A 144,179-nucleotide genomic window follows, 5' to 3' on the forward strand; every position below is an offset into this window, starting at 1 on the left:
CGACCCTTTCGTTTGCCTTACAGGCGTATACCACCAAGCCAGTATGCTAAACTAAGGACGACTCTGAACGACATGGAGGAGAAGGGAATCATTCGCAAGTCACACAGTGATTATGCATCTCCCCTCGTGCTTGTCTGGAAGAAGAATGGCGATTTAAGGATCTGTACAGATTTCAGGTGGTTGAATGCTTGGACGGTCAGAGACGCCTATCCGTTGCCTCACCAGTCTGATGTGTTGGCTGCACTGGGCGGGAACGTCTTCTTTTCCACAATGGATCTGACATCAGGCTATTACAATGTGCCTCTGCAGGAAGAGCATAAGAAATTTACAGCCTTTTCTTCTCCTTTCGGTCTGCACGAGTACAACAGACTGCCTCAGGGTCTCTCAAACAGTCCAGCCACGTTCATGAGAATGATGATGTCAATCTTTGGCGATGAGAACTTCAGCAGTGTCCTGTGCTATCTGGACGATCTCATGGTGTTTGCTCCTTCCGAGTCTGTGGCCCTTCAGCGTCTTGAAATGATCTTCTCCCGTCTGTCGAGTCACAATCTGAAGCTGGCCCCAAAGAAATGCTTCTTCTTAAGACGTTCTGTTAAATTCCTTGGCCACATAATCTGTGAGAAAGGCATTGAGACGGATCGAGACAAGGTCGAGGCCATCAGCAAAATCCAGAGAGTTGATCTGATGGAGGCTGACGGGCAGACACCATGTTCAAAGAAGATCAGATCGTTCCTTGGTATGGTGATGTATTATCAACACTTTATTGAGGGATGTTCTGCGAAGGCCAAGCCACTCTTCAAGTTGACAGCAGGGTCCAGTAAGCAGACTCGTGGGAAGTTGGGGAGAAAGCCAAAAAAACGGCCGAGTGTCACTAAACTCGCCCCTACTGATTGGACACCTGCTTGTCAGCAGGCCTTTGAAGTCCTGAAGTCAGATCTGCTACAGAGTGTGACCTTAGCTCACCCAATGTTCGACCAGCCTTTCATTCTGGCTGTTGACGGGTCTTTTGACGGAGTTGGAGCAGTCCTCTCTCAAGTCTCCTGGTGAGGAGATAGCAAGACCGGTAGCCTTTGCCAGCAGAACGTTGTCTCGGTCACAGATGAACTACCCTGCTCATAGACTTGAATTCTTTGCACTGAAGTGGGCTGTTTGTGAAAAGTTCAGCCATTGGCTAAAGGGAAGACATTTCACAGCATGGACTGACAACAACCCTTTGACATACATTTTGACAAAGCCCAGACTGGATGCCTGTGAACAGCGATGGGTGGCTAAACTTGCATCATACAGCTTTGACATAAAGTATGTCCCAGGCCCTAGAAACATTGTGGCAGATGCTTTAAGCAGAGAACCCTTCGTCCTGTCTTGCGTAAGCCACCGCATTGTTACCGAGCCATACATGTCTCTCTTGAGAAATTTCAGTGGTGTTGTGGATGACACAGTCCAAAATGCCTTCAGGTACTCCAACAATCATCAGATGGTCCTGAGATCAGGCAAAAATCCACATAACACGTCCGCCGACGAAGCCTCAGACACTGGTTCGGTCGGAGCTCCAGATGTTTCAGCTGTTCTGGAAGCTCATTCCAGTGGTGGTCTGAGTGAAGTCCTGGGTGCGAGTCCGGCTGTTCCTCAACTGCAGCAGGTTGACTCCCCCATTCCTCACAGCAGTCTTGTGAACCAACAAGGGCAGGATAGTACGATCAGCCGAGTCCTCTACTATATCGAGAGACGGCGGAAGCCATCGAAAAATGAGAGAACAGATGAGTCCTTCAGTGTGCGCCAGCTCCTGAAGTATTGGGACAGGCTCGTTATCCATGATGGCTTACTGTGCAAGGTGAGAAAAGATCAAGGCATGAACAGACGACTTTTTCTCTTTGTCGTGCCCAACTCTCTCAAAGCGCAAGTACTGAATGGAATTCATGATTCCGCTGGTCACCAAGGGAAGAGCCGAACGCTGTCTCTGGCTAGGCAGAGATTCTTCTGGGTTGGCATGAAAAGAGACGTTGATGATCATGTGAAAAACTGTCATCGCTGTGTTGTTGGAAAGACACCAGAGCCCGGTGCTTGTGCTCCACTTGAGAGCATCCGCACATCGGAGCCGATGGAACTGGTCTGCATTGACTTTTGGTCTGCAGAGGTAAATGATGGGAAGTCCATGGATGTGCTTGTTGTGACTGACCATTTTTCCAAAATGGCTCATGCATTCCCATGCAAAAATCAGTCCGCTAAGCAAGTGGCTCGGAAGCTCTGGGACGATTTCTTTCTCGTGTACGGTTTCCCTAGGAGGATTCATTCTGATCAGGGAGAGAACTTTGAAAGCAAGTTGATCAGGGAGCTGTTGATTCTTTCAGGTGTCGAGAAGTCGCACACAACACCATACCACCCCATGGGCAACGGCGTGGTTGAAAGATTCAACAGGACCCTTGGGTCCATGATCAGAATGTTGCCTCCTAAGTCCAAAGCAAAGTGGCCCCAGATGTTACAGCTACTCACCTTCAGTTACAATTGCACAGAGCACGAGACAACAGGCTTTGCACCTTTCTATCTGATGTTCGGTAGAGTCCCTCGTCTCCCAGTTGACGTCCTGTTTCAAACTGTGGTTTCTGACGAGGTTGTGGTGGGCCACAATGAGTTTGTGTCACGCCTGAAGAAAGACCTGCGTGAAGCGGTGCAGATTGCACAAAGACACAGTCAGAAAGAACAGACTAGACACGCAAGGCTCTATAACAGGAAGGTCAAGGGGTCACCTCTAATCATTGGTGACAGAGTGCTCGTTGCGAACAGAGGTGAAAGAGGGAGAAGGAAGTTGGCTGACAAATGGGAGTCAACAATGTACGAAATTGTGGCTGCGAACCCTGACATCAATGTCTACAAGATCAAAGACGTTGCCTCTGATAAACTGAAGGTAGTCCACCGAAATCTACTGCTTCCTGTGAACTTCTTACCGATTGGTGATGGAGAAGACAAGTCAGTAAGTGGGTAGGCACTGAGATTTTTGTGTCCCACTCCGCCCCTGCATGAATAAATAAAAATCAAATCAGGATGACATATCGTCTATTACTCTCACTCTCCCACACGCACGCACACACACATCATCAGAATACAACCACTGTATCCTTAATTATTGCACAGCGGCCAATTATGTTTGTCAGTCAGCAACAATGAGAACATGAAGGCAAATGGCTTGAAAAACTGTCATCGCTGTGTTGTTGGAAAGACACCAGAGCCCGGTGCTTGTGCTCCACTTGAGAGCATCCGCACATCGGAGCCGATGGAACTGGTCTGCATTGACTTTTGGTCTGCAGAGGTAAATGATGGGAAGTCCATGGATGACATTAATTCAACCACACTTATCAATTCAAAATTAAGCCCAAAATAGTTTCTGACTCACCTATCGGTAGATAAAATCCATCCGCCGCTCTTTCCTCGTGAAGGCGTCGATCACAGCGTTGTAAAAGACCTCTTTACGGGCCTTCAGGCACAGTCTCTGGCTCTCGATGGACGTTTGAAACGAGCAAACAATTTTCGGTCCCTTTTTCTGCAAAAGTGCATCAAGTGTTGGCATAGGCCTCCCTTTTGCCAGTAGCTCATTTTTGCTAGTAAAGTTGAGTTTAGAGAAATTTCTTAGCTCTAAAATATCGGTAGATGTCGCTGCTGTCATTTTAACTTGTTGAGTTTCGCGGGGATTACGTGTAGCCGGTGTAATGACGTCAGCTGCGCAAATGTCCAGTAATATCTCGATTTCGATTGGTCCATGTTTGATACGTAGCGTAGATGATTACTGGCATAACATATTTACGTACAAAGGCACAGCAGAGTTGTGCCTTTCGGCGTAGATGTTAAAGAATACAGGATCGAAGTGCGCATGCGCCACATTAGTTTTTCGTTGCCGTTCACAATGAATGGACAGTAAAGGCACTGCTTATTCTACCGGTTTTTTGTATTTGATGTTGCGTAACTGATACAATTGTCATCGTAACGTCTAAACAATTGGAATAACGTATATATTGCATATATAAAACACAAGAATACTCGGTACAAATACAAATACAAGTTTATTAAATACAATTATTTAATAAACATTTTTACGTTTGAATTTTGTCAGGGTAGGCAGTGCCTACCTTGCCTACCCTGACTGCACGTCACTGGGTAGTGGTGAGGTGGTTCCTGAAGTCAGCCCTTCGGAAGAAGTAGATCACAGAGGCGAGGTGGTGCCTGAAGTCAATCCTGTAGTTGAGGTGGATGTCAGTGAGGGGATTGTTCCCAAAGTCAACCTCCCAGGTGAGATTGATGGCAGTGTTGACCGGACTGTACACTGGGTGCTGTCCAGCCCTGATGATTCTGAGTTGGAGGATCGACAGACTAGCCTCTCTGAAGGACATGATGTGTCTGATTGGGTGTCTGAGCCATTTGAATCAGCTAGTGTCATCGGCAGTGATCGGAGTTTGGAGGACAGTGATGTTCCCCCTATAATCAATGGCCGACACAGTGCTGAGCTCCACCCCGTGGTCATTGCACATGAAGAGGTATCCACGGATGCACTTCCAGTATGCACTCAACCTCTGGGTTTTGAAGACACAGTAGCTCGAACCAGACGAGGCAGGGCTGTCAACCCTCCAGAGAGGCTCATTTGCGAAATGAATGAGCAAGTCCTTGACACTTCAGAGTCCACAGTGAACTCTTTCATTTATTTAGTTAAAAGTTTGTTTTGAGATTCAACATATAGGTACTAGATGTCAGTTTAGTCAGTCTATAGACACAGTAAGACACAGTTAGAGATAAGTATCATTTATAGCAATATTTGAGGTGTAACAGGCATCTCAAGAGTCTACTTTTGGTCTTGTGGATGGCGCCATCCCATTCCTTAAGTAGGCCTACTCCTTAGTTGGAGGATTCCTTAATCGACAGCTAGTGATATTTGGTTTTATTGACTTGTTAGTGCCTGTATAATTTTTTTTTTTTTTTCGGTTTTGAGGCCTAGGAGGTATTTTTTTTATTTTTATTATTTGTTTCTATCTCTCTTCCTCTTTATTTTGGTGAGTGTTTTACCGCTACGTCCCCAATTTAGCAGGATTTAAGGGAGGTGTATGTAACGGAACAAATAAAATGAGTATGTGTATAGTTAAATCCTGTATCATTGGGTCAAGACTTTTATTTTGATATGTTGTTAATGTTGTATTCCGGATATCCTGCAGCAGAAAAGACGGTAACTGCTGCAGGTAGGTTGAGCATAAAACGTGTCCGCATGAAACTTTTATTAAAGTAATTCATTGATTCAGTAATTCATCAATATCATTGTCACTTATCTGTAGACGGTTGTTTAATACACTCTTCATATATTTGGCATTGTATTGTTTCTTTTATTTGAGTTTTGATTTTCGTTTGCATTTGTAATATTGTATGTATTTTGTCTAGGCGGACCAGGAAATGCTCTAAACCTGTCCTTTATGTTGCTGACCCATTGTGCAGGTAACCGATAGGTTGTTTTAGTTAAATGTATGTTTATAATCCCACTTGTGGCGTTGCTAGCATTCAAAATCTAGAATGTCTAGCCGGTCCCGCCATTTTTACATGCAATACCTCTGGTCGCCACATGAGGGGAGGGATCAACTGTTTATGCACGCTGTTTAGCGCAACTGTTTTAAATATATATAATAAATTATAGAGCAGAAAAGACGGTAACTGCTGCAGGTGGACCAGGAAATGCTCTAAACCTGTCCTTTATGTTGCTGACCCATTGTGCAGGCAATAAAACCGCTGCACCCAATGCTGAGCGTCCGAGTCCAATGCTTGAAGGAAAACAAAACACAACGCAGGTTACACCATGCTTAAATTTCTGCTGTAATATCCCAATACAGAAAAACATTGGTTGTTCATAAAAATGTTGCTTCTGCAAAAATATTTGTTCCCTTTGTAACCTACAGTTTGAACAGGTTAAAATAATTTCACGGGGGGGGGTTAATGTTTGTTTGCAGTTTATTTTTATGCAATGTCCTGCTCTTGATTGCACATTGCTAGCATTTATTATGCGTGTGCTGAATTTATTCACAGGAAAGTATTTAAAGGTCCCATGACATGCCACCAGGTGTGGTGGGATTAGCCGTTACAGATGGAAAGCCAACCCCGACAGAAAACGACCTCATTCAGTCACGTATCACCTTCATTACGCCGTAAAAAACGCTGTAAAATGTAGAAAAACAGTGTTTTTTACGCCGTCATGCGCAAAAAATGCGCCGCTTTTTACGCCGCAATGAAGTCCTTTAAGAGCGAGCGTAAAATACGGCGTCTCTAGTATGCTAATAATCTCCGCCCTTCTTTTCTCTCAGCCAATGCATTTGTAGTGTTTGCGCCCAATCGCTGATCAAGACAAGCAGACCAAATGCATTGGCTGAGAGCCGTTTAGAGCGCGAGAGAGTGCTCTAAACTGCGTTTTTTACGCATGCTCTTGAAGGACTTCATTGCGGCGTAAATTACAGCGCATCTTTTGCGCATGACTGCGTAAAAAACACTGTTCTTTTTTACGTTTTTTTTACGGCGTAATGAAGGTGATACGTGACGGCATGAGGTCAATTTCTGTCGGGGTTGGCTTGCCATAGTTACAAGCCGTTTTGGAAATCAGCACCTTATGACATCACACGGGTGGGCGTGTCCACCAGATGTGTGCTGGATAGATCAGTCTACCAGCCTACCTAGTGGACTGTAGCAAATGTTGGACATCTATCCTTCTAGGTGGACACACCCACCTGTGATGTCATAAGGGGCAGATTTCCAAAACGGCTTGTAACAGCTAATCACACCACACCGGTTGGCATGTCATGGGACCTGTAAAAAAAAATTATATCTTTATGCAATATTATTTAGAGAAGTCCACTACAATTCATCTAAATTATACCAATTAATCTAAATTATATCAAGCATTAGGCTAAGATATTTTTCAAATACCATTGTCTTCAGTGAGTTATAACAAAGCACTGTACCATATTGTATACAATTCTATGAGCCAAAATGTTGCTGGCTTATTTGATATTTGTACATTTGTTTCATTTTTCATTTGTATATTTGACATATTTGTTGGGTCCAGTTGAACTTCCCTGTGGAAGCTAAGTGACTCATTGAAAATCTTTTACACATTGACTGACTTTTATTTCAATGCAATTCACATTGGCGAGAAATTAAAGTAATAACCTATGTACTGTTAATCCTGGTTTGTGGTGCCTTATTACACAGCACAACATTTACATTTTAGTTGGTACACACTGGTTTTCCCCTATGATGTTACTTGAATGAATTTATTGGTCTGCTTTCTGGCACATGCTCTCTTCCTGGATAACTGCCTTTATTTTAAGATCAGGAAACTTGTTTCCAGTAACTACTATACTAATTGTGTTGACAATGTAAGACTGATTTCAAGTACTTCTATCTAGAATTTAACATCTGAACTTGTTTTCAGGCCATAAACACTATCCAGAGACTGGTTATAAGTATTTTTATCTAGAATTTAGCATCTGTGAACTTAATATTAGACCAAGGATACTAATCAGAGACTGGTTATAAGTATAATTATCTAGAATTTAGCATCTGAACTTATTATTAGACCAAGGATACTAATCAGAGACTGGTTATCAGTATAATTATCTAGAATTTAGAATCTGTGAACTTATTATTAGACCAAGGATACTAATCAGAGACTGGTTATAAGTATAATTATCTAGAATTTAGCATCTGAACTTATTATTAGACCAAGGATACTAATCAGAGACTGGTTATAAGTATAATTATCTAGAATTGAGCATCTGTGAACTTATTATTAGACCAAGGATACTGATCAGAGACTGGTTATAAGTATAATTATCTAGAATTTAGCATTTGGGAACTTAATATTAGACCAAGGATACTAGACGGAGACTGGTTATAAGTATAATTATCTAGAATTTAGCATTTGTGAACTTAATATTAGACCAAGGATACTAGACAGAGACTGGTTATAAGTATAATTATCTAGAATTTAGCATCTGTGAACTTATTATTAGACCAAGAACACTTACCAGAGACTGCTTAATTCTAGTCTAGAGGCAGCTTATTTTAAGACAACTTGTCAAGAAAAGTTATCTTGCTGCATGGACAGATAATTTCACTACTTTTAAGCCATTTTCTGATAGATTTAAGTGTTTATATCTTAAAATTTGACCAAGCTTTTTTGCAGTGCACACAGCAATCCCACCCCTCCCTTACGAGAAAATACACCCACATACATGCACACACACAAGCACCTACAAGCACACACACACACACGCACGCACATGCACTAATACATTCCTTTCTACAAGCACACTCGCGCAACATTCCTTTGAACAAACAGGCAATAATAATAATGCCACTACACACCCGCCTCCCCGGCCACCGGATGCAACTTGTTTTGCAAATCGCTATATAGGGAGTATATTATATACTACTGGCCCGCCTCAAACTAGAAAAGGTCAGACTGGACGCCACCCTAGAGGCTCTACAAACAGAAAAGGAAATGGATGCTGCACTGATAGAAGCAGAAATACTGGAGTCAGGTTTGATGGACTCAGACCATCAGTTACACCGCAGTAGAGCTTCTAAATCTCTCTCACCCCAGACACGACTCCAGCGCACAGAACACTGTGTACAGGACCATTCCAGCCTGAAGTCTAACTCACACAATCCCCATGCCTCATCTTATCAGGAGTTAACACTAGCTACAAGTGACATAAAGCAGCCCGTTGCGCCCATACTTTACACACCCCTGCCTATGAAAACAGAGGCGCCCTGGCAGAACGATAGAGGGATGGACGGGAGAGGCAGACAGCGACACCTTAACGATCCTCATGGCAACCAGGGCAGAACGGTCAACCAAAGCAACCCTGACACCTCCACCGCAAACAACCTCGCCAGGTACCTCGCACAGAGTCAGTTGGTGACCTCAGGGCTAACAAATTTCGACGACAAGCCAGAGAATTTCTGGGCATAGAAGTCCACCTTTTACGGAGCCATCACAGGCCTGGGCCTGTCAGCCGGAGAAGAGCTCGATCTCCTCATCAAATTGCTTGGCAAGGAGTCCTCAGAACAGGCAAGAATGCTCAAAGCAGCCAGCATTAGGCACCCCCAGGTCGGATTGATGATGATTTGGCAGAGGCTGGAAGAGTATTATGGCTCACCAGAGGCAATCGAAAGGGCTCTCTTTGATAAACTGGAAGACTTTCCGAAGGTTACGTACAAAGACCCTCACAAGCTCCGCGACCTTGGTGACCTGCTCCTAGAACTTGAAGCTGCGAAGATGGACGGCTACTTACCTGGCCTGTCTTACCTAGACACTTCCAAAGGAGTGTCTCCCATCGTCGACAAGCTTCCATTCAACCTCCAGGATAAATGGGCTTCATTTGGGTCCAAATACAAGGTAAAAAACAATGTGGCTTTTCCCCCCTTCGCTGTGTTTGCTGACTTCATCCGCAGGGAAGCCAGAGTTAAAACAGATCCCAGCTTCAACCTCCCTCCTTCCCGCACAGCAGCCGAAAAGAAAGAGAGGTTTGACAGACAGATGAAGACAGCCATATCAGTGCACAAGACACAAGTGTCCCCCAAAGAGAGACCTAGAAACATGGACCCTGGGAAGCACTGTCCCATCCATGACAAAGACCACCCACTGAGGAAATGTAGAGGCTTCAGGGAGAAGACCCTCGTAGAGCGCAAGCAGTTTCTAAAAGACAATCACATATGTTTCAAGTGCTGATCCTCAACAACCCACTTAGCTTGGGACTGCGTCACAGAGGTGGACTGCAAGGAATGTGGCAGCAACCGTCACACCTCAGCACTCCACCAAGGACTAGCTCCAAGTGCACAGAAGTATGCGGAGATGGAATGAGTCTCAGGGCATGTCCCAAGATCTGCTTCGTCAGCGTCTTTCCTGAAGGACGAAGGGAGGAGTCCAGAAGGATGTACGCTATCTTGGACGAGCAAAGCAACTGTTCCTTGGCGACATCAGAGTTCTTCAGCATCTTAAACGTGGCGTTGTAGTTCATCGCCATACACACTCGGGGTGGACTAGGGATGGGAATTGATAAGAATTTCACGATTCCGATTCTGCTTATCGATCCGATTCCTTATCGATTCTCTTATCGATTCTCATTGGGTGAGAAAATAAGTACAAATGTGTTTGTTTGTATTAAATCTCTTTAATATCTGATCAGAAGTGTGTCTAGTATTAGGAAATTGTACATTTTCAAATCAATTGGTCTGAACAAAAAAATATATGGTTGGCCTTTTAAGCCCAAATGCCATCATTATGTTCCATAAAACTAAAAACACAGACTGAAAATAGTCAAGTAAGAGTTTGTTCCTTTTGGAATACTAACACTGTTCATTTACATTCAACTTGTAAAAAACTCTACTGACATAAACAAAATGAAGTATTGATTAGACAGAGATTTATTAGATGGGCCTACCTAATAAACCGTTGGAACACACAAGACCGGAAACCATAGCAACGCCGGTAAGCAAACCCCGAGAAGCCCAATCCCTATCAGAGCTCCCCACGCTACGGCCATCCGGAGGCGCACAGAGCTGTTGGCCGTGATATTATATAATTATATAATATTAAATTATATACTATTATATATAGAGCTCCGGGAGTCGCAAACGGCAACAATCACCTTCTCCTCCATGCTGCAGTTCACCCCGGACTGCACTGCACTGAGTTTGACGGTTGATCGCTGATTGGCTGTTACGTCAACACATGTCACTCAGTTGTCACGCTGTTGAACGCTGATTGGCTGTCATCACGCAAAATTCGCGTCAAAGTTGAAATATTTCAACTCGAGCCGATACGCAGCTCTACGTTCACTTTGTATGGGATCTTGTCGCCCCGTCGCGTTTGGTGTGAACGCACAATGCGCTTCTTCCTCGGTGGCGCCATGTTTGCTGCGTTCTGAACCAAAACAAAGTAGCGTGTGTGTGACGTCATGACGCATTTGCCGCAACCGGAACCGATAAGCGGAATCGTTAATTAGGCTTGCTAATGATTCCAAGGAATCGGTTGACTCGGCACCGGTTTTGAACAAGAACCGGTTCTCGATTTCCATCCCTACTCAGGACATGTTCAGGTCTCAAGGAGACAGCTGGCAGAAAGGCCCGTGGTTAAGTTGTGGAGTCAGCCGATGAGAAGGCCAGTTTCCCTCTTCCCACACTCCTCGAATGCAACCAAATCCCAAACAACCGTTCGGAGATCCCAACCCCCAATGCTGCTCGACACCAAGGACACCTGAGACACATCGCAGATGAGAGAGCCCACCCCTGGTTCCAGATGCACACATGCTCCTGTTGCTCGGTAGAGACATTCTTAGAGTACACAAAGTAAGAAGCCAAATAAACGGTCCACATGACGCCCCATTCGCCCAAAAGCTGGACCTTGGATGGGTCGTCGGCATCGTGTGCCTCGGGGAAGCGCACAAGCCACCCCACGTCGGAACATTCCAAACCTCCATTCTGGAAACTGGACGCCCCAGTTTTCTCAGCCCATAGAGCAGAATCCAGGCGAAAGAGATGTTCGCCCACGGCTACTCAGCGTTGGACATCACAGACAGCACACAGACGCTCAATGGAGAAAACCTGGGTCAGTTAGTCTTCCTTCACACAGCCAATGATAACAAGCTCACTCCTTCAATGGATGACCTGAGGTTCCTGCAGATCACGGAGGACGAGTATCGACAAGACGAGTCAAAAAGTTGGGTCGCGCCCCTTCCTTTCCAGTCCCCACGAAAACAACTGCCCAACAACAGGGAGCAAGCCAAAAGCCGCCTCAACTCTCTCCACTACACTCTTAGCAAGCAGCCACAGATGAAAGCCTACTACCTAGAGTTTGTCGAGAAGATGCTTACCAATAAACATGCAGAGATCCCTCCACCTTTACAGGAAGGCCAAGAGTGTTGGTATCTCCCATCATTTGGAGTATTTCACCCAAAGAAGCCAGGACAGATCCGTGTGGTGTTCGACTCCATTGCACCTTACAAAGGAGTCTCTCTCAATGACGTACTCTTCACAGGCCTTGATCTCAACAATACCCTCTTGGGGGTGCTCATGAGATTCCGGAAGGTATCTGTTGCCATCACCGCCGACATTCAGCACATGTTTCATGGCTTCATAGTGCGTGAAGACCAAAGAGACTTCCTCCGCTTCCTGTGGTTCCACAACAACGACTCGGACAGTGACATTGTGGATTACAGAATGTGCGTCCATGACTTCGGCAACAGCCCATCCCCCGCCGTCGTCATATATGGCCTGAGAAGAGCAGCCAAGGAAGAAGAAAATAACTTCGGCAGCAACGCGAGAAGGCCATCAGTGTCCCCTAATCGAGGTTAGCCCACCAGGACAACTCACAGGATCCTCTTCACTTTTTCGAATGAAGTTAGGATTTCTAGGATTTATAACTTTGTTTCCTGACGCATCCTCCCCCACACCAATTGTGAACAATCATATATAACACGACAAATAAGCAAACAACTTTACCTCAAGTCTATCCGTAGCCACTTGCTGCACTCGTGGAATAGCATCCTTCTTCAATGACACTTTCTTTGGGTTATTTGGGTCAGCAGCTCTTTTAGGAATGATGAAGTCGTCCTTATCGAAATGAGCACTGCAGACATGGTAATTCTTCTGCATCAGCATCTCGATTAGCGTCTCAATGTCCATATTCAAAACAATAAGCCACTGGTCCAACAGAGATCGGTCATTGTACCATGGAAAGTTTCTGGGGTGTAACTTCTCATTTGTTTTCCGCAGCCGGGGATAAAACAATCACGAACCATCTCTCTCTCTTGACTTCAAGCTGTAGATGGGTCGTCTTCTCCGGTGCTTGAGCTGTCCTTCACTCTCTGCGATAATCACGTGTGCAGTGCGACTTCTGTCAACAACGTGCCATGCTTGATTGTAGCGAACAAATATTTTGTAACTGTAGCTTACATTTGCAAGGCCTTTAATTTACGTGTCAACACTTGCTATACATTATTTATGAATATAAATGATAAATTCCAAAACGTTCCTCCTTGAACTGAACTCTGGCGCATTCGGCAATCGACTTGTGTGGACTTCCTGTAAACACAGACCTGCCGGTAATGCTGGTTAAACTGTCTTTTTAAATAAACTCTGGGTTTGCAAACTAAGTTGTTGGTGCTTAATTGTATGTGTAGGGACCCTAGTCATGCTACTGCAGAGGTTTGGTGCTATTTTTAACAATATTAGTGGTTCAAAAATGCCGATTTGGAAGCGAAACTCAATGCCCCAAGCCAATAACATGGACGCCAAACATTGCGCCGGGCAAACTATGGAAAAGGTATCTGGAGGGCTTATTTGATGGGTTTTCATGCCAAAACAAAGAACCTGGGTTCAATTTGCGCCGGAATTACACTTTAATGTGTATACCACATAAGAAGTACTCAACAGAAGATGTTTTAATCGCATTGTATATCTCCTTGTTACTTTTAGATGAGAACCCCTGAACTGCCTTTCGGATTGTCAGGCTACGGAATTTCAGAAAACAGGCATCCTTGGTTAGAGTGGAGGGAAAGAAAGTTAGGTAAATGTCATCAAACACGCAGTTGGTACGCACAATTGAAATTCATAAAGTTAATTACTATGCAAATGAGTATAGCTAATTCATGGTCATTTTTAAGGTGCAGTAATTTCAGACTTTTGCACAATTCAATTACTGTATGGTATGTTAGATAACAACAGTTAAAGCTATAATTAGAGCAATTGAAAGAGTGGAACATTAGTCTCCTTTCATCTCATTTCTTCTCATGTATTGGTTAGCCATGGTTGTAAACAGTTCATCAAATTATTTTGAGTAGATTTTGACGTTGTTTATCAGGTGCTATTGCTACTATAGATACACAAAGGACAACTTGTCATTTTTGTGTTATGTTTGTTCTGTTATTAAAACTGATAAGCCTTTTCAGCTTTCCATGATTGTTGATAATCGTGATTCGTTGCACTCTTAAATCCATGCAGCAGGTGTAGACCCCTGCGCTAGTGAGTGTGGTGCGACGACCCATAAGCGCCACACACGTACACGTACCGGCAGGATGGGTGTATACAAGGCTGGGAGGGAATCATCACAGTATACTAGGGATGGGCAAAATTATTCTTTTACGGGAACTAGTTATTTCAGTTCAGTTCACTATAACGATTAGTTCGCTTTGATTCGTTCGTTACGTCAGTTTATGTCATTTGACAGGGAATCTCACAGGTGTCTGCCCCCCCCCCCCCCCGCGAGACGGCCCTGAGCATAATTTAAGCGACTTCTAGGCTCTACCCCCCGTGAAAATCGACAAGATACAATATATAGTGTAACCAAACGTCCCACCAATATTGATACCACTTGCTTACTCTCTATATGTCATTCATGGTTTTATATTTATAATTATATATTTAAATTATTCATTATTCAGGCATTACAGAACTTTCATGGTCATAAATAAAAAATACGAACTGCAGTTTAATTTCTTTGTTTGTTCTTGAATTGACGTAGAATGGAGCAAAAACTCCTGGGATTGGGAAATGCGTTTATCCAATAAACAGATGGAGGTCAAGTCTATTTTCGGAAATGTAGGGGGATATATGAGTGGCCCAACGTCGAATGGTATGAGAAGGGTCCAGCTGCAGGCTTGGGCGTTCCCGTCATGACACAAAAACGCCCATCGGGCGTTCCCGTCATGACACAAAAACGCCCATCAGGCGTTCCTGTCGCGTTTCATCGATCAATCAAGAAGAGGTGAGTGAGTTTCGCAAGGCATGCTGGGTATGCTACCCTTCCTTTTTTGGCGGTTTTACCTCGTAGTAACTTTCCAGAAAAATGAAAGGGTTATGATGAGAGATTATGTCAGTAAGTATGATATTGTTTATTTGACAACATTGGTTGTGAAGTATTCTCATTTAAATCACTGATTTAGCTGTGGTATCGTTGTATCCGAATTTGAATCCGATATAAATACTCGTGACAAGCATGGTTCGGTAGCAGCGAATGCTATGCTATCGTCCATAAACGTTGCATACTATTCAGAAATCAGCAACGTTTAAGACGGTTTGTAGGTAGAGGGTAAAGTTCGCAGCGAAGGCTTTGCCGATTATTTTACTGTAAGGTTAACGTTACCAAAGTACATTGTTAAGTTGGATGTTAAGGTGTCAGCTGGCATGGTAAGAGGCATGAAATCGCGGCCACTCTGCTTCGTTGTGGTGACACACGCATCGGATTAAACTGTGCATGTAAACGTACTAGTATGTCTAAACTAACTAGTATGTTTACATGCATGGCATATCAGAGAATTCTGTCAGTTCGGTCGCGGCGCAACGAATGAATAAAGATCGTTAGCACTCTGAAAAACAGATGACAGATGTGCCCTTAGTTACTACTTTATTACCTCGTTGATGACCAACGTTTAGGAAAACATGTACTTTTAATTCACCCTTGGGTGAAATCGAAGCGTAGTGTGTACTGAATGCGTGTTGATGATGATGCATATATGAATTGCAACTTACACGTCTTCCAAACCTTTTCAGTACCCTGGTCCCTGGCACATGCTTTGTCCAATGGACCTTGGCTGACGAGGTAAAACGTGTGGCTGTAGAGTAGCATTCACTGGTAGACAGGCAGGCCTCTAGATTGTTTATTATGATTTAATGAAGTGTTCCTATGTGACGCTGATGGGCCCTGGTTGCTGCTAAATGCTTGTTGAAAGTGCATTGTGCACTTTTTGTATGTAGCTACAAAATGAGGGTGGATATCACTTTATAGTTTATAGGCATTATATACCAATAAGAATCATTGACAAATCACATTCCCCTTTTACCACCACAGGACGCACCTCACCAGTATCAGAGCAACAGCTGTGGGGTGTTTATGCTGCTGGTGAGATGCATTATTTTCAGAAATGATGACTAGTTTGTAAAACAACTAACTCATTTGTATGTTAATTTCAGTACGCAATGTATATGGGCATAATTAATCGATGCTCGATAATTGATCGTTAAGAAATGCGTCGATCAATTTATATTGTTATCGATTAAAAGGACGTTGTGTTGCATACTGTGAGTCTTGAAGCATTTAATTGAATATAACCCTGCCGACTGATGGAAAGTGAATGGAAGAAGGTTCCCCAGGCTGTCAAAGTTAGCGCGACAATACCTCTGCATCCCCGCAACTTCGGTCCCGTCAGAGCGGGTGTTTTCTGCTGCTGGACTGACAGTTACAAGGCTGCGTTCGCGTCTGACCCCCGAGCATGTTAACATGCTTATATTCCTAAACAAAAATATGTAGGCTGGAGTTACTGTATGCTATGGACGACAGTCACCACCGTATGTGAGTCGCTCTTTTCTTTCTTAATGTGTTGACTCTCGCTCCGCTTGGTGCCTCTTGGAGTCGTTACATTTTGCCAAAACTGTGATATTTTAGCAACAAGTCCAGCCTTATATATGTTCAATAAGGTATTGCTTTTAGATAGACTAGTTCATGCAATTGTTTGTAAATGGGTGGCTCATCTTTTTGTTGCGAGCCTTTTCCGCGCGCCGGCTGCAGGCATTATATGTCGGCCTTTCCCCCCCCTTTTTTTTCATAACAGTTATACAGTTTAATGCCCACTTTTAGCCTACTGCCTTTGTTTGATTATTGTTGTCCGATAAGTTCGCTACTTATTGTAATTGGAATAGGCTACAGATTTAGTCTTGTTGAATCGTTTCCAAACCTTTAAGAGCGCCTGTAGGCGCATTGTTCGGACTTTACGAGCGCCGCATAGGCCTATAACCTATAATGCCTGTATTTATTATTTTAAAACTGTTAAACAGTTGTAGGTCTTCAAGTTAACTGTATTGTATTAATTTTGGCCCATACATTATTGTTGGAATAAAGATTTCATTGATAAAAACATTAGAAAAAAAACATAGAAAAAAGTTAATGATTAATCGATAATTGATCGATAACTCTAGCGATGCTCGATCAAGAAAATTTCTTCAAATGCCCATCCCTATATTCTACCCTCAAAAGCAATATGATTTCAGTGAGGTGAGTTCTTTCAAATCTCAATCAGATGTGTAGCATGAAATATAAGGCTTTTAATAATTTAGTCATCCTTACTGGAGGCTACAATTAACATGCATCATAGGTCATACACATTACTTTGTCTTCAGGTACTGCACTTACGGGAGGAGATGGCTACATCTTCACAATAATTTACACTGCCATAGTACACTGCTAAACAGTACTGTAACATGGATTTGTATTAGGCTATGAAGTCATTTAAAGCATAACTTTACTTTTCAGGGGGACATGCTCTCTATCAGGAGGTGGTGGTTGGACAGCTGTTGGAGACCTTTATACTTGAAAGGTTTATATACTGTGTCCATGTTGCTATTTACTTATTTTTGGTGCTCACGAAGATCGTAGCCAATACACTTGTCTCTCTGTCTCTAGCCCTGCAGAACTAGCTGGCTCCTTCTCACCCTCTCCATCTCCCCATCTCAGTCACACCTTCCAATCACTAAGCAGTGAAAGGTATTACATACTATGTCCATACTTTTCTATTTACATATATTCTCTCTTGCTCTTTCTCAGACTTTTGATCGATCAGTGACTGCCTTTTTGTTTAATGGTGTGGGTAGTGTTGGTCTGGGCTTGTGTGATTGAATTGAAGGTTGATTATAATCCCTGTTTCTCCCTCTCTCTCGCTCTCCTTCACTCTTTTTCGGCTCTCGCTCTCTCTAGCCCTGCAGGACTAGCTGGCACACCAAGCTCACCCTCTGCATCTCCCCATCTCAGCCACACGCTCCAATCTGGCACAACAGAGGACAGGCCATTCTTACCACCCGAAGTCCTTCAGCAAATTGTACAAGAGACGCTGAGACTGGACATGGCGATGCTTGGCGTGTTCAACAGGGTTTCAAACACATTCCGAGAACTAATCAAGCCTCTCCATCCTTCCATATATATAAATGACAGTTTGGCAGGGGACATTAAGCTTAATAAAGACAATCTCATATACATAACGGTTAGAAAGATTTACAACAATGCAGGCTGTGGCAGTGGCCTTGCGCTACGCCTCAAAGGCTTCTCAAAAAATAATTGGTCAAGCGCACCCCTGGTACTGAGGAACGTTGCATATGGCAGGTTTGTCATAAAAGATGTCTGCCTAGCATAATGTTCTTTTATTACTCCTTTTTCATTTTATTTGGGACGTCTTTTTTTGCAATCCCTTCCATTTGTAAATGTACATACTACTGTAGTAAATGTATCTGCCCAGAAATGCTGGTATTTTATTACTCCTTTCTTTTTTGTTTTTGTGACAAATGCTATACGATGTATAACATACATTTGTGCCTACGATGTATAACATACATTTGTGCCTACGATGTATGTTGTAAGGTTAATTGTTACAGAGCAATTACTGTATTTTGTCTTTATTGAAAACATTCAGTGGGAAAAGTAAGTGAACACTTGGAGTCAAATGGCCTACTGTTTGAGCCTTCATAGTGTCTGGTAACTGGATTTGAACTGCATAATGTCCCAAATGTTATTTTAATCTATTCATTATTTAATTTGGGCATATTCTTAAACAACTATATCAAACATCTCACTTATACCTAATACGGTAATACCCTACCTATACTAACCCAGAAGATAATGAACATGAGATCATGGAGCCTCCCTGTAATGATCGTGTTGCATCAAGTTTGATGCAAAGTGTGGGCCGAGATCCGACACATAAATGTAAGCTAACATTCTGTAGGCCTAGCTGGCTAACGTACCCGTATTACGAGATCGAAGAAGAAGGGGGTGCTAACGTCAGTTCTATTTCATGTAGGCTACGCCGTCTAGGCTTCGCCTTATGGGCTTGTCCCGTGCGCGCGCCTGCGCGCGCTGAAAATTCAAACTATGCACCTATCAGCGTGGGCACCGCCCACATTTCCCACGGTATCGTGTCTATATAACGCGGTGTATACCGTCGCTCCCTTTTCTTTCAGCACTTGTGCTTATCAGCGAGAAATTGAGAACTACAATTAAGAAGATGAGAACTTCAACACGGATCTCCCAAGCCGGTGGCAGCGGCTCGGGCGAGGCCGCGGACAAACGGCCCTTTTCAGGGCCACCTGAGAGCGCTCCTAGAGCTAGGTCCTTTTCAGGACTCCTATGCGCCTCCTGTCCCGCCTCCCTGGCACCGGGTGACGGGCACATGGCGTGCTTTTGGTGCCTCGGCACCGACCACGCCGCGGCTGCTATGGCGGCCCCCGTCTCCTGTGTCGCCTGCCGGGAGCTGCCTGAAGAGGGGATCCTCTCCAGGCATCTCTTCTTTTCCCCTGCGGTGGAAATGGCTGACGCCATCGACCTGTTCGGACCTGACGTCGACGATGGCATCATCGACGCCTCCCTGGACGACGTCTTCGGCGACTCGGCGTCCGGTTTTTCCCGCTCTCGGGTTACAACCGCCACCGTCATACAACACGAGGGTCCGCGCCGGATGACCGATCTCTTCCGGGAGATCATGGGTGAGGCGGCGGCCATCAAAGGGATTCCCATGCCGGTCCCGCCTCTCGCCCCCGTATCTGACGATATGCAGGGCGAGTGCTTTCGCACCCCATCTTTTTCCCGGCGGGTTACCCAGTGCCCCTTGTTCCCGCCTTTGCAGCACTTGTTTATTGCTGCCGGTGAGGACCCTTCGACCCCGAAGGCTCCGGTAAGATCCTACACGGATTTCACCAACGTGGAGGGGTGGGCCGATACTCAGGCGAGGGGGATCCCTCGCCTGGAGCCTCCCCTGGCAGCGCTTCTCTGTCCGGGCGCCGGGCTCCTTAACGAAAAGCCGCTGCCCCCCGACCGCCTCCAGAAGCAGATTGTCGGCCTAACGGACAGGGTGTTCGTTTGTGCCTCTCAATCCGCGGCGGCGGTCAACAACATCGCCCTGCTCTCCTCTGCCATGGTCTCCTTGTCGGCTGACAGGGAGGCCTACGGCCCGGAGGAAGCCGCGAGATGGCTGGCGGTTTCCCGCTTTTCCAGCGCCATCCTCCAGCTATGCCAGCCGATAGCCGTTTCGGCCGGCCAGCATATGGCGTGGGCTACCATGATTCAAAGGGTCATATGGCTCTCCCACACTGCGGTGCCGGAACGAGAGCGGGCCAGCCTCGTCCAGGGTCCACTAGCGCCGGATGGCCTATTTGGTCCCAGGTTCTCCGAGGTGCTCGCGCACCAGCAGTCAGTCCGTGAGAATCGTTCCCGGTTCGGGACGATTCTCACGGGCTCCTCCCGCCAGCAGGCTGAGAGGAAGCGCGGTCTAGGCCGGTCCCAGCGTTCCATGGGACCGCCTCCGACTCCAGCCCCGGTGCAGCAGCCGCAGCCGCCGCGCACGGGGAGAGCAGCAGCGCCACGGACCGGGAAGTTCCGGACGCTTGCTCCTACTTTTTCTTTCCCTATTAAAGAAAAGAGTAAAGACCGTTCGGCCGAACGGCAGTACATGGTACCTAAAGAGCGATATTCCCCAGGCCACCTGCGTCCTACGCTTGTGGTGCGCTCCTCCATGTTGCCTATTTCCCCCTCTCAGCCCGGTGGCTGTAGGGTGACGGTCGGACGGCGTGTTCACATGGCCTCTGGTTCACCTGCTTCTAAGAAGCAGCGTCCCTTGGAGCCTCATGGACGGATCAGAGACTCGTTGCACGAGCCCGTGGATACGGCCGCTTGTACCGGTCTCCTGGTTCCCCACATTATAGGTGAGGAGATGGGTCCGCGCGCTGTGGCTACAGCCTGCGGACAGCGCATGCGCACAGGTGCTGCGGCCGGACGGCTCGCTCCCTGTTCAGCGGGCACGAGCGCGACGTCTAGACAGCTCGTTGTTTTTACAGCTGCTAGTTCTGGTACGTCTCCTACGCTCGCTGAGCCTCCTCCCTTTCGTGGGAAGCCCCCCTTGGTTCACACGCAGTGTGGAGGCGGTAGGGGCAGAGGAATACGGGTTATTCCTGGACGGTCTTCCTCAGCTGTCGGCTCGCCCTCTCTCCAACCGCTATGCGTGTTGGCAAGAGCGGTGCGTTCTGCCAACGTGGTTGGACACCACGTTGAGATGGGGCCATCCCATACAGTTCAAGCGTCGTCCCCCACCCTTTATGGGGTTGGTGGAGACCACGCTACGGGACCCGGCTGCGAGCACGGCTCTGGCAGCAGAGGTGGCACGTCTCTTGGTAAAGGGGGCCATCACTGTCGTTCCCCCCCACGAGTCTCACCTAGGTTTTTATTCCCGCTACTTCCTGGTTTCCAAGAAGTCAGGGGAAATGAGACCTATTCTGGATCTTCGCGTGTTCAACAGATTCGTTGCCACGAGGAAGTTCAGAATGCTCACGGTCGGAGCATTGTTCCGGTGTGTGAGAGAGGGCGATTGGTTCACATCCCTGGATCTCAAGGATGCTTACTTCCACGTCCCTGTTCGGCAGGCGCACAGGAAGTTTCTCCGCTTTGCCTTTATGGGGATGGCGTACGAGTACCAGTGTCTGCCGTTCGGCTATTCCCTGGCTCCGCGCACCTTCTCGAAGTGTGTGGAGACGGCGTTGGAACCGCTCAGACGTCAGGGAAAGAGGATTCTCTTCTACCTAGACGATCTGCTTATTCTGAGCAACTCAGAAGAGACCGCGAGAAGGGACACCATGTTGGTGATAAACCATCTCTCCTTCCTGGGTTTTGCCATCAACTGGGAGAAGAGCTCCCCGCTCCCCAGCCGGCAGACAGTCTACTTGGGGCTTTGCCTAGACTCAGCCACCATGATTGCGATGCTTTCGCCTCCTCGGCGAGACGCCATCCTGTCGGCGCTCTCCCGTTTTCACGTTCGCAGAAACGTGACCGCACTGTCCACCATGCGCCTGTTGGGGCTGATGGCAGCTGCCCACCCCGTGGTCCCCCTGGGTCTGCTTTTTATGCGCAGACTCCAGCGGTGGTTTGCTCGCCAACGGTTGGACCCCAGGCGACACAAGCTCAGGGTGCTCCTCGTCCCCCGTTCGGTGTCGCCAGACCTGGAATATTGGAAAGGACCCTCCGCCCTTCTCAAGGGTGTTCCCCTGGGCAGGGTGGCGTCCTACGTAGTGGTCTTCACGGACGCCTCGTTGACGGGTTGGGGAGGAACGTGCCTCTCTCACTCGGTCGGAGACGAGTGGCGCACGCCCCCTACAGCACACATAAATGTGTTGGAGCTCGACGCTGTGAGGAAAGTGCTGTTGCATTTCTTTCACCTGGTGCGCGGCCGCCACGTTCTGATCAGGACAGACAGCGTGTCGGCGGCGGCGTAGGCCTACATCAACAGACAGGGGGGAGTCCGCTCCCCTGCTCTCCACCGAAAGGCGGTCGAGCTCTGGCTTTGGGCTCATCAGTATCTCCGCAGTCTGAGAGCCCTGCATATCGCGGGCGCCCAGAACTTTGGGGCGGACCTCATGTCTCGAGGCGGTCCCCGCCGAGACGAGTGGCGGTTACATCCCGACATTGTCAGACTGATCTGGCAGAGGTTCGGGACAGCGCAGGTGGACCTCTTCGCGTCCCGGGAGAACACGCACTGCAGGTGGTGGTTCTCCCTCAGCCCTCGGGATCTTCCCCCGTTGGGGGTAGATGCGTTGGCACACACACCTTGGCCGCGGGCTCTCTTGTATGCGTTTCCCCCGCTCCAGCTGATCCTTCCTCTTCTGGAACGGGTCAGACAGGAGAGACTGTCCCTGATATTAGTGGCCCCGGAGAACCGTTCAGCTCTGTGGTTTCCAGAGCTGGCCGTGCTCTCGCGGTCGGCGCCTTGGCCAGTACCATTCAGGCCGGATGCGCTTTCACAGGCCCACGGGACGGTGCACCACCCGCCCGATGTCTCGGGACGGCTGTTGGTTTGGCTCCTGAGAGGTTGATCCTGCAGGGCAAAGGTTTGCCTGAGACGGTTATCAACACTATTCAGAGTGCTCGTGCGCCTTCTACTTCTTCCCTCTATGCGGCGAAGTGGTGCGCCTTCTCTAATTGGTGTGAGACGAACCACGCTGTCCCATCTCAATGCGAGGTGGGAAGCGTGCTTTCGTTTCTGCAAAACTTATTGGAAAAAGGTTTGGCCTTCTCCACTATCAAGGTCTATGCGGCAGCCGTTTCGGCTGGCCATGCAGGCTGTGATGGTGGACCGATCTTCAGCCATCCACTGGTCAAGAGATTCTTGCGTGGGGCTAGACGGGTTAGGCCTGTTTCACGCGTGCTTACACCACGCTGGGATCTCCCCACCGTGTTGCGCGGATTGTCCAGGGATCCTTTCGAGCCTCTCTCTCAGGCCCCTTTGGATGCCCTGTCATTTAAGACGGCGCTCTTGTTGGCCTTGGTTTCTGCCAAGCGGGCCGGTGAGCTAACCGCTCTGTCTGTCAGCCCGAGTTGCTTGTTGCTAAACGAGGACAGCTCCTTCGCGTTGCTCAGACCTAATCCTGCGTTCCTCCCGAAGAACATTAATAGTTCTTTTCGGTCGAGGGATATTGTGCTTAAGGCTTTTCACCCCCCGCCTCATTCTAGTGAGGCGGAGGCGGAGTTGCATCTCCTGTGCCCGGTTCGGGCGTTGGCTATGTACGTGAATCGCTCGGCAGCGTTCCGCTCCACACAACAGTTGTTTGTGTGTTATAGCGACGCTAGCAGGGGCCGCGCTCTCTCTAAGCAGCGGTTTTCTCGCTGGGTATGTGAGGGTGTTCGCCTAGCCTACTCTCGGCAGGGCTTGGCGCCACCGTTGGGCGTTAAAGCTCACTCCACACGGAGCGTGGCCGCTTCAACGGGCGGGCGTTTCGGTGGAAGACATCTGCGCGGCTGCGTCTTGGTCTTCCCCCGGCCCCTTTGTCCGTTTTTACATGTTAGACATGTCCAGGGGCTCACTCGGCAACTCTGTGCTAGAGTCCGGGACCCCTTTTACGGCTTAAGAATATAGACATGTTCTTTAAAGCGTCGTGGTTGGATTTCCTCTCGCCGGCTGGCGAGTTGGACTTGATTACCAGTCTTACTCTCCCACCTTTTTTCAAATGAAAAACAGGCTAGGGGGTTTTCTATTGGCTCGCCAATTGTCTGGTGGTTTTGTTTACCAGTATGGCACTCCCGCCGTTTTCTTCAAATAAGAAACGGCCGAGAGAGTCCCATTATTGGAGAGCCGAATTCCGTAGCTCCGCCCCCGGTGGTAGCGGACCTAATGGAAACCTAGTTGCTCTGGTTTTTCTTTTCCTTTCATGGGTTCCATGAAGCACGGAATAGAGCCGGAGTCTTTACAGACTCACTTTTTTCTCCCTTGATCATTGCCTTGCTTGATCTAGGAGGAATTAGTTTTTTATAAAGCTGTTGTGTTTTACACTTCCTTGGCTTTTTGAGTCTTAATGTGTTCTGGTGACTTAGGTCTTTTTGACTGGGGTCCAGCAGGAGTACATTGATCGGGCTCCGCTCGCAGCTTCACCTTAGCCCATAAGGCGAAGCCTAGACGGCGTAGCCTACATGAAATAGAACGATAGTTATGTTATTATAACTCTAGTTCTATGATTGTAGGCGTAGCCGTCTAGTTTCCCACCTGCTGTTCCCTCCAATTGCTGAAAGAAAAGCTTGGAGGATGAGCGACGGTATACACCGCGTTATATAGACACGATACCGTGGGAAATGTGGGCGGTGCCCACGCTGATAGGTGCATAGTTTGAATTTTCAGCGCGCGCAGGCGCGCGCACGGGACAAGCCCATAAGGCGAAGCCTAGACAGCTACGCCTACAATCATAGAACTAGAGTTATAATAACATAACTATCGTTCTATGCTGCCCATACTACTAGATCCACGAAGAAGAACGGGGCGTTCCAGCCTGGGGGGGGGGGGCGTTTTAGTCTGCCTGAACGAGAACGCCCACGACACGGGAACGCCCATTTGTGTCTGCAGTCGGATGATATTGAATGGTATGACCCAAGATACGTCAGACAGAAAGCGCGCAAATTCGACGGTACCACCTTGTCATTTGTTTACCCAGGTGCCATGGCAACACCATTGCTACCTCTCATTGGCTGAATCTTTGAGAACGTTGTAGACTCAATCAATAGGTCGCGGGGAGACGAAGCTCTGTTTGTTTGTATATTTTAATTACGTGACCATATTTTTGTTTTATGTTAAAAAAAAAGAATCAAAGAACCAGTTCTTCTTGTTTTGGGGAACCAGTTCTTGTCGTTCAATTTCGGGATTTGTTCGTTGTGAACGAATCGGTCGCTACCGACTCATCCCTACAGTATACCCACTACAATAAAATAGACTACCTGTACTGTTCTCTCTATGTGTTTTACTTCTAAAGTGTTAACATAGATAAACAGCCAGCCAAACTCCTTTTCAAGAGCCAGGAAGTGAGCGTGCATGCTCCATTATTGACTTCTTAAACAGCAGGTAAATCAGGATGACAGCATTGAATCGGAGTGAAAAGTCATTGCTTTCTGAGGGATACACACAAAGGATTACTCAAGGATTAACAGCCATGAGGTGATACAAACACGGCATCATGTCTTCTCTCGTTGTGTTTACACTGTTACTTCCTGCTTCCTGTTACTAGGTTGCTTTCAAAATAAAGGCTCCACAATACCTTTGCAACAATAAAGCGTTTCAACAGTAACTTTAAGTGTCTTTTAATATAAAACCTATTCAGGGCAGAACACTACCCCACTGCCTGCAGTAGGCATATACGTTAGTGTTAGTCGGCAATATGCCAAAGGACAACCGTATAAAAGCCTGTTAGTTCTGTTTTGCAGCTGGTTTGATGGTGCATGTAAACCTACAACTTGTTCAACTCTGTGCGTACCAAGCAGATGATAATGGTGTAAACCTCCACCATGTTCCTCTCCGTGTGTAATCCTCCACTTTGTTCCACTCCTCGTGTAAACCTAGCCTGGTCCTACCAGACCATCGTACTTCATTTAATTTGTACAGAAGGTCTGGAACTGCTCAATTGACAAACGTTCACTCACTTGAAGGCGGGTGTCTGTAGAAGTTTTAAAATGATTGGATCTGCCAAGTGCCACTCTGGATCTGCCATAACCAATCGCATAGCGTTTGGTCGTGACGTATGTCATGCGACGGGACCGGCTCCTTCACCACTAACAGAGCCAGCTGGAAAATCCAACTTTTCCTGAAGCCGGTGGGGAGAAGCGCCACAACATCATTGCCACCAACAAAACTCTGCAAAGCTTGGTCTTGCTCCGGCTTTAATTGATCGATTTTCGGCAGCGATCCCACAACAGACCGAATAGCTTCTCTCGTATCCTTCTCCATTGTCTTCCTCTGACTACAACTGAAACTGGCGCGCGACCTAGACGTCATCGTTCTCAGCCCCTCCCTCTGTTCGCTGATTGGACCGCCAGAAAACTGGTTTACATGGAACGCATTTACATTAAGCAGACCCAGACCTAGTACTGCAGTGAAATGAAAATCGAGCGGAAGTAGGTAGGTGGGCGGTGCCAGGCTAGTGTAAACCTCCACCTTGTTCAACTCTGTGCGTACCGAGCAGAAGATAACATGTGTAAACCTCCACCTTGTTCCATCCAGTGTGTAAACCTCCACCTTGTTCCATCCCGTGCGTCCCGAGCAGAAGATAACTGTGTGTAACTTTAGAGGTGCCAGTATAAGGATGTTTACCTTATCTTGGTCTCAGTGGATATCAAGTTTCTTTAGGAATGATTATGAGGCGAAATAAATGTGTTTAAAATGAATAACCAAAATAGCAATGAACGGTAAGATACCATTGTGGGTATATGATCAAATATGATCGATGAACTAAATTCTTAAGATAAGTTATGTTACGTATTTTAAGCACATAAGCTGCCCCCACATAGCAACTAGGAAGCAGGATCGAACACATAAGCTGCAATAACTACTCCAGCGACAGATGGCAGCACCTTTTGACAGGTGAGGAAGGCGTAGCCATTACGTCACACCGGTCACGCCCACTTCACATAGACCACGCCCACTTCACCCTAACAAGCGCGACAGTGAGATTGGTGTTCAGAAACATCCGGCAGTCCAGACTTGCGAGTTAGATATAGTGGCCCGCTGTTTGTCGCTCACACGCTTGCACGGTACAATTCCCCTCCTTTTGCTTCATAGTTACCATACCGAAATACTTAAAAAAAATGAAGTGAGTTAAAAGCGATCCGGATTGGACTACTTTCTTCAAGAACGCGGCAGTCACCAGCAACTAGCTACATAATATTCTAGAAGAATATTTATAAGGATATAACAATAATATACTAGAAAACAATAACTTAACATATATTAATATAATTTAATTTAAATTATGTAGGTTAAAAAGGTAATCTCAGACTGAGGGATTAGAGCCCTGATCAGTCGGACCATGGTGCTTGCTTCTCAGATGGCGACGTGTATGGAATTGAAAGGTGTTTGCTTAAAGTGTAATTCCGGCGAAAATTTAACCCAGGTTCTTTTTTGGAATGAAACCCCATAAAATAAGCCATCCAGACACATTTTTTCGTTGATCAACAAGCATAGAGCTTACCCCGAGCAACGCTAACAGCCCAAATGGCTTACATTGCATTGTCTAGGGGCAGTGTGAACGCTTCCAAATCTGCATTTTTTAACTACTAATATTGCTCAAAATAGCACCGAGCCTCTCCAGTAGCATGACTAGGGGACCCTACACATGAAACACAGTATCAACAACTTAGTTAATGTAACGGGTGTTTATTAAAAAATACAGTTTTACAAGTCTTTGCCTTACCGGTTGGTCCATGTTTATAGGAAGTCTATAGAAGTCGTTTACCGAATGCACCAGGGTTAAGTTTAAGGAGGAACAATGTGGAATCTGTAATTCCATGGAAGCGCATGTTAAACTCCAATAATTGTTCTTGCACAACTTGTGTATTCCATCTATTCCAAGATAGATATTGTCACAAACAGTGATGTATCAAGAGGGACGCCTCTACTATTTTGAGTTTAACATGCATTTCCATGGAATTATCAATTCCACAACTTTCCTCTTTCAACTGAGCTCCGGGCAAGCTCTATACTCGTTGACTAACGAAAAAAAGTGTATGGAGAGCTTATTTTACGGGTTATCATGCCGAAAAAGACCCTGGGTTAAATTTCCGTCTGAATTACACTTTAAGGTTTGTCTCACAAAGAAAGAAGACCGTTTCCATCTCTCCTATAAATATATGATCTTTTTTGATAGCGGTCAACAATGTAAGAACTTGGTAAGGTGAAATACAAACCGCTGACCCCTGGAATTTTCAATTTACATCGGATGATTTCTGGGCCGACCGATATCAGTCATGTCATGTCATGTCAGTCATCATAATCGATTATTGCTCAATCTCCCATGGTGAGCCATGGGCAACGGGGAGCATGCAAATAAACTTTAGCTGTCGTAAAGCTCAAGTTCAACCGGAGCGACAGTGAGCACTCATTGGCTGCTGGCTCCGCCTTGTGTGGTGTCCGCCACAATGATGATGATAACTACAGCGATGATGATGTTCGTGGCCGGCTAGCCAGCTGCCCCCGGAGCTGCCACTGTGTGGAGCGCTACACCTCACTCGTGGTGCACTGCGTGTCGCGCAACATGGAGCACGTCCCGACCGACCTGCCTGTCGATAAGGCCGTCCTTCTGCTGTCCTCAAATCGGATCCGCCACCTCCCTGCTGCCGCCTTGAAGGTAGGGTTGCATCCGCAATACAGCTTTTGTATTCCCCTCTCGGTTTGACCTATTCCAAGGATTACCAATCGCCACGTTTAACATGGGTAAATTATAAACCACTTAACACTGTTAAGTGTTTTTTTTAACTCCACTTTAGGGAGTTTTTTCTTGCCCTTGTGGGGCTAGGGTCAGGGGGGTGTCATAAATATATGGCCTGATAAGCCCTTTGAGACTGTACCTGTGATTAAGGGCTTTATAAATAAAAATGAATTGAATTGAATTAAATGTTTTCAAAAAATGAAATAATTCTCTTTGAATTGTGGATAAACTCTTCCAAAGTTTGTATTTCATAAACCTCGGCAAAAGGCCTAAAATGTGACTCCCTCTCCTCCCCAGGGCCTGGGTGGCCTGCTCGAGCTGGCCCTGTCGCAAAACGCCCTGGAGAGAGTTGAGGTGGGCACCTCCGTGACGTGGCCAACACCCTGCGCTCGCTGGACCTCTCCGACAACTGGCTGGCCGGGGTTCCCGCGGATGCCTCCGCCGGCGTGCGTGCCGGCGTGCGTGCCTGCGTGCACCTCGCCGGCGGACTTCCACCGGCAGACCACGTTTGTGGCCATGTTCTGCTGGTTCTCCATGGTGATCTCCTATGTGGTGTGCTACGTGCGCCACAACCGGGAGGACGCCCTGCGCCACATGGACTACCTCAAGTCGCTGCCCGGCAACCCGGTGGCGGAGATAGGGAGGTTGAGCAGTGAGGACTACGACACAGAGCGGTGTGCTCTGAGAGACATATATAGGAGATTTTTATTTCTCGCAAGAAATTTTTGTTCAAAGTTGACCGAAACAGGCTGTGTTTTTGACAGGGCCTCTCGGAAGTGTGGCCAGGAAGACCTTGTCGTTCAGAATGTGGTGTAAAAGGCTGTTTTGGAGATAGAAAACTTCTGCTGCTCTGAAACTTGACGTTCTTATTGTATGGCTTGAATGGGACTTCCACACCGAACCTTGGCCCTCTCTGGCACCGGGGGAACCGCGGCTCAGGGCTAGGATTACGCCGCTGCACATGGCCCTTTTCGCAGACTTGAGAGTTTCGCAGTGCCATCCCATGGTGCCCCCTGGTGGATAGGTTAGTTCCTATCTCTTTCCAATCACTTTAGAGGAATTTATTGCGATGCCTTCGAATTTTCAGTGTGTTTCAATGGCGCATTTGATGATGCTTTGTGAATCACTTCCTGTAGGGCTAGTGCCCCCAAATTAAATATTGTATATCCTTGAAGTGTCACTTATTGTATGTCTATGTCTCTATGACCCCAATGTTTATCCTTTTTGTAGCCTTTTAGAAGGTTTTTCATCTGCTTTTTACTTTATTGATTGCATTTAAAAACATTCAAAGCAGCATTCATTTGCCATGATTATCTTGATAAACAGAATGTGGCTTTGGAATGAATATTTGGTCAGAAGCAAAGCGAGCATAAACTTCAGGGTTGCCCCACTCCCAAAATAAGCTTTGGAAAAGATATTTGGTCAGAAGCAAAGCGAGCATGAACTTCAAACTTTGCCCAACTCCAACAACTCGCTCTAGTCCGTCGCAAAGAAGAAGAATAAATTCATCCCCGGGTCACTCAAAGATACATGTTTTTATAGAAAGAACATCCTCTGACAGCGCTATTAATGCGTCATGATTATCTTGTTTTTATCATTATTATTAATGCATTCATAAAAGGAACCATTGGAATGGTTTTCTTTTGTTAGAACTAAAGTGGACGTAGACTTCCGTTGTGCTTTTTCTTTAAGATTTTTTTTATTTTAAAGAACATCAGTTAAATAAAATAGCACTTAACACAACAGCTGAGTAACAACACAACGCAAAGACATTGATTCACACAACCTGCAAGATGAGTGGGATAGCAACGATAGAAACAATTGCATTAACTAAGCTACTAAACATCGTATACATTCATAGGAAAAAAAAATCGTAATAATCGCGAGGAATGTTATTGACAAAATTGTAATGCTGAAATTATCTTAAAATGTGAAGTTTACCACTGAGAATAGAGCAACCACTGTTTTGGCAAGACAGAACCTTGACATTCGTGATGCATTCCTGATTCTTCGACCTGTCGATAGGGGGCTAAAACATTCATATAGGTCAGTTTGGAGGACCTATATAAACAACCTATCATGTCATTTAGGTGGAAGGACAGGCTGCATAACGTTAATGTTGTTTGTAACAAAGTAGTAAATATTATTAGATGATGACAGATGCCTTAACTACGGATCACTAATACCCTACCCAGATATTCCTCGGAGAGAAACCAAATCACACTTGCTTAAACAATAGAGCTTGGGAACTCTGGGGAGTTCTGGGTTGTGCTATCAGCTTATGCACGTAAACATCCATATCAGCATGAAGAGCCGAGGTACTGGACATTGAAGACTCAAGTTTAAGTTTTTTAAGTTTTTGTGTTACGCTACGTCCTGCTACGCGGTCCAACACTCCCATCTAGTGGCCGCTGGTTGTTTCTGGTCCTCATCCCCTCAACACACCTGCCGGTAATATGCTAATCATCATTCCCTACTTCAGTCTGGGATTTCCATTCTGCCGGCGCCAGTTCGTCGTTTATTACAACAAGTTTGTATCGTCCTACCAGCTCTTTGTCAAGTCCTGCTCCAATTCCTTGCTCCCTTAGCAATCCCCTCTCCCCCTCTCTGGTTCTCCTTCTGCCTGGCTGCCTGCCTACCCGTTATTGGACCTATGCCTGCCTGACTACCTGTCCATCGTCGAGCCCTTACCTACCTGATCGCCCGCCCGGTACCTGACCCCCACCTGCCTGACTACCTGTCCATCATCGAGCCCTTACCTACCCGATCGCCCCCCCGGCACCTTACCCTGTCTCCGCCTCCCTGTGACAGCACTTGGGTCCCCACGTTCTGTTTCGGGTCTCTCCTAAGATGTGATTCAATGTAGGCTCCTTTAGAATAGACACAGCAGCAGTTCCTTTTCGTTGCCATTTGCTCTCAAAACAACATCAGAGTAGAGGTTTGGTTGGTTCGCTTTTGCTGTTTTTCTTTACTGTACTTTAAATTTTAAGTAAACTTTATTTTAAGGCAACTACATTTTGAGTGTTCTTAAATTTATGTACACATCATCATAATCTGATGCTTTTCTATGTAGCATCCAAATAGACGTTTAGATGATCGTCAAGTAGGTAGAGAAACATACAAAATAAACTCCCAATTGGAGGAAGTATCGAATACAAGTCGCCAGATGCATAGTTATTTGTATTCCTTTGTGGCAAATATAGGATTCCGTGACTTGTTTGAAGAAGTTCGTATGCTACAAGGGAAAGTATTATCCAGCCACTGGCAAGGACCAAAGATAGAATTATACAATAAATATATACAAAATACCTGCAGCCAGGTATAAGTAATTCAATAACTATCAAGGCATTGTTTAATGGATGAGAATCTTTAGACATTTAGCACAATCCTATCCATAATAGTATTTTTAGATATTGCTATATTTACCTCTATATCGAGTTCATATGTATTCTAGGAATTGCATATGTATCTTACCTTAAAGTATGTCAATTAGTACTGTTGTTTAATAGGTCAAATTATTTCCTAAAATCTACATAGTCTAATATAGTCTCATCATTGCAAATAAATGTTATATTTATCGGGATTAAATGTAATACTAGCTTTCTTTAAAGAAAACAATATAAATGCATTTTTTATTTCTAGTTAAGCAGCAGCTTTTTGAGAACATGATCCTTTTAATGTAACCATTTTATCAATTATTTATATTTCTCCACTAACAAGATAATATTCTGCTATGCTTAAAACAATGTCTACATCACAATGAGACAAATTCCAGATTGCGTGTCATGAATAGTTTTATTTTCTTTGGTGAGGTCATAGATGACAACCTGGGCACACAGACTGATGCCTTGCACCCAGAGCAGCCGTACTTTGGCTATCCAAGACTCTGTTGTCGTAAGAGAAAGGAGGATGAACCAATCACCCAAGTGAAATGAACCCGTAATAAATCTCCTTTCGGCCGCCTGGGAGCTGAAATCTTGCTCAATCATGGAAGACCCCTGAGTTACCGTGAAGTCAGAAAGATACACTGTAAACCCGAACAGTACTACTAACTCAAAGTATTGTGAAAACAGCAATCAAGCTCTGGAAGAGTGTGTGTGCATGTGCGTGCGTGCATGTGTCTTAGTAACACTCAAAATAGATTCTTTAAGATTTACTTTTTGGTTAATTATTTGATTTATTTCCTTAAGTTATGTTTTTGAAGTAGACTGGCCATAAAATAACTTGAAGATGCTGTTTTGAAAGGCCATACCTTTATACTGAGCAAAAGTTCCCAATGCTTTTATCACTGAGATACTAACATTTCAACGTTTGCGGTGTTAACCATACCGTTTCCTCCAACCAAACGGGTTGTTTACATTTTCAGATCATCATCAATCATTTTTTGGCCTGTCTTTACAAATGGTATAGACTTGAAGTCTTTATTTTTTGGTATGCTTATTGTTTAATCAAAATTCAAATCTTTTATCGCGTTATTTGGAAGTTTGATGGCCATGGATAAACGATTTTAAGATGCCATACTTTTTGATATTGAGCACTGAACATCATGGTGCTCTTGTTTTTATCTGTAATACACATGTTTGCAAAGATTTATGTCACTAAGGTAGGTTTGCAGTAGAAATATTTGGACATTGTATCCATTACTGTCCACAATGTAATGCTTTGTCATGTGTGAGATGCTTTATAATGGATTGTTATGTAATTAACCAAAAATATTAAGTTTCACCAACCCTCACTGCTCCAAGAAAATGCTCAATTTAATTAAACAACCAAACCAAACTTTGAAACATAAAACTTTGTAAGGTTTACAAAACGGTCACTATAGTTTGCAGGTGGCACCTCTGCCATTTTCTGGAACTCAGCTTCACTATAAGAGAGAATTCAAACCACGCCAACAGATTTGACAGCTATTATTTTTGTAACATTTTTTTTTAGAAAGTTGCTGTGAGAATATATGTGTTTCTAGTTGACCCGTACCTGCCTCTCACAAATCTTATTCATAGCCTACATTTTCAGTTGCAGGGCCTGCTCAAGATAATACTTTTTAGAGGGGAATTTCACCCGTGGAATCATGAATATGTATTGAATTTGGGTCCTATATGTAGTCGAATAATAAAATACATAATTTGGTGCCGTCTTGACCTAGCCTGGTCCTACCAGACCATCGTACTTAATTTCATTTGCACAGAAGGTCTGGAACTGCCCAATAGGGCAGGCCTATTCAACTAGCGGCCCGCGGGCCGAATACGGCCCTTCTTATTTATTTTCTGGCCCGCAAGAGGTTGCCTGCAGACCTAAAAAAAAGTTTTTTTAAAAATGGTAAAAAAAATTCAAAATAAATTAGGAAAATTGTTGCCTGCAAATCAGGTTTGCGTGTGTAATATATATGACCAGCCAATAAACGCAGAGAATGCAAGGGCAACAGGATTACACCCGCTCTGTCTGCACCTGCCATTGCCTCAATCAAGCTCACGTTGCATTTTATGCTTGCGGACCACAGAGAAACTCAATTTAGCTAGGCTAACAACAGCTCCAAGATGTCTCTTTCCAAGCCAAAAAACGTAAGGTTGATGTTGCAACCATTGGTCTTGGTGAAACATTTTATGTATAATATTGTTGCAGTTATATGTATTCTGCTCTTGTTCTCGATAAGGTTAGCTTAGCAGATAGCTAACATCAACCTGGCCCCTTTCTAATAAAAGCCCAGGAAACGTGGAATGGTTTAGGCCTTTGATAAAGTTCCTTGTTTACTTCCAAACTTGTAAAACTGTAAAAACATACAAAACATGAATTTACAATCTGCTCATGTAAATAAATATACAATATACAAAGGTACGATAAGCTAAACAATAGCATTAAACAAAAGAGTATCCATTAACATCAGACTTGGTTATCCCGCTAGCTTCAATGCTAATTTCACACTGTAATTCAATGGGAAATGCTACCGCGATTAGCATTGGCGATTTATAAGTAAACCTTATCATTCCAAAATTAAACAAACATAATTGTTAAGCAACAGAAATGATTCGAATGCTTTAAACCAGTGGTTTTCAAACTGTGGGGCGCGCCCCCCCTGGGGGGCGCCAGAGTTCTTCAGGGGAGGCGCAACGTGAGAAAAAAATAAACCCGATGAAAAACCTGAAAGTCGATGATTCAAATCATCAATCGTACTTCAACTGTAGAAGTAACCTAAGTAACTAAATCGATTTTCAACCGTTTATCTTCGTGCAAACCATTTAACAAATCTACACACTTGTATCTTCAATAATATCTAAACAGAATTTCGGTATGATTTAAAATTTCTTCAGAATCACAGTTTTAGTTTCATACCGCTTCGTTTTCAGCTGTTTTCATTGAAGACGTCAGCCCATTCTGATACACCTACTTCTAGACATCGTAACTCATTCATTTTTCAACCGTTTACCAAAGTTCAAACCATTGAACAAATCTACACACTTGTATCTTCAATACTATCGAAACGGAATTTTGATAGCATTTATACTTTTTTCAGAATCACAGTTTTAGTTCCAAACCGGCATCGTTTTCAGTTGCTTATAATAATTTAGGTCACCATAGCAACGCCGGTAAACAAACCCCGCCGAATAGTCTAATCTCTGGACTGAAAAAGCAAATCTGATTCGACTCTGAAAATTCAGAGTCGGGGACCCTGAATGAATCTGTGTAAACTGGCAGTTTACACAGATTAAGATGTTCAAATGTATTTAAAAAAGGTTAAGCTAAAACATGCTTCGATAAAGTTGTTAAATTGTGTTAAGAAATGTGTTTAAAAACGCACAAAGATGTTTTAATGTTTCCGAAATATGTTTAAAATGTTTAAAAAATATGTTTCAAATGTTTAAAAAATATGTTTCAAATGTTTTAAAATTATGATCAGAGATGTTTAAAATGTGTAAAATAATTAAGATAGCTTTCAAAACACAGGTCTTTATAACTTTTTTTTGGGGGGGGTCTCAGCTGAATTTTTTTCTCTGAGGGGGGGCTCACTCTCTCACACTTTGAAAACCCCTGCTTTAAACATTAATACTCACGGACTAAGACTTTCTCTGGACAACCAAAAAGAGAAGGAACTGACATGCTGTGCTCTCTGGAATGTTGCATTAAACTAGGTAACATGGCAACTATGGTAACACAGGAGAGCCAAAACACAACTCACTCATGCAATGCTATTATCAACCAGTAGCCGTCTAGAGCAAAAGCAAATTGTGGGGGCAGAACACTCACGCCTGATATTTTATAATATCACTAAGGCTCAGTCTCATTCCTTTGCTCACTGTCTCAACCCTACATCTCAACCCTAACCCTAACCCTTACCCTCATAGCTCATGCTCATTGCTTCCCCTACCAAATGGGACAACCCTACCCTGTGATGTCATCAAACCCTACCCTGTGACGTCATCATTAGTCGTCGACGGCGTGTATATACAGACGCGACGAGAATGACGCCGGTTCATTTCACAATGCATTCTTCAGCTGCAGTGTTTTCTCTAGCTTGGGTGTTAAACATCTTTCTGAGTTTGAACGCCAATTGGAGCAATCCAAGAAGAAGAAGAAGAGTTTATCAAGGATGTCTTCGACGCATGGGAATGCTTGTGGATCGGTTTGAGGTAGGTAGAACAGACTGTGCAACAAGTTTAGTTGTAGTTATCCTAGCCACAACATGCTAAATACTGACGTAAATTTCTTGGCTCAACCCCATTGTAATACATCATGCAATTGAAAAGAAAAAAGACTGTCTGAATAGCGACACATGCATTGTATGTAACTACTAATGCGTTTGTGGTTCACCACCCCCCCCCCCCCCCCCATCCCCAAACGATCTCCAAACTATTTGGATCGTTTGGGGATGGGGAAGGAAACGCCATCTATATCTGGAATAGTTTTCCCCGCAGAGTAAATGATGTGAACTTATTTCATTTTCCAGACCGAGGGTCCGCAGTACTGCAAGCATACTGCAAGAATAATGAAAAACAGCAGTTTTTACACGGCAAAACGGTACCCTCCCCCTGGTTACATTCTTCTGGGTGATGGTGGTTATCCCTGTTTAAATACGCCCATCTGCCTAATAACCCCGTACAAGGAGCCCGTTCGTGGAGAAGTACAGGGGCGTTTTAACTACTACCATTCAAGGGGGGGTAGCATCATTGAACGTCGGAGAAGATACAGATTTCTCTGTGGACAGTGGTGAACAGAGAAACAGGCACGTATGTCCTTTGGATCTGAAGCTGTAAAAGCTCCGTTAGGGAGTCTCTCCAAGCGTTCCACTGTATTTCCTTCTCTTTTGGCAGTGGAGTGTCCCAGTCATGCTCTGCTGTGGATTACTCTCTCATAAGTGCCTTGCCTTGTATCGTGATTGGTGATACAAAACCCAAGGGATCAAAGAGACTGTTTACAGTTGAGAGTATGCCCCTTCTAGTGAACGGGTTTTCCTTGTTGGACACAGAGAAGAAGAAGCTGTCGGTTTGTAGGTAACATCTGAGGCCGAGACTGCGTTGGGGAGGCAGCGGATCAGCTTTAAGGTCAAGATCTTTCAAACCTTTTGCATGGTCTTCTGGTGAAGGGCTGTTACCGATAACATGTACTGTCATTCGGCACTCGGTCACTGGTTTTGTGAGGTCGTTATCTTCGAACCACAGGAATCTAAGAAAGTCACGGTGATCCTTACAGACAGTGAAACAGTAAAACATCTGTTGGATGTCTGCCGAGACTGCAACCTGCTCTCTGCGAAAGCGGATGAGGATACAGAGAAGAGTGTTATTTAGGTCTGGTCCCTTTAAGAGGACATCGTTTAAGGAGACACCTTAAACGATTGGCGCTAGAGTCGAACACCATCCGTAATTGGTCTGGCTTCTGGGGATGGTAGACGCCAAATGTTGGTAGGTACCAACACTCTTAATCTTTCTTCCTGGCCTGACTCAAACGTCTTCTGCATGAACTCGATGTATTGTTTTTTCATGTCTGGCTTTCTTTCTAGAGTGCGACTCAGAGATGACAAAAATGTTGCTGCTTGCTCCCTATTATCTGGGAGGTGGCACCTCGGGTTACGGTTTCATATTTTGGGCCAACATGAACTGTGTCTGTGAATGGCACGCTCACTTGGTTTAACTTCGTTCAATATGGGGGTTATTTGTTTATCGACACAGCGGATGCGCACGCAGAACGCTGTGTTGTTTGACCGGTTGCCATGGTAATCTCTGTGTGGTTAATTTGCAGTTGCGGTGTTGTCAGTTTACTGTTACATTAAACTGTAATCAGAAAACATGTATATATGCTATAGACCCTATAGTATCTGTCATATAAAGGCTGGGACGAATTGCAAATTATAAATATGTACACTTTATGTTGAAAGTATAGACCATCGCGATTCCTAATGAAACGAATGGTGCAGTGATTATTCTTCAAAACGAGAGCTGTTAAATTGTGCAAATTTAATTAAACTGTAATCTGACAACGCGGTTATATGCTCTAGACCCTAGGGTATCTGTGGTATAAAGGCGGAGACGAATTTCGAATCATAAATATGTACAATCCATAACGTTAGCTCTCTGGCTCATAGCTCAGCGGACTAGAATACCTCATAGAATCATTGCGTGTTGGCCGGAAACGGAAAGGGGGGCTGATTACATTTGGTTTTAGTCTTTTCACTCGGTTCTCCGCCTCAACAGTAGGGCTAGACCCGAGCGAAAAGACTACAACCAAACGTGAACACCCCCACTTTCCGTTTCCGGCCAATGAGCAATGAGTCTTCCATCAGAAATCAATGGGATTTACAAACTAGTTCACGTAGAAAGTGAACTTTCCCAACACTGATTATTCAGTCTGTTGTAGTGTTTATGCACTTTATGTACACGTAGTATGTCTCTGCCGAGGAGAACGAGAATAGCTGCTTCTGGATCGATAGGTGGGATTGTATCCACCAATGTCTTGAGGTGTTGATAATGGCGTGCTATCTTGGGTGAGGGGATCTCAAGGCAGTCGTCAGGCATCATATCACATTATGATGGCAGGAAGAGGGATTTGCGTGTCTCCATCTATTGACTCCACTACGAGATTGCATGCACGTCTCCCAGACGCCTCTACTACCCCTGAGCAAGTTTTAAGGGTGTATGGAGCAGCACCTGCTTCAATACCAAAGGTGTCAAACAGTTCGGTCTTGGCCAAGGAGAGGTTACTTTGTTCATCGATGACAGCGTATGCTTTAATGGCTCTGTCTCTTTGACCTGCAGGGTAGACTCTGACCAAACATATTTTGGAACAGGATTGCGAGCCAAATTCGTTCCCGCAGACTTCTGTGCATTTTGACATCACCTCTGGATTCTCGTCCTATTGCTGCTCCCCGCCTTGGTCTTCTGTTACAGCGGAGCTCACTGGTTTCCATTGAGCTGGCCCTGGATGAAGTGCAGATGGATGTCTGTTACTGGTTGAGGCGCAACACTTGAAACAGATGTGTTTCTCTTTAAGGTAAGCTTTTCTTTCATCCAAGCTTTTGTTCCGGAAGCCACGACATTTTCTTAGAGGATGGGGCTTGCTATGTATTGGACAAAGTCTGTCTGGATCCTCAACTGTTCTGTCCTGGTTACTTTGCTTGTATTCGTCCCAAGGTGAAACTTCGGTCTTCCTGGTGAACACAGATGGTTTCATGGGCTTCAGAGGTTTATCCGACCTTAGAGAGCCAGCAATGGTGAGGTCGGAAAACTGGGGTAATTTCGTATCTTGGCTAGGTCTTGGATAAAATTCACAAATACGCTGAAGGGAGGATATTGAACCCTGTAGTTTTCTTTATATCTTGAACCCACTGTGATCCATTTCTCCATGAGAAATGGATGGTAGGGGAGATTCTGAGCAATGGGGTTGACCGCACGAGGTGTGTTAAGGTAAGATAGCCCAGGTAAGAATCCGTCTTTCAACGCTGAATCCAGCTCTAGCAATAGATCTCCCAGTTCTTGGAGTTTCTGGTTGTCCTTGTTTGTGATCTTTGGAAATTCTTCTAATTTCATCAACAGAGAGTTCTCATTTCAGTTGAGCCGTAGCTTTCTTCAAATCTCCTCCACACCATCTGAAGCTCCAATCTGACATTATGGATATGGACTGCAGGGATGTGTTTGGGTTTCTCTGCGGACTGTGGCCCGAGCCATTTGGTCGGTAGATCCATCTCCTCTTGTGCGGAAAGATTCAGGTCAATAGTGGAGTTTGCAAAGGAAGCTTTCCAAGCCCAGTAGTTCTCTGGTCTGTCGTCCAACTTGAGGAGCCAGAGCTTACGACTTCTTTCCGTAACAGATATTTAGCTACGTCTGTCATGCCTGAGTGATCATTTGGAGGTGTTGTAGAGTACATGTAGTTACGTTTACCTTCAGTGGGTGTGAAGTGAGTCTGCATAGGACTGCGTTCTTCTTTGGTGAACTTTGGGGGACTAAAATGGCTTATCTGTGCATAGCCTGCAATCACATGCTGGCGTTGTGCTGGTAATTCTTGGAATGAAGCGTAGGTGGCTTGCTCCAATGTGTGAAAACCACGATTATCTGCATTACCATTGTCGATTATTGGCTGGCGCTCTGGTGAAGAGATTTCCGTTCCACGAGTTGGGGCTGTTGTTGACCATGGTTCCAAGAATGTTGTTCCCCGTATTCACCGTTAAGATGCGTTAAGATGAGGGATAAGGAGCAAGATTTGTGACATTCTGCCTTGGTGGTACTTTATCCTCAGAAGCTGCCTCTAGGACTATGGCCTCAGTGTTGGCTGCTTCAGCTGCACCCTGCATTTTTAGTGCATTCAGGTTAGCCTTTAACTCAGCTGCCCTATGTTTCTGCTCAGCTTCTAGTTCTGCTTTTTTCTTAAATTCTTCAGCCTGTTGCCTGTTGGATAAGCATGTCTGCTTCTTTTTGAGCGTATGAAGCTCTAGCTGCGGAAGAGCTGTTTGTTGTAGCACGGATAGAATTATTTGAAGCACGGCTAGAATGTCTTGCACACGATGAGTGCTGGGACTGCCCATCTTGTGTGTCTGCAAGAGGACTTTCTTCTATTTGATCCTCCATGATAGATTATTGAATCTATGCTGAGCTGTTTAGTGTGCAGTGTTTATATCTTACTTTGGTTGAAGACTGAAAGTTGAGTCCTTTTACTATTCCGCTCTTGCTCTCGATTTGGTTAGCTTAGCAGATAGCTAACATGAAGTTGGTCCCTTGAAATAAAAGCCCAGGAAACGTGGAACGGTTTAGGCCTTTGATAAGGTTCCTTGTTTACTTCCAAACTTGTAAAACTGTAAAAACATACAAAACATGAATTTACAATCTGCTCATGTAAATAAATATTATAACTAGTCGCGTTAGAAAGAACTACAACACCATACCCGATCTAGCAACACTGGAAACAAAACAACAAGTACGCCGCACAAACTTGTTGGGGCATGCACGGATACGGAGCGGCTGAAAAACTCCTTAAAAGTGTGTGTGTGTTTCTGTGTCACTCTGTTCGAGCCTGCAGAGAGTTCAATGTTGTCATTAGCTGTTGCGTCTTTCTGACCAATCGCAGTTCAAGGTCCACCTGGGCTGTACCACTTCGGGAGGGGCCGCTCAGTTATTCCCCTCTAGACAAAATTGACTTGGTTGCGACGTTGACAGTTTGTTAGTGTTGCGGCTGTGTTGAGTGATTGAAAGGGTGCGGGCCCACAGCTCAGGCTACCGGACGGCGCTGCAAGGAACTTTTATAAACGCAATAACGTTAACGGCCCACCGGGAATTCTCCCAATTCTCCCGATTACCACTCCGCCACCGCGTGTGCGTGTGTTTGTGTGTTATTCGATAGCCTGGTAATATCATGGTCTGTCGGTTTCCTTGTCTTGTTTTGGTGTGTTTCCTGTTTTACTTTGGTATCTCTGTCTTGTTTCTCCCCATGTCCGGTCAAGTTTTCCTCCTGTGTGATTACTGCTCCCTCCCCTAATGTGTTTTCAGCTGTTACTCGTTGCGTGCCCTGTGTGTGTTTGGTATTTAAGCCCTTGTCTTTCCTTCGTTCCTTGTCGGATCATTTAAGTTTGTGGTGAGTTGTGTCCTGTGTGTTACCTGTGTTCCCTGTGTTACCCGCATCACCCGTGTTCCTTGCCTTTTGCGTTAATAAATTATCCTTTTATTGAACTGTCTGCTATTGGGTCCTACCTGCCTGCCTGCCACCCGCTAACCGTAACAGAATGATCCGACCATCATTGGACCCAGCGGACGCTCTTTTGTTGGAGGCTGTGTTGGGGCGTACGTGCAGCGCTCTCGCTTCAAGGCCCGGGTTGGAGGGTGCCTTACGGACTATCAGAGTGAGGGCGGTGAGTTTGGAGTGCCATCCGGTTCAACATTTCTCTCCAGCCCCTGAGCTGACTCCGGTCCCCGAGCCCTGTCCGGTTCCTGAACTGTACTCCTTCCCGAGGGTGCTCCTCTTCCAGATCTTCCAGACCTTCCAGAAGGAGTCCGCCCTCTACCTTGCCTTCCAGAGGGGTCCCGCCTTCTAAACCTTCCAGAAGGGGCCCGCCCTTTACCTTGCCTTCCAGAGGGGTCCCGCCTTCTAAACCTTCCAGAAGGGGCCCGCCCTCTACCTTGCCTTCTAGAGGGGTCCCGCCTTCTAAACCTTTCAGAAGGGGCTCGCCCTCTACCTTGCCTTCCAGAGGGGTCCCGCCTTCTAAAACTTCCAGAAGGGGCCCGCCCTCTACCTTCCCTTCCGGGTTCCGCCTCCAAAACCTCCAAACCTTCCAGACCTTCCAGAAGGGGTCCGCCCTCTACCACACCTTCCTCCAGAGGGGACCCGCCCTCTACCTCGCCACCTGTGGGTCTCCGCCATTGCAGGCCTCCAGAAATATTTTGGGTTCTTTCCTCCTGGCACCCCCCCACCAGTGTTGCCACAGTTACCTTGAAAAAGTAATCCAATTACTGATTGCTAGTTACTCCTTAAAATAGTAACTTAGTTACTTTACTGATTACTTGATTTTAAAAGTAACTAAGTTAGATTACAAGTTACTTTATTAGTTACATTTAGGTACGAAAACACCCCCTGCCGCCTCAAAATAAAAAATGACAACCGGTTTTGCCAAAACTAACTTTTTAAGCATTTGAAGACCTAAATGGCAAGCTTCAAATCCGAGACAAGCTGCCGCGAATGTTGAGGTTGTTAAGGCGTTGAGGGTGCAGGCAGGCAGGTAGGACCCAAACGCAGACGGTTTCAGGAAACTGCACTTTATTCCGGCCTAAAGGCTAAAGCACAGGAATCAGGGAACTCGGGAGACAACTCGGAACTCGGGAGACGACAGGGAACTCGGGAGACGACAGGACTAACAACCACAAACAACCACGGACAACCACAACAAACCACAATGACAGCACAAGGAACAAAGGAAAGACGAGGGCTTAAATAACAAACACAACGAGGAACAGCTGAGACACATTAGGGGAGGGAACAGTAATCAACACAGGAGGGAAACACACACACCCTGACAGTACCCCCCCCTTAAGGGTCGACTCCCAGGCGACCCACGACAAGCAAAAAAACAAAGAAAGTCAAACCCAAAACGGGTGGGTGGAGGGGCGCAAAAAAAAGGGGGAATCAAAAAAAAAATGGACTGCGGCAGAGCCGAGGGACGTCAGGCGGGCGGCCAGAAAACTGCCCCAGGGCATGGCAGGGAGCCTCAGGCGGACGGCCTGGGGGGCAAGCAGAGGCAGAGTGAAGGCGGAACCCTTCAGGAGGCCGGCGGCAAGGACGATGAGGGCTCAGTCCCTCAGGAGACCTGCAGTGGCACAGAACCCCCTCAGAAGGCCAGCAGCGGTGAAGGCGGAACCCTTCAGGAGGCCGGCGAAGGCGAGGTAGAGGGCGGGTCCCCTCAAGAGGAAGGCGAGGTAGAGGGCGGGTCCCCTCAGGAAGGCCAGGTAGAGGGCGGGTCCCCTCAGGAGGCAGGCCAGGTAGAGGGCGGGTCCCCTCTGGTGGAAGGCCTTGAAGGGGAACCCCCCTCGGGAAGGTGTGGAGGAGGGCCCCCACAGGCAGGAACGGAGGGCGTGCCTCCCCTGGACGGTCTGGAGGGCGGACCCCCTCCGGTGGAAGCAGAGGCCGGAGGGGGTAAATCCTCCCACTCACGGCTAGCTTGATCTTCCACTGGGTCCAATGTTGGTGCTGTCATTCTGTTAAGGCGTTGAGGGTGCAGGCAGGCAGGTAGGACCCAAACGCAGACGGTTTCAGGAAACTGCACTTTATTCCGGCCTAAAGGCTAAGGCACAGGAATCAGGGAACTCGGGAGACAACTCGGAACTCGGGAGACAACTCGGAACTCGGGAGACGACAGGGAACTCGGGAGACGACAGGACTAACAACCACAAACAACCACGGACAACCACAACAAACCACAATGACAGCACAAGGAACAAAGGAAAGACGAGGGCTTAAATAACAAACACAACGAGGAACAGCTGAGACACATTAGGGAGGGAACAGTAATCAACACAGGAGGGAAACAACAGGGAAACACACACACCCTGACAGAGGTCGCCCGTCATTTGTCTTCCTGGATCCTCGGCTTTCCGATGCAGCAACCAATCACGTCCGGGGAAAGGCACATCACAATTAACATAATTGTAAACAAATCATATGCATGGAAAAACACATGGTCATTTGTATGGCCATCAACAAACGTAGGGTTTTACCCATGAGGGCGGGGCGTCGGAAATAACGCACACGCACTCTCACACAAACAGGCAGACAGACAGACAAACAGACACACAAACACAACACTCCATCGCTCTCAACGCCAATCGGCGATCCGGTAAAAAAATTTTAACGCACAGTGTCTTTGATGAGTAACTTTAATCAGAACACTGCTGAGACTAAAATACAGAGGGTCCACAATTTATCATTTTCTGGGAGGGAATGAGCATTTTAAAGGATGATTCCCCATACAGCTGTCAATTGTAATTTGTGAGCAGTAAATCCTGTCATTCCTCGCTTTCATGGTCATTTCAGGAGTAATAGCAACGCACCTTTTGGTTTTGGTAGCTAGCGGCATTAGCCACACCAGGAACACCGCCGCCACCACATACATCTCTAGGTGAAGCTGTTGTTTAGCCTAGCGCAGACACTGCGGCTAATAGAGGGTTAGCCCTCTAAGATGGCTGGAGGAACAAGAAAGAAGCAGGGCAAGAACAACAAGAGTGATGAACAAGCCAGTGATTATGAGGGAGAGGCCTCCTCTCCGGCTGAAGAGGAGACTGAGCTGGTCACCATGGTCTCTGTCAGAAAGCTAATCAACCAAATGCTGACACAGCAGAAAGCCCACTTCATGGAGATACTGGACAGACAAACTGACACCTTTAATAAGTTTGTCCGGGTGATTCTGGACTCAACCAACGAGCGTCTTGACTCTATGAACAGGAATGTACAGGAGATCAAGGACAGCATTCATTTCACCCAGCGAGAAGTTGATGAGATTAAAGCTAATGTATCCAAAGTCTCTGGTGAACACAACACCGTTGAAAATGGTATGCGCACCATTTGTGACAGTCTCACCATGTTGGAAAACAAGGCTGACTATCTCGAAAATCAGTCAAGAAGAAACAATTTAATTTTTGAAGGGATTGAGGAATCACCACGGGAGAGCTGGGCTGATACTGAAGGTAAAGTCCGCAACCTAATATCTGAAAAACTAAAGCTGGATGTTGGAGCCATGCAGATTGAAAGGGCTCACCGCAGTGGGAAGCCAGATCACAGAACTGACGGGAAGCGTCCCATTGTAGTAAGATTCTTAAACTGTAAGGACAGAGAGCTAATCTTGAGGAGCAGAAAGGAACTGAAGAAGACCGCCCCTGGGATTTACATCAATGAGGACTTTTCCGAGGCTGTACGGCAGAGACGAAGAGATCTTCTGCCTAAACTTAAGGAGGCATGGGATAGAGGGGACATTGCCTGCTTAAGATATGATCGCCTTGTGACCCACCCACCTAGGGAGCGAGGGGCTGTGTCGCCCCAGCACCCCAGCACCCGATCCTGAAGAGTGGTATGTAGGACTCAGAGATGAGGACCTTCTGTCTTTTAACTTGTATTTCAATTCTCTAATGTCTATCAAACTACCGAAAAAAGGTTTGAGGTTTGCTCATTTAAATGTCTGTAGTTTAAAGAACAAGGTCCAAGAGCTATTTACTATTCTACACGAAAATGATATTCATATTATGGCTGTGTCAGAGACTCATTTGGAAGAAGCCATAGAGGATGCAGCTTTTTCAATTCAAGGTTACAATATATTTAGATTGGACGGAGACAGGTATGGGGGAGGTACTGCTTTCTACATTCAAAATCATATTCCAGCTAAAATAAGGAAAGATCTAGTAGTACAGCGGTTAAGCCCTCAAATCAAGGGGAATTGTGCACTTTTTGAAAGAAACATGAAACTTCTACCATAGTTAGGTTATACCATTAGGTTCATTTTCAGATTTGGAGGGAAGTCAGAATTGACCTCTGAGGCCCGGTAGAGGTCAAATCCAAAATGGCCGCCATTAATATTCAAAAGTGCCTCACGTTGGAACCAAACACAGTAGAAAAACACTTAAGGTGTCATTTCCCACTAACTTTTGGGTGCCCATTCTGTATCTGATACATTTGAAACCACCAGAATTCAAGAAAATGCATTTAAATCAATATGGAGGTCAAATCATGCAGACATAGGGAGGTGAACGGTGCAAAATGGTTGTTTATTTCCAAAATAACAACAGTAATTGTGATGGAGGATGTTGTGTGCCCAACAAAGTTGCGCCATGGACTGTTTACAACAGGAGCTGTGGACAACATAGACCAGAATCCAAGTTCTGCAACAGCCAAAGATTCCTTCCACGGCACCGGCATCTCACTTATGCAGCATCTGTCACACACACAAAGCGGAACTGATCGCGGTGTGCTAGTGATTAGTCAAAATGGCTCTTCCACCAAGTCAGTGACACCTCTGCCAACAGCCTACACAGTCGTGCCACCAGCTACCCTCCGGACAAAGGAATTCAGTGTGCCACCTGTACAAGGTCCTGTGAGACCTTCCACCCTCCTGGTTTCTACAGCCGCCACAGAGGATGAGTATGCATGGCTCAGAAAAGTCAAGACAGCTGTTGAAACATCTACCATTGATGGCATGATATCATGGTCTGCCTACCACGCTGATGTTCACCAAGCCATCATCCCTCCTGCAGCAATCAACGCATTATTGCCTCTCTTTCTTGACAATGCACATTCAGTAGCAATGATTCGGCACTCTATGGAAATCATTAAAAGAGCAGTTCAAAATGTGAACCCTGGTCAGATTCCTGTCCTTGCTGCTGACCAACCACTGTATGCTCTCGCTAAACAAATACAGTGGTCCTGGCCAGACACTACAGTGGTCCTGGCCACACACACTGGAGAAGATCACTTTGTGATCATGTTTGGTGGTCTACATATTGAAATGGCCATGTTGAAGTTGCTGGGAGACTGGCTAGAAGGCAGTGGCTGGACCAATGCCCTGGTCCAGGCTGACATTGCAAGTTCTGGAACAGCCAATTCCTTCATACATGCCAAACATGTCACCAAGACCCGCCATACACACCAGGTCACGGCTGCAAGTCTCTATACACTCCTGCAACAAGCGTACAATGAAGAGTGCATATCTGATGATAAAGATGTCATGCCACCTATCAGTCTATCTTTTGAGGAGTGGTGCATTCAGCAAGCAAAGGCCAGTGTTCACTTTGACTACTGGCATTGCAGCTTCTCGTTCTGCGGTACATCAGGTCCATTCGTGAAGGCAACTTCCAGCTGTACGTTGAATCCCTGACACAGATCATGCCCTGGATGTTCACCCTAGATCACAAATCGCCAGGATCACTAAAGAGTTTGAAGAACAGGCAACAAACCAAAACCAAAAACATGGACTCAGTGACTCAAGACACCATGAACAGCAACCTGGAGTGCAAACAGCATTCCTAAAGGAGGTTAAGGCACTTGTCACAGTGCTGGAAGAGATGGGGAATCCATTTCTAGAACACAGCCAAGATCTTTTAGTCATTGACACAAGAGACATCGTTGATAGCCAAGTTGCTGATGCTGTAAGAAGGATTATTACCCTTGGTGAGGAGCAGTACACCGAGTTTGTGACCCAAAGGCTGGAAAGGTGTACAACACCTATCACACATCCTCTTCCAAATAACAAGTTGCCACTGTTCAGCAGACCACCTGTCAAGAGCAAAACAAAAGAGAAGGCACAACTTGCCGCACTGAAGAGTGACTGTGGCCTTTTTTCAAGACTGTACATTTCATGTCAAACACGAGATGGAGACATCAACCACTTCTTTTCCCATGAAAACCAGGCAGCACCTCCAGCTCTGTCAAGTGGAGGAAAACTTCGGTTCGGGGTTAAAGCAGATCTGCTTCACTGCCTGGAGTCAAATCTGCCCGAAAACAAGAGTGTTCCTGAGACTGATGCAGTAATTCTAGATGGTGCAGTTGTGGTTCAAATGCTGAATCCAAACACATCAAGAACTTTTCAAGAGTATGGAGAAACAGTGTTTGTACCATACATCTCTGCTCAACTAGAGGTAGGCGACCGTGTTGACCTTGTCTGGGATGTATACCTATCTGCCAGCCTGAAAGCCTCAACAAGACAAAAGAGGGGAAACGGCATGAGGAAAAGGGTTGCTCCCCTTCCTGTGATGCCCAAGAACTGGAAAGACTTCCTTCGGTGTGATGAAAACAAAACAGAGTTGTTTTCCTTCCTGGCCCGGGAATCCATTAATCTGCCTGTAGCACAGGGCAAGGAACTGTATGCAACAGATGGAACTGGAGTCCTCTGCTCTCCTGCTGACTTATGTGTGGCCCGCCTTGCCCCATGTTCGCAAGAAGAGGCTGACACTCGGCTACTTCTGCATGTGGCAGATGCTGTGCAGAAAGGTTGTAAGAAGGTGACCATACGTACCGTTGATACGGATGTGGTGGTGTTGGCAGTGGCTTCTTTTAGCAAAATAGCTCCTGATGAACTATGGATTTCCTTTGGTGTTGGGTCAAGTTTCCGGTTTATCGCTATTCACGAAATGGTTGCCACAATGACTCCTATCAAGTGCCTGACTCTCCCTGTCTTTCATGCTTTCACTGGATGTGACACTGTGTCTGCATTTGCTGGCCGTGGAAAGAAGACTGCCTGGGAGACATGGAAGTCTTTCCCAGAGGTCAGTGATGCTTTCCAGGAACTCCTATGCATGCCAAGTGAGGTCAGTGTAGAGTCCATGTTACTGCTGGAACGATTTGTGGTGCTCATGTATGACCGAACCAGCGAGAGCATGGAAGTGAATGATGCCAGGAAACAGCTTTTCTCCCAGAAGTCCAGGAGTTTAGAAAACATCCCTCCAACCCAGGCTGCCCTCAAACAGCATATCAAGCGTACTTGCTTTCAGACGAACATCTGGAACCAGTCACTGGTCCTGGATCTAGAGATGCCAGATCCATCTGACTGGGGCTGGACAAAGGAAACCACTGGTTGGCAGCCACTCTGGACCACTCTCCCTGAAGCAGCAAAGTCTTGCCATGAGCTGATCCGCTGTAACTGCCAGAAAGGGTGCACTGGACGGTGCTCCTGTCTCAAAGCTGCACTTAAATGTACAGATCTCTGTTTTTGTTCTGGAGACTGTTAAGATAAAAAAAAAATATTTAAAAGTTAAATAATAAATCAGTTAATTATAATAATAAATAAATACTATTATTGGCATTATTATTGGCATCATCATTATTGGCATCACAATTACTGTTGTTATTTTGGAAATAAACAACCATTTTGCACCGTTCACCTCCCTATGTCTGCAGGATTTGACCTCCATATTGATTTAAATGCATTTTCTTGAATTCTGGTGGTTTCAAATGTATCAGATACAGAATGGGCACCCAAAAGTTAGTGGGAAATGACACCTTAAGTGTTTTTCTACTGTGTTTGGTTCCAACGTGAGGCACTTTTGAATATTATTGGCGGCCATTTTGGATTTGACCTCTACCGGGCCTCAGAGGTCAAATCTGACTTCCCTCCAAATCTGAAAATGAACCTCATGGTATAACCTAACTATGGTAGAAGTTTCATGTTTCTTTCAAAAAGTGGTTCAATTTTCATGGTTATCCGCTGTACTATAGGTATGGCTGGAGTAGAAGCCTTATGGCTCCAAGTTCATATCCCACATCTGAAACCTATATTGACATGCTGTTGTTATAGGCCACCATGCTCTAATGCTGAATATCTGGATAACATATGCATGATGCTGGAGAATGTAACTGATAATGGCAATGATATTTACATGCTTGGTGATATGAATATAGACTGGTTGTCCAGTAATTGTACATTGAAAAAGAAGTTGAGCAATGCAGCCACATTATGCAACTTATCTCAAGTCATAGGTGTACCCACAAGAATTAATGTCAATAGGGACGGAAGGGTCACGTCAACCTGCATTGATCACTTTTTTACAAACTGTTCTGAAAAATGTTCTAAAGCTGTGTCGGTGCCTGTGGGCTTCAGTGACCACAATATTGTTGCTTTAACTGTGAAAACAAAGGTTCCTAAAGCAGGGCCTACAGTGATTCATAGAAGAACATATAAAACCTTTCTAGAAAAGGATTTTATTGCTGATGTAGAAAATATTGAGTGGGATACTGTGCTTGAGAAGAGGCATGTAAATGCTGCACTTGACTTCTTTATGAATTTATTTTCTGCAGTGTGTGATAAACATGCTCCAATTAAGAAATTCACTGTCCGTTCACTTAAAGCGCCTTGGCTGGATGAGGAATTGAGAAAATTGATGAGAGAAAGGGACCTACTGAAAAGATCTGCCATCATGTCAGGTAATGCAGCAGATTGGCAAGAGTACCGCTCAAAAAGAAATATAATAACTAAACTAAATAGACAAAAGAAAAAATATTACTATCATTCTATATTTGAGGAGTGCCATGGGGACAGTAAAAAACTTGAGAGTACTTAAAAAAACTCCTTCATTTATTGAGCTGAATGGAGAATTTATTACCAAACCTTCTGACATAGCAAATTATTTCAATAATTACTTCCTCAGTAAAGTAAACACACTACGAAATCAAATGCTGCCTGTTAGTGGTGGGCTGTCCAGAGCTATAATACAAAATCATATTATGTGTGGTAAGGATTGTGAGTTTGATTTCAAGCCAATCAGTGTTGATTATTTGGTTAAGATACTTCAAACAATTAAGTGTGACGAACCTTGTGGGGTTGATAATATTGACGGCAGGCTGCTTCAGCTATCAGCCAAATCAATTGCGAAGCCTGTAGGCCATATTTTCAATTTATGTTTTAAGGAATGCGCTTATCCTGATTTGTGGAAAATTGCAAAGGTTACTCCTCTGTCAAAAAACAGTAGGGAGCCATTTACAGGTCCAAACAGTAGGCCTATCAGCATCCTACCTGTTTTGAGTAAACTTTTGGAGGGAATTATATTTAAGCAGATCCAGCAGTATCTTGCAGAAAACAACATTAACTCAGATCTACAGCATGCATACAAAGCAAGCTACTCTACAAGCACTGCACTGACATGTCTTACTGACGAGTGGTTCAAACAGATTGACATGAAGTCAGTTGTTGGGGTGGTGCTCTTGGATTTCAGCGCAGCCTTTGACATCATAGATCATGAGCTACTACTCATGAAACTATCGGCGTATGGATTCAAAGATTCTGCTATTGAGTTATTGAAGGGCTATTTAGTGAATAGGCAACAATGTGTTAAGTTCAATGGCTCTCTGTCAAATATTGAGACACTCCAGTGTGGAGTTCCTCAGGGAAGCTGCCTTGGCCCCCTTCTCTATTCTATTTTTGTAAATGACATGCCATATGTATTGGAAAATGCAAGAATGGGGATTTATGCAGATGACACAACTATGTATGTATCGTCAGACAGCATTGAACATGTTAATGAGGTGCTTCAACAAGAGTTAAAGCTGGTTTCTGAATGGATCACAGAAAATAAGCTGAAGTTGAATGTCTTAAAAACTAAATGTATGGCATTAGGTTCTAAATATGCTCTCAGAACAGATCAGAAATTAAGCCTCTCTTTAAAGGGTGCTACGGTAGAACAGGTTAAAGAAGTCAAACTGTTGGGTGTCACAATTGACGAATCACTGTCATGGTCCACTCAAATAAAAATTAAAAAGACAGTGGTGAGAATGATAAATGGTATCTATGCCATAAGAAGGAGTGCTCATCTGCTTACGAATACATCAATTAGACTAGTCATACAATCTCTAGTTCTGTCAAATTTAGACTACTGTCCTGTTATCTGGTCTAGTGCATCAAAACAAGAAATTAGCAAACTGCAGCTTGCTCAGAACAGAGCGGCAAGACTAGCACTTCGTTGCTCTGTGAGGAGTAGTGTGGATGATATGCACACCAGGCTGTCATGGATGAGGGTGGATGAAAGACTGGCATGCAGCCTTATTCTGTTTCTAAATAATGTGTACTCCTCACAGAAACCCGTCAGTTTGTCTTTACAGCTATCGCCTGTAGATGAGAGACATGGATATAATACCAGACAGGCACTAAGTGGTCACTTTACTTGTCCTCTACCCAAAACCAATGCACTCAAAAAAACAGTAATGTACAGAGCCATTGCATACTGGAATCTGCTCCCCTCATATTTGACTCTAACCAGGAATAAAGGTGAATACAAAAGGGAACTTAAGGCAGCAATAATCAGAAAGGAAATTAGAGTAGATTAGGTTATTATTTAAGGTATTTTTGGACTGACAAAAATAATTTGTTTTTAATTCTCTGTTTTTGCATTATTTACATGTAATGTAAATGTTGGTTACTAAGTCTGTGTTTTGGTCACCAACAATGATCATGCTGTACTGTACTTTTTTTAATCTGTATTGTAATGTATTTTTCCTGGACCCCAGGAAGAATAGTCTCCACTATGGTGTGTAGACTAATGGGGATCTTTAATAAACTAAACTAAACTAAACTGGTTTGGAAATAGTAACGCGTTAGATTACTCGTTACTGAAAAAAGTGGTTCGAGGCCAGTAACGCGTTACTAAGTAACGCGTTACTGGCATCACTGCCCTCCACCCACCCTATTTGGGTTTGACTTTCTTTTTTTTTTGCATGTCGTGGGTCGCCTGGTAGTCGACCCTTAAGGGGGGGGGTACTGTCATGGTCTGTCGGTTTCCTTGTCTTGTTATGGTGTGTTTCCTGTTTTACTTAAGTATCTCTGTCTTGTTTCTCCCCATGTCCGGTCAAGTTTCCCTCCTGTGTGATTACTGCTCCCTCCCCTAATGTGTTTCAGCTGTTACTCGTTGCGTGCCCTGTGTGTGTTTGGTATTTAAGCCCTTGTCTTTCATTTGTGCCTTGTCGGATAATTTTAGTTTGTGGTGAGTTGTGTGTTACCTGTGTTCCCTGTGTTACCCGCGTCACCCGTGTTCCTTGCCTTTTGAGTTAATAAATTATCCTTTTATTGAACTGTCTGCTATTGGGTCCTACCTGCCTGCCTGCCACCCGCTAACCGTAACAGTATACAACACTTTCCATTGTACAATTACCCCTGTAACCCATAAATTGATTAATTTTATAATGTAATCAAATGCTCACGCACTAGTTGCTTTCAGACACATATATAAGTCCTGATATTCTCCTGCAACGGAATATATGATGCATGATTTTAGCAACATTTAAGATGATCGCGTTGTGTTCTGCCCCTTCTGCCTCCATTTTCTCTATGGTCAAATCAAAACAAACTACAGTGACAGCGGCCACACTTATCCCGCCTCTTACGAACTTATGCTGCGTTCGAGTATTCTCTGCGAACCGACTCGGATCTCGGATCTGACGCCACGCCCACACTTCAAGCGTTTTATTATTTCGCTTGGCCGTTGGAGGAAAACATGGACGCCACCCGGAAAGCTGTTGTCGCGGTAGCATTGGCAGAGGACCAGGCGCTCCAAAATAAGTAGGCTATAGGCCATAGGCAGAGATACGGACGCAGTAAGGTATTGCAGTAATACGAGTGATTGAAATTGCCATTTAAACCACCAAAGTGGTCCAAGCACAATGAAAACAGTTCATACTTCAAGTCACACTGGGCGGGGCCATCTTGAATTCTGTCTCTGAATTTTGCTCGGTCACCAATGAGTTCAACCTATATGGCGAGTTCGCCGTCCGAGGAAAAGGGGCGTGTTTGTGCGTGTCGCCAGGCAACGTCCTCGGAACTCCGAGACGGATGGATAATAAAACGCAGCATTAGACCCAACGTCATATCCCGCCCCTTGCTAGCCCACCTCCCGTTGATTTCATTGATGTCTAAACAACATCGATGTCCGCATATAGGGCATCAAATGTGAATCAACCTCAGGGTTGAATCTCCTACAAATGTGGCAAAAATTTGTGAAAATGGCGTATAGGTAGAAAATGATTATGCTTGCTTCACAACTTAAGGAGAAAATTATTATGCTGGCTTCATTACGTAAAAGGTGAACCCAAATGACGGGGCAGACGGGAGAGAGGGCTGACCCGGAGGGGGGGAGCCGCGGGCCGAGCGACGCGGACGGATGACGGAGACCCCGCGTTCCCGGACACCGGTCGTTCGAGGCCCCGCCTACCCGGCTCAAAACACCGTGGCCCGCAGAGGCCCCGCCCCACCGACTCCAAGAGAGGAGTGGAGGTGCTACACCTGCGGCCAGAAGGGCCACCTGGCACGCCACTGTCCCGGCGCAGAGGACGTATCTCTGCCCACGGCCAGTCCGTCCGACCAGAGGGGAGGAGCCTGCCTCCACACCACCTGCTGGTCACACGAGAGGACCGTCTCGCCGAGCCTGCCGGTACGGGTGGGGCGGCGCGACACCCACACCCTCCTCGACTCAGGGAGCGTGGTCACCTTGATCCGGCCCGACTTAGCCTGCGGAACGCCCGGGCATGACATTGAGGTGGGCTGCATCCACGGACAGACGGAAACATACCCCACCAACCACATCATGGTACAAACCCCGAAGGGGACCTTCACGGTCCAGGCCGGGGTAGTGCCCAACCTACCCATGCCCCCCCGATGGGACGCGACTGTCCCATCTTTGGACGACTGTTGGGGGCGGAGCTTCGCCCACCAAGACCCCGACATCCAAGGACGAGGCCGCGCCAGCTACGAAGCCGCCCCGTCTATATGGCAGGCCAACCCCCGCCATCCCCGACCGACTCCATCCCCTCTCTCTGCAGAGACCCGCGAGAGAGGTAGGACGCCGGCCTCACGCCTCGTCCACGGAATCCCTTCCCCCGGGGACACCGGGCACGATAGACAGACTAGCATTAGACATCGTAGGCCCCCTCCCCAGAACTAGCCGAGGTCACCGCTACATACTGGTCATGGTAGACTACGCAACCCGCTACCCAGAGGCCGTACCTCTCCGCGCCGCCACAGCCAAGGCAGTGGCAAGAGAGTTAATGACGTTATTTAGCAGGGTGGGAATAGTTAGGGAGATCCTGACAGATCAAGGCTCCTGCTTTGTCTGTTACAGATCCGCCACCTCCGGACCTCCGTCTACCACCCCCAGACCGACGGACTGGTAGAGAGGTTTAATCAGACCTTAAAACGCATGCTGAAAAAGGTAATGGAGGTTGATGGAAAGAACTGGGACCAGCTACTCCCTCACGTCCTGTTCGCCATCAGGGAGGTACCCCAGGCCTCCACCGGCTTCTCCCCGTTCGAGCTACTCTACGGGAGACGACCGAGAGGGCTCCTCGACATCGCCCGGGACGCCTGGGAGAGCCAACCCTCCCCCCACCGCACCATCATCGAGCACGTGGAGCAGGTGCGAGGCCGGATGGCGCAGGTGTGGCCCGTGGTCCGGGAGCACCTCGGACGAGCCCAGCAAGCCCAAGCTCGGGTGTACAACCGGGGGGCCCAGCTGCGCACCTTCGACCCGGGCGACCAGGTCCTCGTCCTCATCCCGCCCTCCGAGTGCAAGTTCCTGGCCAAATGGCAGGGACCCTATGAAATCATCGACCAGGTGGGCGAGGTCAATTACCAGGTACGGCATCCGGGGAGACGCAAGACCACCCAGCTATACCACATCAACCTGCTGAAGCGGTGGCAACCACTGACCACTCCGCGGGATCCAACTCTCCTGACGCTGGCTGCTCGACTACCCCCTCCAGAGGTCCCAGTGGGGGAGCTGCTGAGCCCGAGCCAGACACAGGACATGTGGGACATGGTGCTCCAACATCTGGATGTCTTCTCAGAGTGACCCGGCAGGACCACAACCGTCAGCCACGACATCCGGACAGAACCAGGAGTCAGAGTCCGCCTCCGACCCTACCGCATCCCGGAAGCACGGCGCGCCGTCATCAGGACAGAGATCGCCCGCATGCTGCAGATGGGGGTCATAGAGGAGTCCCATAGCGCCTGGTCCAGCCCGGTGGTTCTGGTACCCAAACCAGACGGGACCTACCGGTTTTGCAATGAGTTTCGCAAACTGAACAAAGTGTCTGCCTTCGACGCCTACCCTATGCCACGGGTAGACGAGTTGATAGAGCGACTGGGCCCGGCCCTGTTCATATCCACCCTAGACCTCACGAAGGGATACTGGCAGGTCCCCCTCACCAAGCGGTCCCGGGAGAAGACGGCGTTCGCCACACCAGACGGGCTATACCAATACACCGTCCTCCCGTTCGAGGTGCATGGGGCACCCGCAACCTTTCAAAGGATGATAGACCGGATCCTACGGGCCCACAGAGAATACGCCATTGCGTATTATATAGATGACATTGTAATACACAGCAGCACCTGGACCATCCATCTCCACCACCTCCGAGCCGTCCTGGGGGCGCTTCGAACCGCCGGCCTCACGGCCAACCCCAAGAAGTGTCGCCTGTGCCTGGAGGAGGCCTCCTATCTGGGCTATCAAGTCAGGAGGGGCTGTGTGAGACCCCAGGACGAAAAAGTGCAAGCCATCCGGACCTGGCCCCGGCCAACCACCAAGAAACAGGTGAAGTCCTTCCTGGGACTAGTCGGGTACTATCAGAGGTTCATCCCCGCGTTCGCAACACTGGCCAGCCCCCTCCACGAGCTAACCCGGAGGACTCTACCCGACCAAGTGAAGTGGACGGAGGAGGTTGAGGAAGCCTTCTCCCACCTACGCCAGGCTCTCTGCACCGAGCCCGTGCTCATCACCCCGGACTTAAGCCTCCCCTTCTTGGTACACACGGACGCGTCTGAGGTGGGGCTGGGAGCCGTTCTGTCTCAGGTCCAGTCAGGAGAGGAGCATCCGGTGACCTTCATCAGCCGGAAGCTCCTGGCCAGCGAAAGGGCATACTCAACGGTGGAAAAGGAGGCGCTGGCAATCAAGTGGACCCTAGAAAAGCTCTGTTACTACCTCCTCGGTCGGAACTTTAGCCTGGTCATCGACCACGCCCCCCTAAAATGGATGGCGACGGCCAAGGACACCAACGCCAGGGTGACGCGCTGGTTCCTGGCCCTGCAAGACTACCGCTTCCAGGTGGTCCATTGACCCGGACGGGCTCACGGCAACGCAGACGCACTGTCCCGAAGGGACGCCTGCCTAGGGCTAACAGGTGGAACCCCCGGCTTGCTGCTGAGGATGGGGGTGTGAGGCAACCCCACGCCATTGGCCAGGGGCCAGCCGCTTCAGCACCCTCCCCGTGGACGGGTGGTGGAAGGAAGATACATCCCCCTCCACCCAGCTGCACTAGAGGGAGCATCAAGCGGGCCCAGGCAATCAAGAACATCGGGGGCACCTGGGGGACGGGGTCGAGAGAGGAGCTTTAAGGGCTGGGGACGGGGCAGACGGGAGAGAGGGCTGACCGGGAAGAGACCTGTTGTTGACCCGACGTTACTAAACAGAACGTTTCCCCCCCCCCCAGGAGTGAGCCGGAGGCGTCGGGTGCTGTTTCCCCGCCGACCCCGAGGAAGGGCTGGACCAGGAGGTCCCACACCCTTATTCCCGATTTCGGAAGAACCTTAGTTTGTGTATGATTTCCCTTTTTGTGCTTGGACTTAAAATAAAACCCGTTGCACCGCAACCCTGCTTCATTCATTAATTCCCGAATCCCCGCTCGCCGACGAAAGGGGTTGCCACAGTGCGCAATGTGCGTGCGGAAACTCTAGTTATAATAATAATAATTACAATAATCTCAATATTATTTAATAATGATAATAAAAATAACAAACATAATCTTATTATCTGGAGGCCTGTGGGCATGATATGGCAGCTGAGATCTGGATATTAGTTTAAATATGATCCTTCATGTGTAGGTTATTCTATTCATACATTGGCCCTCATTTATCAAACGAGCGTACGACAGAAAACTTGTGTAAAATGGACGTACGCTCATTTCAACGTTGAGCTTGGCATTTATCAATTTGAACGAGAGCGCAGGCTGCGATGAAATCTCACATCAGGTCTGAGCTCGTGTACGCAAGTTTTTTTGGCGCAACATACGGGTATTTCACTGATGAATAGTGCAGCACAAGTAGCCCATGTTGCACATCTGTATTAATTACTAAATAAATTGGAATTAGCCCAGCCGTTCAAACAATTACAATCAAGTCAGGCCTAATTAAAAACAGTATTGCTATGAAAATAATTAGAATGTGACAGGTGAAATGTTTATTCAGCTGTCTATATAAACAGGAGCTTTGCCAAGTAGGTGGTCGAGTCTCAGCGATGGCAGATCTGGCTCTGTTAGAGGACCTCAACGCACGTCTAAGACGAGAGAGAGTTTTTCGAGACCGCGCCGATTTTTTTAGGGAGAGCGATGAATGGCTCTTGAGTCGTTTTCGTCTCCCAAGGCATCTCCTGATGGAGCTATGCAATGCTTTGGAGCCACAGTTAAGGCGAGAAACGAGGCGATCAAACGCAATACCTGTGCCAGTGCAGGTGTGCTCTACCTTGGGGTTTTTGGCCACCGGGACCTTTCAACGGGAGATCGGGGACAGGTCTGGTATTTCCCAGCCAAGTATTAGCCGAACCATGCCAGCAGTTTTGGCAGCTATAATGTCCCTCTCCGAACGTTATATTAAATTCCCATATAATAACGATCAGCAAACTGGAATCAAACAGGATTTTTATGCTATTGCTAGGTTTCCAAATGTGATTGGTGCGGTTGATTGTACCCATGTGCGTATGAAGCCACCATCTATTAATGATTACGCGTACATCAACCGCAAAAGCTACCATTCAGTTAATGTTCATATTATTTGCGATGCCAGAATGTCAATCCTGAACATGGTAGCCCGATGGCCTGGGGGCACGCACGATTCTTTTATTTTCCAAAATAGCAACGTTGGGCATCGTCTACATCAGGGCGCACTACATGGTCAGAGCCATCTCCTCGGTGAGTTACGCTGCAGTCGCACTTTTTTTTCTCGAAAAACGTTTAAGACATCGCACTAAAAGTTTGATGTGATTCATCTAGGTGACAAAGGCTATGCCCTGAACGAGTACCTGATAACTCCTCTGGCTCATCCGAACACGGATCAGGAGCGCAACTTCAACAGCGCTCACACGCGCACAAGGGCAACAGTGGAGCGATGTATAGGCCTACTCAAGGGCAGGTGGATGTCCATCGGGTCAGCGGGGGGAACGTTGCTCTACAGCCCAGAAAAGACCTGCAATATTATTTTAGCATGTGGGGTTCTGCATAATATGGGGTGCCATTTGCCGACCTGCAGCCAGATGACCCGATGCCCAGAGATCCCTGGCCACAGGCGCCACATGCTCGAGCTCTACGACGAAGGGAGGATTTAATTCGGCTCTTCTAATATTTAAAGGGTAAGCAATAAGTTTATCTTTTGGTTAAAAACAAGACGGAGATCAAAGTACAGCAAACACATGTATTTATTCTTCAAATTCTCATTGATTAGTTTCAATGTTTCATTAATCGCTAACAGAGAGTTATTGATGTCCACCATTGACCTGCATATCTCTGTTTGTTTGTCCAGGACCTCTGCAGTCAAGACCGATGAGTGCAAACCAGCAATTCGGCCAGACACGCGTTCCGGCTCCTTCGGCGGCGGCGGCCCTTCCGTTTCTTCAACTGGGCTTGGCTCTGTTCCCATTTTGGATGAACCTGCTTGCATTTCATCTTTAAAAATAAAAAGCAATCATGAGATTATTTGTGCCATTACTTTGTAACACGGAAGCTGTAGATATATATTTTTTTAATAATTGCAAAGGCCTTTTTACCTCCATGACTGGTCTGGAGTGCATCGGTGTCTCCTCCGCCACTTATGCCCGAAATGGAGGGAGACCCGATGAGACCAGCCACTCGCTCCTCAAATGCCGTCAGTTCAAGGCTAGGGTCCACCCGGCCTCCTCCCGTTTCTTGCTTGGCCCGCTTCACAGCCGCAACACGTTTTTTGGTGTTGAGCTTCATGTCGGACCATTTTTTCTTCACCTTATTCGGAATAAAATAACTTTAACGCAATGCAAACAATAGCATATATGTGAAATGTTTTAAGCTGGATAACAGAAATGTTACATTTAATTTATTATTTAATTAAATTAATTAACAAACCTCTTCCGTAGCCCGATGAACATTGGAAACACTATTCACTGCAACAGTTATTTCCTTCCATATGGCATTATTTTGCTTGCCTTTAATGCAAGCTTTTAGGCTACCAAACAAAACCAGACGGTTCGCATCCACCAAAGACACGAGCGTCTCCATTTCGGTCTCCAATTCCTCTTTTTTTTTGCCGTAGGACGTTTCTCCATGTCGTAAAATTTAGGGGCGAGACTTCTGAAGACGTGCTTTTATATGGGCGTGTTACGTTAATTGATCGATCTCAGCCGCCGTATATATCAACACCAAGATCCTTCGTACGCTGGGATTGGTGTGATACGAAAGTTTGGTGAATCTATCGTAAGATGAATCATGCAGTGGCGGCGCCAGAAATAATTTGTTGCAGTTGCTTAACAGTTGCTGTATGAATTCAAGAGGTTGTGTGGTAGAAATTAGTGAGTATATTCTATAGTAAACCATGATTATTAATAGGCTTAATATTTTAAATAGTGGAAAACACATGACGCCTGAGTCAGGTTTCACACCAGATGGTAGGTACGCAGAAATGCCCTGGGAACTGCAGGGTCAAGTCATGTTGACCTCCACCTTTCAGGCGTGGGTCATTTTGACTGACAAGCCTAATCCCTGCGTACCTCAGACCGGGGCACGGTTGATAACATGCTGAGATGAAGAGACAAGGCGGAAAACCTCATTAGGGACAAAGGGAACCTCCATTGGATTTCGAAGTTCCTGTATGTGTATAAAGGAGGGCTGGGACCGAAGTCCAGCCAGTGACTTTGCAAACTTACTCAGGCTGTTGTCGATGTTGTTTTTCTGCACGATAAAGTCTTTTGTCAATTCTTGCTCCGGACCCCTCGATTTCTTTTGCACTCTCTCTCTTGAATTAGTCTAAGTGTTTTAAATCTCAGTTAATCTTCATTAGTTGCTGGTCAAAAAAAAATAAATAAATAAATAAAACAGAATTTGGCAGAGGCACGGCTGGGAAGACATTTTCGGAACGGGTTGGGGTGGTTGCGGTCCCGTACGAGGCAAGTTTACAGTACAGTAACAACACAGACTAATCGCACCACTGTGATTGAGTGTGATCGTATCATTTGACAGTTCAACGTGTGCTATCTTTCTCCCTCTCCCTCACACACGCACAGACATAAAGACGTAAAGACATAGAACAATATAGAGGAAGATCTTTAAGAAGGCCAACATGAAAATAGCCCAGCGGCATGTACACATTCACTGCTAGTCCAGGTGGCACTGCGGCCACACGACATATAACAAACAACATAGTTCTCTCAATCAACAGCCCGTCAGCAGTCCCCCAACTATAAGGTTAGCTGTCCTGTCAATAGTGGTGAATTGCACATCTCAGACCCACCGTCGCCACGGTACATTCCAAAGCATTCACATTAGTTGCGCGATACGTCTCAAATGTAGGCCTATGTGGAACATTAATACAATAGTTGCTATTATTGTTGATACTATTATACTTCATAATACTTCTATTAAGGGCGGTTCATACCAGGCTACGATAAACCCATCCTTTGGCATGAGCCAAACCTAGAATCTAGTTCTACTTCAAAACAAAATCACATGGGCCCCAAGTCAATATGCTGCGACGGGCAAACTTAATAACCAAACGGCCTACCTTAAATCGATGTCTTGATCACAGGACGTCTTGCAATATTCCACTTTAATCCATACGGTTTAACACACCAACATTGCTAGCAAGCATGTGCTAACATTGTATTGCTAATTCAGAACTGTGTAGGCTACAATATTTTCTTCCGTTTCTTCAGACATTGCCCACATCCAAAATGTGTCATGTATAAATATATAAGCCTATGCTAATTATATTATTTTAACTAAAAGGAGGCACCGTATTACAACAAATTAATATATCAAGACACATCGTGTGATTCACAACACAAAATGAAAAAAGAACTGTTAGGAGATCTCACGGGAGTAGACTGGATGACGATCAATCCTGTATTTAAACACCAACTAGTAGGTTTAGTTGAACTTATTTAATACCATGTTACGGAAAATCGCATTATTTCAAATATGTTGTTTGAGTTTGACAAAAAATCAGGGGTTGCTCTGGGGTTTCTGAGTAATTGCTTGGAGTTGCTATAGCAACGGCAAGCAACCGTTTGGCGCCGCCCCTGGAATCATGCGTTCAGATTTGCACTCATTTCTACGTTCGTTTGATAAATGAGGGCCATTATGTGTATTTATACAACGGGGGGCCTAAATCCAGCGATCTGATTGGTTCCTAACTGTTGTATAATGAGCGTATACATAACTGCTATGACGCCCGATCATTTTGTGAAAGTATCACTCCGCGCCTTGAAGTGGAAACCGTTACAACCGATCTCTCGGAGGGACGCTAAAGTGTGTTGCATAGCGACCGTCGTGCATTTTGAAGGCAGCCAGGAGGGACTACTTTTTGGTAGTCTTTAATAAAACGGCTATTTGACTTTCTTGGTTTATTTTTAAATGTAGTGTGTCTATGACTTTCGTTTCGCCATAACAGTAACCGTTGTATAAAAGCAATAGATCACTTCAGTCAGTGGCATGTGCTCATTATACCACTGTGAAGGGGGTCGCCGGCCCTCCGCTGCGCGTCGGGGCCGGACAACGCCCCTTAACAGTGGTATAATGAGCACATACCACAGCCTGGCGTGATCTATTGCTTAATTATACAATTGAGTAGTTCAAAGATAGAGCAGTTCAAAGATAACCGGCTTATAGCCAGATTTCAGTGTGATGTTAGACAGAAGAGCACAATCACTCCCCCTCAGGTGCTGTATTACAGTGACGTGTATGGGTGTATTTTAAGAGCAACTGAGCTGCTTAGACCTCTCTCTCTCTCTCTCTCTCTCTCTCTCTCTCTCTCTCTCTCTCTCTCTCTCTCTCTCTCTCTCTCTCTCTCTCTCTCTCTCTCTCTCTCTCTCTCTCTCTCTCTCTCTCTCTCTCTCTCTCTCTCTCTCTCTCTCTCTCTCTCTCTCTCTCTCTCTCTCTCTCTCTCTCTCTCTCTCTCTCTCTCTCACAGCCCAGCACTGCTCGAGGCTGTAAAACCACAACAATGTCTGGACTTGCCTGAGAGTCAGACAATATGAGAAAGGACCTTGAAGTATTCAGAGAGCAATAAAGATGGTGAGCCAACCACCAAGAACCCTGGATTTCATTGAATGTTTACAGAATTTGTAATGTTTAAAGATTTATATTTCAGTATGGATAAATCCAACTGTGGGGAAAGGAGGATTCACAGCTAAATCTGAGAGCCGAAGACTCCATCAGTACAGCACAATGGGTGGAGTCCAGCTTTAATAATCCAAAAGATCTACCATGTTCCAATTTGAGAATATTGAGATAGAACGATTTTCTATCCTGTCAAAGTGGGCGTCGTATTCAAAAGATGCTTCCAGAAGTATTTTTTTTATCAAAACAACATTCACCCAAACAACACCTTCTAACTTTAAAATATTTTATTTGTATTAATATCCGATTACACTCAATATCAGTAGAAATTATTTATAATCCTCTCTGAGTTTACAAGAATAATAAGTGATTAATAATCATAGATAAATTAAACTAATTGATTGAAAGCCAACTGGACCAATAGCAGCGTAGGCATAGGCACACCCCCCCCCCCCCCCCCCCCTCCTCCACCACACTCCCAGATGTTGAAAGCTGGGAACATATTTAGCATGACACACATTGTCTAAATGTCAACGACCACTGTGTAAGTGAGTGTATCTCACTTACACAGACTATATATATATATATATATATATATATATATATATATATATATATATATATGTGTGTGTGTGTGTGTGTGTGTGTGTGCGTGTGTCTGTGTGTGCGTGCGTGTGTCCCAACAGATTAGTTGGGTAAGAGGGAGTTCATTGAGGTGATGGATGCACGGTTAATCCTTCCTCCTTTAGATACCTTAATCCTTAATGCGTCTCACCATTTTCCTTTAAAGTATTTGGACTACAATAGTTCTTGATCAGGAAAGATAATGACACAGATGCCCAAAGTGTTGGCAAGGGACTGATTTGATCATATATGTTGGAAAGAATGGTCTCACACGCTCTCCTAACCCCGGAGACGTCGAGGCTCTTGCCCTCACAGAAAACGGTTCCCACCCGCGCTGCACACAGGATAAACAGTCCAGTCACACACGCAAACTAATTTGGGCAACTATGTGAAGACGGTGCTATTTTAAGTAACTGTGTTTGATACCAAAGTACAACTCATTGAATCGTTATCTGTAGGCTATAGAAATCTGTAATAGAGCACATTAAGGGAATTTGTTTCTCTGGGGAATGTGCAAAGTTTGTGGCAGTTGTAATGATCTGGTTTCAAAGTATGTTTCAGTTCCAAGAGCGTTATTAACGTTATCAGGACAAACTGCACACAAAATACAGCAAATACCCAAGTGATGCTCAGTTACAAAGACTTTCCTCCAACTTTTCCTCAGCGGTAAATGCTAGCACCTTTGGTTCCCTTGAGGAAAGTCTGTTTATGGCAAAGTGATACATTCACACCCTGTAGATACATTCACACCCTGTAGACGGACTGGCCAGAACAAACAAAAAACACGATTCTGTTAAACAGTTTGACGCACAAGGTAGACCGAGTAATGTACATATTTAATAATAAACACCCAATCTTTTCTTCTGTCATTGTCCAAAGCACCAGTAGGCTGTAAGAAGTAGACTCACATCTTGAAAATATTGGTGTTAGAATACGATTTTCTTCTAAAATATACAAATAAAAGTATAGTAGGCCTTTGCCATTTGCTATATGAATATGACAATGAATCTATCGTGTGAATAAATTAGGATTTCAAGTGTTTCAGCTTCACCCTTCTGAACAACCGTGGTCGCTGCAGTAATCCCCAAGAATCACTGAGCCAACGTCTCAAGAGTGTATCATCTGTGAGCCCACACCCAGTCTCTGGACGGGCTCCTTCTGCGGGGATTAAGTGCTTTCAGTGTTTGTTGAAGTATTTCTTCAGGAGAGGGGTTCGGGGGAGTCAGGGCTGATCAGTTTGTTGGCCCTAAACATCTCCTACAGGTCAGAATTTTCCTCGGCAGGGGAGGGGGGGCGGTTCTGGGAGGGGGTGGTGGTGGGGCTGGGGGTCTGAGGGGATTTGAGGGGGTCCGGGTCTAGAGGTCGTCCAGCTCCACGTCGCCCTCCCTCGGCTTGCTTCGCTTGACCCGTGCCGGGGAGCGGCTTCTCCTTTGGCCGCGGCCGCTGACCCCCACACCCCCGGACACTCCGTCGGGGGGCCGTGGCTTGGGGGCCACGACCGGCTTGGGGGCCACAATCGGCTTTGGGGCTGCGACCGGCTTGGGGCCGGTGTGGGTGGAGGAGGCGGGAGGAGGGGAGACAAGGTCCTCCATGGAGCCCGGCTGGGACTCCACCGAGCTGCGGGTGACTTGCTGGGGGAGGCGCTGGATTGCCCCCGCCTCCTTCTCCTCCTCCTTCTCTGCATCACTAATGTCGTTTGCTCCGCCCGCTTCCGACGCATCGTTGCTCTCTGGCTGCCTCGTCTTACCGCCCAAGTCCTCGCCATCCGCCTCCTCTCCCATCATCACGCACACCGTCGGAGTCACTGCTCGCGCCGACTTGGGAGAGAAGTTTCAAAATAAAAGTTAACGCTTTAACCTCCCATTGACAGTGGTCCACTAGGCAGTCTAGAGCTGTGCTAGTAGAAAATGCTCATTTTTGGCATTTTTGAAAAAGTATCAGTATCAACACAGTACCTCTTCCTCCTCTCCTCCTTCCTTCTCCTCTTCCGTGTTGACCTCAACAGGGGAATCTTCTCTGCCCTCATCGTCACCTTCCTCCTGGGCTACTCCAATGAGCTGCTGCTCCTCCTCCACGGTGGTGGGCTCCTCGCCACTCGCCACCACTTCATCTGACGTCACTTCCTCTGATGCCTCCTCCTCTTCCTCTCCCTCCCTGCTCTCCTTCTTCTCTGTCATCTCTGCTTCCTCCTCGGGCTTGGAGTCGGAGACCATGCACTCTTGGCAGATTTCTTCCTCCTCCTCCTCTTCATTTTCCTCTTCATCGTCTCCTTCCTGTTGCTCTGATGTTTTTCCACTCTCATCGCCTTCATCAGGTTTCGTTACCTCGCCTCCGTCCTCCCCCTCCTCCCCATCTCTTACCTCTTCTACCTCCTCCGCCTCGACCCTCTCCTCCTCCACCTTCTCTGCCTCTTCGCTCTCCTCCTGCTCTACCTTCTCCTCCTCTGCTTCTACCCTCTCCTCCTCTCCTTCTTCCTTCTCCTCTACGTCCCCCTGGCACTGGCCACCACACTCGCCCGCCTGCTGTTCATCCTCCTCAACTTCCCCTCCTCCTGTACTTCCTGTCCCCTGTACAGCGTTTCCTTCCCAAGCCCCATCACCTTCATCGTCGACAGCCCCTATTTCATTCTCTCCCTCTCCTCCTTTTCCTGTTTCCTCCTCCTCTGCCTCCAACTCCTCCTCTTCTTCTTCTTCCTCAGGAATCGTCTCTACCATCTCCGTCTCCATCTCCATCTTCAGCTCCTCCTCTTTCTCCTCCTCCTCCTCCTGGACAACCTCCAGGTTGTTGTCCTCCCCCTCCAGCTCCAGTGCCCCGGCACCGTCGCTGTCGCCCACTGAAGGGTGCCCCTGCAAGGGTGAGGGCATGGCCCTGGGGGCCAGGGCATCGGTTTCTGGGTCCCTCCTCAGCTGGAGGATCTTGCGGAGGTCAAAGTCCATCCTGAGTGGCGCGGGCGTGGCTGGCGTGGGCGGGGTCCTGGCCGGCCGCGCGGCCAGCTTCTTGCGCACGCATGCGTCGCACGGGCAGTACTCGTCGTCACTGCGCTCGTCACTGAACTTCTCACCGTCGCTGAGGGAGTCGGCCGTCTTCGGCTGGTTCTTCATGACCTGGAAGGAGAAGGAGTAAGGAAGCTCTGAGTAAATCAGTTGGTCTGGTTTTATTCATGCATATTATTTTTATTTAGGTATGACATTTTAAAATAAGTAACATTTCAGCATCGATTCATATCTATGGGCAGAAGAGAAGAACACTAACCCCCAAAAGCTTAGCAGGTCAATATCATCTGCATGCATCTGTATTTGAATGTGTATGTGTATGTGTATGTGTATGTGTGTGTGTGTGTGTGTGTGTGTGTGTGGATGTGTGCTTGTGTCTGTCACGGTCAGTGATGCCAGTAACGTGTTACTTAGATTACTAGCCCTGGACCACTTTTTTCAGTAACGAGCATAGGCGTCGATTACGCCGGGGACGCGTCACCACCAGATTTCGTCAGGATTCATTTGTACCCACCACTTATAAAAAAATAAATAATAATCGAGTTGAATTATTATGGATTATTACACGGCGCTTCTACTCCGGCGCTTGACTGCTGTCAAGGAAAACAAAGGACTTTTTGCCTCTAATGACGTCTTAGGTATCACTCCTCAAGTAGTCCGGTAACTTTTCAACCCCAGCGTGTTCGGTTGCTAAGCGACATCAACGTCTTGGGCGGACTATTTCTCTGTTGATCAACACTACGAATGCTGGCAACAAATAAATTGTAAACAGACACACCATGTGAAGTTATTTTTTTGGCAAGTAGCCGTGTAATAAGCGGGATAATGTATAGAACGTTGCCGGTCATTAGGCCTATCGAAAATAAGCCCCTTCAGGGCGAAGCAAGACACCTTCGCTGCGCGTCGGTGTCCTGTTCACCCTGTCGGGGCTTATTTTCCCGATAATGGCCGGCGTTCTATGCATTATCCCTTACTTATTACACGGCTCTTCTCAATGGTGTTGACGGTCCCATTCACTTGCATGGCCCTTCCCAACGTTCAGCTGTCAACTATTTTTGTTTATTACACGGCTCTTCTCAATGCAGTGGAATGCTCAACGACTTTGGTTGACTATTTCTCTGCTGATCAACGCTACGAATGATAGCAAATACATTGGAAAAAGACACACTGTGTGAAGTTATTTTTTTCTATTTGGCAAGTAGCCTTTACTAATAATACCAATACTCTTTGGCTGGGATGATGAGGCATCAGACAATCAAGTCATTTTAGCCTGAATACATAGGTAAAAAGCACCAGGTTGCTAGTACCATGGACAGTATCAGAACCACTGGTGTAGCCCACTTATTTTTCAGTCAGTACACCCACTTCTAAATCCCCCCAGATGCGCACCATTCAGTAGTATCTGCAAACCAAATTGCCCACTTTTTCCTGTGCGTTCACACCAAACGCGACGGGGCGACAAGAAGTTTTGATTTGTCGCGCCACACTTTCGCCATGCACAGTCGAGTGCGTTCGAGAGGATTTGTGGCGAGACAAATTCACTCGAGTTGAAATATCTCAACTTTGACACAAATTTCGCGTGATGACAGCCAATTAGCGTTCAACAGCGTGGCCACTGAGTGACAGGTGTAACGTAACAGCCAATCAGCGTTCAACCGTCAAACTCATTGCAGTGCAGTCCGGGGTGAACTGCAGCATGGAGGAGAAAGTGATTGTTGCCGTTTGCGACTCCCGGAGCTCTATATATAATAGTATATATAATATAATTGTATAGATAATATCAGGGCCAAAAGCTCTGTGCGCCTCCGGATGGCCGTAGCGCGGGGAGCTCTTATAGCGATTGGGCTTCTCTGGGTTTGTTTACCGGCGTTGCTATGGTTTCCGGTCTTGTGTGTTCCAACCGTTTATTAGGTAGGCCAATCTAATAAATCTCTGTCTAATCAATACTTCATTCACTGCCTCTTCCGTGGTCATTACAATATTATGAATAGACTGCGTCGGGTCCTCCGACGTCTCTCCCTCTTCCACAAAAGGTAAAGACATGCAATGGTGGTTATCTTGTTGTGGCGCGACAAATTCGACAAAACTTGCACAGCGACAGATTATGATTTGTGGCCCGACAAAACTTTGGCGAAACGCGAACGGGCGACAAATGTCGCGTTTGGTGTGAACGCAGGATGGTGAAGCCATGACCAACGCTACTCTGCCTTTTATTGGCTAATACTCGCTGCCGTTACTGATTAGATTGTTGAATAATTTGAATGATCATGTTCAATCATCATTTGATATTTATATATTAGGGATGGGCGTGAGGAATCGATTACTCGAGTACTCCTCGTTACAAATGAACTCGGTTGGTGGACAGGCAAACTCGAGTTTGCATATACACACACAAACAAAGTTTTCTGAAGCAAATGTATCAATTTTCTGTCGGCGCCACTAACGCATGACGTGGGCACAAAGAAAATTAAATGCATCCATTTCCATGGCGCGTTCCGTGCCGTGTGCAGGCACGCCAGAATTCAAAAAGTTAAGAGATGGCGGTTAAAGCAAACCGCAGTGAAGAATTGAAATACTTTAAAGGAATAGGAGATCATAAGGTGAAATATAAAATATGCCAAGCGAAATCGAGCTACCAGAAAGTACTATGCGGCAACATATGCTCCTGAAACACAACGGTGAGTTCGGGAAAGCAGACCCGCAGCAACGGTGAAAGTGAAAGTGTGTCGGCTATTTTCACCGCCGCAAGACGCAGCTGTAATCCCGGGCGTGTAGAGAAGATCACAACGCTGAGTATTTCCATAGTGCATTTGCTGCCGTTTTATTTGCAGCTTTAAGCATTTATTTGCAATGTTTAGGCTACTTGTTTCGTTTTTTTTAAACTGTTACAGGCCTTGGTTCGACGTGATTTAAATTGTGAGACGCATATTTATTTTTGTAAGGAAAATGTTTTGAACGTTTGCAAAAATAAATAATGAATACTCTGATGACTCTGACTGTTTTGATGGAGAATAAGCATTACATGTTTGGTTGGTAATATTGCCGTTCATCATCAGGCCTATTCCTGCTGCAGATGCGTTGCATTCTAAAAATAGATTTGATTTAACGAGTACTCGATTGATCCTCGAGGAATTCCTTCGATCACTCGAGTTTGGAATTTACTACTCGTGCCCATCCCTATTATATATATATATATATATATTATCTATATCTAACTAGATGATTGATGTGGAAGAGAATGATGTGCGTTTTTTTAATCTAAGGTGAAATATGAACAAGGATGCAATGTCAAATTCAGATCTGAAGTATTTTATTTAAATAAATGTTAAAAAAAATTGCTGAAACACCATGTTTGCCTCATTTATATTTTACATTCATGCAGGCTGCCTGTGTGACCAGTAATACCTACAAACTGCTCCTGATCAAGTAATGTTCATTTTATAATAGTGGCACACTCTGGCCCAAGCTATGTGTTGCAAATCAGCTGTTCAAAGACACAGTTTACAAAATAAATTACTGACTTGCCAAGTGAGAGAATAGGCGTGTTTCCAGGAATAAGGAATAGTTCACTCAAAGTACATAGTTGTCTCTCACTAGTCTGTGGGCCAGTATTGGTTTAGTAATTTCATAATTCTTCCTCCCTGAGATCAAGCAGCAGAAATTATGTGACAATGAGCGAATACTAATATAATTTTTGGTAAACTAATAGAGTAGTCTCACATGTCACTGTTTCTAAAACAGGGCGTTTTTCTGGGCTGCGTTAAAAAAAGGCAAACATTTAGAGTATACCCACTTCTCCAGGGACCACTACACCACTGATCAGAACGATAACCTGTTGAACTAAATGGATGTGGTAGGCTACACCATGGGATGCATCTGCAGACCATTGCCGCATAAATAAAGGTAAGACGCGCTATTTATTGCTTAAGAGGTCGGCTGTTTTAACTTGCAATGGATAGTCGGTGGAGTCAGTCTCTTGTTGACACAAAGTGACTTTTGGTCATTCTTGCTTTGATTGAATTCTGGAATAATTGTGGGGGGGAGTGCATGACTTTTGGTCAGAATACCTGATGTAGGCTAGATTGGATGGAATGCGTGCTGTGAATTGAGAACAGCCAGCTTATGATGTGATATGCTACATCGTTCTGCTGTGCAACAAATATATTTTTATTTTTCAATCTTTTTAGTGCTGTGTGTAGCCACACGTTTAGCCCTTCTGAACTTCACGCAGTTAATTTCCTATCCTAGCACCTCTTGTTTATGTTGTTAGCTTAGCCATGTTATGTCACGTTGTCAACATTGGATACGTGGAGCAGAACATAGTGGGTCATATGTCCGATGCTTTTTGGAAACGTTTTCTTCATAAAACGTGCCAGGCAGATTTTGTATACATTTTATTCCTTAGTAATTATAGCTATATGGGTATGCCGTCTTTCAGATCCTTTCAATACCGGCACTAAAGCGAGAAAAAAAAGAGTGCATCCTCATTGTACCCAGCACTTCTGAAAATGCACTTCCGAATGCGTCTCTGTCCCCAGCACATTTCAAACCAAACTGACGCTCATGGTAATGGGTGTCAGTTTGGATGAAATTCCCCCTACAAGCCCCCTGCGCAGAATTGTTGATGGGGGATGGAAGACCAGTTGTTGACCTGGGGGCAAAACCGGTTGTAACTTTCTATTTTGAGGCGGCAGGGGGTGTTGTCGCAGCTAAATGTAACTAATAAAGTAACTTGTAATGTCACTGTTTCTAAAACAGGGCGTTTTTCTGGGCTGCGTTAAAAAAAAGGCAAACATTTAGAGTATACCCACTTCTTAGTGGGTATACTTAGTTACTTTTAAAATCAAGTAATAAGTAAAGTAACTAAGTTACTATTTTAAGGAGTGTGGCTACCCGGCCGTTGCCAATTAAGAAGATGAAGAGCACCTGAGGTGGAGAAGCAGCTTAAATAGCCTGCTTCTCCACTCATTCTGGGCTCTCTCAGCCATGGGGCTCGTGCCGGGAGGACAGCCGAGTTGGAGAGACGCGGTAGGGGGAGATCGCACAAACCCATACTAACGCTAATACGCTTTCCCCCAGGACTGAGTGGGAGAAGACGGGAGCGATAGAGACGCCGTCCTCGCAGCCGGACCAGACCCGGAGACGGCCCTTTTTTACCCCATAAGTGGAAGAACATATGTTGTCGTTGGTTTTACCTTTTTACACGTGAGGTGAACGAAATAAAACCGTTGACCCACAACCCTGTTTGGAGTGTCTCCTTTGAAAATCCCAGCCGCCGACGATCGGGGTTGCCACAGGAGTAATTACTAATCAGTAATCTGATTACTTTTTTTTTTTCTGTGGCAACACTGGTCCTGGTTTCCATTCCCCGGCGTTTACCAACCATTGGCCGTCTAGAATTTTAATTGGCCATCTTGACGGCCATCTGGACCATTATTATTATTAGGCTATTGAATAACGTAACTTCTGCTTCTGTTGGAGTGCGTATGTCCTATCACCTTCAACATCTGCCTCCTCCTCTCCGTCATTGTGGACTCTCGGGAGAGGGTCCCTACCGGGGGCCTGGGGGTCCGCCCGCCCCGCCCGGCCCGGCCCTGGATCTTTTTCAGCTCGCGGCCCACGCTGCTCTGGATGCGCCGGCCCACCTCGTCGCGGAGCTCTGCGATCATGGTGTCCAGCAGCACGTTGTCCTCCAGGTCCCAGCGCGCCTTGAACTCCACCATGGCCGCCATGTAGTGGCTCATGAACTGCTTCTCCAGCTTCCGGAGCAGGTGCAGCGCCCAGGTGGGGTCCGGGTCCGCGGCCGTGGCGCGTTCAGCAAGCACCGGGGGCGGCGCCGTGCGCTGTGTGCCCGATCCGGAGCTCTCAGCCGCTGTCTCATGCTCGTTGTCCGTCGGGGACTTGGAGCCGCCCACCGCCAAGCTGGACTTGTCCGATGAGGAGGGGGGCGTGGGGTCAGTGGTGGCGTCCTCGGGCCCATCGTCCTTGCTGGACGAGGGGCTCTCGGCAGCCTCCGCTTCGGGCCTCTGGGATGTTTCCCGGGGCGTTGGGGTCCCAACGGTCCCTTCACCCTCTGCATCATGTTCTCCTTCCCCTGCATCAGCCTCCTCTTCCCCGAGCACAGATTCCGCTGCATCCTTCGCCAGACCTTCAGCTCCTCTTCCTCCGACATTGTTGTCCTTGCCCGATTCCCCCGAGCCGCTCCCCACCTCTACGCCGGAGGAGGACCGCGAAGGGGTGATCTGGTCCTTTGGCAGGTCCCTGGGCTCGGTGAGCCACAGGGACTGGAGGATGCTCATGACTTCATTGTAGCGCTCCCGGTGGTCCTTGTGCACCTCGCAGGCCGGGTCGGGTACCAGGGGCTGGATCAGCTGCAGCTGGGCCAAGCAGTCCAGCAGACCCTTGGCCGAGGTGCTCAGCTTGCGGCCGTACACCGGAGATACCTGGGGTGTGGAGAGAGAAAATGTGAAGAGAGGGCCCTGCACAGACTAAACAATCACAATTCATTCAATTCATGAACCAATTGATATCATGACAACTGCAATTTGAACTGTATATTTAAAGTATATTTCAAATGTGGGTTTGTTTATGAAGGTACTATGTGTTCTACTTTCTCAGCTAAGGAATGGTTCTCACATTGATGTTATAAATCAAATGGGCTCCCTGACGTACCTCCGGTAGGCTGTTAGATCTTCCTAGGCTGGGGCTTAGCAGCACCTTCATCACCGCAACGGAGGAGTTACAGTTCCTGGACATCGAGACGCTGTGTTGGAACATAGCCTTGTGATCGGAGGATGTGACCTCATCCACAGCGTGGGTCAGTCCTGAGTCAGACACTTCTTCTTTGTCTTGCTCTGCTTCCTCGTCCCCTTGCATTTTCTCATCCTCTTCCTCCTCTACTTCAACCCCTTTTTCTGGGGTCTCTGCAACCTCATTGACCTTCTGATCTTCAGGACTTTCTTTTTCTCTCGTGGAAGTTTCTTCCTCCTCCTCCTCTCCTCCCCTGTCGCCCATCTCCTCCCTGTCCACAGACAGGCAGCCGTCGGTCGGGATGCTCCGGAGCCAGTCGCTGACCACCTCGTTGGGGGAGGCGTTGGGAAGCAAGGCGGGGGTCAGCTCTCCTCCCTCCTCCTCCTCCTCCTGCGTCCTGTTTATTTGGCATCCGGTTTTAGTGCTCCTGCTTTTGTCCCTTCCGCTCGACTGCCGGCTGACTAGCCTAGCGGATGCTAAGGCCTCTCTGAGCAGGTCGGCGGCAGACGAGGAGCGACAGAGGGCGTCGTCGTCGGATTTCATCATCTGTGCCGTCGGCTGGAAGGACCCCTCCTTCGACCTTGCGCTGCTCGTTGATTTCACGCTGCAGACATCAGATGTTTTGCTTCCTTTTTGCCCCGGAGTAGAAGAGCTTAGGTTGGATTTTGCGGTTGTGGCTTTTGCTTTTGCGTTGGAGCAAGTAGATGCTGCCGAGTTCGTTCTGAGACGGCTAGGAGTCCTGGATATCACACAAGGCTTGTTGTCATCCTTACTGTGTGCCTCGTTCGCTCGGGAGGGGGTTTTGCTCCGAGCGTTACCGCTTGCTGCTGACATTGCAGATGTAGAGCGTTTGACAGAGGGCTCAAGGTGATGTGTCTTCACTCTTTCTGACTCCTTCGGTTTAGTGCCTTTCACAGAAAGATTGCTCCTGGACGAAGGAGCAGTGGGGGACATGTCTGTTGCTGGCTCTTCATCCTTCTCACTGTGTACGCTCTGTCCAGGTGTGTCAATCGTTATGTCTGGTTGACTTTGAATGGGGGGCAGAGGGTTTGCCATGTCCTCCAAATCCACTGTGTGTTTCACTGCAGACTCATCCATTCTTTCAGCATTAGTGGCGTTGGCTGGATTTGTGTGAGAGGAGATGTGGGACTCCCCACCGTCTGAGTCTCCCTGTTCCTCTTCTGGTAACACCAGAGAGACAGACCCAAATGAATCTCGACTCAGGAGTTCCTCAGTGTCCCCTGAATTGATCCTTTGTCTTTTGGAGTTTGTTGAGTGAACGCTGGGCGCCTGCTCTGAGGGTTCCTTGTCCTCCATTGTTTCACCTTCCTCCCCACCCTCTACTCTGTTATTTTCTTCCTCTCTTTTCTGGGTTCTGGAAGCAGCGCCGCAGTGGCACCTTGACTGTGTAGAGGCCTTGGATCGGACAGACATGGTGGGGGATCGGGGGGTGGGTGTCGTGAAGGGTGATGGGCTTCTGGCAGATTTAGTGAGCCAAGAAAGGACGCCGTTTGATCTCCCTTCGCCGCAATTGGCTGTGGATCCAGTTTTAGATGATTTAGTACTGGCAGGACGCTGTTCAATCTGGTCTTCCTGATCATCTGCCACTGCAATACTTGGAAGGTCAGCAGCCGCATTGCAAAGGGACTCTTTTGTGGCCGAAATTGCACTTGCCGATCGATTGTTACTTTCTTCGTTGTCCCCTTCTGGTGTCTTCACATTGACAATATCTGGTGTTTTATTACAGGTCGTTATTGCCTTTGCACACTTTCTACATTTCGACGTTAAACATTTTGACCTGCCTGACCGTTCTGAAAATCTACCGACAGCAGACATTGCCTTGCCCACCATCTCATCGTCTCCAACTGGCATCAGACCATTTTCTGCTGGCTGTTTGTCCTCATCCTCCAACCATTTTTCATTTGGGTTCTCAACTCTGTTTGTAAAAATATCAGCGAAGACAGCTGCTTTTAAAACAATTCTGGAACTTGACTTGTGTGATTTGTTAGACTTGCCGCTGGTCACTGACGCGGCAGTAGGGCTCCTGTCTGCCACATTGTCAGTTGTGACCCCTGCTGGAGATTCTGCTGTTAAATGGATCGCGCAAATCGATTTGTGACACCTGCTAGAACAGGCTGATCTAACAGACAACGCACTGCCAACCCTCTCATCATTGCCTTCTTCTGCCTCGGCCCCATCGCATGTTTCGGTTTCTAATTCTGTTTTGATGGCTGCGTCTGTATCACCGTCAGAGTTAGATTTCAGCAAATTGCTGGATCGAATGGAAGTCGCCGATTTAACAGACATGGCACTAGCTGCTCTGTGTGCAGCTCTGTTAGAGTTGTTTGTTACGGCTGCCCCTACCTCGTCAATTTGTGCCTGCGCACAAATTGACCTTTCCAACTGAGATGATTGGGCTGATTTTGCAGATTTTGCAGATTTAGAGGACATTACACTTTCTGACCTTGCACCGTTCTCCTCCGCTGCCCCGTCTTCCATTCCTTCTGCTTTAACTTCTACCTGTGAGCAGGGAGTATGAGTCCTTGAACAGTTGTTACTGTGAGGCTTGCATGATTTTGCAGGCTTGTTAGAGACAGAGGCAAAGGATTTCACAGATTTGGCAGACACAGCACTGCTCGCTCTCTCAGATTCATTTTCCACATCTCCGGGTTTGGGGGAAGGTGACCTATCAGAAGCTCTGGTTGAGCTTCTGATAATGGATTTACTTGATTTGACTGATAGATGGGATCTTGTTGACAGGGCACTAACTGCTCGCTCACCGTTCTCCTCTCTATTTGCCTGCTCTTCTGCATCTTCAGCCTCTTCTGGATCTGGAGTCGCCACTTTTGAACAGTGACTACACTGAGATTTGGTTGACTTTGCCGAAACACCTGATTTGCCCGACACGACAGACAAGGCGCTGATGGGTCTTACTGTTTCCATTTCCTCTTCCTCTTCATTTCCCCCATCATGAGGGGTGCTATCAATCTGCTGAGCAAAACCTGTAGAGGTCAGAGAGCCATGCGATATTCTGGACTTAGCAGAGTATTCAGATTTAGCAGATAGGGGACTCGCTGCTCTTTCTGAAACGCCCTCATACTCTCCTTCTGCTGTCCCATTATGATGCGATGTTGGCAACTGACCAGATGACGCACTGTCAACGCTTTCGTCTGCCTTCTTCATGGAGTTATGGGAACTGCAGGAGCGGCTGCACATGTTTGACTTGGCAGACCTGGCACTAGGACATCCTCTGTCCTCCACGTCTGACTTGTGAGATTTGCTGGACTCAACACTCACCGCCCTCTCTTGACTGTCTGCTGCTTTGGAAATAGCACCCTCACCTCGCTCCTCTGGAATATTGGACATCACTGAGGTGCAGTCGTGGTGGGTGAGGTTGGACTTGTTGGAGTGGAGAGATTCCCCAGAACCTTCCCTAGAGCTCTCCGACATCTGGCTGGGAGCCCGCTCATCTCCGCTGCCCCCACGATTTTCACCTTGGTCTGGGTGACGTGGGCCGGGCGTGGTTGTTGTTCCCATGGAGCCTCCGCAGTGAGAGCATGCACTGGATTGGTTGGATCGGACATCGTAACCTGGGAGCCCGTTGTTGCTGGACAGGCTACTCATAACGCTATCCTGCACATCTTCCTGTCGATCATTAGTATCATTTTGACATGGGGTCTTGGACTTGCTGGACCTGCAAGACAGCTTGCTTGTTTTGGACATGGAACTGACAGCTCGGTCATTCCCCCCCTCCTGGGCCAAGGAGTGTGGGGTTACCCCTCCACAGTGACAGGACGAGGCTCTGCTGCCGCCGTCTTCCCCTTTCTGCAGCATGAGGGGAGCCGGGGTTGGCGACTGCTCACATTGGCAGCACTGGGAAACACTGGGTGGTAGTTCCTCATCCTCCTCATCCTGGTTCTCCTGCAGCACCTGCAGAACGTGGGAGGAGTTGCTGACCAAGGACGGTGGACGATCATCATCACCATCCGAGAGTGTCAGCTCCAAATCGTCTTGGTCGCACCAGTCATCCTTGGTGGACTGGCTGCTGTGGGGCTGGGAGCTACCGGCATCGCCTCTGGCCGCCCCGGAGCTGCTGCAGCAGCGACTGACGGTGCACACCTCCTCCATCACGCACAGCTCCTCCTGGACCTCCACCCGAGCCTGCTCCAGACCTGAGCCCCCGTGGGAGCTGGAGAGCCTCGATCGCTGGCAAACCACCCGGCGAGAGTGACAGGAGGAGGAGGAGCTTGATGAGTGGATTTGTCGCACCCTGGCGTGGGTGGGCCTGGAGCTGTCGATAGGCGGTTTGGGAGCATGCTTGTTGCTGTGCGCAGGATTCTCCCACAGGTCGTACAGCTGCTCTCGTGTCTGGTGGCAGCATGGGCAGTTCGCCTCAAGGGGGTGCTCGAGGGAAGCGTTGGCGTACATATTGGTGGCCTCTGGATCACATGAGCCGGAGTCAGGGTTTGAGCAGGTCTCGGAGAGGCCCTGCTGCAGGAAGCAGGGAGGACCCTCCCTGGACGCACAGCAGTCGTTGGTCAGGGAGGGAGACTTCTTAATCTGCGTCGACCACTGCAGGGTGTCCTCGGTATGGAGGCGGAAGCGCACTTTCATCTCCACCGATAGGCTGCCGTCCTTGTTGACCATGACACGCTTCTCGATGTCGTCGTTCATGATGGCCGGCCGGGGGTGGGAGTGGGGGCAGGAAGTGAGTCCGTTGGTGTAGGACTTCTCTGAGGACAGGGAGAAGCGTGTGGAGCGGGTGGAGGAGTCCGACCGGGGGTGGATGATGCTCTTCTTAGTCTCCAGGCCAAAGTTGACTGAAAACAAGCGGACAGGCAGAGGCAGTGAATCTACTGTCCGTTACGAGGTTAGAGCCATGAAGTTTTGATGTTTTCGGTTTTGATGTTTATTGATTTGAATGATTTTCCCAGCTGTTAGGATTCGATGCATTGTGTGGATCAATTGATGGATTTGTTTTCAGGGTTTAATTTTGTATAATGATAATCCACCCACTATGAAATATGTGTAGTTTTTAGAACTTTCGCAATTTCTAACACTGTAAACCCGAGCGCCCCCGGGGGCGGGGGCAGCTGCGCCAACGTGTGCTGTAAACAGCTGTAAACAGCACCACCATGCTCCAACATGTCCATGGTGCATACCCACGTAACGGGAAGAAGCTCGGCTAAAAGCCCATGATAACCATTTTTACCTAAACAAAATACAATTCTAACACCAAGCAACTAAATGAGCCCATAGCAAAACACGCAAAACGTGCATGCGCTCATACTGGCCGCCGCCGATTTCGCTACTTCATGCCACCCGAACAAACTATAAGTCATATGAAAGCTGATGCTTCACAGATTCCAATGATATAACGGGCATCACTCTACGACGAAAACTCACTGAACTAGCAGCCAAAGAAGAGCAAAATAAATAAACAAATAAAAAACGTTATACAATGTGATACTTTTGATTGGCGAATAGTGTTTTTTTACATGAATTTGGGTCCCTCGATTTGACTGTCCCTCGACCCAAGATATCCCAAGATATCTTCCAGGGTTTGACTGGAAGGTCAGCATAATTCGCGCCAGAAGCGCCGGCTAGATAGAGACATACGCTCCTTCTCCACGCTTATTACATCGTTTGCATTTCTAGTTAGCTAGTAGTTAGCTAGTTATTTTGTATTTTCTTGCCTTGTTTGTTATTATTTTAAAATAAATAATGGCAGGCAGGAGAAAGACCTATACTTTTGCGGAGGCATTCGCTATCATTAGCGACAGTGGGGCTACTGTAGTCCCTCTCGAGTCGTCGTCTGACATCAGTGACTTGCTGTTGCCAGAACTGGACACGGACAACAGTGATTCAGAATATCGATTCCATCACCTGAAAGGTATGTAATCTCTGTTATCGATTACTTATTGATTTGGTGTCAAATTGACGATCTATCACCTTATTAGATATTATCTATCTATCGATCACCCTACTCACTCTACTCATTCCACACACTCACTACCGGTACTCTTTGCCTTATATTTATATTTATGATATTATTTGCATCAATTATCATTATCAATATATTGTACATAGTTTATTTGATACTATCTCTATCCTTCCTTCTCTTTATTCCTTTTTGCATTGTTGAGAGGACCTAGCAAACCAAGCATTGCTGTGCAAGTGATAAATAAACTTGGATTTGATTTATTATCCTGCAATGAATTCAGTAAATGCACACTCAAACTGGTGCAAACTGGATTGTTAGTTGACTTCCCCAGTACATGTCTTGTTTACCCCAACATATTGTTACTTGTCTGTTTGAAGTTACATTCTTTTCTTTCTTCTTCTTGGGTTCCACAGTGATGATGATGCTGATTATGAGCCACCTTCATCGACTGCTCCTGCTCCAGCCCCCCCACCTCTGTTTATATATATTAGAGCTGTCAGTTAAACGCGTTATTAACGGCGTTAACGCAAACCAATTTTAACGGCGTTAAGAAATTTATCGCGCGATTAACGCAATTATTTTATTAAAAAAATAAAATAAAAATAATAATAATTCTTTGCCTCAAAACAAAGAAGCAGTAGCCTGACTGCTATGTTCAAATGACATTTGTTCAAAGCAGTCCTTTAATTGCACTATAGGCTCTTTTTTTGTATCGTCCTGTTTTGATCAGTATATGCCAATGTTGTTATCAATAAAAAATCATTTGCACAAGGCAAGCCGATGCACTTCACCATGTTGATAAGAGAATTAAAATGAGAAGAATTATGGGACAAAAAAATCAAGGGATATTTAGCATAGAAAAATAATTTGCGATTAATCGTGAGTTAACTATGACATCAATGCGATTAATCACGATTAAATATTTTAATCGCTTGACAGCTCTAATATATATATATATATATATATCTTTATCCCTAGTGATTGTAGTTTTTAGCTGTGTTTTTACCTTTGTTTTTACAGTTTGGTTTTATTATATGTTGTTCTCAAATATATCTGCTCCAGTTGGAGTCAAACTTCATTTAGATTGTATGGTTTTCTTTGACTGGGAAAATGTATAGAGGTCTGGGTGAAATTTCAAAACAAGTCAAAACTGTTGAATTTGGATGGAATGAATCCCTATAGTGATATGTCAGTGAAATAAAATTAGTTTTACAGTCTGGTACCTTAGAAAGGTCAAATGGCACTGATGGTGCCCAAAAGTGCCCAAATGGCACCATTTAGTCCGTCTGGACCTACCTGTACTAAAACCACTCTAAAATCACTTTATTAGCATTTATCCTGGAACAGGGTACTCATCAGATGTCGTTACATGTTTCCCTAAAGGTTCTGGGCTACTATCCCATAGTTTCAAGGTGGTATTCACTCTAAATAATGTGTTTTCTCTAGGCGAAATTTTTAAATTGACATTTCTTACTATGTTCTAGCTGAATTTACTCTGACACAGTAACATCTATATTGATTCTGACACTTCTGAAGCCACCTCACAGGTGTTACCTTCTTTTTGAAACCAACTTTATTTATATAGCCCTTGTAGTTGTGGAGGCATACTCTATTCATTATGGGCATGTCATTTCGGGCAGGAGGCCTGTGAAATAGGCCTAGGGCTTAACAGGTTAAGTACGACAGAGTATTAGGGCCACACATGAAGAATTTTTTTTTTTTGCCGTGACGAGATTAAAGTTGACACGTCGACTAGTAACACGTCTGTTCAGGTCTTCCTCCTGAACAGACGAATTTTTCCGCACAACCTTTTCAGCGTCCTTACACTAATCACCACAATGTGGTTCTGCGCTAAAACAGCGAGGATCTCTTTATTGTTAAACCCGATTCTGAAATATAATTTTACCAAATGATCTACACAAGCCATTGGATTCAGTGCAGGCCCTGTGGTACGACGGAGTATTAGGGCCACACGTGAAGAAAAAATATATTTTTGCCGTGACGAGATTAAAATCGACCAACACATTCTCACTCCGAGTGCGTCGATTTCTGACGTACGGTCAGTGACTTTGGCTTCAGTTTCTGACGCAAAAGGGTACCCTTGCGCTTCTTTTTTCGACGCATGGGGTTTTCAACTCCTTACAATGTAACAACTTCACGGGGGAGCCGATGGCTGCACATAGAGACGCTATGAGCATTCATCCCATTGGCTAACGGAGGACCTTGCGCTTCTTTTTTCGACGCAGGGGGTTTTCCACTCATTACAATGTAATCCCTCCACGGCAATATATGAAGCTATGAGCATTCATCCCATTGGCTAACGGAAGAGCCGATGGCTGCACATAGAGACGCTATGAGCATTCATCCCATTGGCTAACGCAGGACCATGTGCTTCTTTTTTCGACGTAGGGGTTTTTCCACTCATTGCAATGTAATCACTCCACGGCAATGTATGAAGCTATGAGCATTCATTCATCCCATTGGCTAACGGAAGACCCGATGTCTGCACATTAACAGCGATTTTACAGTGAAATCTGTGACATTCCTCAACACAACTACACCAACGTGTCCTTGTTAATTACAAAGCATGTATGGGTTAAGTTTATGGGCATCAGTTGTCCTGTTTTGTGTTTTGATTGAGAGAAACAATCGTTTTTTTGATCAGTGTTGGGTAGCTGAGGTCGTTGCTATAGAGGCCACGTCCGTGCGCTTTTTTTGACAACTGACAGAGCAACCCTTTCTCATCAAAATTACGTTCCCAGAGAACTATTCGGCATTCTCAATTACGTTTGTCTAAAAAACGTATTTTGTCCGTGATTACGTTTGATTGAACATATTGTAATGACCTCGCCGGTGACATAACGATGTCGAGTCATTAGTAATTGAAGGAACTTTTAATGAACCAAAACCAGGTCACTGAAACCCGTAACCAACGGCAGAAATCCCACCCAAAACAAACCCCGGCAACCCCCAACACGGTCTCACTCACGTGCAGGCCCCCACCCTCGTGTTCTTCCAAGGCCCTCCCCCAGCTGACCTAATGATTCGCCCCCACACTGATTGACAAGAAGAACATTACAATACATGCACACAGAACAACTGGCATAACGGACAACGAAATACAATGCAACACATAACACACAAACTATTTAACTGTCCCAGGGTCGCTACAATATCGTAAATATGAACTATTTTTGCCATTTATTTACCATGTTACTATGGCAGAATAAAGAATAAATTCATGCATTATCATTCAACTTGAACATGTGTTTTTACAGTATAGAGTGGTGGAGAGGGATGACGTATGTTGGCAAACCCGGAAGTGAGCGTCGCCCTCGGTTCCCTTGACAAAAAGCCAACGGGTTTTCCATTGGATTTTGGATTATTGCAGAAAAATCCTCAACTCCTCAAAAACGGAAAATAAATAAATAAAAATATCCGTGCTCCAAAGAACGAAGTGTAAACCAATGCATTCTGAATGGGAGTGTTTCTCCGATTTTTTTCAAAGCCCCTCAGAAGTGTTGCCTGCAAGACCTAATGGTTCAGAATGTGGTGGAAAAACAGTTTTTGAGATAGGAAGGTCCTACCGCCCTGAAATTTTAATACCTTATTCTAGGGCCTAACTGGGACCTCCGCACCGAAACTTGGCCCGGTCGGACCCCGAGGGCAGGAAGGGGGGGCCCTTCCTGCCCGAAACTTGGCCCGGTCAGACCCCGAGGGCAGGCCCCCCCTTCCTGCCCTCGGGGTCCGACCGGGCCAAGTTTCGGTGCGGAGGTCCCAGTTAGGCTTTGTCCAAATGACACTCCATTTGGGAAAACTTTTTTTCTCTAAGGGCTAGAACTCCAAATCTCGGATATGTCGTTCACGGGGCCCCGGGAAATGTGTGTAAACATTTTAGCATCCCTAGCTATCTCGAAAAGGTCGGCAAAGGGGCGTGACCTCCAACAGTACAGTAAATGTACATAAGACAGAGGTTCGTTTCTAGTCCCCATTTTTTGTGGGATGGAGGTGTACATTTGTGGCTAAAGGTGTGTAGACACAGCTGGCCTGTGGCCACGTTTTTGAAGTCGGGGGTCAAAAGGTCAAAAGGAGCCGGCACCACGCCGCTTATGAGATAACAAAAAGTTAATGCGTGTTTCTCTCATAACTTTTTGTCATTATTAAAGAGAGGCCTGATTCTCAGATATGCATGTTGGATGGCTAGGGTGTAGGTCTGGGAAGAACTTCTGGCCAAAATCGTGCAAGCGAGCCGCTGGGTGAGTTGCAACGAGATGGAGCACTTGCTGAGTCATTTCCTGTAGTGCTGGAGCCACAGGTTGAAGCGTATGCGTCCTTTGAGACCCCCTTTGATATATAAGAGACCCTATACAGCTTACTTAAATGTTGTCGACTCAGTCACCTATTGCATCACTTCCTTTAGGGCTTCGGCCTCCTAATTGATCATTGTAGTAGGCTATAATTGAATGCCCTCTTTCATATATATATGATACCTCCACCACTGGGACATGGCAACCATTCTCCAAATCCATATGGGGAGGGGGGGATGCTTGTGGACAGTAGGGGTTTACCCTAGACATAAATAGGAAGTAAAATCAGGAGAAGGAATGACCTCTCACAAATATTTATTCAATAAATTGTTTCAAATAACCCTCCCTCGTTAAATCAATGAGCTTGGTGTTTTGCTTTCAAAAATTAGTTATAGAAGAAGTCTAAACTGCAGAAGATAAACACATCCAAGCTGCCTTTTAAGGATACCTTGGAATATCTGTCTATTTTTCAACCATCGGACCCTAGTTTACGACAAAAACAACCCAATTGACGGCAGCGTGGTTTTTAGAGCCACGAGTATTAGAGGGGGCGGTCAATAGCAACCACCATAGCAACCATGACGGTCAAGTGACTGGATTCAGCCCCGTTGAAAGAAATAGAATGCCTCCCTACACACTCAGTAGTAGCTTAATGATTAATGTAATGTAGCTTATTATGTCCATGAAGTCTTTATTTGCATGGGTTTACATTTCGTTGTGTAGCATGGAAAAATCGGAGAAACACTCCCATTCAGAATGCATTGGTTTACACTTCGTTCTTTGGAGCACGGATATTTTTATTTATTTATTTATTTTCCGTTTTTGAGGAGTTGAGGATTTTTCTGCAATAATCCAAAATCCAATGGAAAACCCGTTGGCTTTTTGTCAAGGGAACCGAGGGCGACGCTCACTTCCGGGTTTGCCAACATACGTCATCCCTCTCCACCACTCTATACTGTAAAAACACATGTTCAAGTTGAATGATAATGCATGAATTTATTCTTTATTCTGCCATAGTAACACGGTAAATAAATGGCAAAAATAGGCTGAGAACGAATTCGTATTTATGATATTGTAGCGACCCTGGGACAGTTAAATAGTTTGTGTGTTATGTGTTGCATTGTATTTCGTTGTCCGTTATGCCAGTTGTTCTGTGTGCATGTATTGTAATGTTCTTCTTGTCAATCAGTGTGGGGGCGAATCATTAGGTCAGCTGGGGGAGGGCCTTGGAAGAACACGAGGGTGGGGGCCTGCACGTGAGTGAGACCGTGTTGGGGGTTGCCGGGGTTTGTTTTGGGTGGGATTTCTGCCGTTGGTTACGGGTTTCAGTGACCTGGTTTTGGTTCATTAAAAGTTCCTTCAATTACTAATGACTCGACATTGTTATGTCACCGGCGAGGTCATTACAATATGTTCAATAAAACGTAATCACGGACAAAATACGTTTTTTAGACAAACGTAATTGAGAATGCCAAATAGTTCTCTGGGAACGTAATTTTGATGAGAAAGGGTTGCTCTGTCAGTTGTCAAAAAAAGCGCACGGACGTGGCCTCTATAGCAACGACCTCAGCTACCCAACACTGATCAAAGAAACGATTGTTTCTCTCAATCAAAACACAAAACAGGACAACTGATGCCCATAAACTTAACCCATACATGTTTTGTAATTAACAAGGACACGTTGGTGTAGTTGTGTTGAGGAATGTCACAGATTTCACTGTAAAATCGCCGTTAATGTGCAGACAACGGGTCTTCCGTTAGCCAATAGGATGAATGAATGCTCATAGCTTCATACATTGCCGTGGAGTGATTACATTGCAATGAGTGGAAAAACCCCTGCGTCGAAAAAAGAAGCACATGGTCCTGCGTTAGCCAATGGGATGAATGCTCATAGCGTCTCTATGTGCAGCCATCGGCTCTTCCGTTAGCCAATGGGATGAATGCTCATAGCTTCATATCTTGCCGTGGAGGGATTACATTGTAATGAGTGGAAAACCCCCTGCGTCGAAAAAAGAAGCGCAAGGTCCTCCGTTAGCCAATGGGATGAATGCTCATAGCGTCTCTATGTGCAGCCATCGGCTCCCCCGTGAAGTTGTTACATTGTAAGGAGTTGAAAACCCCATGCAAAAAGAAGCGCAAGGGTACCCTCTTGCGTCAGAAACTGAAGCCAAAGTCACTGACCGTTCGTCAGAAATCGACGTGCTCGGAGTGAGAATGTGTTGAATCGACGCGTCGACTTTAAATTCAACATGTCGACTTTAAAGTCAACATGTCGACATTAAACTCGAAATGTGGAGAATAAGGTTGAAATGTCATGTTGACTTTAATCTCGACTTGTCGGCTTTAAACTTGAAATGTCGAGAATAACGAGAATAAGACGCGGGGCGCTCCTCTGTTGAGCGACTCGTGATTGAAGGCTTTTTTTAAACAATATATAGCGACTTTTTTTTTCAAGTTTTGTCCAGTTAGACTGGTGCAATACGTTTGTGAAGTATGGATAGTGAGAGTTCTGCATCGATTGATTTAAAACATCAATCCACAACGGAATATGAAGATAGTTTCTCTGCTGGGGTCACCGCGCATCAAATGGCATCGAGACGCACCTACACCAGAGCGGACCTTCTGGAGCTGCGATATGCTTGCAAAACAGTTGATTTGTCACCAGAACAGCTGGATCTCATACCAACACACCGGCTTATAAAGAAGAGAAGGAGGAAAAGAGGATCGAGAGGAGGGATCAGGAACAGGATCAGGAGACGGGGAAGTAAGCTACCACTACCTGCTTTCACTCTGTCAAATGTGCGATCGCTACGTAATAAGATGGATGAACTTGCGGCACTTGTTAAGCTTGATTCAGATTATCGGAGTACAAGTTTATTCTGTTTCACTGAAACGTGGTTAACTGAGGACATTACAGTGTGCTTGGATGGCTTTACATTCATACGCTTTGACCGGGACAAAGAAGTAACGGGGAAATCAGTCGGAGGTGGTCTTTGCATGGTTGTAAATGACAGATGGGCAACGAACTTCACAGTTCGTGAGATGCACTGCTCACAACACTACGAAATCTTGTCTGTGTCATTTCGTCCCCACTATCTTCCCCGTGAATTTCAATTAATAACAGTAATTCTTGTTTATGTCCCTGGCCCTGACAACGCGCTGGCAGCAGAGCGCATTTTAGAATGTTATGACAATGCCGTCTCCAGGGCATCTGACCAGCCCGTGTTTCTGATGGGAGATTTCAACACCTGTGACATCACCGCACTTCTCCCACAGTTAGAACAGTATGTAACAATGGCAACACGGCTGAATAGAACGCTAGATTTATGTTTTGGAAACATCCCGGGTGCATATGTATCCAAGCCCTGCCCTGCCCTTGGGTCCTCAGATCATAATGTAATACTACTACTGCCTAAGTACAGACAAAAATTGAAGACCCAAAAAGTACAGGCCCAAACCATCATGGCATGGGAGGTAGACTCCATTCAAAGACTGAAAGGATGTTTTGAGCTGACAGATTGGGAAGAATTCTTCAGGGAATGCAATGGTGACCTTAACCTGTTGTACGATACCATATGCTCTTACGTCACATTCTGTGCTGATAGTGTTATTCACACCAAACAAATTAAGATCTTTGCAAACAATAAGCCATGGATAACCAAAGACCTTAAGAACTGTCTCAATTTAAAAAAGTTTGCATTCATCCAGGGTGACCAGCAGAGAGTTAAAGAGCTGAAAAATGAGCTAAAGCAGAAGACCAAGCTGGCCAAGCTCAACTACAAAAACATAATGGAGGAGAAGTTCATCAGTGGAGATATTTACCATGTTGTATTTACCATGTTACTATGGCAGAATAAAGAATAAATTCATGCATTATCATTCAACTTGAACATGTGTTTTTACAGTATAGAGTGGTGGAGAGGGATGACGTATGTTGGCAAACCCGGAAGTGAGCGTCGCCCTCGGTTCCCTTGACAAAAAGCCAACGGGTTTTCCATTGGATTTTGGATTATTGCAGAAAAATCCTCAACTCCTCAAAAACGGAAAATAAATAAATAAAAATATCCGTGCTCCAAAGAACGAAGTGTAAACCAATGCATTCTGAATGGGAGTGTTTCTCCGATTTTTTTCAAAGCCCCTCAGAAGTGTTGCCTGCAAGACCTAATGGTTCAGAATGTGGTGGAAAAACAGTTTTTGAGATAGGAAGGTCCTACCGCCCTGAAATTTTAATACCTTATTCTAGGGCCTAACTGGGACCTCCGCACCGAAACTTGGCCCGGTCGGACCCCGAGGGCAGGAAGGGGGGGCCCTTCCTGCCCGAAACTTGGCCCGGTCAGACCCCGAGGGCAGGCCCCCCCTTCCTGCCCTCGGGGTCCGACCGGGCCAAGTTTCGGTGCGGAGGTCCCAGTTAGGCTTTGTCCAAATGACACTCCATTTGGGAAAACTTTTTTTCTCTAAGGGCTAGAACTCCAAATCTCGGATATGTCGTTCACGGGGCCCCGGGAAATGTGTGTAAACATTTTAGCATCCCTAGCTATCTCGAAAAGGTCGGCAAAGGGGCGTGACCTCCAACAGTACAGTAAATGTACATAAGACAGAGGTTCGTTTCTAGTCCCCATTTTTTGTGGGATGGAGGTGTACATTTGTGGCTAAAGGTGTGTAGACACAGCTGGCCTGTGGCCACGTTTTTGAAGTCGGGGGTCAAAAGGTCAAAAGGAGCCGGCACCACGCCGCTTATGAGATAACAAAAAGTTAATGCGTGTTTCTCTCATAACTTTTTGTCATTATTAAAGAGAGGCCTGATTCTCAGATATGCATGTTGGATGGCTAGGGTGTAGGTCTGGGAAGAACTTCTGGCCAAAATCGTGCAAGCGAGCCGCTGGGTGAGTTGCAACGAGATGGAGCACTTGCTGAGTCATTTCCTGTAGTGCTGGAGCCACAGGTTGAAGCGTATGCGTCCTTTGAGACCCCCTTTGATATATAAGAGACCCTATACAGCTTACTTAAATGTTGTCGACTCAGTCACCTATTGCATCACTTCCTTTAGGGCTTCGGCCTCCTAATTGATCATTGTAGTAGGCTATAATTGAATGCCCTCTTTCATATATATATGATACCTCCACCACTGGGACATGGCAACCATTCTCCAAATCCATATGGGGAGGGGGGGATGCTTGTGGACAGTAGGGGTTTACCCTAGACATAAATAGGAAGTAAAATCAGGAGAAGGAATGACCTCTCACAAATATTTATTCAATAAATTGTTTCAAATAACCCTCCCTCGTTAAATCAATGAGCTTGGTGTTTTGCTTTCAAAAATTAGTTATAGAAGAAGTCTAAACTGCAGAAGATAAACACATCCAAGCTGCCTTTTAAGGATACCTTGGAATATCTGTCTATTTTTCAACCATCGGACCCTAGTTTACGACAAAAACAACCCAATTGACGGCAGCGTGGTTTTTAGAGCCACGAGTATTAGAGGGGGCGGTCAATAGCAACCACCATAGCAACCATGACGGTCAAGTGACTGGATTCAGCCCCGTTGAAAGAAATAGAATGCCTCCCTACACACTCAGTAGTAGCTTAATGATTAATGTAATGTAGCTTATTATGTCCATGAAGTCTTTATTTGCATGGGTTTACATTTCGTTGTGTAGCATGGAAAAATCGGAGAAACACTCCCATTCAGAATGCATTGGTTTACACTTCGTTCTTTGGAGCACGGATATTTTTATTTATTTATTTATTTTCCGTTTTTGAGGAGTTGAGGATTTTTCTGCAATAATCCAAAATCCAATGGAAAACCCGTTGGCTTTTTGTCAAGGGAACCGAGGGCGACGCTCACTTCCGGGTTTGCCAACATACGTCATCCCTCTCCACCACTCTATACTGTAAAAACACATGTTCAAGTTGAATGATAATGCATGAATTTATTCTTTATTCTGCCATAGTAACACGGTAAATAAATGGCAAAAATAGGCTGAGAACGAATTCGTATTTATGATATTGTAGCGACCCTGGGACAGTTAAATAGTTTGTGTGTTATGTGTTGCATTGTATTTCGTTGTCCGTTATGCCAGTTGTTCTGTGTGCATGTATTGTAATGTTCTTCTTGTCAATCAGTGTGGGGGCGAATCATTAGGTCAGCTGGGGGAGGGCCTTGGAAGAACACGAGGGTGGGGGCCTGCACGTGAGTGAGACCGTGTTGGGGGTTGCCGGGGTTTGTTTTGGGTGGGATTTCTGCCGTTGGTTACGGGTTTCAGTGACCTGGTTTTGGTTCATTAAAAGTTCCTTCAATTACTAATGACTCGACATTGTTATGTCACCGGCGAGGTCATTACAATATGTTCAATAAAACGTAATCACGGACAAAATACGTTTTTTAGACAAACGTAATTGAGAATGCCAAATAGTTCTCTGGGAACGTAATTTTGATGAGAAAGGGTTGCTCTGTCAGTTGTCAAAAAAAGCGCACGGACGTGGCCTCTATAGCAACGACCTCAGCTACCCAACACTGATCAAAGAAACGATTGTTTCTCTCAATCAAAACACAAAACAGGACAACTGATGCCCATAAACTTAACCCATACATGTTTTGTAATTAACAAGGACACGTTGGTGTAGTTGTGTTGAGGAATGTCACAGATTTCACTGTAAAATCGCCGTTAATGTGCAGACAACGGGTCTTCCGTTAGCCAATAGGATGAATGAATGCTCATAGCTTCATACATTGCCGTGGAGTGATTACATTGCAATGAGTGGAAAAACCCCTGCGTCGAAAAAAGAAGCACATGGTCCTGCGTTAGCCAATGGGATGAATGCTCATAGCGTCTCTATGTGCAGCCATCGGCTCTTCCGTTAGCCAATGGGATGAATGCTCATAGCTTCATATCTTGCCGTGGAGGGATTACATTGTAATGAGTGGAAAACCCCCTGCGTCGAAAAAAGAAGCGCAAGGTCCTCCGTTAGCCAATGGGATGAATGCTCATAGCGTCTCTATGTGCAGCCATCGGCTCCCCCGTGAAGTTGTTACATTGTAAGGAGTTGAAAACCCCATGCAAAAAGAAGCGCAAGGGTACCCTCTTGCGTCAGAAACTGAAGCCAAAGTCACTGACCGTTCGTCAGAAATCGACGTGCTCGGAGTGAGAATGTGTTGAATCGACGCGTCGACTTTAAATTCAACATGTCGACTTTAAAGTCAACATGTCGACATTAAACTCGAAATGTGGAGAATAAGGTTGAAATGTCATGTTGACTTTAATCTCGACTTGTCGGCTTTAAACTTGAAATGTCGAGAATAACGAGAATAAGACGCGGGGCGCTCCTCTGTTGAGCGACTCGTGATTGAAGGCTTTTTTTAAACAATATATAGCGACTTTTTTTTTCAAGTTTTGTCCAGTTAGACTGGTGCAATACGTTTGTGAAGTATGGATAGTGAGAGTTCTGCATCGATTGATTTAAAACATCAATCCACAACGGAATATGAAGATAGTTTCTCTGCTGGGGTCACCGCGCATCAAATGGCATCGAGACGCACCTACACCAGAGCGGACCTTCTGGAGCTGCGATATGCTTGCAAAACAGTTGATTTGTCACCAGAACAGCTGGATCTCATACCAACACACCGGCTTATAAAGAAGAGAAGGAGGAAAAGAGGATCGAGAGGAGGGATCAGGAACAGGATCAGGAGACGGGGAAGTAAGCTACCACTACCTGCTTTCACTCTGTCAAATGTGCGATCGCTACGTAATAAGATGGATGAACTTGCGGCACTTGTTAAGCTTGATTCAGATTATCGGAGTACAAGTTTATTCTGTTTCACTGAAACGTGGTTAACTGAGGACATTACAGTGTGCTTGGATGGCTTTACATTCATACGCTTTGACCGGGACAAAGAAGTAACGGGGAAATCAGTCGGAGGTGGTCTTTGCATGGTTGTAAATGACAGATGGGCAACGAACTTCACAGTTCGTGAGATGCACTGCTCACGACACTACGAAATCTTGTCTGTGTCATTTCGTCCCCACTATCTTCCCCGTGAATTTCAATTAATAACAGTAATTCTTGTTTATGTCCCTGGCCCTGACAACGCGCTGGCAGCAGAGCGCATTTTAGAATGTTATGACAATGCCGTCTCCAGGGCATCTGACCAGCCCGTGTTTCTGATGGGAGATTTCAACACCTGTGACATCACCGCACTTCTCCCACAGTTAGAACAGTATGTAACAATGGCAACACGGCTGAATAGAACGCTAGATTTATGTTTTGGAAACATCCCGGGTGCATATGTATCCAAGCCCTGCCCTGCCCTTGGGTCCTCAGATCATAATGTAATACTACTACTGCCTAAGTACAGACAAAAATTGAAGACCCAAAAAGTACAGGCCCAAACCATCATGGCATGGGAGGTAGACTCCATTCAAAGACTGAAAGGATGTTTTGAGCTGACAGATTGGGAAGAATTCTTCAGGGAATGCAATGGTGACCTTAACCTGTTGTACGATACCATATGCTCTTACGTCACATTCTGTGCTGATAGTGTTATTCACACCAAACAAATTAAGATCTTTGCAAACAATAAGCCATGGATAACCAAAGACCTTAAGAACTGTCTCAATTTAAAAAAGTTTGCATTCATCCAGGGTGACCAGCAGAGAGTTAAAGAGCTGAAAAATGAGCTAAAGCAGAAGACCAAGCTGGCCAAGCTCAACTACAAAAACATAATGGAGGAGAAGTTCATCAGTGGAGATATAAGGCATGCATGGAGGAGCCAAAACACCATGATGGGCAGGAATAAGAACACTGCTGCAGTACAATGCCCAGACCCTGCTGCCTTTGCTGAAGAACTCAACACCTTCTATGCCAGATTCAACAACACTGACTCTATGGAGGAAATGGTCACTCTCCTATACCCCCCAGAATCTATCTGCATAGAAGAGAAGCGGGTTATATCCATCTTTTCCCATCTCCATTCCTCCAAAGCTCCTGGACCAGATGGGCTGAAGGGCAGAATACTGAAGGAGTGTGCAAGTCAGCTGGGCGGTGTAATGACGGAAATGTTTCAGCTCTTCCTAGATGCCAGTTTTGTTCCCAGGGCGTGGAAGGAGACCACCATCATCCCTGTTCCCAAAAAGCCCCGGGCTAAAGCTCTGAACGACTTCAGACCAGTGGCACTCACCTCTATCCTGTGCAAATGCATGGAGAGAGTTGTTGCAGGAGAGCTCACCACCACCATCGGTGAGAATCTGGATCCACTGCAGTTTGCCTACAAGCCAAAACGAGGTGTGGAGGACGCTACATTACATCTACTGGATACCATCACAAAGCACCTGGACTCCCAGAACTCCTTGGTCAGGATCTTATTCATGGACTTCTCGTCAGCATTTAATACAGTTAACATCAACACACTCCTGCATCGCCTTCAGCAGCTTCAGGTCAACCCAGCACTGACACTTTGGATCAAGGAGTTTTTAAAGGACAGACCCCAGCATGTAAAGGTCCAGGGTGTAACATCGTCCAACATCATCCATAACACTGGAGTCCCACAGGGTTGTGTCTTGTCTCCCATCTTGTTCTCAATATACACCAATGAGATCACATGCAACATCAGTGGATTCAAGCTATTTAAATATGCAGATGATCTGGCCTTGGTGGCCAAACTGACAGATCAAAGCACCCTGTCCAAGTACACCCAATATATCACTGAAATGGCCCTGTGGTTCAAAGAAAGCTCACTGCAGTTGAACATCAGCAAAACCAAAGAACTGTGTTGCCATAGGAGGAGGGCATCTAACACCCCACATCCACTTTCCTCACCTTTGACCCTGGAAGGACAAGTGGTTGAACAGGTGGTGAAGTTCAAATACCTTGGCACAGAGATCGACCAACGTCTGTCCTTTAGCCAGCATGCAGATGGGGTTTACAAGAAGGGACAACAACGTATGTATCTCCTGAGGAAACAAGACACCTTCAATGTCAGCAAAGACATTTTGTCAACTGCCTACCAATCTCTGGTGGAATCCATCATCACTTGCAACATTACATCCTGGTACGGCTTCCTCACAAACGCAAGCAAAAGCAGACTTAATAGATTAACTAAGCAAGCAAGCAAGCTAATAGGAATACGCCAGAAAGCGCTGGAGGATCTGTATATCCAGGCAGTGGGAAGGAAGACCAACTCCATCCTCTTAGATCCCTCCCACCCACTCCATCCTTGTTTTGATCTACTTCCTTCTGGCAGAAGATTCAGAATGCCTTTGGCCAGGAAAGCTATCTACAAAAAATCATTCATCCCCATAGCTATACACACACAGAACACTCATTCCTCAAATAACACACACACACACACACACACACACACACACACACACACACACACACACACACACACACACACACACACACACACACACACACACACACACACACACACACACACACACACACACACACACACACACACACACCTCCAAGCCTTCAGTCAAAAGACAATTTTCTAGTATGGCAACATACTAGACAATAAAGCTTTTTGAATCTTTGAATCTTGAATCTTAAAGTTGAAACATCAAATCGACTTTAATCTCGACGTGTCCATTTTCCGTTCCTCTGTCAGCACGCAGACGCTCCTTGGCAACCTCCCAAGGGTTCAGCGGATGACACGAAGTAGTCGGCAATAACCCTGGGGTCATTGTTTGTGGTGTAGGCCTCCATCCATACAATATAGCGACTAAACCGTAAATTCAACCACTGATGGCAATGCCGCACTACTACAGCTTGGGAGGATGCCCGGAGCGTCTGCGTGCTGACAGAGGAACGGAAAATGGACACGTCGAGATTAAAGTCGATATGATGTTTCAACTTTATTCTCGACATTTCGAGTTTAAAGTCGACACGTCGGGATTAAAGTCGACATGACATTTCAACTTTATTCTCGACATTTCGAGTTTAAAGGCATATTGTACGGGATCCAGTAATATGCACTTTTTAATATGTTGTTGAAATTGGTTTTTACATCCTGACAGCAATAAATAACTTATGGGCAATGAAAAAGAAGCGAAAAAAAAACGAAATCTGTATCTGCTATAAACCTGTTAAAATGCTGACCAATCGGAGACACTGTGCCCGGATCTAAAGAACCAATCACAAGCCTGCGCGTTCTCTCCCCTCTGTGTACGAGCCTGAGCCGGCCTGAGCGCGTTCACGGAGGGCAAAGAAAGCGTTGTTGTCATAGTAGTTCATGACAGTGGACTAGACCTAGTGAGCCTACAACGTTTACACAATGGAAGAGAAACAACTGAAGTTACCACTGCCACCGTTACTTGCCCCGGTTCATCCTTTTAAAAAGGCAAGAAAAAGAAAGACAGAAACTGAAAAGGCAGCAACAAAAAATAAGTTGGAGACTGCTCGAGGAAAAACGAGAATAAATATTGGATTAGCTTTTCAGCGATGGCGACAGCCATCGCTGGGAGTTGAATGGCCTGAAAAGTGACGCAATGGTTGCCGTTGAAGTAAGCCGTAAGCAGCAGCAGCGCTCGTGCACGGCTCTGTGTCGAGGGGTGGGGGCAGGGAGTCCTGAAGGGTGGGGGAGGAGTTAAACGGAACTCCGAAGAGAAGCTAATTTCAAATCATGCTCGCTCTCTCACATCGTACAGTATAGCTTTAATGTCGACATGTTGACTTTAAAGTCGACGTGTCGAAAAATACTTTTTTTTCTTCACGTGTGGCCCTAATACTCCGTCATAGTTCAGAATGGCTTACTTAATTTTTTAAATATAGAACACCTGGAATTAAAGATGTTAGTTAATACCCTGGAAACGCTCCTTTTTCCATACTGTTGAAGTTGCTGTCAGTCAGACTGAAGACATTTAATTTGAGTGTAATTCATCTGCTACCAGTGAGTGAGATGCCCTCCTCAGTTTCTCTCCACCCACCGTTCTTCCTGCTGTCCCGGCCCTCACTGTACTCGCTGCCTCTAGAGCGAGCTCCATGGAGAGGCGAGCGGACTCCCTGCGTGGCCGGGGATCGGGCCCCGTGCCCTGGGGTCCTGGGGCCCAGGGCGGGGGACCTCAAGCCCAGGCCTGGTAGTCTTTCCTCAGAGCTCTTCCTGAGGAAGTCCACCAGCAGCGGGCTGAAGGGCTCCCGGCCCACACACACCAGGAGGCCAGGGCACGTCATCAGGCTCTGTACACTGTCGATCTGGAGATACATGTACATACACGTTACATAATACACTGTTATGTCACGTCGAGGAACGTAGAGTCATTCATTCAGAATGTAATGTAATGCACTGTTATGTCACGTCAAGGAATCATCATTCAGTCAGATGTAGTGTAATGCACTGTTATTTCAGGTAGTGGACCGTGGATTGATTCAGTCAGAGTTAATGTGATGCAGGCCTCACCTTGCGGCCCTCGGCCGTGTACAGCCGGCGCACGTGGAACTGCAGGGTGTCCGACGCCTCCTCCAGGAAGGCCCGGAGGCTGCGGGCCGAGCGGCGGCCCAGCACCATGCTGCGCCTCCGCCCCGGCTCGCTGTTCTTCACCAGCAGCACCCGCCTCTGCCGGGAGGGGGCGCCGGGCCCCGCAGGGGCCCCGCCGTCGGGTCTTTGGGCCTGGGGGGTGTGGCGGTGGTGGTGGTGGGGGTGCCAGACCGCCGGGCGTCGGCCCACCAGCCCCATGTCCACGGGTTTGGCGCGGCGGTGATCGGAGCAGAGGTAACAGGCGCCGTCCTGCAGTTGGTCCAGGCGGTGGATGCCGTGCGTGCCCCGCGGCGTGGTCACCGTGCGGACACCGAACGGGAGTGGGACCTGGCCGGGAGGGAGATGGGGAAGAAATTAGGGAATCGATATACAGGAGTTTGGCGATTATTTGCCTCTGCAACAGTTGTATCCTCAGGTTGAGGATAAAACGTTTTTTAAGCCGGAAACTTCAAAGTTGTCTGATCATGCTATATGTGTGTTTGCCTACTCAGTATGCATCAGCCACACCTATTGGCTGAACCACAGAAAAGATAAAACCACATCCTAAAATACATATTGTAATTGCAGAATAGCCATATTTAAAAGGGGACATATTATACCACCAGGTGTGTGCAATGGCTAATCACACTCACACCTGCTGGTATAATATGTCTCCTTTAAAGAACCGCAATAAATATCCTATGGACATAGAAATATATAGATCATAGGGGTGTGACGAGATCTCGTGCAATGAGATCTCGCGAGATTAAACTCAACGATATTACCCGTCGCGTTAAAAATCGGAGTCAGATTTGTGATTTATCCAAACTTCTATTTGTCGCCTGTGGGGGCAGAAATGCGCCTTTGCTACATCTATCCTGCCAGAACCTAAAGAAGGAGAAGGAAAAGAAGAGGAGGAGTAGGAGGGGAAGCAGGGGAAGCATCGAAAGCAGCCATAAGCTGTGTTCGAAATCGTTCCCTATCACGGATATAGTGTACTATATAGGGTGCTCGCCATTTTGTAGTGGTGTTCGAATTCTCAGTTGTTAATTTCATGCACTATATAGTGCACTTAAAATACCCAAAATTTGAGTGTACATACGATGTAGCCTATATGTTACTCCCGTATACCACAATGCAATGCGGCCGTGTTTTTCCGGAGGAGAAGAAGAGGCTGAATAACCGCGAAAAGGAATACATTTAATTGGGTACTTTGATTTGGTTTGGCACATAATATTGTTTGCAATTGAAAAAAAGAGAATTATTTAATTAAATTAAACTTTTATAAATTTTAGTTTTAGTTTCAATTTCTTGCATGTAGGCCTAAAGAGTTATAATAAAACATTTCAAAATGCATGCGCGACTTGGTTCAATAAAAGTCTGTTGGTCCAGTCATATAATTTGTCATTGTAGTTTTCTTAAAATCTCGTCTCGTCTCGTTCTCGTGAACCCAATATCGTGTCTCATCTCGTCTCGTGAGCTGAGTGTATCGTCACACCCCTAGATCATATAGTGAGGTCCTGACGAGGACGTATATCACCACTCAATCTTTGTATTTCACACTTCACTAGGTTGTAGCCTGGAACAAGCTTTCAATGAACAAGCCTTCAATCATATTTTACCTTTCCGAAATGTTCCAAAAGAACAATCTATTAACAAAGTATCATCCAGCGCCATTGATTTTATTTTTTAATCAAATTTTTAGGTTAGTCAGAGACCTATAAACCCTGACTATACCAGATTTACCACAACGACATCTAGCAAGCCATCAGAACAACGGCAGAACAGGAAGCACAAGCACCCGCATCCACAGACTACCAACCATCTCTCTCTCTCTCTCTCTCTCTCTCTCTCTCTCTCTCTCTCTCTCTCTCTCTCTCTCTCTCTCTCTCTCTCTCTCTCTCTCTCTCTCTCTCTCTCTCTCTCTCTCTCTCTCTATTCCTCCCTGACTTCCTGTCTGGATCCCTCTTTTTATCCTTCCTCAATTTCTATTTCTCTAATTTCTTTCTCTCACCCCCACCTCTCTCTTTCTCTCATTTGTTTCTCTCCCCCCCCCCCCCCTCTCGCTCTCTCTCTCCCCCTCTCTCTCTCTCCCCCCCTCTCTCTCTCTCTCTCTCTCTCTCTCTCTCTATATATATATATGCCTCTCTCTCTCTCTCTCTCTCTCTCTCTCTCTCTCTCTCTATCTATATCTATATATATCTATATATATGCCTCTCTCTCTCTCTTCCACTCACTCACTCACTCTCTGTGTTCCTCCCTGACTTCCTGTCTGGATCCCTCTTTTTATTCTTCCTTAATTTCTATTTCTCCCATTTCTTTCTCTCCCCCTTACTCCGGCTCTCTCTCTCTCTCTCTCTCTCTCTCTCTCTCCCCCTTACTCCGGCTCTCTCTCTCTCTCTCTCTCTCTCTCTCTCCCCCTTACTCTCTCTCTCTCTCTCTCTCTCTCTCTCTCTCTCTCTCTCTCTCTCTCTCTCTCTCTCTCTCTTCTCTCTCTCTCTCTCTCTCTCTCTCTCTCTCTCTCTCTCTCTCTCTCTCTCTCTCTCTCTCTCTCCTCACCTTTTGCGAAAGTCGTCCAACAGTGCTTCAAAGCACTTGAAGCTGCGCCGGTGGACGGCCATCTTGACCCCGCCGAATTGGCTGTCGCCGCTCTTGTAGAAGGTGATCCTCTTCGTTGACGGAGCTGAGGTCACATGCGAGGGAGGTTGGTGGGGCTGGGGTAGAGGAGAAGTTAGGGTTGATGAGGCGTCATGTCGTTTAGTGGAGATGGGGGATTGGGGTGGTGGTGTTGGAGGTCCCACATCTCTGTGGGGGCAGAATGCTGCATGCTGCAGGTGTACCTGAGAAACACACACACACACACACACACACACACAAATAAACATTTAATGGTAAGGATGTTAATTAAAATACCTCAATGGACACACACACACACACACACACACACACACACACACACACACACACACACACACACACACACACACACACACACACACACACACACACACACACACACACACACATTTAATGGTAAGGATGTTAATTAAAATACCTCAATGGACACACACACACACACATACGCAAACACCAGTGTGTGTGAGTACACTACAAAAAAATCACTAAAATAGTATTTTCATAAAAAGTTCCTATTTTAGATAGCGGAACAACAGCTTATTGAACATATTTACTGGCCTGTACACAAAATAGATATTTTGATTATTTTTAATTTCGATTGTATCTCGCGAAGATCTACGTCGGGCCTCAGAGTCAGAAGCATTACTTGGATCTGCAGAGCTCCTGCATTCATACTTCACATCAGCGTGTCGATTCCACAAGAGGGCAGCAGAGCGTTCACAACAACTAATGTGCAAATCTTAATCATACACCACCTCCTGAGGTGGTTTTGACAACGTGTGTCTACATTTCTCAAACAACCGTTCCCACCTGCTTAGAATGAGGTAAAAGGTGATTAAAAAGCATTTCAACAAAGGGCGTGGGTTGAGAGACTGCTCTTTCTCCTCTATGGTATATTTAGAAGTGCTAGCTAGCACATCTTAACAAATCCAATTTGGATTTGGACGTTAACAGTTCCGCCCTGATTCTGAGGTCTGAAAAACATCAGGTTGCATAATACACCTTTAACATTGTTTTCACAACCAAAAAATGTCATGTTTGGAAAAGAAGCGACGTGTTGAAATTTGACTTTTGATATGTTGACATTTTCACTGCTGTTTTAATGGTTTGCGATAGTCTTATATACCTGTTATTTGTTACTTGTTTAACCAATAGTAGAATGTTCACCAAAATGTACAACGAAAAGAAAGTCGTTGATCCACTAAGTTTTTTACTGACCATACACAAACAAATGAATACCCCTCCAACTTTAACTCAAATATGAACACTGCAGGGAAATAAGCAACTCCTACATATTAAAACCTGGAAAATGGTAGCCATTTGCTGAACAAAAAGACAGATGTTCAGCTCAACAGAGATAGATTAAGGGCACCCAAGGAACTAGATTATCTGAGAAAGAGCCCAACGAGAGGAATGGCGTTAGCAACCAGCTTAGAAGACCTTAATTCCCCCAAGGCTAGACCGTGGGACAAGTCAGTCAATGCATGGCAAAGCACTGCATGCAAATACTTGTTGCTACCTCACCGCTTCTCGTAATCCTCATCTCACATCTGATGTAACAAGCTCTCTCCATGTTGGTTAGATTTAAAAAAAGGCCACGGTTCACCCTGTGCCAGCTGATTACTAAAGACCTGTTTAAAGGATTTTGATGTTCAAAGTAAACATTTACCTTAAGTTATTTAGCCTCCAATTTTTCCGATGTGACTTACATGTGAAATGATGCCTTTGGCAACAGTTATGTTATTAAAACATTGTGACTTTATGACTTGATTGACACACACACACACACACACACACACACACACACACACACACACACACACACACACACACACACACACACACACACACACACACACACACACACACACACAAACCCATAAAAACTAGGGATGCACCGAAATGACAATTCTTGGCCGAAACCGAATATACTGAAACAGTTGGCCGAAAGCCGAAACCGAATACCAAATTTGGCTTTTGCTGTTTTTCATTCATTTTGCTTTAATTTTTCACAATTGCATAAATCAAACAATTAAATGTCCTTTATAAACTTTTTGACGCGTACACTAGTATGTTGTCCGGTATGTTGCATAAAAACAAGAGTAAGGTCAATAGTTTATTTTTAAAATATGCTGTTTCATTCGTCCCGCAAGTCTGTTTCAAACGTCCCGACTAGGCGGGGCGTTTGAAACAAATGTCAACTTACGTTCAAAGTTAAAAAACAGCTTGATCATCCAACATATGTGTTAAATTACACTTGTAACTAAGAGAACACACATGTGAGTTGTTCATCACATGTTGAAATTATTTGTATAGCCTACGTAACGTAAAAGTCATTTAACTGAAAAGTGTTTCAATCGACCCGGCTCTCCCATGTTTTGTTTTTAACAGGTGCGCTCAGCTCTTTTTTCATCTCCGTTTATTGTCAGTTAGTTGTTAACAAACTTACCTGCGGCTCTTTTTTAATCCCTCTTTTTTTTAGAAGCGCACCCGGCTCATTACACACTGGTTGCTTTTTTTTTAATCAAAAATATAAATGTTCGGTGTATTTTATTCGGCCTTTTTACTCCTAAAATTATGTTTTGGGCCATTTTCGGCCGAACATTTTCGGTGGCCGAATATTCGGTGCATCCCTAATAAAAACACACACTTCTAACTGATATGAAATAAAATGTGAAGAAAATTGTCAAACCACCATTTAAGACAAGGTGGTTGAGCCTGCCAGTAATGTTTTGGTAAAAGTAGAAGACATCGAAACAGGAAGACAATATCCATGACTCTTTTTCAAATTAAAATAACTAAAAGAAGGAATAGCAGATCATTAATCATAGGCCTACTAAGTTGTTGTACAGTAGGTAAATCCTACTAAATCCTAAGGTCTCAATGGTTTAGGATTAATATTGTTTTTAACCTGTGGATCAGAACTTCACCGGCTAAGAACCAGGCCAGACTATCGGAGCATGTAAGCTTGCATCAACAAAAAATCTAAATGATAGCTTGGGTATTTTAGGCAGTATAGGATCAAGGAAGTCTGTCTATAACCATTGCACTATTTTGGAAGTGACTTGGGTCAACATTTAATTTATTGAAAACACATAGCTGTATGTTTTACTTACGCACAATCTGTGTCCCAGAATTGTGGTCATTTATTGAATTAATGGCAATTCAATTTGAGTTACTGATGTTACTACTCTCAAAATATCTTTGTGTATTACTTCAGAAAGAATCCTAAACATAAGGAAGTCCATTAACAGTGCAACCACCTTATTTGACCACTAAAACAACAACGTAAAATCCAGCAACCAAACAAGCTTGACGCTTCAGTTAATGAAAGACTAATTGTTTTCCGTTGGACAGGTACTCACATTGGAGGGAAACATGGTCCAAACGGCTCGGGAAAAAAAGTGGGAAACCCCTCTTTCAATTGCGTCTTAGTAAGACAACTGTGTTCCTCTTATTTCAACTGGATGTATTTATTCTCTATCTGTCACCGCATCCTTCGCATCAGTCTGTTCAACACCTCCCAACCAAACTCCAGACAAAATGGTGGCCCCAGGTTCCCGCTGTGTACTGTGGCGGAGGAGGGAAAGGGGGCTGGTTAAGAAGATAAGAATGAGGAGAAGCGTGGGGAGGAGGGTGAGGAGTTAGTGACTAAGGATAGAACTGGAGAGCTAAGCCTGCTTAGGCACCTTGGGAGGGCGTACTGCTAGGGTGGCACTGGAGGGAGAGGGGATGGGGAGGGGGTGTGTGCGTGTGCGTGTGCGTGTGCGTGCGTGCGTGCGTGCGTGCGTGCGTGCGTGCGTGCGTGCGTGCGTGTGACATGGCACTCTGCTCGTTCAAACTCAAATTAAAAACAAGAATGTCTAACTTGTAGGTGAGTGTGTGTGGTGGGGTGAGGAAAGGGTCATATAGGACAATGCAATAACTGTGCAAGGAACACTGTAAAAAATGGTTGTGAAATGTACATAAAAACTATGTAAAATCCCTACAGAAGAGTATAGTAAACCCAAAAATATATATTTTTCGTTTAAATCACAGTGAACTTTTGTAAACTATTAAACAAAATGTTTTTGTTATATTTACAATAACAATATGTGATTATAATCAAATTTATTTGTTAAAACTACAAATATTGGTAACAAAAACAGCGAAATACTGTAATACTCTTAACAAAACAATTATGTAATTTGACATGCAAATATTGTAGAAACGACAGTTTTAGCCAGTTGATTTAAAAATACAAAACATACATGTAATCATATATACAAGTCTATGCTGTACTTTTAACATGATCTTGATGAAACTATGCAAATTGAGATAGGCCTAATAAAAATTCTCACTGTGAAAAAAATGTCATTGTGAACCTCGAGGTTGCCTATCTATTTATAGGATATATAAAAATATACAATTATAATTCCAATGTTTTTTTTTTATCATGGCTATTTGTAGCCAATCTGGTGCTGAGCTTCATGATGCAGGTTTTATATTGGTGATATTGAGATTTGATGAGTGAGATTGGTGAGCCAGATAAAAACATCCATGAATATTGGGTCATTTACGGAGGAACTGCACCTGTTGTTTTTTTTCGCAAGTTTGATAAATGAGCACTGAGTCCGCCTAACTTTTAATTTAAAAGTGTGCAGCTCGTCTCTGATTGGATAATGACGTTAGGGCGGGAGGAGAAGCACGAGCTCCTCGTTCACGGCTTCAGCTGACGTCACCAACGAGCCAGTAGTAGCGCCGCCGCGTCTGCAGAGTGGAGAACGCATCAGAAATCTTCGGACTACCGGACTACTTTGTACTACTTTCATAAAACTTATTTTGGACAAATCTACGATTGGAAGATCCGTGGCTATTCAATCGATCCGTGGCTATTGCAAAAAAGTTTGCAAGGTAAGCTTAAAATGTCGGCTACTTTTCCTACTTTTTGCTGAAAGCACATGGTGTAAGCTAGCACCAGTTTATATTTAGCAGGCGCTAGCAACAGTTGATATGTAGCAGGCTAAAGACCAATAGATTGATAACTCTAAAAATGATCACCTGCGTCTTTTGTAGAAAGATATTGGTTACATTAAGAGGCTATGTACTACATTGCAGAGTGCATAGGAATGAGCCTCGTTGTCTTTTCAAATGTGTTGGCGCCAACTGTAGTCAAACATTTACCACTTATGCAGCTTTCAAGGGGCATTTTTATCGCGTGCACAATGCACCTGAACCGCAAGCCACTCCTAGAGCTGTTGTTGCAGATTTAAAATGCGCAGTTTCATTATGTGCCCGCCATTTTCACACAGTGAAAGAGCTAGTGTCTCACTTAAATGATCATATTGGAGAGGGCAGGTCTGTGTCATGTCCAGTAAGTGGTTGTAAGCACATGTTTACAAAAAAGTCATCATTTACTTCTCACATGTGTAGGAAGCATAAAGCATGCTCCCCTGATGGTGTTGATGACATGTACAGGGAAACTCGCCCTCAGCCCCCAAATTTCATTGCCAGTACAGATGATTCAGAAAACACACATGATGCTATGCCAACAGCCAGTGCTGCCAGTGATATGCCAGAGATTGATAGTCATTCTTATCTCAGAAACATGTGTCTATTTTACCTTAAACTGCAAGGACAGCTGCTTGTACCTGCCTCTACTATACAGACTATTGTAGAGGAAATGCAAAATGTGCATGACTTAGGTCAAGCCTACACAATAAATAAAGTAAGTTCTTTATTAAAAAATGATATGAGTCTATCAGATGAAGCAGTCACTAAAATTTGTGACTGCATTAAAGAGTCAGATTTGTTCTCTTCCTGTCATCAGGGACAATTAAGAACAACATACACCAGAAATCAGACATTCACAAAAATGTTTAAATACACGGAACCCCGAAAAGTGGCATTGGGAATTGATGAAAACATGAGACAAAAATTTGCATACTACATACCAGTTGCAGAAACTCTGAAGAGCTTTCTACAGTCAGATTTATGGAGGAATACACAGGCACAACAGTTTGGTGATCCTGATGTAGAGGTTTTTACTAGGGGTGTAACGGTACACAACAGTCACGGTTCGGTACGTACCTCGGTTTTGAAGTCACGGTACGGTACAGGACGGTTCGGTTCATAGTTATGGTGAAAAAACGGATTGCTTGACAGAACAAACATAAGTTTAATTAGTAACGAATTAAACACAACAGTTTTAGCTGTCAGTATGAAACATACAAATAAAATGATGCAATTCTCCAATAACCTTAACATAAAATTAATGAAAAATCCAGTTTTAATGCTCAGTCTAGGCTCTTTAAGCTGGTATGTAAACAAAGAGTTTGTAACATATTCCTGCAGCTCTCTAAAGCTCTGAAGTTCTCATAAATATAATCAATCATTAAATAAAAGTGCAACTGCAGCCTTAACTTAAATTACAGCTTATGTATTTTATAATCTATTGGTGTTTTCATTTCCTCTCGTAGGTCAGAGGCAATGAAAACACCAATAGACCTGGTGATGGCATTTGCCCGTTCTGAATTCCCAGACAGGTGTAGGGGTTGATTAAATAGTGTAGGGAGCTGGGTTTGAACGATTTGAACAACTTTTTTTCATTTTGCAGCGGTGACAGTAACACCTGGATGGTGCCGTCACGTTAAAATTGTACCGGGGGCGAAAATTTGTGCAAGTTCGATGTGTTCCCATTTGCATAGACGATCGCTGTTGAACAATGTCTGCACACAGCTTTCGACTTGTCCACTCGTCTTTCCCCATTGTGATAATTAACCTGGAATCCAAAGTTCTCCCACACTTGGGATTTAAATGACAGGGGGGCATCTTCAAGCTCCGGTTTTCTGTTGTCGCTCGCCATGCAGTTCGCTCTCAGTTCGCTAGTAGACATCAATCCACACACAGTCGCGATCGCGCTCTGCTACTGCTACTACGAGTTCGCGCACGTGCGAGCCGAGCCTAATAAGGCTAAACGGTCCGGGGGGAACTCCGACTTCAAGTTTTAAGTTCCGCACCGCAAAACAAGCCTTTACATTCGCCATATTAACGCTATGTACGCCACATTTACGGACCGCGGTACACCTCTGTAACTGCACCGAAGTGCCTGTACCGTGACGGTTCGGTTCAAATACGTGTACCGTTACACCCCTAGTTTTTACCGATTTATATGATGGACAAAATTTCAAATGCCACCAGTTCTTTAATGAAAACCCTGAAAGCCTCAAACAGATTTTGTACCAAGATTAATTTGAAGTGGTGAATCCCCTGGGTTCTGGTAAAAAGACGCACAAAGTGCTTGCAGTCAATCTTTCATTAGCAAATTTACCCATCCATTTGCGTTCCAATACTGATAATATGTTTTTGGTCTTGTTAAGTGTTGAAAATGACTTTAAGCGTTTTGGAATAGCCAAAGTTTTCTCAGAGTTGTTGGCAGATCTGAAATCCTTGGAGACGGATGGAATAAATGTAGATGGGGAAACAGTAAAAGCGGGTCTTTACTGCATTGCTGGGGATAACTTGGGTTCTCATTGTGTAGGTGGGTTTACAGAAAACTTCAGCACCTCTCAATATTTTTGCAGATACTGTGAAATCACAAGAACTGAGTTTCATGCTGATCCGAATGCCTGTGGTCCTCCACGCACCCCAGAGACGTATGACACGGCTGTGGAGGGTCTCCAGGCTGAAGACATCCAATGTGTCAGAGGAATAAAGGCAAACTCTGTCTTTAATACCCTTGAGTCTTTTCACGTCTCCCAGCCTGGTCTCCCTCCTTGTTTAGGTCATGACCTCTTTGAAGGAGTCTTGTCATATGATCTAGCACTGTACCTGAAGAACATTATAAAAAAGAAAAAATGGTTCACATACTCCCTCTTAAACAGGCGCATCAAGCAGTTTAAGTATAAAGGATCTGAAGCGCTCACAAAGCCATGTGCTGTCAAACCTGACGGAGCAAAGTTATCAGGGCAAGCCGTTCAAAACTGGAACCTTTTGAGATTGCTACCAGTTTTGATTGGTGACAAAGTTCAAAACCATCAGGATGAAGTATGGCAGTTAGCTCTCCAGTTAAAAGACATTGCAGATCTTATTTGTGCTCAGAAAATGTCCTTGTCGCAGATAGCATATGTTGACATTTTGATCCGAGAATATTTGGAGATGAGAAATCTGTCGTTTCCTGAAATTCAACTAAAACCCAAGCACCACTATTTGCGCCATTATTCAGCACTGTTGTTGAAATTTGGTCCATTGATGAGGTTATGGACCCTTAGGTTTGAAAGTAAACACAGTTATTTCAAAAGATGTGCCAGACACTTGAAAAATGTCAAAAACATTTGTCAAACTTTGTCAGAGCGTCATCATATGTATCAGGCATATCTTTTAGCTGGGCAAGAATGCGGTACACTACTGCAAGTGAAGGAGAGCTGTGCGTTTTATCCCAACCTCTACAGTGACACTATCAAACATGCAGTCAGGGAGTTAGCCTTTTCAGAAAACAATACCAAAGTTACCACAGACATTCAGTATAAGGGCACTGCATATAAAAAAGGACAGTTTCTTGTGTACAGAAATGATGAGTATATGGACTTTGGTGAACTTCTACTCATCTTGATTCAAAATGACACATCTGTGTATCGGGCCGGCCCTGACCAATTTGGCGCCCTAGGCAAGATTCTTGCTGGCGCCCCCTACCCTGTTGGATGGCACAGTAAATTCGACTACCAATGTTCATAAACTCAGAGAAGCTACAAAGCTTTGTCTTTGAGACTCTTTGATTTTAGATAGAAAATTAAACACACGAAACGTATTACAAACCAAGTAACAAGCAATGAATCACTCATACAATAAGTATGCACAAAATACTGCAAAGAAATGCATGATGTTTACTAAAGGCATTCATAAGCAAAATAATAGAGTTCAGATTCAAATTATTGTAAATACAATTAAATGTAGTATGGTTTATCTAATTTGGTTCTAACCAGAGATTAAACAAGCACTCAACTGAAGTGTAAAAAAAATACAAAATTAGGGCTGTGCAGAGGTAGACGGGACAGCAGCACCTGATGCTGTGTCACTGGGGGTGGTACTGAAATATTTTAAAAGTGCATCTGAAGGGAGAAGAGAAGTATATGTGACGACTGCATGTTACATTTTAATAAAAAAACAGATGCTTGGTGTGCTATACATGAGACTAATATAGACTAATGAAAATGTGATGAGATTCATTCAACTTTATTGTCATTGCAATGCAATTCAGTCTAACCACAGTGCAAAAAACAGTAAAGTGCAGTGAAATGAATGTATATATAGCCTATGAATGATATGTGAAAGCTAAGGTGTGAAATATTAACATTAATACACTTTAACTGCACACTCTTGACCCTGCCCCCCTCACAGAGGGCAGGTACAGAGCAACGAGCCAGGCAGGCACCCAGAAAAAAGGCTTCTCCATTATTTAATAGCCTTTGCTATGACTTTATGTTGCTGTGGGCTTAAATAATATTTCGAAATAATAGTAGTAATGGCACTGAAAAAAAAAATGTAGTATTATATATATATATATATATATATATATATATATAGAGGTGGGCATAGATTAATTTTTTTAATCTAGATTAATCTTGAAATTAATCTAGATTAATATAGATTAAAATGGCTCATTTGAATTCTGCCGAAGGCATTCATAATATATGTGTGCTACCTAAATAATTAGACCAGGGGCTCATCTCCTGTTTCCAAAATGCATCACAAACTGCTAGAGAAAGCTGTTCTACTATAATTGGTGATGAAAATAAATAATGTTCAATAACATGCACTTGTGTTTATTCAGTTAAACATGAATTTAACACACTGCGTCCACACACACGCATTGCGTCCACACACACGCTGGGTACACACACACACATTGCGTCCACACACACACACTGGGTACACACACACACACAAATACCCAAATAGAACAGGCCCACAAATAGAACAGGCCCACACACACACACACACACACACACACACACACACACACACACACACACACACACACACACACACACACACACACACACCTTATTAATCACAGATTCAATCAAAATTTGAACACACATTTGCTTGAAATTTGGTTCAATTTAAACATGTATGTTGAAATTGAATGAACTACTTTTGCTGTGTAACTTGGCTTGTTCGCCTACATTTGACTGGGTGGTAGCTTTTGTGTAGTGAAGCTTTATTTACGGTAGAGTAACTGATAGCTTAGCTCAGTACAATTTCCAAGTAGTAGTAACACTGTTAAAATTAAATAACGTAGCCTACCTAGAGCGAAGGAGATAAGTTCCCAGCTGGCATCGATGAGGTGTACAGTAACGCCGAGGTAGTTATCATTCTTGACAGATGTCCAATGGTCCCCAGTCAGTGCTACACACGTCGCCTCTACCAGCTTCTCATCTTTTGCGGCTTTCTATGCGGCGTGCTGGTCATGTATTCTTCTCATGATAGTTCGCCTCGCAGGTAGTTTGTATGATGGGTCACCTGTGGCCGCCTGGAGAACAAGCTCGAGCCCATCATCTTCAACCACGCTGATGGGCCGGCAGCTGGTGGCAATCCACTGAGCGAGGAGCTTAGTTAGCTTTTCTGATAGAGCTGTGCTGACGGGCTTGCCTCGGTTGTACTCAAACATAGTAGTTTGACGAGCACTACTCTTCGCCGGCGCTACAGCAGTGCTTGGCCCGGCATGTTCCGCATTAGCTAAGGGATGCTTTGCGTTCAGATGGTACTTCAGACTGGAAGAACTCCTACAGTAAACGAATTCCGCATTGCACAAGGTGCAAACAACCTTGGTTTTGTCAAGGTTTCCATTGGGAAGCTTCTTAAAAATAAATTTTCCGTTTAGCAAACACGGCGGCTTCCATGTCGTCAGCACGTCACGTTTGATGTGGTGATTTCACAGTAGGCATACACAGGTTCGAAGTCTGACTCGTTCTCGCCCCCTAGTGCAATTCGCCAAGTTTTTCACCCAACTTTGAGAATAGATTAACGGCGATATTTTTTTTATCGCCGATAAAGACTCTCGCGTTAACGCGAGCGTTAACGCCGATAACGGCCCACCACTAATATATATATATATATATATATATATATATAATTATATATATATATATTTTGTTTTTTTCTCCCCCCGTTTTCGGCGCCCCCCGCGGATGACGGCGCCCCAAGCATTTGCCTATACTGCCTATGCCTAGGGCCGTCTCTATGTTTTGATGGATATCCACAAAGGCACCTTCCTCTCAGAATACCATCTGTATTCTGTGACAAAGGACAGTCTTGGGTTACAGTGTATCAACATTAATGACCTGCCCGATTTCTATCCTTTGGTATCCTACATTCTGGATGGATACCAAGTCATTCCACTAAAACACAGTATTGTGGAAAAATAAAGTCCAATTAAAGCGGACTTACTTCTCATTGTAAATAGTTTGACATTAATATAAGTGTTGGCTGATGCATGTCCCTGCTCTGTTAAAGGTTCACTAAGCAGAATAGTCAGTTTAGCTAACTTCCTGTCACTGACTGCAGTTAGCAGTCCCCTCCCTCGTCCCTACGTCACCACATTAATGCACTGCGGTCTTCAAGCAGCGAGTTATCTAGCATCATCTCAGATCCATAAGTGTGATAAAACATAATAAAAACCATCAATACAGGCATTGGGATCCCCGAAAAGTTGATTTGCCGATTACATGCAGAGCGAGTGACTGAGAGATCGGCTTTATGAAACGTGCACACTATATAAATGATCACTGTATTAATAAAGAGCGATTTAACACGTATATTAGCATCAATAAATAGCTTACTTCACCTTTTTAAGTGTATAAACTGTATATAATCTTTTCTGTTCTGTTTGAAGGTGGCATTTGTTCTTCAGTGCAAATATGTGTGACGCAGAGCGAACCTTCCTAGATGTCGCCATCACTGAATTCCTACCAGAACTTCCAGCAGTAAACAAAACCATCCTGGAAGAGCACTTGCAGTCCCTTGGTGTGGAGATGGCTGATGATCTACGCTTCGTAACGGAGGCTGATTTGATGACAGCGTTAAGACCTGTACAAGCCAGAAAGCTTCTTTCTGCTTGGAAACGGAAATGTAAGTAAAACCACAACACCACAACTAATCAAAAACAAAAACAGACATTTTGTAATATTGTACAGTGTGTCATGATATTATTTTTTGGTAATTTACAGACCAGACTCACGAGAACAGCTCACCATCATCTGAGGCAGCCTCATCTACCCAATTGCTGTCATATCTCTCAGTTTCACCCGGAAGTTCATCGTCAACCTCCAACAGCAGCCGAGTACTTGAAAAACAGTGGGACGACAACTTTGAAATTCCATGGAGTAAGTTTCCTGAGGAAGTGATGCATTATCTTGAGAGGGGAAAAAGGCCAGGCCCAAAACGGAGGAGGCAAATGGTCCGGATTGTTGTGACTGAGATGATGGAAAAATGCCCTCATGTAGGCAAAAAGCATTCAACTGACGTTGCAAAAAAAATGGTCGCAAAATATCCACATTCTCTGCAAGATGTAAAAGAGGGCGATATTGTTGGAGCAGGCTACCTTTCCCTTGTCAAACAGTTGCAAAATAGAATCGAAAATGCAAGGCGCACTTCAACACCCAAAATAAGAAAAAGAAAACATCAGACTGATGACTCAGTCGACACAGACGAGATCCCATTGGAAGAGAGAGCAGCAATGCAGGACACGTATGGATGCATTAAATGGAATGTAGAATTTCTGCCCCGTGAAGAAACTCCAGAGAGCCAGCAGCAAAAGATGGAAAAACTCAAGGTGATGTTCCAACACTCAATGATGCCAATCCAGAGGAGGTAAGATGTTTAATGAAGTCCACTTTTTACACACAGCGACAACATGTCAACCTGGGAAAAAGCCTTAGAGAGGAGTGGCCGTTTTGCTTTGATGAACTCGGCATGTCAGTTCACTTCAAGGAACTGACTGGGATTAACCTCAAAGAGACATTCACACAAAATTTGGATTTGAAGGGAAAAAGGCTTCTCGACTACATGGCCACAGTTTGTGTCAGCAAGAGCAAGTTTCTTCAGACTTATGCAAGGCTTCAGAGAATGCGGGGACAGCAGAGTGGCTGTTCAGATGACGTGAAAGAGATGCTCCTGCTTCTGCTCAGCTACTTTGATGAGAAGGAGGAGTCCATGTTCTTCCATGTAGAAGATACATGTCTGGCAGAAGAGGTCCAACTGGAACAAGTGCCTCTGACACCCACTGTCATTGTCTGTGGTAAGTCTGTTTCATATCTCTTTTTTTTAATTACACTGTTTATAAATTATAAATGTTGTCATGTGAGTGCAGTGCTTGTTAATAAAACCTGTTAAATAATTTGTTCATAGGACAGTCCTGCTATTCCTCAACAAGGTACATGCTGAGTCTGGATCGGAACCTTGTCAACACAAACATCTCCTCCTTCATTTCTGCATTGTGCCTCATGTTCGGGAGCTACTACATTTTCAACATCCATTATCCATCTGATAGAGCTGTAGCGATGCGTCGATGACGTCGACGTGTCGACGTCAAAAATTCGTCAACGTCAAATTTCTCCGTCGACGATTTTCGACGGAGAAATGGACGAAAGTCACAATAAAGGAAAATGTCCGCGCACGAAATCATCAAAGGTATGGAAATACTTCAAGTTAAGTCCTAAACGGAAAGGTGTTGTGATTTGCACTCTTTGCCAAATGGAGTTGGCATATCACAAGAGCACGACAGCAATGTTGGAGCATCTCAAACGAGAAAGTATCTCGTGCGCATGAGAAAGTATCTCGTGCGCACGAGAAAGTATCTCATGAGCATGGGGAAACATCGTGCGCATATCACTGGCAGTGTGTGTGTGTGTGTGTGTGTGTGTGTGTGTGTGTGTGTGTGTGTGTGTGTGTGTGTGTGTGTGTGTGTGTCGTCAGCGAGTAGGTGGACGAGCGAGGAGAGCGAGCGATAGCGTGCGTGTCAGTCTAGTGAAGTCATGAACGAGTCCGGTTGTGTGAAAGAATAAAATACCCAGCCTGTCAAGAATCGGTGGCCGCTTCATTCCATCATATTCCGACCTATAAGCAGACTCACTGTCGGTCAAAGTGAAGGGTCATGCCCCCGAGAGCGCATCGGACCTGGAGGGAACGTATCACCTGTGCTCCTCGGTCTGGGAGCCGACAGCAGGAAAGATGTAACTCGTAGTTGGAGGCGGATCGCGCAAGAGAGTATGCGCACACATTTTTTTCATGTCCCTTTACGGGTTCCGTATTAAATAAAGTATATTATTAAGAATTTTTTGGTATTTATTTGAGATAGGCCTACATTATGGTTTTTATTAATCGAGCAACAGAAAAAAAAAAAAAAAAAAACGTCTAATTGGTCATTAGATTAGTCGACTAATCGATAAAATAATCGCCCGATTAATCGTTTCATAAATAATCGTTTACCTCCATCCTTACCATCTGAGCTGGCTTCAACTCTGGAGTTCCTTCAAAGGTGAGTAATCATGGCTTACTAATTTCTCAGACCTGAGACTGTGGGACCTGGAGTCTGGCTCAGAGGTTCCCGTCTTAAAGGAGAATGCCGGCCATTTGTAATCAATAGCCCTGTTAATATTGAGCCTAACGTGAACATTTGGCTCAATATTTACCGAGTATCAGAACGACAGCTAAAGCAAACCTATTGGGCCAAGCTCCATTAAGTTTTACTTTTGGTTTGCTTGCCCCCATAGGTTTGCTTTAGCTGCCGTTCTGATACTCTGTCAATATTGTGCCAAATGTTCTCGATATTTTTTCCTACTGACAGCACTCGGTAACAGGGCTATGGGTTAAAAACTGCACGCATTCTCCTTTTTAATCCAGACTTTAACTAACTGGGTCTGCCTCGGCCTTGGCTCTATAGGTGTGGCCTGAGTCTTGGTCTTGGTTCTTCTTGTACTTCTTTTTTTAAATGATCAATTAAAATGCTTTATATGCTTTAATATGCTTTTTTTTTTACAGGTGTTTCTTCTCGATAAACCCAGAAAAAGGTCTCTCTACCAAAGTAGAGAGTAAAAACAGCAAGCGTCGTCTCAACCTGAACCCTCGAGTCCTCACCCTGATACAGGATCTCTCCGATCACGAGTGGCGTCAAGCCTAAATATGGACTCTATGTGGACTCTGACTGTTTGTTTGAGAAGAGGTACTTTTAGTTTTCGCTTTGTTAATCCAAAATGTGTATTATGGTAATTAAGGCACACTGTAACTTTTCCTGGTAGAGGGTCCGCCACATGCTTTTTTCATTATGTTATTGCTTTGTAGTTATCTCCAGGTTGTTGTTTTTTACGGTGAAGAACTGTCTTACTGCTGTGTTTCTAGATGGCTTGTTTAGGTTTGTTTCCTTACAGGTGGTTTTCCCCCGATGTGTTCTATGTCCCACGGGCACGGACGTGGTGACATCCTATACAGCAGGGTGCATATTGTATGGGGACGATTCCGAAACATAAATATATTATGTAGCTATCTCAAGTTAATACACACACACACACACACACACACACACACACACACACACACACACACACACACACACACACACACACACACACACACACACACACACACAGTCCCAGTGTGTTAGTCGGGACACTTCCAGTGCCATAAAGCACTGATAATTTTCGGCACATTAGGCCACTTTTTAGAGGGATTTAGAGGGCAAAATATGTCATTTCTGTTTTAAAGTCTTGCAATATGTACAGGTGCACTATGTAATTTTTATCTGACACCTGCTTGTTTCCATTTTGTATATGTTGGAAAAAAAAATCATCCCATTGTTTATTGCCGATGGCTGGTAAATAAATTTCCCAAAAGGGATATTTTCCTCTCGTCTTTTCTCAAAATGTAATTTTGCATGTTTTGCAGTAGGAGTATTAGTAATAATTTTACAGGTGTATAAGTAAATTTTACATTATAACTTGATTATTAAAACATAAAAATACAGCATATTATAAATAGATTTTATGTATAATATACAGAACAGCACCATTTAAAATACAAAGTTTTACTGCTGTTCTACCAGTTTAAATTTGTTTTTTGTATGATATTTCCCTGTTAAATTGACCATTTATTTATGCATAAGCAATTATTGCATGTAAAAAATACAGGAAATAGTATTTTTATATACAACACTAATACAAAATTAATGTGATTCAGCCGTGATTTATTTCACTGTAAATCAATTTTACATATTTCGTTGGTTAAGATATCTACTGTGCTGCTGTATTTTTTACAGGAATTCTCTGGTAACCACAGCTGCCAGCGATTCCCTGTAAAAAATACGATTTTTTTTTTTTCAGTGAAGCACAGATAATCACGGTGGCCAATCCGACTGGAGAACCAGAAACCATGTTAATCTTTGAATCAGAATCACTATGGTCTTCCTCATTCCGTTGTTCATTTTCAAATGTACATTTCTTCTACTAAACGTATTGTGTAAATATTTTCTGGACATCTCGATACTCATTCTAGTTGTATTATTTTTCCAGTTTTTACTAAACTTTTGTTATGAAACCTTTTTCTTCTGGGATCGATAAAGTACATATTTTCAATACAGTATACATACGTATAAACTCCTAGGTTACTCAATAGCCCCTGTTCACAGAGGCATTATGTAGGACCAACACAGGGGTCCTACATTCCCCCTGGGTTATTTTGATTACAATTATGAGTGTCCTTTTTTTCACCAAGGCAGGGTAGAAGACTCATCTATTGAAGATGATCCACATTCACCATTGCTGTTACTTGCTGTTACATTGCTCACAGACATAAACAAATCACCTGCCGACCAATGGTTATGCTGGGGGCTTCACCGTGTATACCCTGGGTTTAGGGTCAATCTGTGTTCACTAGGGCTGTAACGATACGCGTATCGACACTCAAAGCCGAAGCGCGATACACCCTTTCTAACTCCGGTCAAATTGTCCGATTGAAATTTGCTAATATTTGTCCAAATAATAGTCTGCTGACACCGCCCCCTCTTATCGATGCCGTAAGTATGCGACGAGATGCCCTCTCTGTGATGACAGCTCTCCGTGGCTACGGAGGATTGCACTTCTCCACAGCCGTCGAAGTCCTCATGCGATATGAACTACATTTATCCAGAGTGGGCCAAGCGCGAAAAAAATTGCCTGTGTGATCCCTGTCTCTATTGTTTTGTGTGATTTGACCGGCTGTTTGTCTGCTTATAGGTCGGAATGAAGCGGCCACCGATTATTGACAGGATGGATACTTTGTTCTACCGGACTCGTTCGCTTCTTCACTAGACACAAACGCTACCGCTCGCTCTCCTCGCTCGTCCACTCACTCGCTGACGTCACTCACACACACACATACGCACACTGCCATTCTCGCCAAGAGAGTCTAGCTGCAGACATCCACCCACACGCTCCGGACATCCACCCACAGGTACTTCCGCTGCAGACAGAAACATCCACCCACACGCCGGAAATCGGATAATAAAAAATAAAAATCGGAAAATAAAATAAAAATCGGGCGTTACGATGTGTTTACATAAATGAAAGGGCGTTAAGTAATGTGTTTACATAAATGAACGAAATAAATTAAGTTATAAAATCGGATAAACGCTTCCGGTTTTGAAGACCTGACACTCGCTGTTTACTTTAAGCTGGAGCTTATGGCTCTTCTCTTTCTGTAAATACACACACCTTATTCAGATTCCCTCTTTGTTATACTGCAATCATCTCAATTTAATATTTGATCGGACACAAACTGATACTCGTATTGTAAAGCTGAAGGGCATCAGAGATTGAGGCTAATAATTATTTTAAATACTATGTATGAGTGGACAGGAATAGTTAGAACAATTCCCCTTTAGCTTCACCTTTTCTGACATATTTATATTAGGTCTAGCTATGTTACATTCTGTTGTCTTAATATCATAAGGTTCGACTGCATTCCAACATAATTTATCATATGTTATTAGCACTTTTGCATTCCTAAATTCTTACTCTGAACCATCATTCATTTAATATCTGGCTCTAATTGTCTATAATATTGTCTTACCTTGTGCTGCTGGACCACCTTATTTGCCCATATTTAAATCCGACAAACTCAAGTCTGTGTTTTAACTTAGCTCTGTGTGTAACCAAAGTGAATAAGTAAAGTCATACAAAAAATCAATACATTGTAAACGTTATAACACTTTATTAAGAACACTCAACAGATAACTGAACTCAGAACCTCAACACACACACACACACACACACACACACACACACACACACACAACGTGTGTGTGTGTGTGTGTTTTTCTATGTTTTTCTTATAGAAAGTTAATTTACAGTGCGGGCATTTTCCTTTTTTCAAACCGGTTGTACTTTTACTCTGGGCAGCAGAGACGGCAGAGGAAGACACAACAGTTGAAGCTTGGGGAGAAGGAGCAGTCGGAGCTGGAGAGGGGGTGGCTGTCTTGATTGTGATGGGGTTTTGATTGGATGTATGGACGGCAGCGGAGGTGGAGGGACTGTCTTGCGTGTTTGTGCAGGACTTCAGGTGTAGATCCATAACTGACTTCCTGATGATCGTTTTGCCACAAAGGGGGCAATGATAATTTCCCCCATCCCTGCAGCTGAGGTTGCACCTGCATATCTTTTTGTCTAAGATCAATGCAGGCAAAAGATAGAGGAAAATGAATCAGTGACTTATAAAAGTAAGCAGACACACATTCATAAATATTGTCTACAGACATATACACATATATTCTTATATTCTTTCTACACACATACATATATCACCTTTAAATCTAATGTAATGTTTTATGTGGGATTCCAGGTGGCACTGAAGCTTCGTGTTGATGGTTGGTTTGAAAGTTGGGCATAGGGGGCAATGGAAAAGTGTGCAGCAAGTTGTGCAGCGTTTGACTTCTGGCTTTGAATCATCCGTAAAAATCGAGTGATGCATCTACAAAAGACAGAAAAAAAATGTTAAAATTTATGTTTTAATTGTAGAAAAAATTAAGATCAAAGACGATAAATTCTCACAGCACAGCAAACTATTTAAAGGGCGGTAATTCAGTAGTGGTTGTAGTCTAGACAAATTAGTCCCATCAGAACATCAACTTTAACTATTATTGGCATATAATTAATGATGAGATATATTTCTACCTCATACTGAACTTTACATCTGTTTCTCTCTCTCATTATATGTTTTATGAACTGTCTGAGCCCCAGCACCCTATTGACTGGGGGACATTGAACATTTAGAATCTGAGACAGGATAGTAGGCTATTACATAACAGTAATTCATTAACTTTTATCCGTTTTATTACATTTTTGATCTCTTTTACCCCTTTTAACTGAACTAAGTGCTATGATCTCTTAGTTATAAACAGATTGTATGAACTAAACAGGCAGATCGAATATTTAACGATCGATTTTGTCTATAGAATGATATCACACTTCTCAGCCACCGCTGCGGAGATGAACAGCTGATAGGTGCAACTCTAGTTAAAGCGAAACGAGCTGCGTCAATTCAATTTGTGGTAATTATTTTATTACAACTTAACTCTGTTACGACGGAGTATTAGGGCCACACGTGAAGAAAAAAAATATTTTTGCCGTGACGAGATTAAAATCGACACGTCGACTTTAATGTCCACATGTCGACATTAAACTCAAAACGTCGAGAATCAAGTTGAAACATCATATCGACTTTAATCTCGACGTGTCCATTTTCCGTTCCTCTGTCAGCACGCAGACGCTCCGGGCATCCTCCCAAGCGTTCAGCGGATGACACGAAGTAGCCAGGAATAACCCTGGGGTCATTGTTTGTGGTGTAGGCCTCCATCCAAACAATATAGCGACTAAAACCGTCAATGCAACCACTGATGGCAATGCCGCACTACTACAGCGGATGACTACTTTGTGTCATCCGCTGCTAAAGAGATTAAAGTCGGCATGAAAATTCAACTTTATTCTGGACATTTCGAGTTTAATGTCGACGTGTCGATTTTAATCTCGTCACGGCAAAATATTTTTTTTCTTCGTGGGGCCCTAATACTCCGTCGTAGTTTTGGACTACAGATGACTGTCAAAAGTCCAAATCTTAAAATCGTTTATGCTCCCAACACATCGACAAATCTCTAAAATCGTTTAATAAGACCGACTATAGGCTACACAACGTTTGCAAAAAACATTTGCCTATTTTACAAAAATGACACCTAGCTAGCGTTTGCCACCGTCAGTGTGGATTAAAACAACAAATGCTTCATATTGGTGTAACGTTCTGTTATTTGTTTGATGAAAAAATCTAAACTTAATGAAACTAATAGATCGGAAAAGAAATGCAAGTCTCGTGCATTTATAATTGCATCGCTGTGTTTTGAATAGTCACCTACCATAACCTCCAAGTGCAGCTGAGCCGAACGTCACATCTTCGAGCAGTGAGTCCCGTTGTTACACCGAATTCTGCGACCCACCGAAAAGTGTGACCCGAGGGGGCGCTGTTGAATAATGTGCAAATCGCGCTCCAGACATCCACCAGCACGTAATTTCCGGCGTGTGGGTGGATGTTTCTGTCTGCAGCGGAAGTGCCTGTGGGTGGATGTTTGGAGCGTGTGGGTGGATGTCTGCAGCCAGACCCCTCTCATTCTCGCGCACACACATACCCTACTCGTAAGGGCCCTTACATAGTCGACGCGAGCGACGAGCGTAAACGACATGAGTGACGCGAGCGTCGCGCTTCCTTTCATAGTCTACACAGCATACGCGAACGTCGCGGGCAATGCATGACATGCAATACACCACTCACGCCATGGGTGGCAGCAGAGTCACCGGTGTTTTCGCGGGGGGACGTTCGAGGTGACGTTCCGATCAAAGTGGCTACGGAAGAAGAGTGATGAAGCGCAGAGATAGGCGGTGGTATGTGCGCCCTTTAAATACCACACGAGATCAGGATGGGGAATTTGTTTCTCTGGTGCTTCCAATGCGAAGCATGGACGAGGAGAGGCATTTCCAGTATTTTCGGATGTCGGCACCAAAGTTTGATGATCTCCTTTCGCGAGTCATCCGATATCTTCCCGACTCGCACCAAAACCGGCCCTTGTCAGGGAGCTGCTGGCAGATTATTTTTTGTCAGATGCTGGCGTGTTTCCCCACCAGTACAATGTGCTACGATTGGGTATGCGCACTGACCAATAAATGTATATACATTGGTCACTTGGAAGCATGACTTTTGATTCATTAGTTATGTTACACAAGTTACCTAATTTGGTTTACGTCAAACTCATTAATTCATATCCATATAAAATGTTTATACAACGAGCTATTGCCTTGACGGATGAATTAATTATTTAAGTGTAGGCCTATAGCCAAAGGCTTTAAGCTATAGCGCATAATGTCCACAGAAATTATATGGTAGGCAACATTATTAGAGAAAAGGGGTTTATTTATCAAATACAGAAAATAGTCCCACCATACACGCACACATTTTTCATTCACTACACACTCACGCTTTCAAATTTCATTCACTCAAAGAGGCTACTGAACTTATGTTTCAAATTGAACGTGAACACAAAACATTGCGTAATTAATTCAAATAGGCTAACAGTAAAACAAATAAGGCCAGTAATAGAACGAATATCGGGTGACAAGAAGATCATTAAAATGGCTCACAATCCCGCATCAGCTGTTTGATGTCGCGCATCAAAATAGCACTTTGACCCTGTGGAAGGGTTCGCATAAATTGGCACAGATAATTAGTAAAAGAGACGTCAAGTCATTCTTATGACGTTCCCGCATCCTCTCATATATTCTTCTGTAAATATAACCTACAGTAGTAATAATGTACAATATTTGCAGTATCGCCCCCACCGACTACGCTTGGTATTGCATGGATCGGCGCGTCGCGTATCAAAAATTTGGAGGACGCGTTTTGCTACGCTTCGACGTTAATGGTGGCCGAAGCGTCGCGTCGCGTAGCCTTTTGGACGCGTAAGCGTAGCGTTGCGTCGACTATGTAAGGGCCCTAACACATGCGGCATGCCTCGTTATTGCGACGTTCATGTTAGGCGTTCAATTTTTCCATCTATTGAATGTTAGGCTATTAAACATGTTGCATTCTATACGGCCTGATTATGTCATTATTTAAGCTACATAGCCTAATAAGAAGCGCTAATAGGATATTTGACTAAACCAACCAAACTAGTTGAGGGTTTTTGCCTACCTGCAAGCATCCTACAACTGCAATCTTTGGTTATTTATTTATGTATTTAGCTATACTTGAATAGTATTCTTTCTGTTCAAATCTGTTCAGTGTTCCAAATTATTTCTTATTAAATGTTACATTAAGTTAATTGTTATACAAGTGTTGTTTAAATAAAATGCTTTTGAAATTTAAAAAAAATCGTAGGATGTATCGAACCGTGGGTCGGAAATTGTGATACAAACCGAATCGTGAGTTGGTGTATCGTTACAGCTAGGGCCTACCCTGGTGACACACCCATAATTATTATCGGATCAGATATCAGTTATCGGAGACATCTGTGTTTTCCCTGCAATAAAAGGTGTCAAAGGCGATTTTCCTTTTCTTTATGTTACTAGTCTTTTAATTTTTTATTAGTTTTCTTTTGCTTACTTTCAACCCCTTCTGTCTGAAATCCTTCTGGACCTCTACCCCTGGAAACTGGTCCCTAGCTAGCCAGCTGGTGACCAGCTGGATGCTACCTGTCCGTGCCACTGCTGTCAGCTGTCCGGGACCTGCCTGCAGCGCTGGGCCATTGATTAGCTGGCTGCCGGCTGTTTGACAGTTGGTGGATGACACACCAACTGTGACACACCGGTCCGCTGCCACCCTGCCAGCTCTCCTGGACGCTTACCTGCATCCGCAGATTGCTGTCAATCGCGGAGGACGCCACCTCCCTCCTACACCGCTACCCGACAGTGTTCACCTGCTGGCCGGCTAGACTGCTGCTAACCCCCGGCGCCGTCCAACTGGCTTCCTCGTATCCAGCGTAGCTACAACCGGCAATGTTTGACTCTCACGTCACGAGCGCATCTCTGCCACTCCGTTACTAATGACTTCACATCACTTCTGGACTGTCTTGGCATCACACAGCATGTCACCCTCCCAACCCATAACAAAGGTCACATTCTGGATTTAATCTGCTGCACTGACATCACTCCCACTAACCTTGATCTCATTGATTTCCCCATCTCCGACCACAAAGCTGTACTTTTTGACATTCATACCCAACTAAACAAAACCAAGGAACAACGGACCATCTCCTTCAGAAACATCAAACATATCAACACCACAGACCTCTCCACCCTGATCAGCTCCTACCCCAACCCTCCCCCAGCTTCCTCCCTGACTGACCTGGTGACTCACTACAATAACTGCCTCTCCTCTACCCTCACCACCCTGGCCCCCCTGACAACCCGCTCAGTCTCATTCACCCACACTGCTCCCTGGTTCACTCCTCATCTGCGCCAGCTCAAAGCCACTGGTCGTCGACTGGAGCGAATCTACAATAAGACTCAACTCGCTGTGCACCGCCAAATGTATTCGGACCACCTCCATCACTACAAGAATGCCCTCACCACTGCCAAAACCTCATACTACTCCAACCTCATCAACACTGGTACAGGCAACAGCAGAGTCCTCTTCTCAACAGTCAGCCACTTACTTCAGCCTCCTAAAACCCTCCCTCCAGACATTTCCACTACCCAATGCACTGCGTTCCTGGACTTCTTCAGCTCTAAAATCAACACCATTCACCAACAACTGGCCTCATCTCGCACCCCCTCTGATGACCCACCCTGGATGATCACCTCTGGCCAACCTCTCATCAGCTCCCTCTCTGACTTCACCACAGTAACAGAACAGACCGTTTCAGAACTCATCCGCAAAGCCAAAACCACCACCTGTCACCTCGATCCTCTTCCCACCTCCCTTGTCAAAGCATGTCTACCGTCCATCTCCCCCATGATCACCAACATAGTTAACTCCTCCCTCACTACTGGTACCGTACCCCCCACTCTCAAGCTGGCTGCCATCACTCCCATCCTGAAAAAACCTGGTGCTGACCCAACTGACCTTAACCATTACCCGCCCATCTCCAATCTCCCTTTCATCTCCATAACACTTGAAAGGGTGGTTGCCGCACAACTACAGTCCCACCTTGACACAAACAATCTCCACGAACCGTTCCAATCTGGCTTCCGTCCAAAACCCAGCACTGAAACAGCCCTAGTCAAAATCACCAACGACCTCCTCCGTGCAGCCGAATCTGGATTACTCACCATTCTCATCCTCCTCGATCTCAGCGCAGCATTCGACACCATCTCCCACCCTCTGCTCCTGGACCGCCTGACTGGCATTGGGATCACTAGTGCTGCACTCTCCTGGTTTACATCCTACCTCACCGGCCGTCAACAATTTGTTCAACTAAGCAACCACAAGTCTGGGTGTTCAGGTGTCTCACTGGGTGTCCCCCAGGGGTCAGTCTTGGGTCCACTCCTGTTCACCACTTACCTCCTCCCGCTGGGCACACTCCTCCGTCACCAGGGGGTCCATTTTCACTGCTACGCTGACGACACACAGGTCTACATCTCCACCAAACCCACCGCTGCCATCCCCCCCACCTCCCTCATCACGTGCCTGGAAGAGATCCGGAGCTGGTTGAGCAGGAACTTCCTGAAACTCAATGGAAACAAGACCGAGGCCCTGCTCATCGGCTCCAAATCCACCCTCACCAAATCTCAACACACCCCAGCTCCACTCATAATCATCGATGGATTCCCAGTACCCTTCTCCTCCAAAGTCAAGAGCCTCGGCGTCATCCTGGACAACCTCTCATTCACACCCCATATTCACAACATCACCCGGACTGCATTCTTCCACCTCCGCAACATCGCCAGACTCCGCCCATCACTGACCCAATCCAGCACTGAAATCCTAGTTCACTCATTTGTCACATCACGCATAGACTACTGCAACGCCCTCCTCACCGGACTCCCCACCAAACTCATCAACAGACTGCAGATCATTCAGAACTCAGCCACCCGGATCATGACCCGCACCAAATCATCTGACCACATCACCCCTGTCCTCATCTAACTTCACTGGCTCCCAGTACACTACCGCATCCAATACAAAACCCTACTCCTCACTTACAAAGCTCTCCACAAAGCTCCCAGTTACCTCTGCGACCTCCTCCAAGAATACACTCCCTCCCGCTCCCTCCGCTCAACCTCTGCTGGACTACTATGTATCCCCACATCACGACTCATCACAATGGGTGCCCGGTCATTCAGCTGTTCAGCACCCAGGCTCTGGAACTCCCTCCCCCCACACATAAAACAGTCAGACACCATTACAACCTTCAAGTCACAACTCAAAACTCACCCGTTCAAACTCGCACACAACGTCTAACTGATCACTGTCTTGATTGTTTGTTTGTTTTGCCTTGTTTTTGTTTTATTTATTTATTTATTATTATTATTATTTTCCACAATGTCTTGTTTTTAAACGATTTATGATGACTTTATGCTCTGTAAGGTGACCTTGGGTGCCTTGAAAGGCGCCTCTAAATTAAATGTATTATTATTATTATTATTATTATGTGTTCAAATTCATTAAAGCACATAAATATATATATACACCTATATTCAAAAACATTAAAATATATATATTTCCACTCCTTTGTATCCCAGTCTGCCGCTCTAACTGCGCGTTCACATAAGACGCGAATTGAGCTGCCAAATCACCGGAAGTCATTCACTTTCTATGGGCAAGAGCGACCAAAGCGACACAAGCGTCAAACACTACCAGCAGAGTAGGGTCTATCTGCAGCCGGAGCCACTTGCCAAATACGCCCATTGCTCTGCCAAACACGCCCACCGGCCAAACACGGCGTCTCTCCCTCTTCCACAAAAGGTCAAGACATGCAATGGTGGTTATCTTGTTGTGGCGCGACAAATTCGACAAAACTTGCACAGCGACAGATCATGATTAGTGGCGCGACAAAACTTCGGCGACAACGCGAACGGGCGACAAATGTCGCATTTGGTGCGGGAACGCACAGTTGCGTTCACACCAAACGCGAAATGTGTCGCCGTGCAAGTTTTGGAAATTTGTCGCGCCACTATTTTTGGGCTCCAACATTCACAACCATGGCCGAAATAACGAGCATTGCATGTCTTTACCTTTTGTGGAAGAGGGAGAGACTGCGTCGGAGATTCCGACGCAGTCTATTCATAATATTGTAATGACCACGGAAGAGGCAGTGAATGAAGTGTTGATTAGACAGAGATTTATTAGATAGTCCTACCGAATAAACCGTTAGAAAACACAAGACCGGAAACCATAGCAACGCCGGTAAACAAACCCGGAGAAGCCCAATCCCTATGAGAGCTCCCCGCTACGGCCATCCGGAGGCGCACAGAGCTTTTGGCCGTGATATGATATATACAATTATATTATATTGAATACTATTATATATAGAGCTCCGGGAGTCGCAAATGGCAACAATCACTTTCTCCCCCATGCTGCAGTTCACCCCGGACTGCACTGCACTGAGTTTGACGGTTGAACGCTGATTGGCTGTCGTCACGCGAATTTCGCGTCAAAGTTGAAATATTTCAACTCGAGCGAATTTGTCGCGCCACAAATCGCCGGTTTTCTCTCGCGAATAATTTGCCCGATACGCGTCTCTACTTCACTTTGTATTGGATCTTGTCGCCCCGTCGGGTTTGGTGTGAACGCACGGTTACTGTCTTTAAACAGCGCTCCATTCAATTTGTAAAGAATGCAAACAAACTTAATAAAAACTTAATAAAGCATGCCTTTCACAAATACACGTTACTGTCTGCACGACTCTTTTCTGTCTATACGAGCTGTTTGTGTTGAAAATAATCCACCCATTGACATCTTAACTGTCCACGTTCTGTCTCAGTGATGGATAAAAAATGTGACTCATTGAGACCATGGACCTATGGTTTAGACCTGCTGCAAACAGTACAAACCCCAAAGTCCCTTCCCATGAAGGGACCTGAGTGCCTGCCCCATACCCAAATACACCTATAAGGGGTCTCAAAGTTTTCCTCCACTTTTGTCATGTAGGCATGGGCGTAATTTCCACTGGGGACGGGGGGGACTTGTCCCCGTCCTCTTTTCAAAATCCCGTTTGTGTCCCCCCCACTTTACTAACCACAAAAATCTTGCTTATTTACTTTTTGGCTAGCTGTCAGATTCGGGCTGAGAATGTGAATTGAGCTGCTGATTGTAAGGCCCTGATACATAAAAAAAAAATTGTGTGGGGTAGTTCGGAATTTTGGACATAGAGCCGGATTCCCAAGTTACCCTTGGTGTTCTTTATCATTGGAGACAGTTTTCAACACATTTCATTCAGTCCTTGTAGTTGCAGAGTTTGCTTGCGCTAGGCTAGCGCACGGCAACGGGCAATGCTAGCCTGCTAAAAAAACTGTCTTACCCACTCAACGGTACACCCGAGGCAAATCAACTATAACGCCAGACGGTCGATGTAAATGTCTGTGTTAGAAATATAACCAACCTTGCATTGCTTTGCATTTTGAGGGACTTGCTGTGTCTCAGCAGCAGTGTTATATTCCTGGTAGTAGGCTACGGCAGCGGCGGACTGATACCTAGGTTATATTCCGCTGCTGCTGAGAAAGTAGTCCCTCAAAATGCGATGATTCATGCGATGCAAGGTTTTTTTTTTTTCTAACATTATTCTATCAACACAGACATTTACATCTATAGTCTGGCTTATAATGGGTTTACCTTGGGTGTACTGTTTATTGGATAAGACTTGTTTTATTAGCAGGCTAGTATTGCCCGTTGCCATGTGCTAGCCTAGCACGAGCGAACTCTGCAACTAGAAGGACTGAATGAAATGTGTTAAAAACTGTCTCCAATGATAAAGAACACCAAGGCCCACAAGAAACGATAGTTACGTATTGTAACTCTAGATTCTATGAGTATAGGCGCAGCCTTTTAAGGCTATCGCTATTGGGTTATCCCTAGGCGTGAGCCGTAGCACTGAAGAATTTGTAATCCCCGCCCACCAACAGCGTGGGCCTCAATTACGTCCGCGTGCGGTGTGCCTCAACGACGTCCGCATTTCGCAGATATAGTCGGACGTTCTGCTCCCAATAAACAGCTTTTCTTCAGCTATTTAAAGGACAATGAGGCCAACACTTAAAAGGCTGCGCCTATACTCATAGAATCTAGAGTTACAATACGTAACTATCGTTCTATGTCGTATAGGCTTCGCCTTTTAAGGCTATCGCTATTGGGTTAAAGGGCGAAGCACGATATAGTCTATGCCTCATTGGTCCCAATCAGTACCAGAAACACAGCTACATACGCGCTAGTATCATGCGTCAGACGTAGCATAACATACGTCATGCGTCTAACGGCACGTCATCAACGAGCAGCTCCAATGTGTCTGATAAGACACAAGTGCTCTCAGCATGAATATTTGACTCCTCCTCACATTGTCTAATATGCGAGGGGAATAGTCACACAATCACACTCACTCTGACAAAGCACCTAGAACTGAGTGCGTCATAGAGAGGCGCGACATGTCTCTTAGGTAAAACCTAATAAAAGAGCATGGGGAAGCCCAGGAGGCTTCTGTGCAGATATCCTCCATAGGCATCCCTCTTTGCAGAGCAACAGAGGACGATATTCCCCTGGTCGAGTGAGCTCTGATAGTCTCAGGCGGCTCTGCCCCCGCTGACACATAAGCCTGTGTGATAGCATCACACAGCCAATGCGACAGACGTTGTTTCGTCAGGGGGAGTCCCTGGGAATGTTCTCTGTAATGCACAAATAACTGTTGAGATTTGTGCAGAGCCTCCGTGCGCTTCACATAACAGGCAAGCGCGCGTACGGGGCACAAGAGATGGGCTGTTGCCTCCTCCTCAGATTGATGAGGAGGGAGAGAGAAACCATTGAGTGTTATTACTCTCGATCTGAACGAGCTAGTAATACTCTTAGGTGTAAAAGCCGGGTTCGGGCGTAATATGGCCGAACTGCCGTCCCCTTGTATTCTAAGACAAGAAGGGGCTACAGAGAGTGCAGACAGGTCGCTCACTCTCTTAGCTGACGTCAGGGCCAGCAGCAAAGCTGTCTTGGCTGACACAAACTTGAGGGGCACCTGGTCAAGAGGCTCAAATGGGGCTTTATCCAGTGTGCGCAGCACCAGTGTTAAATTGTGGAGTGAGAGAGCACGTCACGGGTCTCTCTCTCCTCACACCTTTTAGGAAGCGCTTCAATAGCCGCGACAGTGACTGCCGGGGGCCTATCGCGGCGACGGGGGCTTGGAGCGGAGCGGTGCCGCCCGGGTGGAGGCGGAGGGCGGGAGACGTATCTCCGGAATTTCTCTGCCTCCTCGGAAGCGGCCTGCATGTCATCCACCATAGATGACAGACGGGGCCCGAACAGCACGTCCGGGCTGATGGGGCACTCCAGTAACTGCCGCCTCATCGGCTCAGGGATGCCCGGGGTCTGCTGCAGCCACAGGTTCCTCTGTATGAGGTGCTGCCATGCCGCCGTCCGGATTGCTGCCACCGCGCCGGTGGAGAAGAGGCAGAGGATGACACCGGCGGTTTTCACCACGTCGACTGCCTGTTCGGCCAGACGATGAGGGTCAACCGCAATGGTGGAGATGTTATGCGCCAGCAGGGCGATGTTAATCATAACAGCCTCTTGCTGCATCATACACCGATGCGCTCTGTCTGTAAGCTTGGCCGTCAGCTGGTCTTTGGGAGTGGGGCAGCGGTCGCTGAGCCCCGGCTTCACTCCAAAGACAGCACACAGAGCGGGTTCCAGCGGCGGTACCGCCCTGTAACCCCGGTCTGTCAGACCCTCCGTCTTCGTGACCTGGATAAATGTTTTCACCGGGGCACCGAGCCTCCCGGGCTCCGCCGCAGCCCCACTGAAGTACGGGCTGATGGCGGGAAACATCGGCCAGATCGGGTCGAGACGGGCGGGGCGTGTCGCGGCCTCGAGCCCCCAGATGCCACGGAGCTGGTCCGGGCGTTGGGGGCCCTGAGGCATGGGCACCGCAAGGCCAAGGTTTGCGGCTGCCCTGGCGATAATGCCCGGTAGCTCTGCCACCAAAGCTCCAACCACTGGAAGTGAGGTGGCGGCAGAGACGGGCAATGCTGCTGCCCCGGGCCTCTCCGTTCGGAGAGGGGAAGCCGGGGGAGACGCCCCCTCTTGTCGCGGTCGGAGTCGTCTGACTCCGAGCTCACAAGGAGAGAGAGGGCATCGTCGAGCGGGACAGTAAAGTCGTCGGCCCGTTCAGCAATGGCGGCGGCAGTGTCGGCTCCGCGCTGTCTGGGCAGCGCAGCATAATGCCGACGGACACAGGCAGGGCGGCGAGAGCGCCAAGACGGCATGTTCATGCCCAAGGCAGCCCTCGCACACCTCATGGCCGCCATATGGCAAGATGTAACCCCCGTTACATGTCTTGCAGATGTCGTTCGCCGTTGAGTCCATAATATTTATTATCTATTTATTTACTTCAGTATGCTACAGGATCGTCCTGAAGAAAATGGGAGCAGAACGTCCGCCGGCGCCCGACTATATCTGCGAAATGTGGACGTCGTTGAGGCACGCCGCACGCGGACGTAATTGAGGCCCACGCTGTTGGTGGGCGGGGATTACAAATTTTTCAGTGCTACGGCTCACGCCTAGGGATAACCCAATAGCGATAGCCTTAAAAGGCGAAGCCTATACGACATAGAACATTGCAAATCAGGTCAGAACTGCATACAGCCCGAGACGGAGGAAAGCACGACTTGTACGGCTAAGAAGAGGAAATGAAGCTGCAATAAAGAATGGAAAACTATATGGGTGAAACCAGCGAGGAACGAGTCTGGTAAAGTTTTGTGTGAAGTTTGCTTGAGTCATTTTTCCATTTCACACAGAGGTGAATACGACGTGAAACGACACAGACAATGCGGTTGTCACAAAAATGCATCAAATGCATTTTTTTTAATCTATGATTCTGAGCTGAGTGAGTTTTGTTTTGTTCGGATAATCAGCCTATGTGCTCCATGTAGCCTAATCCAGTGCATGTTCTTCTTGAATATGTGGTTCAGTATTGTTCGACTAGAGCAAACACTTGAATGTGGTGTTTTGAATTGTGCTGGCGTTAGGTTATTGCTCTCTGTTGTTTGAGAAAAGGCACATTAAAGTACAATACTTGAAATAACAATTGTAGCCTTGACTGTCGGTTCTGTTTGATTGTATACAGTCAACTTGCGGCACTGTGAAATAGCATGAAAGCTCCATGCCTACTATGTTTTCTCACGTGAGAGAACTTTTTATTTGCAGGCTGTTATGTGCTACTGTACTGAATCAACCAGATGGCAAAGCATAGTAATGTTATAAGCAAAGGGGCAGAATAGAAATGTTTAGAAAAGTTATTTTAGAATACCTCGATGCATTGGTATCCCACATTGTCCCACACAAACGTAGTCTTTGTCCCACATCTGGTGAATTGTGATCTGGTCACCCTACCCTATTCGTATCAGAGATCAGATGAGGTGGAGGTGCGGCAGGTGCCTGTTCAGGGCCTGATAATGTTAGATCACCTTTTAAGGAGGAAAATTATTATATCTGTAGCTTTCGTTCACTGACCTCTGTCCATACGATGAATGAATAAAGAAATGTTCTTTATATTAAAAGTTTGTGCATCCCAAGATTCCATCCCTAACAAACAGCCAGGTGATGCGGGACTTCCATTCTCTCCACTGCTGGCTGGTCCAGTTAGCTGGGAGAGAGAGGCACCACCCACCCACCATGGAGTGGTGGGTGGGATCCATCTTCTAGGATGGACCCAACTAGCCTCTGTAGCTGCCTAGTGTAAAGGGTTTCTAGGTTCAGCTGTGGCTCTCCAATTAAGCTACTGGCCCACCTAACAATCTGATTCAGTGAGTTTTAATTTTTTAGGGGTAGGTTGCTGAACCAAGACACCAGGCTAAAGGAAATACAGATTCAATGAAGCATCTGTAAAACATAGTGAGCATCATTTTGCATATATGGAAGGAGGACAATTTCCTTAAACAATGTAGGCGCTGGTTCGCCTTTTTATACACAGTCTCACAGTTTGCCTCAAAACTTAGCTTGCTGTCAATGACGGTCCCAAGGTATTTGTAGTTGTCTACACGCTCCACTATCTATGAAGGTATTATTGTAGCAAAAGTCTTTAGCACCTGTAACTGCAGAATTTGAATGCGTACACTAAAGTCACAGTAAATTTGAAGTCGTATATATTTATTTTGCATGTGTACTCTAAAGTCACAAATGTGTAACAGTACATTTGTAGTCGTAAAAAATATATAAATATTTTTTATACCATTGTAAACACAAAATAGGGTCTACGAGTACGCTAATCTGTGTTACAGGTGCACAAATCCTTTTGCTACAATTATTGCAGCGCAGTTGGTGCAAAACACATTCGCACACCCGTGTTTCATAATCTGAGAACATGCCCAAAAGGTGTGCATTCGTAAACCCAAATTTGAACAAATGCATCAGAAGTTGCACATCTGTGAACGCTATGTTAATTCAGCATTTTAATGAGCGAGCACAAAACCATTTTACAACTGCTCGAATCTGCTCCTGCAAGTCTCAGCTGTGGGTTTTTTTGCAGGTTGTTTTGCAACACCCCTAGGTGGTAAATGTGTAGCAAAAGTATTCGTATCCGTAGATGACAGAGCGTCCGTGAGCGGGACAAAATAGTCCCGCCCATAATTTCCTAATCCAATGAAAATCGCCGGCAGGGATACATTTCTCAAATTACACTGGGACCCACCCCGTGCCAGCCATGGAGCTATAAAGATCGCAGCATACTCAGCACGGGATACGTTTATTTCTGGAGAAGTGAAGAGGGCGTCCTACTGAACGGAGATGGGTATCCTACATTATGTTAAATGAAATGACTCAGTTCAAGTGAATTCCCCCCAAAGTATTTCATTAACATGCCGCAAATGTCCTTGAATGTATTTTAATGGTCGCCATATAAATTCAGAAATGTTAATGCAATACTTTGGGGAGAATTCCCTTGAACTAAGTAATTTCATTTTACATAATGTAAAATGACATAATGTAAAAGGACCCCTACATGTCCTTCATGATTGACGGCGACACAGACGTCTCTACCAAAGAGTGTGTGATCTATGAAGGTATTATTGTAGCAAAAGTCTTTAGCACCTGTAACTGCAGAATTTGAATGCGTACACTAAAGTCACAGTAAATTTGAAGTCGTATATATTTATTTTGCATGTGTACTCTAAAGTCACAAATGTGTAACAGTACATTTGTAGTCGTAAAAAATATATAAATATTTTTTATACCATTGTAAACACAAAATAGGGTCTACGAGTACGCTAATCTGTGTTACAGGTGCACAAATCCTTTTGCTACAATTATTGCAGCGCAGTTGGTGCAAAACACATTCGCACACCCGTGTTTCATAATCTGAGAACATGCCCAAAAGGTGTGCATTCGTAAACCCAAATTTGAACAAATGCATCAGAAGTTGCACATCTGTGAACGCTATGTTAATTCAGCATTTTAATGAGCGAGCACAAAACCATTTTACAACTGCTCGAATCTGCTCCTGCAAGTCTCAGCTGTGGGTTTTTTTGCAGGTTGTTTTGCAACACCCCTAGGTGGTAAATGTGTAGCAAAAGTATTCGTATCCGTAGATGACAGAGCGTCCGTGAGCGGGACAAAATAGTCCCGCCCATAATTTCCTAATCCAATGAAAATCGCCGGCAGGGATACATTTCTCAAATTACACTGGGACCCACCCCGTGCCAGCCATGGAGCTATAAAGATCGCAGCATACTCAGCACGGGATACGTTTATTTCTGGAGAAGTGAAGAGGGCGTCCTACTGAACGGAGATGGGTATCCTACATTATGTTAAATGAAATGACTCAGTTCAAGTGAATTCCCCCCAAAGTATTTCATTAACATGCCGCAAATGTCCTTGAATGTATTTTAATGGTCGCCATATAAATTCAGAAATGTTAATGCAATACTTTGGGGAGAATTCCCTTGAACTAAGTAATTTCATTTTACATAATGTAAAATGACATAATGTAAAAGGACCCCTACATGTCCTTCATGATTGACGGCGACACAGACGTCTCTACCAAAGAGTGTGTGATCGTCTACAGCCGCATTTTGCGCAAAGGGAGACCAGTCAACATTTTAATTGTGTAATACTTTAAGCACAAAAAAAGTTTTATTTTGCTTAATGGTTTAGTTCGAAATGTTCAATTTCAGCTCAGTGAAGCACTTTAAACACCTTATTTTTCTTTTTATTTATAATTGTGCTTCAAATAAAGAAATGCCTTTCTCTACACCTTAATCTTGTTTAAAAATCATTCACATTATATGAAAGTTATGAACAGAGATATAAAGGTGACCTCATGGCGTCTGGAGCCCTGTGAAGTATTGATAAATGTAATGCATTCTTTAGCCCACCCACCCAAAATCACCACCAGCCGTCACTGTAATTTGAGAAATGCATCCCTGCCGGCGATTTTCATTGGATTAGGAAATTATGGGCGGGACTATTTTGTCCCGCTCACGGACGCTCTGTCATCTACGGATACGAATACTTTTGCTACACATTTACCACCTAGGGGTGTTGCAAAACAACCTGCAAAAAACCCCACAGCTGAGACTTGCAGGAGCAGATTCGAGCAGTTGTAAAATGGTTTTGTGCTCGCTCATTAAAATGCTGAATTAACATAGCGTTCACAGATGTGCAACTTCTGATGCATTTGTTCAAATTTGGGTTTACGAATGCACACCTTTTGGGCATGTTCTCAGATTATGAAACACGGGTGTGCGAATGTGTTTTGCACCAACTGCGCTGCAATAATTGTAGCAAAAGGATTTGTGCACCTGTAACACAGATTAGCGTACTCGTAGACCCTATTTTGTGTTTACAATGGTATAAAAAATATTTATATTTTTTTTACGACTACAAATGTACTGTTACACATTTGTGACTTTAGAGTACACATGCAAAATAAATATATACGACTTCAAATTTACTGTGACTTTAGTGTACGCATTCAAATTCTGCAGTTACAGGTGCTAAAGACTTTTGCTACAATAATACCTTCATACCTTAGCCCTGGAGAGTTTCCTAAAGTCTGCATACATATTTTTTGTTTTGGAAACGTTCATCTGTAGGAAGGACCCCTCACACCAATCTACAAAATCCTGGACAACTGGTCCATGGCCTGTCTCATTACCTTGTAGCAGGCTGACAATGACAGAATCATCAGCATACTTTAGAATGAATCTGTCCTCCCTGCTGCTGCGACACATGTTGGTGTAAAGCATGAACAGAAGAGGGGACAGAACACAGCCCTGAGGGGAGCCAGTGGAGGAACAGATCTGGTCAGACAATACTCCATTGACTCGCACTCTTTGTGTCCTATTAGTTAAAAAATCGAAAACCCAGCCCACAATATTTTTGCTCAAATCAAATTGCTCTCATAGTCTTTCTGTTAACATTTGGGGTTGAATTGTGTTAAAAGCAGAGGAGAAATCTACAAATAAAAGCTGAGCATGTGTTCCCCTACCTTCCAAACGTTTAAAAATCATGTTTGTCATAGTGACTATGGCATCCTCAACACCTCTGTGTGGTCTATAGGCAAACTGGAATTGGTCAATATCCGACTGAGTCTTCTTTAAAATGTCATTTCTTACTAATTTTTCAAAGGTTTTCAAGACAAGAGATGTCAGGGCAATAGGTCTAAAGTCATTCTGTACTTTGGGGCATGTGTTGCAAGATGCAATATTTAGGATAAGTCTTGACAGTTTCTCTCCAGAAATTGAAAAATGAAATAAAGTGACACCTCAGTTATTACATTATTGGCCCAGTTATTACATTTTCCAAGGATTTTTTTAAGATAAGGCCAATAACGTAATAACCAAATAACGTAATAAGTTATTACATAATTGGCAAAAAAGTTATTAGGTTATTGGCTGAACAACTTTATTATAACCTATGTTATATTGTCATGAACAAGCACATCGGAGGCCTAAGGTCACCGTTCAGGCTTCATTGAGATAATGGATGTTTAATTATTCAATTATATGTTTGAAAGATGATTAGAAGTGTGTTCGTGTGGATTGGTCGACACAACATTCCAACATTCCACACACACACACGCACGCACGCATACACGGAGAGAGCGCACGCACACACGCGGGTACGTACACACAAACACACACGCACAAACACTAGAGAGCACGCACGCACACGCACGCACACAGACACACAAACCAGATTCTGAAGATGCGAGCAAAATATTAATACACACAGCACTTCTACCGGCTTATGCCAAGCGCAAACAGAGCAGGTTAACGTGCCTTGTATAATATGGACCACATTAAACGCCAACTGCAGGCTGATTGTTAAATGCAAGCAACAACAACAACAACAACAACTGTGAAGTAATAAATGCAATTTTACCTGCATGAACGCATCCCTCTAAAATAAAGTCAAATCAAACTGACCGATCGTGCAATGAACAATGTGCATCCAAAACAAGATCCAAAGTAGGCTCACTGTGATCCGAGACAACTGTAGACATTGTTAGGCTATAGGTAATATGAACAGCGCGTACACGCGTTTACGATCAACTATGACCGCCGGAGGAGCGCGCGGATGAGAGGATATGACCAGTAGGACTGGGATTAAGAGGTTTATATAACCTAAGCCCTGTGTGTCTCGTCATTAGCCTAGTGCCTATATCGAACATGTAGTCTACACGTTGGACTGTAGGATGGTCGTGGGCTATTGTTGAACCGATATAGCTCATCATTCAGACATAGATAGCTTATAAGCTCCAGCATGTGATGTTAGAAGGCTGTTCGGTTGGGCAGAGATGTTGTAGTAGACTGAGATCACCTGCGATACTTAACGCTGAGCCTACCTACTTATTAATTATATTTAATTATTAGTTATATTTATTACGAGTCATTATGGGAAGCAACCTCGCAAAACTCCACGGAATAAGAAGTGTATATCAAAGATGTTCTTAATTAGGACAGACATTGTCACATTTTCAACTGCCTGATAATAAATACTAAATAAAAGTGAACTTAGAAGAAATAAATAAGTAAATAGCAGCATGACGCCGTGAATTCCATCATCCTCTCATCCCACTACCTGCCTCAACCGACGCGCTGACGTCATCAACCCGACCCGCTGACGTCACCAACCCGACGCGCTTGTGAGTCCGTTTCCCATGGCAACTGAACACTGTTCAAAACCGCGCACTAAACTCAGGGGATGATGGCAACCTTGACCGAGACCGAAATGAAGAAGATATCAAAACTTCAGGTAGGCCCAATGAGTTCCATCATGGCTGACTTTGATTCACAAAGGAATATAACAAATTTTTGTTCCTCAAAAGAAAAATAACCTGACAAGTGATCAAATAAAACACAACAAACCGAAGCAGTAGCGTCAACTTCTCCCCTTGTGTCAAGTTGACCCGTCAGTTTAAAAAGATTAAAAGGGTGATATCATGCATTTCGATTTTTTCCTTTGCTTTATGGTATGATCCAGATGCCTCGGACACCAGCCTTCCGAGTTGCAGGTGGGGAAATCTCCCAGCTTTCTTGCGGCATTTCACATAACACAATCACAAAGATTAAAGGGAACGCTATAAGTGCTCCGAGACCGGAAATAACGTCACGTTCCGTGCAACTCGGAAGGCTGGTGTCCAAGGCATCTGGATCACACCATAACTTCGGGGGGGGGGGGGGGGGGGGGGGGCAAAGCATTTGACCAATCACAACAGAGTTGGCGTGCTGACCAATCACAGCAGACTGGCCAACTCGGGAGGGGGGCCTTAAAGCGACATGATACAAAACAGACTGCTTTTTTCTAAGAAATTAACAGTGTGATGATAATAAGGGGTATTTTTAACCCTATTCTAGTAGTAAACCCAAATGCAATTATTAACCCAAAAAAATATACTGTGTATGGGATCTTTAACCATCTGTTATGCTCTTCGTCAGAGGTGCGAGGCTGTGCCGCGGCTCGCGGGTCACTTCACGTGGCCCGAGTTCGGTGACAAGCGGTGGCCCTCCGTACTGCGACAGTTCCACCAGCACTTCGTGTTCGACATGGCGCTGTTCACGGTAACTCGGGGCTTCCCGTGGAGGGACGTGATCCGAGCAGCGACGATGGCTAAAGACGTATTTCCGCGACTCAATGGTTAGAGGAAAAATCTTTATTGTATATATAATATATATAGATATATTTAAGCAATAGATCACGACAGGCTGTGGTATGTGCTCATTATACCACTGTTAAGGGGCGTTGTCCGGCCCCGACGCGCAGCGGAGGGCCGGCGACCCCCTTCAAGAAATTCAAAGTAGCCGTTTTATTAAAGAATACAAAAAATTAGTCCCTCCTGGCTGCCTTCAAAATGCATGACGGTCGCTATGCAACACACTTCAGCGTCCCTCCGAGAGAACGGTTGTAACGGTTTCCACTTCAAGGCGCGGAGTGATACTTTCACAAAATGATTGGGCGTCATAGCAGTTATGTATACCCTCATTATACAACAGTTAGGAACCAATCAGATCGCTGGATTTAGGCCCCCCGTTGTATAATATAATATATACAACAGTTGCTTCTTCATATTCGTGTTTTTTATTTGATGTGGAACTGTGGGCGTGGCTTGTACATCGTGACGTCAGATCGCATTGCCTCCATTTCGGAAGTAAAGAAGCCTGGGAATGTTAACAATAGCGATGTTTTTTTTAATAGTAATTAATTGAGAAATTGTGATTATTAGTTAGGACGTTGTTGTGTTTGAAACTGTTGCCGTGTTTCTCATGTATGTTTTGATTAGCCTAGGATACATCGGTCATTTTACATTTATTTAGGATTTTACTTTCTTTCTTTTTTTTTGAGAGTAATACTCTCAACCTGTACCGTCTTCATCTGCACCCAAGGTTTGGACATTCCTGCGCTACTGGCCCTTCTGGATGAGGCTCAAACCCAACGGCTGCCCAACCTATCACTGCTCCATGGGAGTCAGCTGAGCTGGTACCTCACCGACGCCTGCGTTGGGAGCCACCGGCTACTCGCAGCAGTAGTTGACCATGCCACCAACGTTTCCACCGAGCGGGCTCATTTAGAGGTGCAGGTGCCCCCAAGGCCACTGCCTTTCACCCAGGTAACTACCCATACAGCCCACCAGGGGCGCCCCTTTCTCAAAGATTTTACCCATGGTTTCCAATCTATCTAGTTGGTTTCCCTGCCCAATTACCCATATATGGCCGCCAGGTGGTTCAGAGTGAAGTACATTTAATCAAACTAATGGATATAGCTCAGTCGTTGGGATGTCTACAAATCAGCCTGCATACAGTATGTCTCCTGGGTGGGTGGTCCTAATAATAGGTTTTTCTGGTCTTGCGTGGACACAAATCCTGTGGCACCCCCCCGAGTTCCTCATCAGAGCCTATCGTGTCAACAACTCGCTGAGGTGACTCATAAGCCGTCGTTAAAGCGGGGGGGCCATCTGTACCGGGCCAAAGTCCATTTCACAACTGTTCCTTGCTCAAGCATTGCGATTGACCCCCCCCCCCCCCCCCCCCCTGCTGTGCGATGGCCTGTGCTCACACCAGGCAATCTCAACTGGGTCTGATGGTGTCTTCCTGAATCCTCGGACGCCAGCATTCCGAGTAGCACGTTTGGCGTCACTTCCGGTCTCGGAGCATTCATAGCGTTCCTGTTCGTCTTTGTGATTGTGTCATGAAATTGGCTAGTCGTTGTTTATTGTTAGCTACATTAGCCTCTTTAGCAAACCAGCCCGAAAACAAACGACACAAATTTACATTGTATGGCACGCACAGCAAGAACATGCAATGTATAAATTGATGACCGGATTAAAGTAGCAATGTGATCAAGTGTGTAAGAGCATTTAAAATCGTCATTAAAATAACCTACGTGGTCCAAATACCAAAAAAATAAAAAAAGCCTTAAGAAAGCTGGGAGATCTTCGACTTTCGACTCGGAAGTCTGGCGTTCGAGGATTCAGCAACACACCATGAGTACGGTTGCCTCTTTTACATGCATCATCATGTCGTAATACGTGACCACCAAGCCTCCACTGCTTAGTAGAACAACACAGAGAACAGGGTTGACACTTTACTGACTTTGTTGCTTATTTGGAGCCGTTCTACTCAGATACAGCCCTCTCTCACAGAGCGTTTTTACAATGCCAAATGCCGTTTTATGCATGCCTTTTTCGCGGCACGGCCCGCTCGTTTACACTCCCCGAGGTAAATTGCCTGCTTGAGCTAGAACCCCAATTTACCCTCCCGAACCCTGCACATATTGGTGGTTTATTGGGTTTAATTCTGTCGTAAATGCGACGGCTCCGCGGGGCTTGGGTAGTGGTGTTGCTGCGCTGTCTCCACAGAGACAACGCAGCGATCATGAGCGGTTAACTTCTAACTGAAGTTAACCGCGAGCTCCTGATCATGTGAGAGAAGGTGATGCAGTCGTTTTAAACAAAGAAGTTGAAAGATGGTGCGATCTACGAGAGAGAAGCAGAGGAAATGTCCTTACTAGTTTTTTGTCTGGATAAAAAACAAGTGGTCAGCAAACTAAAGAATATGTTGGTGTTTTTGCACTTGTAAATAGTTAATCGCGTTTGTAGCCTACCTTTAGACATGGACTTATTCTTGCCTGCAGGTGTCTTCATTTATAAAAAAATTGTTTGTGTGCAAAATATTCTAAAGATGTCTAGACTCCGTGCGCAGCCCCGCCTTTTCCAGTGAACAAACATGGGATTTCTTTTTAATCAAAAACTCAACTTTTTTCTAGTGTGAGTGCGCCCTAAGTCACACATTGTTTTACCCATGGACAGCTGCCCGTTACATCATCAGTTAGTAGTAGATATTACAAATCTGTCTGTTCGTATATCAGTTTCCCTGAATGCACTGTTCTGTAGGTACGCAACCCCACTTAGCTACCCCTATAATTTCAAGGGTTATTATGTTCATTAGAAAAATGAAAATTTGAGTTGATCCATAGTGTCTGCTGGGGCCTCTCTATGACCTGTAGGGCCTGACCCTGGAGGAGGTGGAACTCCAGAGACGACAGGCAGAGCTCACCGCCGCCCTGGGGTGCACTGAGCACCAACTCCAGGCTCTACGCACGGCCCCAAGGGTCAGCAGGAGGACGGAGGTCAACACGGCCGCACTGCTAGACGCTGAGGTCAGCAGAGAGACAAAGCTCAACATTTATATGCAGATTAGCAGAAGGCTGATCAGACGTTACTCTAGATCATATACATGTACCATGTTTTATTTGCTCTTGCATAGAAGTCTGGCCCCCCTCCAGGGGGAAGGCCAATCCCAACCGTTGATCTAATATGGGGCAATCGGCGAACCAACCCGATAACCAGACATACACCTATATTTCCCCCTACGACAGGGTGTACAGGAGTTGGTCCGTTCTATGGCGGAGCAGGTAGCCACCAGCCTGCGTCAAGAAGCCACTCTGGTCGCAAAACTCCTGGAGCTCAAACTGCAGAGCACAGTCTTGTCCACTAGGGGGAGCAGCAGCCCAGCTCTGACTCCCCAGGCCATCGCCAAGCCTACACGACCAGCTCAGGTCAGGAAGGGGAGGAGGAAGTGATGCATGGAGCTGTATGGAGCACACAGGAATCTTATGAGCTTATGGTATGTTTGAGCTAGGGTTAACCCTAGGTCTACATAAAACAACCAGGCCTACTTGTAAATACTGTCCAAGATTCCTAACAGGAGAGGACTATCGTTTTTGTTATATCTATGGCATGCATCTTTAATTTTCCAAGAATTCCGTTTGTTGAAAGCCCTCATAAGTTGCCTCACATATTTATTTTAAACATTTTGTATGCGCCGATTTCTGCGGGCCAAACCCAGATCCAGCTGTGCCAGCTGCTCAACACCATAGGGACTGTATGGATGTATGGAAGGAACGGCTCACCAACCTCCCCAATTCAGAGGAGAGAGGAGGCGAGTTGAACAGAAACATCATGGCTGGTTTACATCTTGAAGTATACAATAACAGTTATCCTGGTGTCTTAGCAAACAGCCAAATCCTTTCGGAAATTAGACCTTTATCCTCTCTCTCTCAGTGGAGTAAAACAGCCAGTAAGCAGACTGATATTACATTTAAACAAAGTGACATATAAGCTCAGATAATGGCCAAAAGCCTGTTCTTCCGTTTTTATGATTATTACTCACCCACTCTATGTGCTATGCATGCATGATTTGAGTATGCTGCCGTACACAAACTGGCCTAAGAGGCCAGTAATGAGAAGGGATTTATGATTATCATGCATAGCACCTTTTAAATCTCTTCTCAGATAGCAAAATATTTTTTTTCTCAGACTAACAGGTTTTCCTCTCAGATTAACAGTGTTAAATTTCAGTCCCAACAGAGTTTGCTGTCGCGCTACGGCGCACAGAGCTCTCTGTGTGAAAGTGGCAGAAACAAGACTTTATGGTGAACACACTCAGCAGGGGGGCGAGGGAGACGAGAGAGAGGTGTAGCTTGCAGCTGGGTCTCCACTTGTGTGTCTCACAAAACAGGAAATCTTGGTTTCAATTGAATAATCCCTTTTGTCGACATAACACGATTCTCGTACAAATGCAAATGAACAGGTTTTCGTTTTTTTTCAAGTAAATGTATTTATTGGTTGTTCAAAATGCTGGTGGAAAGGCAACACAAAATCTGCAAGAACAAGTTTTTCCCTCAGGATGTCTGTTATTCTACTGGTTATTTAGTGGTGACTAAAGTGAATAAAGTAAAAATAGTCCAGCCCCAATGCGAATGCTACGCAGCCCTGCTGGGCATCTCATTGTAATACCTTTGGCATTCACGTCATCAGAAAAGGATGCTAAATAATAACCAACAAAAACCTAAACAGAACTTCCTATCCAAAGATAAAACATACTAATTCAAAGACTAGAGCAAAGTAAAAATAAATAAAAAATCAACCACCCTACCGACTTTCCCCGGTAAGAAAAATAATTTAAAATCACCAACCCACTAACCCACCAATCAAGCATTTTCAAATAAATACAGCATCTGTACCGTACATCTACAGCTAAGCTAACTAGAACGAGTCTACACGTCTCTACGGAAATAGTAACATCAGTAAAGGCTCAGGTATCGAACGTTACAGTACATTTATATTTGATCAACGCTGGAGTTAAGCAAGGTGTTTTCTTTAAGAGGCTGAGCAGCTAGCTGTTTCAAAAGCCTAACATTCACACCGGCCCAAGCAGAGCCGCTTTGCGTCGGCCTACATTGTCTTAAGCAAAAGGAACTGGAATTCCCAGAGTCATACCTCACTTTAGTAACAACAAGGCAGTATTAAGCAACTTTCTTTGTGCCATATGCAGTGAGAAGTTTGGTTTTAACTTGAGGCTTTGTTTGTCTTGGAAGGGTAGACCCCAACTATCCCTATCTAGCCAAGGGCACAAAGGAGTGGAGGGATATCATGAGGGCGCCTTGCAAATAAATAAATAGAATAAATAAATATACACAGCAAAGTTGAGCAACGGTTGGATGCTCACTAACAGTTCTTCTGTTCTCTCCGTTCTGCAGCGTGAGAATGGAACCATACTCGTTGTGACATTACAAACAAGAGTATAGTCCAAAAAGCTATTGCAAAGCAACATAGGTTGTATTGTCTGAAAATAAGAAATCATCGTACCATAAGAAACACAGAAAATAGTCCCTGATGGCATCGCAAAACAAACATATACATATTCTAGAGGAATTTCCAGAGTGTGAAGTGCGTGTGTGCGTGTTTGTGGTTGAGCTTGTTTGTGTATGTGTGTGCGTGTAAGCATGTTTGTGTGTCTCTGTGTGAGCGCATGTGTGCTTGTTGTGTGTGTGTGTGTGTGTGTGTGTGTGTGTGTGTGTGTGTGTGTGTGTGTGTGTGTGTGTGTGTGTGTGTGTGTGTGTGTGTGTGTGTGTGTGTGTGTGTGTGTGTGTGTGTGGTTGTGTGTGTGTGTGTGTGATGAGACTACAGATTCCCCTCCCACGGGGCTCAGTTGGCCTGTGCCAGCAGGTTGCCAGGGGTGATATGAGTCAGCATGGCCTGTACCAACTCAGGCAAGCCGTAGTCATGCTTCCAGCCCCAGTCCCGCCTTTCCGTGCTGTCCTCCAACGCCATTGGCCAGCTCTCGGCTAATGGACGAAGGACATCATAAAGAGTCAGTTTGGACTTAGCAGGGATCTGAAATCTATTAAATTAAATTTCCTTTTAATCTATTCAATGAAATTTAATAGACATATCAAATGACTTGCATTACAGAAAAAGGATATTGATGAATTGAAAAAAAAACATTTTATTTACCCCCCCTCCCTACTCCATCCATCTATCCACGCATCCAATATACATTCAATCACCTAGCTATCCTTCTCCATCCATCCATCCATCATCCATCCATCTACTCATCATCCATCCATCATCTTCCGATACAATCAATTACCATCCATTCCACTCATCAACATACATATCAACTAAATCGTCCTCTAAACCTTCCATCCATCCACTCACCAATCATCCATCCATCCATCCCCCTACAGCCCAATACAGACTCAACCCCAGTCTTGAGGACAGTCTAGGGCAGGCACAGCGTTATGGGTGGGCCTGACGGACCTAGGAACATCCACTGTTTAACAGGCCCACCCAAAACTTTTCTTGAAAAAAAATATATATATTCTGAAATGCTTTATCTTTGCAATGCAGCAATCTTTGTTGATATTGATACTTGATCAGATTTGCGTTAAAGGGCTGT

The 144,179-nt window shown here is 45.3% G+C and overlaps 4 protein-coding genes and 3 long non-coding RNA genes across 10 annotated transcripts in view; 4 read left to right on the forward strand and 3 right to left on the reverse strand.

Annotated features, from left to right (window-relative positions):
- Positions 1–17,388: 17,388 nt before the first annotated feature.
- On the forward strand, positions 17,389–18,107 carry LOC132456305 (uncharacterized). The gene is made up of 2 exons (XR_009525415.1): positions 17,389–17,557; positions 17,768–18,107. It is a non-coding gene; the product is annotated as an uncharacterized LOC132456305 (long non-coding RNA).
- A 40,039-nt stretch (positions 18,108–58,146) lies between these two features.
- On the forward strand, positions 58,147–59,940 carry LOC132456306 (uncharacterized). The gene is made up of 2 exons (XR_009525416.1): positions 58,147–59,600; positions 59,771–59,940. It is a non-coding gene; the product is annotated as an uncharacterized LOC132456306 (long non-coding RNA).
- On the reverse strand, positions 58,264–60,490 carry LOC132456307 (uncharacterized). The gene is made up of 2 exons (XR_009525417.1): positions 60,015–60,490; positions 58,264–59,913 (listed from the first exon to the last, which is right to left on the reverse strand). It is a non-coding gene; the product is annotated as an uncharacterized LOC132456307 (long non-coding RNA).
- A 3,953-nt stretch (positions 60,491–64,443) lies between these two features.
- rp1l1a (rp1 like 1a) lies at positions 64,444–98,434 on the reverse strand. The gene is made up of 7 exons (XM_060049318.1): positions 98,429–98,434; positions 96,571–96,975; positions 96,101–96,365; positions 73,842–78,739; positions 72,668–73,612; positions 66,132–67,280; positions 64,444–65,993 (listed from the first exon to the last, which is right to left on the reverse strand). The coding sequence occupies exons 1-7, from the start codon at positions 98,432–98,434 to the stop codon at positions 65,532–65,534; spliced, it is 8,130 nt and encodes a 2,709-aa protein (XP_059905301.1). The 3' UTR covers positions 64,444–65,531.
- A 5,051-nt stretch (positions 98,435–103,485) lies between these two features.
- On the forward strand, positions 103,486–112,814 carry LOC132455457 (uncharacterized). Its single transcript, XM_060049319.1, is given in 5 exon segments — positions 103,486–104,157; positions 111,137–111,372; positions 111,471–112,119; positions 112,122–112,540; positions 112,651–112,814. Coding segments are annotated over 4 exon segments (1,443 nt in total). The 5' UTR covers positions 103,486–104,157; positions 111,137–111,161.
- A 23,363-nt stretch (positions 112,815–136,177) lies between these two features.
- c4h8orf74 (chromosome 4 C8orf74 homolog) lies at positions 136,178–141,256 on the forward strand. Its single transcript, XM_060048851.1, has 5 exons — positions 136,178–136,695; positions 137,379–137,577; positions 138,324–138,547; positions 140,443–140,595; positions 140,815–141,256. The coding sequence occupies exons 1-5, from the start codon at positions 136,645–136,647 to the stop codon at positions 141,016–141,018; spliced, it is 831 nt and encodes a 276-aa protein (XP_059904834.1). The 5' UTR covers positions 136,178–136,644; the 3' UTR covers positions 141,019–141,256.
- Positions 141,257–142,029: 773 nt separating this feature from the next.
- LOC132455109 (inactive L-threonine 3-dehydrogenase, mitochondrial-like) overlaps positions 142,030–144,179 on the reverse strand; it is an 11,452-nt gene continuing 9,302 nt past the window's right edge. For all 4 annotated transcript variants that reach the window (XM_060048849.1, XM_060048847.1, XM_060048850.1 and 1 more), the window contains one exon: positions 142,030–143,565. In XM_060048849.1, coding sequence (XP_059904832.1) covers positions 143,467–143,565 — 99 coding nt within the window. In that variant the 3' untranslated portion in view covers positions 142,030–143,466. The remainder of the gene's footprint in view (positions 143,566–144,179) is intronic.

This window comes from Gadus macrocephalus, chromosome 4 (assembly GCF_031168955.1).
Source record: "Gadus macrocephalus chromosome 4, ASM3116895v1".
Lineage (NCBI taxonomy): Eukaryota > Metazoa > Chordata > Actinopteri > Gadiformes > Gadidae > Gadus > Gadus macrocephalus.

Coding starts and splice junctions, on each gene's coding strand:
- rp1l1a (XM_060049318.1), bottom strand. Junction 96,366..96,570: donor ACACGGCCGAGGGCCGCAAG/GTGAGGCCTGCA, acceptor ATGTATCTCCAG/ATCGACAGTGTACAGAGCCT. Junction 78,740..96,100: donor CCGGGACAGCAGGAAGAACG/GTGGGTGGAGAG, acceptor GCTTGTTTTCAG/TCAACTTTGGCCTGGAGACT.
- c4h8orf74 (XM_060048851.1), top strand. CDS start 136,645: ATGATGGCAACCTTGACCGAGACCGAAATGAAGAAGATATCAAAACTT. Junction 136,696..137,378: donor AGAAGATATCAAAACTTCAG/GTAGGCCCAATG, acceptor GCTCTTCGTCAG/AGGTGCGAGGCTGTGCCGCG. Junction 140,596..140,814: donor CCGCACTGCTAGACGCTGAG/GTCAGCAGAGAG, acceptor CCCCTACGACAG/GGTGTACAGGAGTTGGTCCG.